At 42.9% G+C, this 143,522-nt stretch overlaps 2 protein-coding genes across 4 annotated transcripts; one reads left to right on the forward strand and one right to left on the reverse strand.

The window, feature by feature from the left end:
* Positions 1-1,981: 1,981 nt before the first annotated feature.
* On the reverse strand, positions 1,982-10,145 carry STAP1 (signal transducing adaptor family member 1). Its single transcript, XM_054203303.1, has 8 exons — positions 10,008-10,145; positions 7,577-7,648; positions 6,118-6,231; positions 5,354-5,410; positions 4,273-4,433; positions 3,514-3,642; positions 2,814-2,883; positions 1,982-2,169 (listed from the first exon to the last, which is right to left on the reverse strand). Exons 1-8 carry the CDS (start codon positions 10,143-10,145, stop codon positions 2,059-2,061), a joined length of 852 nt encoding a protein of 283 aa, XP_054059278.1. The 3' UTR covers positions 1,982-2,058.
* On the forward strand, positions 3,425-45,763 carry CENPC (centromere protein C). Of its 3 annotated transcripts, XM_054203301.1 has the most exons (20): positions 3,425-3,770; positions 4,374-4,481; positions 13,689-13,735; positions 14,920-14,981; positions 15,299-15,399; positions 16,217-16,307; positions 16,410-16,629; positions 17,534-17,722; positions 18,211-18,590; positions 19,618-20,461; positions 21,060-21,098; positions 22,323-22,396; positions 23,288-23,356; positions 24,571-24,675; positions 25,479-25,577; positions 28,321-28,416; positions 28,751-28,905; positions 29,402-29,492; positions 30,936-31,055; positions 45,528-45,763. In XM_054203301.1, the coding sequence occupies exons 2-19, from the start codon at positions 4,464-4,466 to the stop codon at positions 31,010-31,012; spliced, it is 2,757 nt and encodes a 918-aa protein (XP_054059276.1). In that variant the 5' UTR covers positions 3,425-3,770; positions 4,374-4,463; the 3' UTR covers positions 31,013-31,055; positions 45,528-45,763. The 3 variants fall into 3 exon arrangements, with proteins under 3 accessions (XP_054059276.1, XP_054059274.1, XP_054059277.1); XM_054203299.1 differs by lacking the exon at positions 45,528-45,763 and having other exon boundaries at positions 30,936-42,549; XM_054203302.1 differs by lacking the exons at positions 3,425-3,770; positions 4,374-4,481; positions 45,528-45,763 and adding an exon at positions 11,852-11,996 and having other exon boundaries at positions 30,936-42,549.
* Positions 45,764-143,522: the final 97,759 nt, after the last annotated feature.

The raw sequence follows: 143,522 nt of genomic DNA on the forward strand, positions 1-143,522 counted from the left end.
TCTGACTTCTATCAAGCACAACTAAAGGCTTAGATAAATTCACGTTCTTAATTTTCCTTGTGTCTTTGAAACAATGTGGCTGTAGGCCAGTTGTTTGAAGGAAGCAACTGAATTTCAGCCAAATGTAACGTGGCTTATTAGCCTGAAAGCTTTATCCATCCCTGTTAATTATCTCCTGTGTTGCAATTACAGAAAGCATACCCTGCTGCAGCACAGTGCAGTAATGTAAGCCTTTCTCCAAAGGTTGGTAAGTTTTGACCAGATCGCTTTTGAGAGTTTATTTTGGTAAATGTATCTTTTGGTATCTTTTGTGTGGTCAGCAAAGTAGCTAGCATGGGTGTTTATCCATGCTGCAGAAAGCTTGCTGAGGCTCAAGCTTAAAGGTGTAATGAGCTACAGCATTGATAACACCAGCAGAACTGTCTTGCTAGTAAGTGAATCATTTTGCATGGCAGAAGTGAGATACAGCAAAGAAATATGAAGTTCCCACTTCTTACAGCAACACACAAGTTTCAGTTTCATGCTGAGGAAAAGCTGCAACTCTAACCTGGTGCATTGTGAGCAGCACTGTCTTCACAAAGGGATCTTATATATTTTCATGAAAAGAAAGTGCTAATGTCTCATGCTGTGTTATTTATAAATACAGTGGGTGTGCCTTCTTATGGTCACACATAATCTATTATTTAGAAACACATGGGCGTTCGTTTAAAATAACCTTCCCAAGCCTTGACTGACTTCCATAGTCCTTGAAACAAGTAATAATTAATTTGTGATTCCAAAAGGAACATGATGATCAATCTTGGTCTGGAAATAAGAGCTACAGCACTCCTTGTGCGTGTAGTGAAGACGCTAGCTGCTTCACTACCTAGATCATAGCTGTCTTCAGCCCAGCTGTGTGAATAATCCTGCACCACTGTCACAGAAGAGCTGTGGTTTATTTGGTTGTTTGTTTGTTTTGTTGGGTTTTTTTTAAATTAAAAAGCCAGGCTCTGGAGCTAGTCATCTCCACTAACTATGAAGGATTATAGCTCAGCAGGTACCCATCCTGCAAGCACTTTCTTCAGTCCATCTGTCTGGCAGAACTTAAAGGCTAAAAAATACTAAAATTTTATCTTACTGCTTATCACTGAAGCTGCCTATCACTGAAGGCTGGATCCCCAGTTCCCAAGAAGATGGATGCTGTGTCTAAGGCTCGGTGGGGTTCCACAACTGTTTGGTATGATCAGCAGAGCTCTAACAGGTCCTGCTGCCTTCCCTCGTTACCAGCTCTGCAATCTTGTCTTCCTTGGGCACTCCTTGGGGTTTGTCTCAGCCCATGGAGAAGGTAGTTCAAAGAGCTTAACCAACAGGGACGCGAACTTGTTTTTATTTAGTTACCTGAAGTAGCTCATGGCAGGGTCTGACGAACGCCCCATTCAGCGGGGCAGGAGATGCCTCATTTTGCTTGAATTTATGCCCTCCCTCAGTTGCATCACATGGGAAATGCCCCAGCCACCTTACTTGGGGTGTTCCTGGCCCTGTAAGGGTTGCATGACCTTGCAGAGAGACAGGAAACCTCAGTTTAAGCCACCCAGACTTGTATTTATTTTTTTTTTTTGCTATTGGGACTGCGTTGTACCTATCACAGTGCTCAAAGCCACAGCAGAGGTGGGACATCCCTGCTGTCTCTGTGGGATGGCATAAATGGCACTGATGCCGTCACAAGTGTGTACACAAGAAATAGGGTTTTTAACAGGAACAGTTTATTGCACTGTGAGCCAGTGACAGAACTGAGCCCACAAACAGTCTGCCTAATTTCAATACAATATTTTTCCATTGCATTCTGCAGCGGCAATGTGTCCTCTCTTTCACACTCTTTTATTCTTTTTCCACATTCAATCTTCTGCAGAAATTGGGGTTATTTGCCCTCCCCAACTCTCAAAACTTTCTGTATAAGAAAGCGTAGCTTGGGGAATGCCTTCCGTTTATCTTTAATAGCGTGGAGTTCCTGTGCTGTTTCTGTGCCTCTTTCTGTTAGCAGGACTGTTCCTGTGTGTGCCTTCAGCAACCAGCTTGCTTTCAGAGCACTGGCTCCTCTGCAGCATGCGTCTGTATGACATACGGCTTCAGCTTCCCTCGCATTTGGGTCACAAAGTAATTGACAACATCCTGAAGGCTTGGGAGTGTCACCTGTTTCACCAAAACAAAAACAACCAACCAAACAAAAAAACCCAAACCAAATAAAACATGCCACCTGTGTTGAGAATACTTTTTTAAAACATACTGGCAGGCTGGGATCCCTGACCATGTTTCTCAAACAACTGATGCAGTGAGGTTTAGGACAGCCCTCTGTAATCTATGGCAACGTTTTGACACCTGAACATACAACTCCTTCCCTTCCATCAAATGAGTAAACAAAGCAGAAGAGAGATTGCTCTCTGCACCGTTGTGCTCTGCAATGACTGCTGGTGCCTTTTCAGCAGATGGTATAACAGCAGATGCTTTTTCAAACCAATGGGATGCTTCTCAGGCCATGAGTTAAACATCTCTCAAGAAAAGTGGAAAAAAACTGTTTTAAACCAAATAGCCTTGTTCACGCTTCAACTAAGTTAATTTTATTTCTCAGAGTTACATGGAGTAAGTTTTGAACTTCCTCTAACTGCAGTGTGAGCTTAGTTTTATGCTTTGTACTGAAGCCTGAGTTGAAAAAAAAATAATTAAGCAATCTTTACTTTGACTCACAAATTATAGTTAAGAATTCGCTAGAGATTTTCTGTAAAGTGATATTTCTTACACCTGCTTAAGAATCTTCAATAAGGGAATGTCTCACTCACCTGTCTTTCCAATTCAATAACGTAACTTGTTCCTTTGGACACCACTTTATAGTGCTTTAACTGTGGGGCACTGAAAGAAAATGAAAGTTGATACGCTGGTGAAAATTAAATGCATTTTGAGGTATCATTGTCATTATAAACTCCTTTACAAAGTACACCCGTTGCTCCTGCAATATCCCCAGAGCTTATTGAAGGTGTGTGGCAGGGTTTGTTTTATCTCGTTTTAGTTTAGAAACACAGAACTGCAAATGTCATTCCTGGTGTCTCAGATGCTTCTTGTTCTGAAGCTCTGCAAAAGCTAAAACATGGCAATTCAGTTGAAATGTATGGTTTTAGACTAAGTTACTGTTTGAAAATACTTGTCTCATTTTTCATTGTTCATTTTATAAAGGCGTATGGCTTGTTCCATTTTCATTCTGTGTGATGACTTCTTAAACTGAGTAGGGTTTCATGGCAAATGAGGGAAGCCCATTTACTCAAGGAAACGGGCTTTTCCTGGGTGATCTTTATTGTTTCTTTGTTTAATCTAACTGGCTTTGGAGGAAGCGAGAACCAAGAAATCAATTTCAAGCCCCATTTGCCTTTCTCAAAACAGCCTGAAGGCAAGGCATATGTCAAGAGATGTCAGTATTAAGAATTCAGTTTTTAATACAGCGCATGCTAGTCAAGAATGGGTTAATATATTGTGGAATCAACCTACTCCAGCTTGTATCGAATAGTGATTGCATAGTTCTTGCTGTCGCTGCCAGGACGCAGGATCAAATTCCCACATGAAGGGTTCTTTTCTAACATCTCTATCGCTTCTCGCCGGGATACTGCATAGAAGCACCTGCACCGAAGGGAAGAGAGAAAAGTCACGAATGAGAGTTACGCTGGCAAGGGCACGTCGTTCTGAGCTGTGTGAAGAGACACAGCCTACCACGCTAGCACCTCTTCACAATGCTGGGCTTATCCAGGGTAAGTAGCCATGGCTGCCAAGAGGCATGACATCTGAAGGACTCTTGCTGATTAATGCTACTATAGGAGCATAATTCAGGACAACAGTGCTTTGGCCTTCTCAGAGAGAAAGTGAAGCTTTCATACAAATAGGACGCTTTCTGCACCCCTGGAAAGAATGTGCGAAGAATAACCAGGACTTACCTTTAATTTCTCTATGGTAATCAGCATTTTCTCAGAAGGGCAGACACAGCAGGCCAACGTGTGGCTTTCTGAAAAGTTTCTTAAGCATAGCAATGCTGCCCTCAGCCTTTTCAAAACAAAAGGCATTGTAGGAAAGCTCCAGGAGTAATCTTTCTCTTAGGATACCTCTATAAAGGTCTCAAGGTAGATTTTGTTCATTGAATATTATACAACCCTTGTACAGCAGTTGAATTTTGAACCTCTGCATGGAAATAATACTTTGAAAGAAGGGAAGGCTCTTTAGTCAGGTTGGGGTTTGCACGGTTCATTCAGAGCTTACGCTGGCATAGCGGTCAATGTACTGCTGGGAGGGCTCTTTCTGTTCAAATATGCACTGGAACAGTTGTTAAGTGTGATCCTTCTTTTCTTTTCCTTCTCTAGCACTTCATGCATTCTTCTAAGTTGCTCAGGTAGTAATGACTCATCTGGTGGAACTGACAGCTGAAAAGGAACAGCAAAATTGAAAAGCAAATGAAAGAGTGGACAAACGTGAGCAATCGTTTCTGTGTGTGCATCGTAGCTAATCTCTGAGTGCAGCTGCTCTGCAGACATCTTTCTTACCTGCTTGGTTTAAGCATCTGTGATAATCTGGAAGGTTTGGATATGCCTCTGCTTTGAATAAAATGCTGCACATGTGTTCTTGTTAGAATAGTGAAATACGGGTATCTGTGTCCTGATTTAGAAGAAATGTGCATTGAAAGAAGTGGGAATGATGTAAAAATCCACAACAATATTTTGCAGTTGCTATACTGAAAAAGGCTACATAAACGTAACTTAAATTATTTCAGCCATCCTCAGCTTTTTAAGTGATTTAGCTAGGCCCATGTAAAGTCGTTTGTGAACAAACTTCTTTCATTTTTACACTGGTCATTATCAAAAAGGGTCTTGGTATTTTCAAAGTGCGTTTAGCAAGGAATAATAGAATAAAACACAGGGCTGAGGGGTTCTCTCAGGCGCGCAGTTTGGCCACTACTTTGGTTATGTCTTTATGCATGATAAAGACCGAGAGAGATGCCTCTCTCAGAGCAGGCTCCCTTTTTCACAGCTGTGGCGGGGGGACTTGTGCTAGAAGTCTTTTCCTTCCTGGACAGCAAACAGTGGATTGGGAACGTTGGCTGACTGGATACCGTGGCAGGGCGTGTACTGCAGATCAGCTGGGGTTAAATCAGCCTGAATTTTGCTCTCAGGAAAAAAAAAACAAAAAACAAACAAAAACAACAAACCCCCTCAACAGTTTAGTGTGTGCAAACACCCTAGAAGCAAGGCTTTGTGCCTGTGGAAGCCAACATCTGGCATGCATGAAGAAGAAAACCCCTTACAGACACTTTTGACATGAAGTGAGATAAAAAACTCATCCATACCTCTGTTACAGTGAGAATAAAACCCTTCCATTCTTTCCCACCTTCATAGTCATTAGCCTGAGAGAACAGAAAATGACAGTGTAAGAACAACTATGGCAACAACAAAAAAAGTATGATATTTCATGTGGAAGCCTCAAATAACTCTCACCCTTTTCGAAGTACTGTGCCTGGAAATGAGCACCCTGCCAAGCTACATCACACCCTGAAACCCTACACTTCCCCAGTACTCCATGTTCAATTAGAGGGAGAGGAAAGAGGAGAGAAGGTAAAAAAATCATATGCTCTGTTGGAGTAAAAGGAGAAGGTTTTATGTGCATCCAAGGAGAAGGCCATGCTAAGGAGATAGGTGAGTCTCAAGCATAAAACCTTCCAGGTAGTCCCTGAGCACTACAGTCTGTATGGCTTCTGAATGGTGAGCGTGGTCAGAGATTTTGTCACCTTCTTGGTTTTACAGGTGACGTGGGCCTGTCACTGTGGTACTTCCTGCTTTCTCTTGTATATTTTCTTGCTCAATTCTTTGCTAATTTCATATTCCCAGATACTCCTGAGAAAAACTTCTCATGCCTCGAGGGGGAGTTTCCCTGGTGTTAGGTTCCTTTGCCCTGCCTCCCTCTGCCTGCCTTTCGGTGCTGCCTGGCTGCAGGCTGTACGCTTCGGTGGCAGGAAGGCAGCTCTACTCCCACGCTCCCGCACCACTCTGAATATCTGTGGGAGATGGAGTAAAGTACCAAGTGGTTTACAAATCACAACTTTCCTCTTTTTACCTTCAGTTCTAGCTCCCCATTTGACAGCATCAGGATAAACTGTGCAGAGCCATTTTCATCTGGATAAACATTGGTTGCTGAGGTCAAAGCTGAAATATCCAATTTCTGTGAGTACTAAGGAGGGGGAAAAAGAGAAATGGCACAAGTTGTAACTTTCACCAGAAATTGAGCTGCTCACCAAAGGAATTTGTTTAGAAGAAAATAGTCTGAAACTTTGTTTTTTCCCCCCCAGAACTTGGGTTTAGTTTAACTAACAGACATGCCAAAGCTCAGTCCTTTGCTTCTGCTTACAGAAGCTCTTCTCACCAACAACGTACCTTATGGATTCTTCCCATCCTAATCTTTGTAATCGCAAACAGATTAAATCCATGAGACCTCCCTGAGTATTTGCTTTGTGACTTGAACTAAACCCTCAGCTGGAGTACACCGTAATAAAACCAAGCACTTTTTCCTCAGCTGCATAAAGGAAAGTCACATTACACACCACGATAATTTTACCCTTGTGCACAGCAGAAGAAAAAGCACTCGGTAGAATTATGGACCAATGCAGATGTTTGTTAGTTCAGGTTCCCCCAAAAAATACTCATTTTTGTTTTGATGAGGCAAATTAATATGCTTGTCCTGGTTTAGGGTGGAGCAGAGCCAACTTTATATGTGGTGAGAGAGGCTCTTACTCACGCTTATTGCTGTGGCCACCAGGCTCAGCTGACTCTCGTGTTTACCTTGTGGAGGGGTCACACCTGGGACAGGTCAGGTGACCCAAACTGACCGATGGGGTGTTCCATCCCATCTGCCATGCTCTGTGTAAAAGCTGAAGGACCAAAGGGATCAGGTTGGCTCCTCTCCGAGGGCTTGTCTTCTTTGAATCTTCTTCAATGGACTGCTTCTTCAATGGCTCTCTCTCTCAATGGCTGATGTCTGAGGATGACCCCATCAGCTCATCTGCCCTTTGATCTCGGTCAGTGTGTTCCAGTTCTCATTTGTCACTGAGTCCAGTCTGGAACTTTCCCAGTGCCTGCCAGTGAGATCTCCCTGGGAGCTTGATATGGTTTTGTGTATGTTTATATTGCATCTATTATGTTATTTCCCTTTAAAAAATTTAATTATTAATATTTAAGTATTAATATTTCATTAGTTTAGTTTTTTCTAAACTCACAAATCTCTTAATCTCTCTTCTGCCTCTCCTTGGAGCGAGAGCTGTGGGAGAGCACCTGTTGTCTTGTCATTGGCCAACCCGGCCCAAACCACAACAATGCTACAGTTTGTTTCACTCTGGTTTTTTCTGATCTCAACCCTTCTGTTAAAATGTTCAGTACTATTTTCCTTTTTTTTTTTTTGGACTACGCAGATGAGAGAGGAACAGGTGCCGAGGGGTGTCAGGAGTACATAAGGATTACTTGATGAAAATAACTGATGCACTTAATCAGATGAGTAGTTACAAAGACAGCACATTACTCACTGCTGGGGCTTTCTTGTCTTCATAAAAGAAGAGCATAGTTCCTCTGAGTTCTGTCCAATACACTCTAAACTCCTGTTGGAAAGGAGGAAGATGATCGGTTTAGTTCCCACAAAATGCTGAAAGTGAAAGAACTGCTAAGAAAAAACTATGTTGTCATATTTTCAGTGTTCTAAAGATCGTTAAAGAGCAAGTATGTATTTTGCAGGCAGTTTATGCAAAAAAAAAGGCCAGTAAATAATTCTTTACAGGCAAAAAGATATATAAGCTCTAGGCTTTGTTTTCTAGTATCCTAATCTGGCATGGAACTAGAAAACTTTACTTTTGTCAAAACAATTTAAAGGGGTTACATAATGTAAGGAAAATATATTTTAAATGCCACTTTAAAATCTTGCTCTCCCTAGAAGAAATACAGGTGGAAAATAGTGTGAGATGAACGTGTGTAAAGACTCCAGTCTTCTGAACAGCATTCTCTTGAAGTGCCTATTTGCATTGAATTTTGATCCTGCTAGTTTACTTGCTATATGGCGAAGATCATGGAGCTTGACAGTAGTCTCACCTGTTAACTGGACTTCTTGCATTTGAAGTGGTGTTTTACATGCTTTGTCTTTAAATTACGTGTGGTAGTTTTCTTAAATCAACACTATGCCAAGGCAACTACAATTCTCTGGCTCTTCTAACTGTTCCCTAATGCAGTTATGCCAGAGTGAGGGGAAAGGTTTTTCTGTTTTCACGTGCCCCTGATAACTATGGCTGTTATGAGACGCTGAACTGGGAAGGCAACTTCTCTAAAACAGAAACTCTATTCTAGTTTTCAGTTTCCTTACCTGTTTTGTGTGTGTTGTTTGGGTGTGGGTTTTTTGAGGCAGGGGTTTAAAAAACAGGCACAAAAATTAAGGAAAAATACCCAACAACTGACTTGTGAAGTCTGATAGGTCATACAAGTTAGGGTGAGCAATATTCCCTAGAGTATTCTGCAGGTGATCCTTGCTCTTTACCGTACTAGTTCCTAACCAGTCTTTCTGGTGGTTTTTGTTGAATTACTAGCGTAAAATTTCTGTAGCATTCAGCCTCTGGACCCACAAACCTGTGAGTGCTGCAGCGTTAAGGTAAATGTCCTCATTAAACCATCTGTTCCTGGCAAGTTAACGAAGGCAGTGAATGCTTGCTGTGGTACGGGACTGGATGTCATGGGAAATTTTTGAACTGTACCTTATAAACTGGGCTTTCTGCTCTATGGAAAAGTAGCAATAGTAGTTGCCCAGGAGCACTTGTTACTGTTTCACAGACAATAATATGTTTTCCTCTTAGGCATCTGGTCTCTCAAAGGTGATAATACACCTCCTCAGTCCCATGTAAGTCTCTTCAGATCGGCTGCATATTATTGCTCTGCCTTGTTAGTTTTTGTTATTCCAGTATGATAGTTACTGAATTTCAGAAGAACGGACTGTTCAGGGGGAAAAAAGTTTATACATAAAAGGATATAAATAAAGGAATGTAACAGGGAGCTCTATTAAACTTGCAGGTGTTCTCCTGCTAGATGCAATACAACAATGTGTTGAATAATTTCTTGTGCTGCAGAAGAATTAATAGTAAGATTATTAGTCTACTTTTTGTTTCTTGGAGTTCCTGTTTTCTGTGGTACCTGGTTGTTCCTGTGTTTGTGAACTGCCATCCTATTTTGGTCTTTTGATTATATCTACCTTTAGCACCGTGTGACTTATTTTCTCTATTCTGTCTGTGCTTCTGTATCCACAGAGATGGGGTAAAAATGACTTTGTAAGCCCAAGTACAGGGATTGTGGTTATCAAGTGCTAAAAAAGGGCAGTTAGCCTGATTAGCGACATGCGCTGAACACACATGCTATCACACCACACACAAGCATGTAGGCTTTACAGATTTGTGTCTTAAATAGTAATCTTGGGTCAAAAAAATCACTCTTATTTTCCCAGTTAGTCCACATACGTTAAATCATCAGCCCTTAGTAACACGAAATAAACAGATGTAGAGACATATACTTCAGTTGGCGTGTCACTGAAGATATCAGGATGGATACTGTTCTCCAGTAGATAAGAGGACGTGTCAGAGCAATATAAGCATGTCAAACTTTGTTCTTGGTAATGAAATTATTGCATTAGCGTTTCACCATGGTGGTGGCTATCAAATCAGTTAAACTCAATCCACATTTCAGTAGGTAATAGCAAATTATAATGGGATCCTGGAGATAATGATGGTTACCTTACATAATTTATTTTACACACACACACACAAACGACATAATATGAACAGAAATAACTAGATGTCATTATTTCTGTGCAACCATTTGTGTCAGCCAGTGCTGAGAAACATTTCTCCGCACAGACTTGTCCCTCCTGGCAATACATTTTTGAACAAATATTCCAATACATTCACTTACCGGGACTGCATGCCTTACCTGGCATCTCGAGTGCCGGACAGACAGGTAACCTTGGAAGTACAAAGGTAGACCGGTGATCCTCTGCCGCTCCTGGAATATTTGCCGGGGGGCTGGCTGAGGAGTTCCCTCAGGCTGTTCCCTAACGCCTCTCAGCATCCTTTGGATATCTCGGCAGGATATCTGGATATCTTCTGTTGCTGTGCTCTTTTTTTTTTTTTTTTCTTTTTTCCCCTCCACTCCCGTTGTTCTCAGTCTGCTCTGTATCAGCCTCAGTCAGAGAACTCGCCCTGGTGAGAAGGGGGAAAAAGCAGCACCTCGAAGAGGAAGTCTCCGTACTCACTTTTAGGTCAGCGCACGCCACCGACTCTTTGCTTGGTGGATGATGATGAGGGCAACCAGACTGAACAGATAAAAAGTATCTTTCCCTTTAAAGTGTGCTCCTCGGGTTTGCTGGTGGGGAGACATTCCAATAAGGAGTGTGCTGGTACAAAAGCGCATCATTGCTGTGGCGGGTGTCACTTGGAGGTCATGCTGGGAAAGCCTGCTTTCTATGGCTTACAGCACTGGACTTTTCATGGGCTGCTGCTGGGGGTAGACTGCTCCCAGCTGCCTCTGAAATAATATTTACATTTTTTCATTGGGAGTGTGGATTAACTTTGAGACTATCAGAGTTTAACTTTCTTTAGCAAATGGCTCGGGGGATTACAGGATGCTGAAAGTGAAATTGGAAATAAATCTGCCTATGGTGGTTTATAATTGGCAAGGTAAATCAACTTTGCAACGGGCAGGTATGAAGATTTGCATCACAAAAGAACTAATAAGCCTTTAAAGAAACTGTGGAGATTGTAGTTCAGGAGCAAAATGTTGGTCCTGATGAAATGAAGGGTGAACCATCAACTCCACACAACCAGGATGTTTAGTTTAGTTTCTGGCTTTCCCCTTAGCGGTCAGAAAGAACAGGGATAGCAAGACTTGGTGTTTTGATGCTGGTTGCTACTAAATGTAAAGTACACATTATTAAAAAAAACAACAACTTGTTTTTTTGTTGGATATCTTCATGGCCTTTTGTGTGTAGGTGTAGCATGATAATTAGCCGGTAACGTGACCTGTGATAGATCAGAGAGCTGCCAACCAACCCTAGCAGAAGAGGGGTTCAGCCCTATGTGTGAAAGTAAATTCCCCATAGGGGCTGGGGCGAGGTACGTGTTCTCAGATTTTGGCTAAATTGCAGATTTCTTGTACGCGTTCTCTATTGATTGCGTTTAAATGGCAGAATTTGACTTTGCTGTCGAATGCTGCCAACGAGCTCATGAACACGGGGGGTTCCTGCACCTTTGCCGGGCAAGGCTGCAGCTGAGCCGGCACGTAGTCCACCGCTTGCCAGCGTGTGATAAAAAGCATCGCTTAAAGTTTGTTTTTTTTTTTTTTTTTTTGGGCCTTCTTTTGCGGATACCGGAAGATACTGTGGATGTTGTGGCGTTACATTCTCGAGCAGTTGTTTTCGCTTGTCGTGGTGTTCCTCACTCATGTTGTGAAGGAAAAGATTGCAACCCCCTGTGGGGGGTTTGCAACACCTGCAGGTGTTTCGTAGCGTTTAGAAACCCGAGGATGTGAACTGGCGTTTCCCATGAGGGGGGGGAAAAGAAATCAACAACCCGAGCACCGCCGCCCCGGGGGAAGGGAAGCGGCCCCGACCGCGGACGAGATGGCGGGCGGGGGGGCGGGAGAAGGCACCGCCTTCTGCGCAGGCGCGACAACGGCCCGCGGGGAGGGAGGTGGGGCGCGCGCAAAGCAGCCGCCCTCGTTGGCGCGCGGCGGCCGGCCGCCGCCCAATGGGAGCGGGGGGAGGAGGCGTGGCCAGCGCGTCGCCAGCCGCCGGTGAGCGCGCCCAGGCGCCCGCGGTTTGAAAGGCCGCGCGGCGGCGGACGGGAAACCGCGGGCGGGCCGGGTGCCGTGGCCGGGCTCTTGGCGTCCTCTTCGCGGCGGTCTGGGATGGCGGAGGCCTTGGTGAGAGAGCGCGGGGGAAGCGGCGGGGGTGTAGGGGTGTGTGTGGGGGGTTGCGTTTCCTTCCGTAACAGTCGTGGCACGGCCCTCGCCTCACCGCGCTCCTGAGGGGCGGCAGGCCGGCCCCGCCCGCCCCTTCCTCAGGAGCGCGGTGAGGCTCTGGGGGTCCCCGCTTCCCCCCGAGGAAAGGGGGGCCGGAGGTAGTGCTCTGCCCTCCTTCTTGGCCCCGGTTGGTGGCACGGAACAGTTCTGCTCCGAGGGGCTGTCTGCTGGGAGCCCCGCTTCCCTCAGGCTGCCGGCGGCTCCGCCTGTCGCTCGTCTCTGGAGATCTTTGGCGGGTTAGCGTATGAAGGGCCAGTGACTCGTCTAAACATGCTAGAAGCATACTCGCCTTCCTTCTGCCGCCCTCTCTCAGAGCTACGCGGGGGGCTTAAAAAGCTCTTTATGTCTAACAGGGTAGGAACGTCACAATAAATGAGCTGTTAAAAGCTCTTTTAGATCCGTTACAGGAGTCTTGCATTTTCTTATATGAAAGATTGCTTTCCAGTTGATTGTACTGCACTCCTCTGCAAGGGGAAGAAGTTTAAGCCTGAGTATGGTTCAGCACTGTTTCTGAAATCATGGCTTTTGGTCAGTTGTTTTCCCACGTGACCAAGAGTTTCTTCCTGCCATTTGAGGCAGATATTGAAAATTTGCAGTGGAATAAGTCCTTATGTGGTTTTGATTATTTTTATTATGAGAAGTAATATCCAAAAAGGAATCGTAAAGAAGTGCAAAGTAATGTCAGTATGGCAAATTTAGGGAAAAATGTGCTGAGTTCTGTTGTATTAGGACTAGATAATCTCCACACTGCACATGTACTCTATTCCAGTCTACACAAATGAAGAAGAGGTCATAATTTTTTTGCAGCTAAACATTCAGATTTTTTTTGAGACATTTTCTTGCCACAGTGGTGAAAAACTGCACTCTGCTTTGCTCTTTAATTTTTCTTGGCTTAACCATTCCTTGTTTTTATCCTCTATAGAGGTCTTTGCCTGTTTCCAGCTCAGTAGGCTTTATTTCATTTGTTGGCATAGAAAGTAATGCTGATAACATACTGTTGTTTGAATTATTACTACTTTAGTTGATGTTATAGATGACTGGAGTCCTGTCTGCTATTCAAATTACTTTGATTATTCTCAGGGTTCAAGTATATGCAGAGGTGCTGGGAGTTAATTGAGACTTTAGTTTTACCACGGAACAGCTGATGTGCTGTCACTGCCTGTCAATGTGGTCTTGCCTGTGATAAACACAGGGCAAGAATCTGCATGTGAGCAGTTCTCATGGAGCAGTGGACGTGTTGTAAGGTTATGTCCTAGTTTGCTTTGTGTAGTTCATTCGTTTTTCTGTAGTCATCACAGAAATGTTAACCAAATCCTTAGATTCTCTGTGATTCTGTCACATAAGTCTCTCTAACTTTAAATGCAACAGGTGCTTGATGGCTCTTGAGGAAAGCTGAATTTCTGTCAGTTGTTACAGGGGTTGTAGCTACTGCGGCGTTCTAAGAAAAACAGGGCTGCAGTAACTCCCACTAGTTTCAGATAGATTGAGAATTCTTGAGACGTGCTTACACGTGAAACAGGAGGTTGGTCGCTTACTTGTTTTTCTGTCAAGTGTCACCATGCTTAGTAAAAACTGATTTTTATTTCTTCACAGAATCATTTTAAAAAAGACTACAGAACAAGATTCTGCCATGGAGGAGGGTAATTTACATTTAAAATTTTATTCTTAGATATGATTGTTTGGAAAACTTATGTTGTTTTTTGTCCAAAAGCTTAATGTCAAAACTATTGGGTGTATCTTATTAACGTGATCTCATGATGTTTCCCAAACTTGTATTTCTTAGTGGTGGGAGGAGCAAATTGTGCCGGGGGACAAAGCACCAAGGATTTCCTTTGTATTCCTCTCCTGAGGCAGCAGACTGTAGTGTAGTTCTACCTAAGGTACCTCTAATTAGGCTGCCTGAGCACGGAAGCAGTAGTTTGTGCAAACATTTTGCCTTTCAAGAGGATGCCCATGCAGAGCTCTAGCTTATTTTGCCCTTCCTGGTAAATGTTAGAGCTGAGTTTGAGTATTTGCAGTGCTGTAGCTTTCTTTAAAGGCATGTCAGAAGTCTGTCAGCTTTTTTGTTACTGGAATCCATTTTTAGACATGCATTTCATGAGCTTACCAAATCTACCAATTTACTTGTTTTTAAAGGCATATTATAACCATTATAGGAAAAATATTCCATGGCTTTTCTCTTGGTATTTTGGTTTTGATCGACATGGTCACTTCTGCCGTTTTCATTTTTCATGGGGAGGTTTGAAATAGTAACCCAAGCAGCTAAGCTGTTCGCTTGCTTACATATTTGATAGGTCAAGTAAATTCTTGCTGCTGAAACTTTTGTAGAAGCACAGAATAACTGTGGATAAGTGGTAGAAAAAGAAGCAGAGGGTGACTCCTCCTATGAAGGAATACACGTTCAGCCTACATGTTTCATTTCTGGGTCTGCTGAGACTGGATCACTGGGCAGGCAACTTTACTTGATTTTTTTTAAAAAAAATATTTATTTCAAGTGGGAATCTCCCAAAGCTCTTCTACCTGAGGGATGTTGTGTAGTTGTATGTTTTCTTTTATGTAGAGAGATTTCTGCAGTCTCATTATATTCTGTGACAGTGGGTCTTTTTCTCCTGGAGTCCTTATTTAGACAAGTTTCTTTGCAGCTATCTGTGCATGGAAATGGTAGGTTAATATTAAATGGTAGGTTTAATGTTAAAGTTGGGACTGGTGGAAATAATAATCTAAAATATTTAGTAGTAAGAACTTTACTACTTTTATATTGCTAGGATAGGAACATTTAATATTTTTGATTGAAAATATTTTTTTTTTCCCATCTTCTTTCTAGAACTAAGATTGATGTACAGCCAGGTCAAAATGTACTGAAAGTCATACAGGATTGTTTCGAAAGTAAGCTTTTAATTGGTGTTTTACTTAATTTTCTGGTTAATTCATTTCTTCCTTGTATTATATCTAGTGGTAAATAAACAGAAATGAAAACTAAAGATAAACCAGATAAAAATAAAGTCTTCCTCACAGTCTTTAAAAGAAGCCCCTTCTAAGCTGCTTAAAACTGTGTCTCAGCTCTCTTGTAAAGGAAATCTTTTTCCCAAGTAGCTGGCTTCTTTCTTTGGATTTACGTGACCATAACGAGCCTAGCAACTTGTTAAAATAAATTAAACCTGGACGATTTCAAGAATCCCTTATTTATAGTTTTTTCTTTGTAGGTTGTGGTAGCAATCTTACAATAAATTCTCCAAGTGCGAGTCCCCGTTGCTCAACTCCTATTGTCAGAAGAGAGAAGAGGACTTCAGTACAGAGACAAAGGGTGAGTTAGTTAGGGCAGTGTCACAACGTAGTGAGGTTGAAGCACGCTGCCTTATAACTGGTTGTGGGTACGGCTGTCTTGGACTCCATTAGGGTTGGTTCCAGTCACTTTGCTGGATATATGGATACAGTTCTTAGCTCTCTGATGGATAGTAAAATAGAAAGATGATTCTTGTACAAAAGCAGCTTCTCAACTCCTGATAAACAGTTACCTGTACGATAACTTTGTTTATCTGTAACTTTATTGAAGAGTGGAAACAAGTTGAAGGACTTTTTATCGTGCTGTCTGAGAGAACAATGCCAATAATCTAGTTTGTATGTTTGGTTTTAATATTTTGGTTCTAGTAGGTTTTGTAAAGATAGGATATTCTATTAATGGCAGTGTTGAGAACAACTATCCTTTATAATGGTGTTTGTTTATTTTAGTCTTATGCCAGAATACTGTATAATCTCAAAAGTAATTCTTGCAAAATCTCAACCTGGCTTAATAAAGGTGAATGAAATTGCTTAAATTAATTCATTCTAATGAAAAGAGTCAATAGCTTGCCTGTGGACTAGCAGGATGTCTATTCAAAGCTGCAAATTGATTTTTACTGTCCACATTGTTTTGCCTGTTGTTTGAAATTTACAGTTAGTTTTAGAAAGTCTTATGTGATAGAAAATGGAAGTGTTTCATTAGAACAAATTGTGCTTCAAATGAGTAGGAATTAAGGGAAGGAAATCAGAGTGTGTTCTGTAGAAATTTATATTCCTGTCGAAATACTGTTGCTTTACCAAATATTTTACTTTGTCTCATTATTTGTTATTGACTATGACAGCCAGAGGCAGGGTTAACTAACTCTGTGAAAAGAGCCTGTAATTCCGCAGAGTCCTTACCTGCATCACCACTAAAACCAGTCAGCAGCAGAGGTTGGTAGCACTACTGAATTAAGGGGTTTTTTGGGTAACTATTTCTTGGGATTTTGTAAGGTTCTGAGTAGCAGAATTAAACCTATTCTATATATATGCCAGGACGGTCACATGAATCACCCCTGAAGCCTGCAATACATGATTATGTAGCTGATGCTAATAAACCACAGACTCCTGTATCTAAAAGACAAACAAATAATATATTAAAAGATGTTGAAGCACTATGCAAAAGTCCTGCCATGTCTTTGGACCCTGAGGATGATCATGGGTTTCTTGGATCACCTCTTCTTGTGGAGGAAGCGAAAAGTTCTCCGGTACATATGTAAGTAGAGCTGAATGTGTCGGTGGTGGTGTGTCCCGCCTGCCTTTAGAACACGGTGGTTTCAATCTTTTATGAATTTGGATTGTGAACTCATGAGAAGTAATTCCAGGCTTTTTAGAAAATTTTGATACCTGGGTTTAGAAAGGGCAGAATTGTTTTTTATTAAATATAATGTTTAATTCCCAAAAGTGCAGTACCCAAGTGCAGGAAGCCTGTCAATATAGTTTGGAAATCCTTTTTTGCAGAAAAATGCCCCAAATTACCTGCTTCTCAGATAGTCTAGATTTTTTTCAGTGAATCCTGTTGACAGTGTTGATCTTAAAAGTTAACAAAAAATTTGTTAAAGCAGAGATGAGCAGTCATTGTTCCTCTTGCTCTGAATATACAAATGTTTTATACAAAGTAGAACAACTTCTGTTGTGATCATTATGTCCTCTTTGGAAAATTTGAAGCCCAGCTGCAATAGTGGCCAGTGGTCCCAGCCACAGTTCCGCTTTCCTGCAGGACTGAATCTCTGGAGTAGATCATACAGAGGGACTCACACTGATCCCATTAACTCCCATTGGTGGAGTGAGATTGGGAAGAGAGTGCAACTAGGGTCTAGGAAACCTGACAATTTCTGAAGCGTGTTCTAAAATTGGGAATTTGTCTTGCTGAGCAGCCCTCACTTTGATCAAGAGTCACAAGCTCACCCCATGTTGCCTCATTGGTTTGGATACTTGCTGCTATGCTGGGAAGTAGTACCACTAACCTGTGTTCCAGCAAATTACCAAATGAAAGCTTATTCATAAGAAGGGAGGCACTGTCAGCGGGAAAAAATGAGAGCGTCTGTCCATCCACATGATACTTTAGTGTGCACTCAGGATTTAAAGCATCATATTTGAATGCTGTTTCTCATACATAGATTACATTTTGATGACCAAGATACTCCTGCTGGAGTGAAGAGCCCCGTGGAAGTTGAAAATTGGGAAGGACCTCAGACTGGGAGAGATGAGCAGGTTGTTGCACAAGCTGCTACGTCTTCTGTACAGAAAGAGAAGGCTTTCTCTTCAGTTGTCTTGGCAGCTTTAACAACAGGAACGCTTGGAAAAAGGTTTGTTTTGAGGCTTAATATGGAACACAATTTGCTAGTAAAATAACCCAATCCTGAGTACTGGGGCAACATCCTTGTTTCAAAGTTTTGTGCTGTTAGGATTTAACAGCATTGTTGTTTTTGTCTGCCAGTAGAATAGTATGTAGCTGTTGAATAGTGTTTCAGATTGCGTGTGAGATGTTTTGATAGGTTGGAGAATTTGGGAAAACCCTATGTGATTCTGAAGTTAGCAGTGATCAAGCAGTCCTTTTCAGAGCTAATATAGATTTGACTGGTTAGATAGGAAATTGACTATCCAGCATCTGAGAAATAATGAGTTGTGAATATGAGGTCAAAGCAACCAGAAGCAGGCCTTGTGCTCTTTTTGGAAGCTAAAGGGCAATGAATGATGAACTTAATTCTTCCGAGGAATGTTCTGTAGCATGCAAGATTGAAAGTAAACTTTTTTCCCCTAAATGATGTGAATACTTTGTCCCTCCTTTCTTCAGGTATTCAGCCTCGATATCACCACCATCACCTCCTACTGTGCAAGATGAAGATGTAGAAATAGAAAATGAATGTGAATTTCTAATTGATGAATCAGATGGTGTATCTTCTAATTCTTGGCTTTCAATACCCCTTAAGAACAAAAAATCAAAAAAAGATGTCTCTGCAACTCCTGTGTCTAAATCTCAGACCTCTGAAAAGGAGAAGACGGAGAGTAAGAAGGGCAAGAACACAAAAGCAAAGGTTGAAGCACTTACTAAACAGAAAACAGATGATTTGGATGTCAAAGTACCTGACTTCAAAGAAACGTCAGAATCGGATCCATTCTCTAACAGTAAAGGAAAGGTCCTTAAATCTCAAATCAAAAACAGTACTCGTATGGGTAAGTTATTTAACATATCTTCAGACTTCTTTTTCCCGGTTATATTTCTGGATACTTTCGTGGTGGTTTATTGGGAAATAAAGTAGAATGAGAGACATTAATGGATTCCTAACTGATGTTTCAGTTGCACAGTTAGGTTTGGGTGTTTATAACGCAGTGAGACAGAGTGTCTTCACGCTGGCTTTTTTTTTTTTTTTTTACTCCCCCCCACCCGCCATCGTTCCTGTTAGGACATTAAAAATTAAGTTATCAGTGTTGTCTTTTCTTATGAGCAGACAAAGAAGGTAGGTACCCACAAGCAAGCTTTGCTCGTCTCTCCATAGAAAGGAGGTTAAGATATGTGCTTTGAACTGGAGGGGATCAGTTTTTAGGAATTACTTGAGAAAGGTTTTGTAGCAGGAATCACTGAAAACTAGAAAGCAGATTGAATGTAACGTTTCTGCCTGTTTTATCTGTGTCCTCATTCTGGGCGGGGATGGGGTTAATTCTCCCCAAGCTCCAGCAGGGACACTGGTATTCCATCCCTTATTAGCCTTTCCCAGGCTGGAGCCCAGAGCTGCTGGGGCTTGGAGTGGGCTGAGGCGTTCCAGGTCTGATGGGTGAGTGGTGGTACCGTCATCGTATTGGTACATTCCTCTATCCCTGTTATTGTCGTTGTTTTCCTGTTCCCTTTGCTGTTCTGTTAAACTGCCTTTGTCTCAACCCATGAGTTTTGCCTTTTTCTCCCAATTCTCCCTCCACAGCCATGGGGGAAAGGGGAGTTGGAGAGAGCGGCCGTGTGGCTAAACCACGACAACCTGCTAGGAAATACTGGAAGTACACCAAAAATTCTGTTTTAAATTTTTCATATGCTATAGTTCAGAGAGAACCTTCTTTTTAATTATCAGGGAAAAATCTGATTTTGTGATACTTTTTTTTTTTTCTTCTCTTGATTTTTTGTTTTATTTTTATGCATTCAGATGTCAACATGTATCTTCGGGTTTAATGGGAAAAGATATTAATGTCCAAGTGTTTTGTGTATTGATAGGAAAGACTAAAAAGGATGCACTTAGACAAGGCTCTCCAAAACAGAAAAAGGACACGTCCTGGAAACCAGAAGCTGAAGAACTGATGTTGTCATGTTCTGGATTGGAAACAAAAGCATCTGATGCTGACCAATGTAAAACAAAGGTCGTGACAAATGAGGATTCACCTATGTCCTCAGCTGAGCAGCAGCAAGAGAGGACTGTGTCTCCAAAAAAGAATCTCAAGTCTTCCAAGCAGTTGGCTTCAAAAGGTTCTCAGCGTTTAGTTGATAAGAAACGAACTGCTAAGCAGAAACTTACGAAAGATACAGCAGCTAAGAGATTGGCAGAAAGTCCAAAGAAGCAGTTTAAAAAATCTGGTAAGAAAAATAGTAATAAAAAGCCTCGGTTACAGAGAGAGGAGAGTTCTGATGGTGAACCAGGTGAAGAAGAGCTTGAAAGAGAGCCTGTAAAATTGAATGAAGTGTTTACCTCACCCCAGCATCAGAAATTACAGACTTCTGTGATTCAGGAGTTGGCTAAGTCTGAAAAGCCTAAAAATGTATTGGACGCATTGGAGTCACTTGGTGGTGCAAATTACAAAACTGCTGTAAAAGTGCTACAGCATCTCATGGACATTGTGAAGAATTCTGAAAAGAAACGTTTGTCAGCTGAGTCTTCAGGGAAGATACCCAAAACAATTTGTCACAGAACCAGTAAAGGTGTTTGCTCAAGCCCTGAGGACACCGAGTCTCAAACGGATTCTGACAGCTCTTCTGTAGAGGACATGGCAATAAAAAACCAGAAGTTATCAGATGTGAAAATAAAAAATAATATAAGAAAACATAACACGCAACATGGACTACAGTAAGCTTTTTATGTAATTTGTTACAAGTATCTATCAACTTGGTAGGTAATTAAAGACGTCTTGTTAACTTTTAAGCAGTTAATGGCCCGATTGAACTATGTGACAGTTTCAGTCTGGTTGAAGCTAATAGAGAAACAAAGTAATGTAATCAGCATCCTGTTCTCAAAGGTGGGTGCCAAATCTAGTGTCAGCTTCCACATCAGGAAACTTGCGCTGGGATTTTTAAAGTGTTCTTTTGAGACTTGAGTAGCAGATCCAGTTTAAAAACAAAAAGACACACATGCACACACAGCCACACCACCTATAGAGTAACTTCACTGTCAGGTTTGTTACTTTGTTTGAGTGTTTAATTCTTCACCTATATTTATTTTTGTGGAAGTAACTTTACTAATGATTGCTAATTGAAAGAGGAAGTTTCTTTAATCAGTCTAATTGAGTTTTTAGTCACTGTTCTTTGTGCTGCTTTTTAATTTTTTTTTTAAAAAGTCTTTTTTATGGTTCTGTTTAGTACATAAAATTACTGACCTATGGGTTCCTTTCAGTAAGTAAAATTGACTTAACAGTAAACATAGTAAGAATTATTTTTTTCTCTTCTAGGGAGCGCTTTGCAGTGGAGAAGGGTGTGAGTCATGAAAGGTAAAACTTGCGTTTAATCCCACTTCTGCCCCACTGAGACAGCTCTTTGGTACTACTACTGTATTCTGTGTTCTACTAGTGAAGAACCTAGTAGAAAAGGGATTGTGATTCATGCCTGAGGTGTTTAAATACCGTGCTAATACATTTCATAAACTAATACAATTCTTCCTGTCATGAATAAGGGGTCATAGTAAGTTTCTTGCCTTCAGGGATTTTTTTTTCCCTTTGAGGCTTGATTCCACAATAGTGTGTGGTTTTTGAACAGACATACCTAGAACTAATAACAACTGTACTAATAAAGTCACTGTTAAGTAGGGCATAGAACTGTATCTACAATCCATACTCTTGTTTGTGCACATAAATACGCACATATCTTCTCCTTCATGGGATGGGAGCTTAATAATAAAGAAAACAGGAGTGGCAGTCTGTGAATTTATTAAATTCTTCTGTTGTAATTCTACTGAAAATTGTAACTTCTTATTATAAGTGAGCCTGCAGACTCAATTGGACGAATTTGTAGTGTAGGTTTCCTCATCTAGTATTGAAATACATCTTTTGGAGGTGAGGTGGCTCACAGCTGAACTTCATTGGCACAGTAAAAGCAGTGAAGTGTAGCCACAGATGGGGGAAGGAGGGAAGGTTAGGAGTACTAATGCGAAGGCTGTAAGAGAAGTCCTGCTATAAGTGATTTGGTTGCTAGAGTTGTAACTCTGGTGGAGTTACATACATGTTAATTACAGTCATTTTACGGGGGAGATTTTATGACAGAATACATATTACAAAATACAATTCCAAACTATTTTACTGTCCTTTCCTTACAGTATGCAAAACATTTCTTTAAAGCACTTCTGTAATCATGATGTATAGAAAATTGTTGAAAAGTAATGTTACAGTAGAAGGTCTGTTCCTTCTGGAAGGCAGAAAAAAGAAAAAGAAGTTAAAAGATTTTTAGGAAACCTGTTTAGAGAGAAGGTGTGAATGCTAGTTTGTCTGCCTGATGACCAGGCAGACAATTGATGAATTTCAGACCTGCGATTCCTAACTAGCAGTCTAATTAAGATTAGACACTTCAGTGCCTAATTGGTACAGACAGATGTTTAGAAGGACAAAAACCCCACCCCACATGATCTAAAAAAACCTTATATTTGTTATTCTTGGTAGTGCTGTAATGTTCCTTTGACATTTAACATATTCAAGCAGGTGTATTTTTTTTTTCTTTTGAAGTGGGCCTGTTTTAGAACATCGTGATAACTTCACTTCCAGTAGTAAGTTTTGTGAACAGGATAATACATCTTCAGGTAATGTTTAAAGTTTGTATTTTTTCTTGCATTTTCTGTATAAGCTTCTTATAAGCTGTAACTGATGGTACAGTAATTTTTATTGGATTCTGCTTGTCCAAAGTAAGAAATGCAGATTGTATTGACTGCGGTCACATTTCTGCCCAGATACGTGGTACAGTATGCAAACTTTACATTGTGTTAGCTTTGGAAGGACTAGCACTACATGGTTTGGCATCAAGCCTACCAGGATAAAGTTATCTTTCCAGACTATGTTGAACAAATTTTTTAGACTGAGTTGGTACCAGTTTGGTGTGTCGCCATGCGATGGTCCTATATATGATCGCTTCAGGCAACTCTGGACCAAATTGTACAACCTTATGGGAATTATGGCCTGTTTGCCTAAAAATATTTTAAGTTTCCCTGCACAAGTTGCACGTATTGTCATAATGAAGAGCAGCCCTGGGATACCAAGTCTTTTCATTAGAGTTTTAGAATCAGTTGTGAATCTTATTTGTTCATGCAATGCTTTCTTCAGAGGCCTAGTTTTGTGTGTATTCTAGTAAGAAGTTTGTTCTGAAGTTAGGCTTGAGTGGTATAAACCTTGCACTTGGATCAATAAAATTATACGTGTAGTTATAATTTGCCAATGTTTGATTTATCAGAGGGATGGATCTGAAGAATATTTACTTGAATGTATAGTTTTCATTTCATTTTCAAACTTCCACTGTTTAAAAACTAATTATGTATACTGTTTATTTACATCGGTATGTTTAATGAAAAACATGTTAGTGGGAACACTAACGCTGTGACTTCTGCCTGTATTACCTATGGTTGTTTCTAGTGGGCATTTTGACTAAAAGTCAGGAATAGTAAATGGCTATAGTGATGGCTTTTTGAACATGTTTTCAGATAGTTCTGAGGACGTCAATCGTCAAGTAAGAGCTCTGTTGTCAGACAACACAGCAAGGCATAAAATAGGTAAGATTGTTTTGAAATATGTTAATGTAAGTGCATAAACACAAATACATTTCCAACTTGATGTAAACTTTGCTGAAGACACAGGAAAGCACCTAGAAACAGGTGCGTATGTTAATAAGTATTTACAGATAAGACTTGTTAGTTCTTCAGGGTGCTATAACCCTGCTCTGATTTTTAAGCTGCTTTTAAAAACTTACAGTGTTTCTTTTCTTATTACTATATTCAACAATTATCTTTTAACTGTCACGTTTCCATTTTTCATTTAATATTGAGTCAAGACATTGCTTACAGTTCAGTGAGAACAGTAAGAGTTTGAATTAGTTTCACACAGAGTAACTGAGGGTGCAAATAACCTGCCCTCTGTGGTGGTCTGAGTTGGGATAGGATGGAACAATGGGCATGCAGTTGATTGTAGTCCCGTACTAGTCTGTTTTTATTGGGTTTTTTTTATTTCCTTCATTACTATTTTGTGCACACTGCTATAGTTGTCTATTTTCAAAAACTTACTTCAGCAAGTTTTTTTTATTTACTATTTTTATTTTTAGCATTTATTCTTGGACTGCCCATAACTCTTAAAGGGCTTTTATTCTTTCTTACAAACACTGAAATATCAAGTCTTACTGTATTCATATATGGCAGCTTAGAAAAATTGAAAGGTGAGACTATGTAATAAGAAAGTCTGAAGATAAATATCTGGGAAGTCTTGGAAATGTGTGGGTTTTCTGCTGGCAAAGTGCTGCTCTTCTGGACCTTGGAGATGGGACTTAAGAATCTGGAAGAGGAGGGGCTGCTCATGCAGTCTCTGTTAACTCTTCTTTTGCCATAACCCAGGCAGTGCCTTTTCACTGTTGCTAATGAAGTCCCTCAGATTTAGGCAGGGTTCTTAGTCTTTGTCGAGAGCTTTGTCTTCACAGATGTGCTTGAGCCCCTGATGTCTGTATCCCGCTGATTCACTAAGATATATAGAATGAAATCTAGTGTAAAGTCAGCATGGTGACTGTTTAAGAAAAAGGAGAGTGAAATGCTGATGCATGCAAAAGAAGGCTTTTGGCAATACTTGATTCCCTTTACACGTCATAATAGCAACATGATATAAATATCAGCTAGGAAGTGGTGACCACCTGATATGGAAGAACAGGAAAAGATATTTAATATTTCCCATTTCTGAATTTTCCTTTCATACTTGCTGTGAATGATTTCATCCTTTAAATTAGTAATGCCTTCCAACACACCTAATGTTCGTCGGACAAAAAGGATACGACTAAGACCTCTGGAATATTGGCGAGGCGAGCGTGTAACCTATGTGATGAAGCCTTCAGGTATTAGTTCCAAAATACCTATTTGTTTTCTCCTGATAGGGCAGTAAAGAGAAATCTGTGGGTTGATCTTGTGCCATGAAAGCTTTGAGATGCTCACTATCTGATAATTTAAAAAAAAAAACAAACCGACATTATTTATGGTTTCCAACTATTTTTAGTCATTTTTCTGTGTAGTCGTCTTCTCTCCTGATACCCCTGTGTCAGCTAGAAATAGTATCCGCAGAGCATCTTTGTTACTCTTGCCTTAAACATTTAGGGAAGAACAAGATGGTTTCTCTGTATTAGTAGGTTTATTACATCAAAGATTCTGTATGATACCGGAAAAAGAGACAATCTACTGGAGCATTTCTGTTTGTGTGGGGACTGTTCTCTAGAGCAGATACTATAATATTTTATCCAGTCTCAGTGTTAAGTTCCCTAAGTGCTAGAATATGTCTTGTTCTCAGGGATTTTTTTTCTGAAAATTCAGCCTAATTTGGTCCTTTCCTAATTGATTAGTCTGCTTGAAAATAGTATTTCTTTGTGTCCCTAAAATTGGTATTTTGTCTTAAAAATTGACTCTCGTGTCATGGCTTTCTGAAATGTTCTTTGACTGAAATATGACGGAATGCTTTTCAAAAAGTCTCCAAGTTGCTTTGCACTCCAAAATACTTGATGTTGAAAAGCTTTTTTCTAAACCTATCTGAAAAGTTCAGCATTAAGGAAATATATTCTCAACTGAAATGCTTGGTGGTTGTGCAAGTCTGCATTCTTGTAAAATTATTATGAGTTAATGAGCTTTGTTTAACTTTCTTTTGTTTCAGGAGAGCTTGTGATTAGTGGAATAGCATGTCCAGAAACAGAACCTCACAGGAAGATTAAAGAGAGGAAGGGTGTCCACAAGCAGAAAAGAGATGATACAAGTATGAACACAGACTTTTTTTCTTGTGATACTTTAAAAAAAAAAAAAAAGTAGTATCTGTAATCAAATACTCTATTGCTGTAAGATCTTTCTACTGTAAAAATTTGATGGTCTGGGTGAAAATAATTTTATAATTAAATGTGTTAATGTGATCTGATGCGGAAAAAAATGTTCTTATATATCAATGCTGTATAATCTCGTTTTAAAAACTTCCAACTTCTCAGCATTAGAAAGGAGGAGATACAGGACATATCCACAAGTGTCGTGGTGCCTTTAAAAGGAGGGATTGAAAAAAATAAGCTGTATTTCTGCCCTTGTTCAGCTTGTTGATTAATGGTGCTAATGTGTTTAGTTTCATAATGCACAGTTAAGGTATAAAAACTTCTGGTCATTTTACTGATACCTGTAATACCACATCTGAAAAGGCAGCATATGGTGTCAATAGAGTTTTAAGCTATTATAGTTTAAATACAAAAACATAACAAGGTAGGTGAAGAGAGAGCTTTAAGAACAGTACGTGAAATGGTTAGAAGTGGGCAATAGATCTGTGTTTGAACAAACCGGAACCTTTGCTAGAGCCTCTATGGCCAGTAAGCAGTAACTATGTAGGTAGTGCTCACAAAAGGGAGATAGAGTCAAAGCCCAAAAGCCAAATTATTTTTGCTGTGTGGAAAATCTTCTGATGCTAAAGAACCTTTCTTTATGGGAACTGTCTAGAGCTTTTGTTTGGCACTGAAACGTTTCCATGTGAAGTTCTAGAACAAATAAAACAAATGCTAACAAACATGGAAAATGCCATGTGGTCCTGACACGGTTCTAAAACAAATCAGGGCTAAAATAATCATTAGAGAAATAAGGAAGAAACCAGTCAATGTTGGTACAAATTTCTGGTTTTCTGGAGCATTGCATGTAAATTTTATTCTTTACCTCAAAAAGAAAGTAGTAAGACTACTGAAGGTTCAGAGAAAGCTTGTCAAAAACATGGAATAACTTCTGTACAAGAAGCAACTACACGGTGAAGGCTTCTCAGCCCAGAAGAGAGTACTGCAGATGTGTGAGAAAGACCTATAAAAACACAAGTGGCATGTAAAAGTAGAATAGAAATAAATTGTGCTTTGTTTTGTTGGGGTTTTTTGTTTGTTTTTAAACACAAGAACTAGAAGGTGTGGAAGGAAGATAGTGAGAGCTGGCTTTTTCAAACAAAATTAGGTGTCTCTTCTCACTGTGTGCTCCCTGCCCCAGAGTACTGTGGATAAAAATATTTATGTAGATTCAAGGCGAGAACTAGATAAATTCACAGGAGACTTAACTGTTAATACCTCTAAGTAAAGTGTGTGAGCTCCATGTGAGAGGTGGAACGTATTCCGTGGAAGTGCCGTTACTCTCTTACAGCATTTTTGCTATATAGGGAGGTGGGGGAGAGCATTTATTGGTTGCCTCAGTGGCCAGTCCAGCCCAAACCACGACAGGGATGGAAGGGGTACTTGCTTTTGGCCATTGATAGGAGACAGGGTCCTGGTCTAGAGCAACCTTTGATCTAAGTACGGTTTATGTTTTAATGTAAATCATTTGCAGTCCATGTGAATCTGAGCTCGTAGTGACTGTTCATACTGTATCTTACAAGTAGTATTGGTTGCTTTAAGTGAATTTGGGCTGTCTTCCAGAAGTGATGGATTTCCTTTTTAAGAGACATTCATTCTGAGAGGTAGTCTTTCACTAGCCTCCTTGAATTTCGAGTGATGCATATAAGGACCATCAGCTGAGTAGAATTTCTAGGACAAACTCCTAAATTTTATTGATTAACAATAAAAATTCTGTTATTATAGCTATACAGTTGCACCTGTTGATGCTTCTTTTATAGAGAGATGATTATGTTGAAACAACGCTATTTCAAACACAGTAACTTTCTTCCTACCCCTGACTGTCTTGGGGTAAGAGTATTTAAGCAGCCATGAGTGCCTATAAAGTGCTATAGCTTGCTTTTAACATCCTTGTTCTGACTGCATTTAAAGAAATTTCCTGTGCACTGTGGAGCTAAAATTGTCAGCTTAAGAGAGCTCTGCAAGAGAGCTTTGGGATATTTATTCTGTCGTGAACATTCTCCAGCATCTCTTTACTATTTAAAAAGTGTAAGGTTGTTATCAACTCTTAGGCTATTTCCTTCTCTGGAAAAATCCTTTTTATTATAGAAATAGTTCTCTCTCTCTTTGATTTACAGCTTACATTGAGATTCTTCTGAAGGGTATTTCTTGAGAAAAGGAAAACTGAACATGTGCTTATTCTTTTGTACGCTTTATCTCTTAAGTCTCCTGATGCCCAGCAGCAGTAGGTAAAAGGAAAAAAATTGTTCTTCGTGCTTCATCATGTATTTTATATCCTCTCAGCATCTGTTGCTAAAAAAGCACTTCTCTTAAAATGCAGATAATTTTGAGTAAATACTGTCATTAATAGCATAGGATAAATAGTTGGCGTTACCCTGGAAAATTCTGTAGGATTTAGAGACCCTTTATCTATTACACACAGAAATAAGTCCAATGAAAATTACATTTTCAAAGAACTGTTATGGATGGCTTTCTTTTATTTGAAGAAAGTGTATTCAGTCTGTTTAGTCCCTTAATATAAAAAATTTAAGTACTTATGTATGAAATCTTAAATTGTGTAGAAGTTGTGGTTAAATAATTAAGTTTTTAAAAGGTAGAGTGATTATTTTTCTGGGTTTGTTTTTGGTATTTTTGTCTCTCCAGGAAGTGAGATACCTGCAAATTTGTATCACTCCCTAGCTGATACTTCGAAGCCAACCGTTGTAGTGGACCCAGTAACAAATAAGGAAGTACTTCTGGGTGAGTTGAGGAGTGTGACCAAGGGCCTTTCTGAATTATGTCGTGAGACTGATGAGAAAACAAAACTGTTCACGCCACATCGGGCATAAAAATATGAGTTGTTGAAACACTCATTGCTCTTCTGGAGAAATTATTGGGGAGACACAAAAAGTGTCCTGATTTTTCAGCTAAATATTGAGTCTAGTTCTTGGGGTTGTTGCACTGAAACAATACATAATGCTTTAATTATATTAATTAATGATATTAAATAATGTTTTAATAAGTAGTTACTGAACAAGTAGCAAGACTAATTATGTGTTAGCATTAATGTAATCTCCTGGACTGTTTTTTGTAGAATGTGTTAACACTGAAAGCAATCTCGCATGCTTCTTCAAAGATGAAGCGGTAGAAATATATAAAAATTTGAATACACCTGCTTTTGCCACTGGTAGATTGATTTTGAAACCACTTAAAGAAAAGGGACACCAGCATGTCTACATGGATACAATAGTAAGTACCCTTTTTTCTTATTTTTATAAAACGGACTATGTAAACAGAAAATCTTAGAATGATTAGAAGTAGCATACAAAGTTGACAGTTTTTTTCAGAGGTTTTTTTTCGCCAGTAATGCAAATAAATACAGGAAACGATGAATCATTTCAGTTGTGAAATCAGTTATAAGCCATGAAAGTTGATAGAGGTACTTTGAATGCATGTTGCCCTGTTTTGCTTCACATTAGATCTATGTGTCCATGTATGCTTACTGTCTGGAGCTTGCAGGCAAGCTGGAAGTATCAATTAAAATTGGCCTTCACCCCCCTTTTAAGTTGTGTGTCTTATTTTTCAGCAGGATGGGGAAAAGGGATTGCAGCTCTGCTAGTTTTTCTCTTTTTTGATCTCTGTCACAACATGCGTGCAAAACAAATAGTATGTTTTCTTGGATAACTTTCTTAAATGTTTGCAAAGGAAACATTGCTAATCTTGGAACCCTTTGGCTTTCACTAAGGCTTTCCACGTTATCTACGGCAAAATTATTCTCACCTTACATAAGACATCATATTATCTGACTACGGGTCACTACTTCTACGTTCCAGCAGGTAAGTACATGTGTTTAAAACCAATTTCTTGGAGAGGGATGAGACTGAATTAGCATGCTACGAAGCAAAACTGAGCTGAATGATGGGAAGAGATAAGTTAGAGTAGAGAGTGGGAAGGTGTAGGGTTATGAAGAGGGTATGTGACCCAACACCAGACATGGGTTGATGACCTAACCTTTGAATGCAATGATACAAACACTGCCTATTTACGTGAGGCGGCCTCAAAGTTTTTGGTGACACTACCTAGTTCTAAGAGTGAATTGGTATTCTGGTTCTGTCCCTAGAATGTTGGGTAAACTTCACAGATAGGTTACTGTATTGGTAGTTAATACAAGTGTTTGGTCACCATTGTTTTGCTGTTCTTTCTATGTAAAATTATGAAAATCCATTTGGATCAGTTCACCATATTTTACACTTTGTGCTTGAAATACACAGAAGGTGCAGAATGTCTTGTTGAACAGGTTGTAACTTCATGTGGGTTGTTGAGAATTTAGACACCTCTGATTTTGCCCTTCTGAGATAGAAGTTGAATGAATTCCATGTGGGACGCTCTCCTTCAGTGGGTAAGACAATAGTCAGGAGAGTTTGTAGTAGTTGTAAAGCAGGCTGTTCATGAAGCTGTAGAGAGCTTTTTGTACAGCTTTCTTGTGAAGAGGATATGAATGACAAGCTGTCACATGTTTTTTCATTAACTTTTCACCATGGCGTCCCAATTGAACAATCATTGTTCAATTAATGCTTGGAAGCTTTTTTTGTGTTTGTTTTAATCCTAAAAGTTTAGGGGTCTGCAGAGACTATTTTGTAGTCTGCTTTTTGGGAAACAGATTATATAAACTGCTCGAAGTTCCATATGGTCATAAGGATCTATACGTCTTTACCATTCTTCTCTACTTCTTGGTGTGCTGTCTCAGTATGCCTGGATGGGCAATGCAATGGTTGTGGTGGGTGATCTCTCCTTAAGTCGTCAATTGTGGCTGTATATGAATGTTAGGATGTTACTCATTCTCGATATGCAGTGCCTTTTAGATGTTTCTGTGTTTGTGGTCATGTTAGGATGCAAATCCCAAGTGAACATCTGCAGATAAGTTTCCGTGTGCAGTTTTTATTGAGATTTTCTATAGGAATAAATTACAGTAAATTCAGTCACCTTTAAGTTTTCTTGTGGGTTTTGAGAGCTGAGAGCTCAAGACCATTACATTTTTTTCAGTAAAAATCTCAGCAAAGATGCACTTTATTCTTATCACAGGTTGAAATAAATGACGCTAGCTGTATTCCTTTTTACCTCTTTGAAATGCAATGACGTGCCTGTAAGAGTGGCATCCTTCTGGCTAATATTCCTTCTGTTAAAATATATGAAATGAAAATACACTTGGCTGAAGATAGAACAGGACTTCAGAAATTGCTGGTGGCTTCTAAAGAAAATTTTTCTGTTTTTATTTGTAGGAAATGAATATAACATACGTAATCTTCTGAATGAAGAAAGTGTTCTTCTTTTCACACAACTCAAAAGTGACGGGTGAAGAACTTTCTGCAGAGAAGTTTGCTGAAACTTTTCAAGCTTTTGTATGTTTTGAAGTTCTCTTTACATACAAAAAGCGTTCTAGTGTGCCCAGCTTAACATTTTACAAATTAATACAGAGCAGCTGAAATCAACGTAAGAAGAGTTAAGATCAAAACCAAAAGATCCTCAGTAGTTTGCTATCAAACTGAAATGACATACTGAAGGGCCTCACTCTGCATGTTACTGTTCTTGTGCCATCCAAAGACAGAAAGTTTATGTATATATATAAAATTTGTGGGTTAAATCACGTTTTTGTTCAGAATTGTATTTATATGCCTAATCTCCCTAAAGATGCTTAGCACTTGAAAAATTTTGACATCTTCACCTAACATCTGATAGTTTTAACGTCTGCCTGGTACGAACTGCTTAGAATAATCTCTTATTTAAATGTAGGACCATACTGCTCGCGTTCCAGTAATTGGTGTCTAGGAGATGAGCTGCTGGAATGCTTGTGTGCTGGGGTTCAGCCTTCTTGTAATATGTTAATGACAGGCGTTTCTTCCTTGTCTAGCATATGTATGATTAGTGCCTCAAATTCGAATTGTAAAATGGGAGCACTTCAGTGGGATCTTAGCAGTTGTATCTTTTGTATGGAAGCTATGGCTTGATTAGCTCTGAACGTTGTGGACAGCTTTATTTTGTGTAACAGTGATAGGTCATTGCCAAATGTGTTACTTTAATATCTCCTTTTGTTTTCCTTGCTGTGTGACTGGATAATAATGAGGACCTTTGGGAAAACTGTAATTATGCGGTATACTTCAGAAGCCAAGTCTAGACAGCAGATGGTATACATAGCATTTGTCTCCCAAGGTCTTCAAGGTTCCTTCTGGCTGAAGATAAGGATAAACTACAGCTATTCTGGGGGAGGGTGTTTTCTCTGTGGTTGCTACTATTTAGAAGAGAAGGCAATAGGGAAAACTGAGTTGGAATCATAAACTTCAATGACTAGAGGATTGATTATTGACCTTGTAAACAGTCTTGGCCACGATCTTCATGCTAAAAGTTAAAGTAGGAAAGGTGAATAGGCTTTAGTGCTTCCCTTAAGCTTTCAGCTGCCAGCTAGCTTCGTGTATCTGTGAAAGGACTTGGGACACCAGGATTACTATACCTCTGTGAAAGACACTTTAGATTGGGGAATCTGAGATAATATTTTTTTTAATCATTCTCTTTCAAGCAGTAGTTCCTATGATTAGTGCATATAAAGACTGACTGTGGAAATACTGGAAAGAAGTTATGTGGCATCTTTGCATTCATGGCTAGGTCATGCTTAACTCTGAGAAGATGAAACAGAGGAACCTGCCTATTGCCATTTAGTTCTTCCTCTGTCTTGATACGAACTATTTGCTGCAGACTGCTTCAGACTGCACTCTTTTTTCACAACCTCAAGTTTTGTAAGCAGTTTAAGAGTTAAAATTAAAAAAAAAGAGAAGTCATTTAGTTACAGCTGATAATAATTTGATGTTGGCAGCTTTTCTAAATTTTGGGCTTGGGTTGGTGTCTTCAAGGTCAGCAAGATTCAGATATTGTCCCTTCTGTGTTGGAGCCATACCAGGTACCAGATGGGCACACATGCTGTCTCCAATGCTTGAGGGGATCCCACCCACTAAAACATTTAGTTTGTAAGTCTTTCAACTCCTCAGGCCTGCAGAGGTCTGGAAATTTGCCACTTGACCAAAGATCCTCTGCTCCTTGCCCAAGCGTGTCTCTCAGCGGTCAGGGCACATGGATGTGGTGATCACTGATCCCACTAGTTCGTTGGTTTCAGCTGAAAGTCAGAACAAGACCGCTTTTCAGTTGTGTTAGAGGCCAGAGAAATCAGAAGGAAGATACCCTACAAATTTTCTTCTGCATTACCGGTCTGCAGATTGGGTAGCAAAAGGATGCTTTGTTAAGGGGTTAATGAACATGTATGAGCTATGGACCTCATGGCCCTAACGGAAAGTGTGGATGGATGTTGTGACAGAGCTGAAGGCAGCCTGCTGCTTTCGAGCAACATGTCCTAGGTTGGTGGGGTCAGACAAGAAGTGAGATACTGCCCTTGTGTCAGGCACTGATGTGTCTTCCTCCACTGCACTATACTGCAACTTGGCAGCAAGGTTTTGAGTGCATTTTCTTTTGAGTATTGGTAAATGATGAGACATATGTCTTCCAGGATGTTTTCTTAAGCAGATCTAATGTGTGCAGACCTTTTCCTGACACAGGCTGGAAAGTGGCAGATGTTGAAGTGCATGTTTGAGGTCAGCATGCCATGAATGCCTGTTTGTGTTTTCCTGATTCTATGGATGCGAGTGTCAACAGAACAGGCAGGATTTGGTAAAAAAAGTATGTAACTTTTTAGGCTGGATGGTTCTCTTCCTTTCTGTCTGGTTGGTTTCTTGGGAGAAGTGTCCTGTGTAGTTTGCAGAGAACATTTTGTAGTTGGTCTGCATATCAAAACGTTTTTTTTTGTTATTTATTTTTTTTAAAGTAGCAAAATCAGTTGTGCCAAGCATGGTGATGTATCTAGGATGTTGCTTTAGTTTAGCAACAATTCCACTATTTGTCACTAGATGGGGCTTCAAGCAAAGCTGTTTGTCCTCGGCTGGCACCTATGTTCAGAAGGGTTTGGTTTTTGAAAGGGAGGAAGAAGAGTATGGTATAGATGGAGATAAATTCAGTTGATTTCTGTTGTAAGGAGATGTAAGTCAGTTTCCATTAACATTAGGACTTGGCACAGAACCTTGCCAAATTCATTCTGTTAGCATGTGTGTTGTACTAGTTGCGGACGCTTGCTCAAAGCTGTTTTTTAAAACGTCGCACAGCAGGAGTTGAGTTGAGCTAGGTTGTTCACTGTTCGTCTGGATTGGATTTTAAATTTTTTTTCTTCAAAATTTTTTTCTTCTTTCTGTTAAAAAAAAAAAAAAAAAACAAACCAAAAAAAACCCCAGAAAACTTGCTTCCATGTCATTAGCCTGAATATAGTGTGAGGAGGTGCAGGAGAATGTTCTGAGTTCCAGGACTCCTATGGGTGCTGAGTTGTGCAGTGTGGCAAACAAGAATTGGTCATTAGTCAGAATAAGAAGCTGATGTTTCACCTCTACCTCATCTTGCTTTGGCTTCTGCTTCCTGCATTTTTGTGTACATCAGGCTACTAGAAGTCATGAGTTACTTACCTTCGGTGGTCTTGTTTATTGGTTTATATACTGGTTTTACTGGTGTAAATCAGTACTGGTATATTGGTTTATATACTGTTTTTATTGGTGGTCTGGTATACCGGTTTAGTATATTAATTCAGTACTTTCTGTGAACAGTAATTGAGAGAGCTGGAAAAAAAGGCTGAGTCACACATTTCATCAGCTTCATGTTGGTAGGTGTATGTGTTCTATGGTCAGTATTGAGGTAACAACTGGAGGTTTATTTTAAGGAGTTTAACTGGCAACATCCCACCACAATAAAAAGGCAGATTTTTGAAGGCTTTAGCTCACTTTGAAAGAAGTTACTTTACTGGTTAGTAGGTTCATTTGAAAATCTATCTCTTTGTAGTTTCATTTGGTTAGAAAGCTGTTCCTGTTGTACTAAACAAAGCTTTTTTGCAGTTTAAAGCGACAGAAGAATGGTTGCAAAACTGTCGGATGTGTGTGCACATCCGTATTTATTCAACTTTGTAAACATAAAATAGGAGAATACAAGCTGAGTAATTAAAGAAAAATAAACAGTGCCAATAAAACAAAACTGTTGAGGCACATACACAATTTCCTCTATTTTTCAAGTATGCAGATGAATTGGTTATTTGCAAATGATTTTAAATTAACATTTGGGGAATACAATAAACCTAAAGAGCTATTTCCTCATTTCATAACAGTTGAAAAGGCAGTTCAGCATGAAGGAGTATTTCTTACATTTCTACTGATGTATAGACTCTGTTGCATGATGAATCTTGTAATACAGGATTTACTTTACATGGTGATTGATTGCAGATAATCTATCTAGCTGAAGAGTATGGGACATGCCTGTTTAATAGTATTGACAGCTGTAAGCTGGTACATTTCTGTTTCAGAATATCCTGTCACTTCATGGATGTTCACTGTTGTGAACTGTTCCTTTCATGCACCACAGGGACCTTATCCCCTTCTGTATTATGTAAAAGGTCTGATTGAGCAGGACCAGCTCGATTGATGGATCCCCTGGTGTTAACTAACCAGGTAGCTTGTGCTAAATGCTTGTCCCAGTTTTTAAAGTTTCCACCCCCTCATTGACTTCAGGGTGGTTTTTAATAGTCCATTGTATTGCTCAATTTTCCCAGAAGCCGGTGCATGATAGGGGATGTGATATACCCACTCAATACCATGTTCTTTTGCCCAAGCACTTATAAGATTATTTTTGAAATGAGTCCCATTGTCTGATTCAGTTCTTTCTGGAGTACTATGTCGCCACAAGACTTGCCTTTCAAGGCCCAGGATGGTATTCTGGGCAGTAGCATGGGGTACAGCATAGGTTTCCAACCATTTGGTGCTTGCTTCCACCATTGTAAGCATGTAACGCTTACCCTGACATGTTTGAGGGAGTGTGATATAGTCAATTTGCCAAACCTCCCCGTACTTATATTTCAGCCAATTTCCCCCATACCACAAAGGTTTTAACCTTTTAGCTTGTTTGATTTCGGCGCATGTTTCACAATTGTGGATAACCTGCGCAATAGTGTCCATGGTCACGAGCCCATTTATATGTTGCATCCCTTCCTTGATGACCTGAAGTGTCATGGGCTCACTGAGCTAAAAATAGTTCACCTTTATGTTCCCAGTCCAAATTTGTCTGGAAAATCTTAGCAGCCTTATCCACTTGCTGATTGTTTTGATGTTCCTCAGTGGCTCGACTCATGGGTACATGGGTATCTTTGTGACATACCTTTACAACTAGTTTCCCTAGCCACTCAGCAATGTCTTGCTACAATTCAGCAGCCCAGATGGGTTTACCTCTGCGCTTCCAGTTGCTTTGCTTCCACTGCTTTAACCATCCCCACAGAGCATTTGCCACCATCCATGAGTTGGTATAGAGATAGAGTATTGGCCACTTTTCTCGTTCAGCAATGTCTAAGGCCAGCCAGATAGCTTTTACCTCTGCAAATTGACTCAATTCACCTTCTCCTTCAGTTGCTTCTGCAACTCGTCGTGTAGGACTCCATACAGCAGCTTTCCACTTTCTGTGTTTCCTGACAATACGACAAGATCCATCAATGCACAGAACACATTGTTTCTCATTATCTGAGAGTTCATTATATGGTGGGGCCTCCTCAGCACGTGTTACCACCTCCTCAGGTGGCATCGTGAAGTCTTTGCCTTTGGGCCAGTTTGTGATCACTTCTACGATTCCTGGACAATTTGGGTTTCCTATTCGAGCTCACTGAGTGATTAAGGCAACCCACTTACTCCAGGTAGCATCAGTGGCATGATGAGTAGAAGGAACTTTACCCTTGAACATCCAGCCCAGCACTGGTAATCAGGGTGCTAAGAGGAGCTGTGTTTCAGTACCAATTACCTCTCAAGCAGCTCTAACTCCTTCCTATGCTGCCAATACTTCTTTCTCAGTTGGAGTATAGTTGGCTTCAGATCCTCTGTATCCCCGACTCCAAAATCCCAGGGGTCGACCTCAAGTCTCCCCTGGTGCTTTCTGCCAGAGGCTCCAGGTAGGGCCATTGTCTCTGGCTGCAGTATAGAGCACATTTTTAATGTCCTGTCCTGTTTGGGCGGGTCCAAGTGCTACTGCAAGCACAATCTCTTGTTTAATTTGCTCAAAGGCTTATCGTTGCTCAGGACCCCACGTAAACTCATTTTTCTTTTGAGTCACTTCATAAAGAAGTTTCACAATCTGACTATAGCCTGGAATATGCAGCCTCCAGAAACCCACAATGCCTAAGAAGGCTTGTGTTTCCTTTTTGTTAGTAGGTGGGGACACAGATGTTATTTTGTTAATCACATCCATTGGGATCTGACAACGCCCATCTTGCCACTTAGTTCCTAAGATCTGGGTCTCTCGTGCAGGTCCCTTGACTTTACCTCTTTTTATGGCAAAACCTGCTTTCAAAAGAATCTTGGTTATTTTTCTTACCTTTCTTGAAAACTTCTGCTGCTGTCTTACCCCACACAATGATGTCATCAATGTATTGCAGGTGTTCTGGAGCTCCACCCTTCTCCAGTGCAGTCTGGATCAGTCCATGGCAAATAGTAGGGCTGTGTTTCCACACCTAGGGCAGTCGATTCCAGGTGTACTGGACACCCCTCCAGGTGAAAGCAAACTGCGGCCTGCACTCTGCTGCTAAAGGAATAGAGAAAAATGCATTAGCAATGTCAATTTTAGCATACCACTTGGCTGCCTTTGACTCCAGTTCATGCTGCAGTTCTAGCATTTCTGGCACAGCAGGACTCAGTGGTGGTGTGACTTCATTCAGGCCACGATAGTCTACTGTTAGCTGCCAGCCTCCATCAGACTTTCGCATTGGCCGTATCGGACTGTTAAAGGGTGAGCGCGTCTTGCTGATCACTCCTTGGGTCTCCAACCGATGAATCAGTTTCTGGATGGGAATCAGGGAGTCTCGGTTAGTGCAATACTGTTGCCGATGCACTGTGGCAGTACCAGTTGGCACCTCCTGTTCTTTAACCTTCAGCAGTCCCACAACCCGGAGGGTCATCTGAAAGGCCAGGTAAAGTAGACAGCTGTGTAATGTCCTTAGTCTCTACAGCTGCTATACCAAAAGCCCATCGATACCCTTTCGGGTCTTTGAAATACCCTCTTTTGAGGAAGTCTATGCCAAGGATGCACGGAGCATCTGGACCAGTGATAATGGGATGCTTCTCCCATTTATTCCCAGTTAGGCTCACTTCAGCCTCCAGTACAGTCAGTTCTTGAGACCCACCTGTCACTCCAGAAATGGTCACAGATTCTGTCCCTTTATGATTCGATGGCAATAGGGTGCACTGTGCACCAGTGTCCACAAGGGCTGTATATCTTTGTGGCTCTAATGTGCCAGGCCATCGTATCCACACAGTCCAATAAACTCTGTTGTCCCTCTCCTCCTCCTGGCTGGAGGCAGAGCACCTCTAATGTCCTCCTGAAATAATTTGTTCTTCTATCTGCGTTACCTTGCAACTCACTCGTGCCTGTAGGGCTGAGGTAGGTTTTTTATCCCACTTACTCATGTCCTCTCCATAGTCACAGAGGCAAAACCACAGGGTGTTTCATAGTGTCTTCTGTTTCCTCTGAAGCGGTCTCATAGGAGGGGGTCTTCTCCTAATGGCTGAAACATGGGTCCATGCAGGGGGAGAACAAGATCTCTCCTCCATCCTAGATAGTTTATCAAACAGTTTATCAATCAGTTTCTCATTTTTCTCAATCATTTTCTCAGTTTTATCAGTTAATCTTTCCACAGCTGCTACAGTGAGGGGACGAGAAAGACTGTCTTCATACTGTTGCATTCTGCTAGCCACTTCATTTACAGTTAGTGAATCATTATCAACTCCTCCCCAAATCAGCATTGACAAGGTATGGGCATACATTGGTGGTGCACTCTGTACAAACTTTCGCAACATAGGTCGTCTACATGGCATTTCATGAGGATCTACATTCACTTCCCAGTCACCATAAATCACCTCTTTCACAGCCATTTCTCTCAGGTACTTAATACCTTTCTCTGTGCTGGTCCATTTACTCGGGTGGCATTCTATATTGTCCTTAAAAGGATATCTGCCTTTTACAGCTGATATGAGTCGCCTCCAGAGACTGAGAGTCTGTGACTTTTTCCCAAGAGCTCTATCTGTACCGCCCTCTCTGGCCAGATTTCCTAACTGCCTAGCTTCGCTACCCTCTAACTCCATGCTATCAGCCCCATTATCCCAGCATCGGAGCAACCAGGAGACAAGTGTCCCACCATCATTCCAGGTAAAATCCTTTCTCGTATTTCGCAGATCCTTCATAGAGAAGGATTTAATGATCACCTCTGTATCTGATTCCTCCTCCTGGGCTGATGCAGGAGCCTCTCCCCTATAGTCTTTTGAAGAACTCTTTCCTCGATCTTCGTCAGAAGAGTCCTCCCCCCTGCTATCTGGCTTTACTTGGTCTTTATCACAAGGGACAGAGGAACTTACTGACCTCTTCTTTTTCCTTCTGGTCACCGGGGCAACTTGTACCGGTGCCGAAGGAGTTTGAGGAGTGTCAGTGCATATGGTACTACACCTACTACACCAAGATTTAAAGAGAAACCACCCCTGCAATCTATTCATGAAAATCGACACCAAAAACATGATTTGAGGAACGCAACTGTCATTCACGATACCCAAAGGAGATCCCTCTCCTGGCTCTGATGGTGACAATTTGGCATAAGAAGTAAAGGGCGAAGTAAACATGTCCATGGTAAAATTCAAAGTATAATTAGTGTAAGTAGTAACAGAATCCATTACGTAATGCTCAAGGTATGAAGGTAAAGAAACTATACATTCAATCACAGCCTGGATCAGAATTAAAAACAGCAGCAAAATAGCACGTTTGAACCACTGCACACAGACAGAGCAGGCAAGCAATACAACACATAGGACAAGCTAAGCATTGTCGTATCAATTAACTTTAAAGTAATCCCTACAAAGAGACGACACAATAATCTGTTTAGCAACGACAAGATGTGAGCTGTCTGTATCAATCTCCGAGTAAGCTGGAATTCAAACTATTCAGACCATCTATCAGAACTCTGGTAGAGCCACAGTTGGGCCCCATGTTGGGCGCCAATAAATCTGTCGTGGTTTTGGCTGATCAGAACGACAGATGGCCCTCCCCCTTCTCTCTCAGAGAGGAAAGGAAGAGATAAGGAGATTTACAAGTTTAGAAGAAGAACTAAACTACTTTAATGAAAATAATAATAAATAGGAAAATAATAATAGAATAATAAAAAATTAAAGTATACAACATATACAAAACTGGATCCAGCTCCCAGGATGATGATCGCGTCACCAGCAGACACAGGGAAGGTCCCAGACTGGAGTCAGTGATGGACAGGAACTGAATTCCAGAACTAGAGTCAGGAATGCTTGGGTCGGGATCAAAGGCAGACAAACAGACAGGGTCCTCCTCAGATGTCGGCTGTTGAAGAAAAAGCGATCCAGAGCAGCCTTGCCCCTTTGATCCCTCGGCTTTTATACTGAGCATGATGCAGATGGGATGGAATACCCCTGTTGGTCAGTTTTGGGTCACCTGTCCCGTCTGCTCCTCCCTGCAGGTGTGACCCCTCTATGCTTTTCCGCTTCTGTCCTTCTAACGGGGCAAACAGCGAAGTGAGCTGACCTTGGGTGTTATAGCAATAAGTATAAGCAAGAGCCTCTGTGCGTACCATTCCTCGGTATAATCAGGTCTTGTCACTCGGAGAGTGAACAGTTTCTGAACAATATGCTGTTAATTTCAGAGGTTAGTCAGTTAGAAGAGGCCCAGCTAAAAAGTAAAATTGCAAATCAGAAAGTTGGTTCTGTTTTACCTCAAACCAGGACATTCACAAATGTAGTGAGAAGAGATCTTGAAGCCAAATGTTTCTCAGGTTGCATGGAAAAGCTTAATTTAGGATAAGTGTTTATTTTCTTAGTCTGACTGCTCAGTTGAGATGCAAATCTAGAAGTGTTCACGGAGAAACTTATTAATGTCCTGAGTAAGATTTTTCACTTCTCTTTGCAGGTCCATAGGTAAGGACTTTAAAATTTGAAAACTGAAGAATTGCAATACTGTTGACAACTGTTTAGGGAGTTTATAAAATTTTTTGAATAACTATTAAGCTAAATAAAATAATGACATTTTTTCATGGTGTTTGAAGTTGCCTTTTCCTGTGTTTTCAGTAACAGTAGCTGAAATGAGAATTGGAGAATTGATCAAGATGGCAGATCCGTGGTAACACTGTGTGTGTGTCTTCTGGAATCAACATGCCATAAAGAGGGAGAGGAAAGGAGTGATTGATATGAGAGGTGTAAATATAATGAAGAGCTATAGTAACGTCCAAAGGTGTTGCAGATTGGCTTGTCTAGGTTGTGCAAAGGGTTTTCAATGAAATTCAGTAACTTTTGGAAGAGCAGAACGTGACTCTTCCAGTTGGCAAGGGAAGCCTTTCCAGTGTCAATGCCATGAGAACACAGTTGTCTGTGCTGGTAACCTGCGCCCTTGGTTTGGGATTCTAGTAGTGCTGTGATCATTTGTGTTTAAGAGCATTAAGTCATCTTATCTAAAACCGCAGGATTCAGCTAATGAACATGATGTATAATCCACTGAACAAGAGGCCTGAACTTACTGAATTTTATCCTTTCTTTATGTTATCATCACTTCTGTGTTGTAATACAGAGGGGGCAATTATAAGAAATCAAAGTTAATTATGAAGAAGTTTTTTTTTTTTTTCCTAACATGATCTGAACTTGAAATTTTATTGCTGACAAAGAGGGGGTGCCCCTAGGATGCAGTAGCCTATGCGCTGAAGAAACTAAGTACTTCTGTGTTTCAGTTAGTGCCAAGTCAGCTCTGAGGCTAATTAATCAAAACAAATTTACAATTAAGCCCAGGAAGGGAAGACTAATTAAGTAGCCAGTTAAGAAAAAATGCTGAAGGTGGGATCAACCTTACGGGGAAAGTATGAGACTCCCAGTATTGGCCCATGAAGGACAATTAAGTGATAATTGCAGAGGCCTTTTTGCATCCAGCAAATGCTCTCTGACTTTTATTATGGCTGATTTTCTTCATATTAGTGGAAGTAGGCATTTGCCTGTTGAGCAGCTAAGCTTTGCTGTGCACTCGTAAAGTAATTCATAGGTAAAGCACAGAGGTCGCTGCAGGAATAAATTAGAATGGCTGCTAGACTTGAACAGTATTTTAGCTAGTGACAAAGCCCCGCTGTGTTTTAAACACAAAGTAACTCTAAATGTTTGCTTTATTTGCCGCTGTATTTTGTGACATACCAAGTCCATCTTAGCATCCTGTTTAACCTTTCAAACAAATTGTATTGAGCGAATTATGAGAATTTAGAATAGCTTCATTCTGTTCACTTGCTAACCCTGCTTAAGTTCACAGAAATCATTACCTTGTCATGAAATAGCTTCTGTTGCTTGCATCCTGCACCCACGCCGTGTGACGTACTTGTGTTTCTTGATGGGAAAAAAAGAGGGGGGTTAACTGTAATGACAATGTTCCTTTTAATGAAAATAATCTAGCTCCTTCTGAAGGACTTCATAGGCTTGCAAAGGTCCTCTCTGGTGAGGTGCTGAGGGTTCCAAATGAGGTGCACATCCCAGTCCTCCTGTGCCTGCCCTTGCCCATTTCCATGGAACTGTGATCCTGATGAAGTACGAAACCTGTCTTAATTGGACACATGCACTGGCAAAGAATTTGCTTAAGTGTCCACCTCTTAACTTTTTTTTTTTAATATTGTTGGTGCACTTATCTGGAACTTGAATTTTTTCAAAAATTACAACGGGCTCTCCTTATGTATTAAAAAAAGCATTGATAGTGGTTTCTTTTTATTCATGAAATTCTATGCGCACTTCCAGTGTGATGCGCTGTATCCTCCTGTGCAAGTTGGCAGTTGTCTCCTTGAAGTATCTGTCAAAGGTGCACTTTTGCCTCTTTTTTCTTTTCCTTTTTTTTTTTTCTTTTCTTTCCCCTCCCCCTGGGAGTGGGCTGTGGGCTGAGGCATTCACCTGTGCTGTTTCAGCTCAGCTGCTGTATCAAGTTTCAATCTGCTCTTTCATTTTTGTGTCTTGCCGCCTGAACTAATTTCTTGCCTTTCTGGATGCGTTTCCCTTACTAAAGGTTTCTTTTCTGTCTTTGTACTGCTTGCAAGGATTGTATCATTTTTCTAACTCAGTTCCAGGTATTGGAATTATTTCAGAGGTGTTCTTGTGCCTGAAGGTTCCTTTGCTACCTCTCCTTCAAGCCGAGTACAGGGCCTGACAAGCTCACAATTTTCTCACTCAGAGAAGTGATGCAAAAGCTTCCTTTGGTCTCCATCCTTTGAAAGACTTTTGCGTAGTTCTAATCCCAAGAAGGCCGGCTGAGGATGTCACTGGCAAGGTGTTTATCGTTATCATCTCCCATTTTCCAGACTACAGAAGCAGAACCAAGACCGCTTCAGGCCCATGTGGTTGCCCTCAAGCCTCATCCATCTGTTGAGGCTGGCTCTGCAGTGCCAAAAGGATCGTCCCGGCCCCATTCTGCCTGGCCAGACTCATCCCAGAGCATCATAGCGTTGTGCTTGTTGCTCCTCTTGCAGCACGAATTCAGCGTGCTGGTGACTTCCTTTGCATTGGCACAGTCTCGTGGTGGCCCTGCCATCACTTAGGCACCATGCCATACCCTGATTTTGTATTGGCAGGGTGGTCCAGGCATTCACCTGCTCTTACATCTTCATTCCTCTTGCCAGTGGGAATGCCGTTTGGCACCAGCTGGTTTTGGCACAGAGGTCTAGCGTGGCAGTGCGTGCAGAAATGGATATGGACACATATGCCCTTTCGCACCACGTCACTGCCTGACTTTTCTGATAAACGCCAGGAGAAAACAATCTTCCTGGTTTTGGGTGTTTCTGTGTTGTCTAAGGAGGAGCCTGGACTGAATAAGCAGGAAGAGCTCACCTTCATACATTTCTCTTAGAGACAGAGCTGAGACCTGACCAAGTTGATTTGACGTATCCTTCCATGCGGAACAGCTCTGTCCACAGTTCAGAACCTGCCATCTCCGTTCTGCCCTACTTACTGCCCGTGGGTGGGAGTGTGTGTTTGCAAAGTACATTAGAGTGTGTGTGTGTTCACACTTGGCATCCTCATTCTTATCGCTGTGCTTGCTGTGGAGACGTCGAGAGCTACAGAAGGGATCAGGAGACAGAAGCTCGTGGAGACGTGGGGAAAGAGACCTTATCCGAATCCAGGGCAACGGGCTCTTAACTGGTCCCGCTTGGAGGGTTGGACCAGATGACTTCCAGATGTTCCTTCTAACCTCAACCATTCTGTGAAATCGGAGACTCCCATGCTCTGGAAGCTGCTCCTCTGTAAGTTTACTTCACGCTTGTGTTGGGAGGAGCCTTATGCCGTACACCTCAAGTGGAGGGCCTGTTCCATGTCACACAGCGGGCCATCAGTGTGTCAGCCAGAAGGGCGTGGGGTGTGCCAGAGCGCTTGGCCACTGGTGAACAGCCACCGGTTTCCCTTTCTCTGTAGTAAAAGACAAAACGTGCGTTCTAAGTTGTGTTACAACTGTCAGCTTTAACTTGCCCCTTCTGGTCTTTGCTCTGAGGTGTCTCTCTAAGGAAGACACACCTGGGTTTGATGATGTCCTGGTTCCAGCAGGGACAGGGTTAATTCTCCCCACGCTCTGGCAGGGACACAGGTATTCCATCCTGTGTGAGCCATGCTGAGGCTGGAGCTGCCGCTTGGAGCGGGCTGGGGTGTCCAGGGTCCAGTGGGTGAACAGTGGTACCGTCATCGTGTTTGTACATTCTTCAATTTGTGTTATTGTCGTTGTTTTCCTGCTCCCTTTGCTGTTCTGTTAAATTGCCTTTGTCTCAACCCACAAGTTTTGCCTTTTTCTCCCAATTCTCCCCCCACAGCCTCAAACAGAGGGGTTTGAGAGAGCAGGCGCGTGGTTCTTTGTGGCTGTCTGAGGCTAAACCATGACAGATAAGTCCACCAATCAGTTTTGGGGAACTAGCTAACAATTTTCTGCGCATATACCCCAAAACATTTTAGTATAAGGTATTTTGATAATGGGCTGTTATTTTCAGTTGCAAGTCTTAGAGTGTTCCTCATTCTGTACGTGGGCTTCAAATCAGCTTGAAGTTTGGCATCCTGTGCAGTCCCAGCTATTGAGTGGCTGCTTTTTCCATGTGACTCTTCATCTGGAGTCATGGTCCTCAGCTGTCACTTGATGTGGTGAGTTGCATCAGACATTAGCAACAGTTTTAATTCTTGGGCTTTTTCCTACTATCAGCAGCTTTGTGTGGCGTTTGGGACCATAAATCATAGATTGTGGACTGTTTGTCTAAACGTGAGCTGAAGTGAATTAAAATACAAGATTTTTATAAAAATAGTATGAAACTCACCCGCACGCTGACTTCTGAGGCCTCTTGGTCCTGCCCAAAATACATTTCCTATCAGAGCTAGCATAAGGAAATACATGCAGAGGGAGGGTCAGTGTCACAACCAGGTGTGGCTTTGATGACTCCAAACTTTGCACAGAGGAATGCGTTTGTTAGAGATCACTGTTAGTCAAATTAAATTAGGCTAATGTGCTCTTTTGAGCATAATTGAAATGATACTAATATTTGTATTGATTTGCCACTGGAGAATGTGAGTGCTGTAATGTCCTTGCTGCTGTGAGTACAGTTTGCAGTTGTTCCACTTTACTGTCTAGTAACTCCCTAATACTATGGCACAATCCAATAGGCCTTTTTAAAACTGTGTTAATTTGAACTAATTTCTGTTATTTTTATAACTTAGACCAAAAGCAAGAAGCATGTTGTTGGAGACCTCTTCCCCATAACTTTGCCTGCAAATTGAAGATCACCTAATGCAAAGGAGTGCTACAGAATACTGTACCTACCATCCAACTGGAAACACACCCTATCTTTGGGGGCACATTGTTTCATTGATCTTAAAAGATGTTTCTCTAATGCAAATTGTAAATACATGCTTTGTTACAAATTATTTTGTCTTTTGTATCAATAAGTATTAAACAATGCAAATCAGTTTTTATTTCTTTGATTTCTAACTCGTTGAAGAATTAATTTTCTGGTAGTCTGTGCGGTTTTGAAAATACAGCATGACTTTGACTTGTAAATATTTATAAATAATGTGAGTTGCCTTGAGTGGCTTCAAGGATGTCACCAACAGAGAGATCTTACAACTGTTCTGTTGGAGCTGTTGAAACTCTTAAAAGGAGTTTGAAAGTAAAATATTTTTCATGGAATAAAATCATAGAATTGTTTAGGTTGGAAAAGACCTTTAAGATCATCGAGTCCAGCCATTAACCTGGCATGGCCACGTTACCACTAAACCATGTCCCTCAGCACCACATCCACACATCCTTTACATACCTCTAGGGATGGTGACTCCACCACTTCCCTGGGCAGCCTGTTCCAATGCTTGGTAGCACTTTTGGTGAAGAAATTTTTCCTAATATCCAGTCTAAACCTCCCCTGATGCAACTTGAAGCTGTTTCCTCTTGTCCTGTCACTTGGGAGAAGAGCCCGACTCCCACCTCTCTACAGCCTCCTTTCAGGTACTTGTAGAGAGCAATAAGGTCTCCCCTCAGCCTCCTTTTCTCCAGGCTAAACAGGTTGCAGAATTCTTTTGGTTTTCAGATAAATCATCAACAGAGCTACATTCTGTGGCAGTGTCGTGATCGTTCAGTGCTCTTCAGATTGGGTATGTGATGACTTACTCTCTCCTCCGCATTCTCTATGAAATTTTCAAGGTGTTTCCATTTAGCTGGAGATGGTGCTCCCTGAGAGTTACCTATTATGGCAGGTCTTGCATAGTCATAAGAGTGAAATAAAATGAAAGCACCTCCCATCCCTTCGGGAAAATACGGTCCATTAGTTTTTCATTTGCCAGGAGCATCAGTTTTTAATATTCTTCCCTTTCCCTTTGTCTCCTGGGAATATCAATCTGCATAGATCTATTATTAATTCCACAGCAACGAGCTCATTTGCTCAAAAATCTTTACTGTGGGTAGTAAAAGTAGGTCTCCCTAGAAATGATTTAAAATCCGAATTGGGATGAAGTATACTATGCATAGTGCTGGGTTGTTGTTGCTGAGTTTCTTTTTGGTGGTAGTGGTTGGTTGGTTGGTTGGGGTTTTTTTTTTAAAGTATCTTTGCCTCATCTGAACTCACTGTTTTTGTTATAAGCCAAGTGTTGTAGGGCTGTCCAGCATCTAAAACTTGGGAGTCTGGATCAGTATTGAACCAATTCTGGAACCAAAACAATTTTTGGAGGTGAGAAAACATCTTCTCCTGAACAAGTGTACTATGCTATGAATGATAGTGTATTAAGGTATTTAAATGTTGCAGAGAAGGGAGCAAGAAGGGTTTTCCGCTCTTGGAAGGTTCTGCTGGAAGCTCCGTTTATAACATTGATTCCCATCAACCCTGCCCAAGTACTTTGCCAGTGAGAACCTTGCTGAAGTGCAGCCTTTCGACCTGCAGTTCTTCTGGTTCTTGAAGCCCTGTCTCAACTCCAGCAAGTATTTACCATTAACTAAAGTAGGGGGGAATCCAGCCCTAACATTCAGCCTCCTGCTGCCTCTTCTGCCTGCCTGGGTAAGTCCGTGCGGACGCGTCCACAGCACTCGTGCCCCAGGGCTGTGCAAAACAGGATAGGGAGAGTGGGAGGGTGGCCCTGCCCACTTGCGGGGGTCCCAAAACTGATGTGATTTGAGCCCTGTTCCATTCTGGTCAGCTGCTGTGTGGGTTGGTTGTAGGATCCCTCGAGCAGGATGCGGATCTTGGGGACTCTCCTCATCCGGACTGTTCAGATGGGGTGGTGCTCTTCTGTGCTCCTGGGCTGACATGGGGCATCGTTACTGCTTTTCCTCCCCACCGTGTTTCGGAGAGGCTTTCATCCAGAATGGTCCATCACAGTTTCATGTTAATTGGATGAAATCAATGCATTGGACAGAAACAGAGTAATAACCACATATATCATGTGCTGTATTTTGATAAGCAGGAAGACTGTTAATACATCTTTTACCTGCCTTAACCTGGAAGAGTCAGAACATGTGCCCTTCCTATGCCAATTAGACTCGGTCGTAGCTTCACAGAAGGAGGGCAGTTCCAGTAAAATCTGTACGGTGACCCAGTATTAACTTTCAGGAAGCAAAGAGCTCCTTCATCTTGTATCTTCATATTGGTTCTTTTTTTGCGGGGGTGGATGGTGTGGTGTTTTTTCAGTTCCTCCAGTGATCATAGATGTACAGTTTCAAGTTTGTCATGTCACTGGAAGGTCTAAAAAGTTTCAGGAGTTGTAAGGAGTGATAAACAGCTAAAGCGCACGAGTCACAGGGGGCACAACAGAACCTGAGGCTGAATTTCTCTTGCAAGTGAAAGATTTCAACTTAAATTTTTTTTATCTTAGTGGATAAAAAGCAAAGTACTGCTCTTAAAAATTATCCCAATCGGCCGGCTTCCTCTGCGGCACAGCAGCAGGAGGCAGGTCATCCAGTGGCCCGGCACCAAGCAAAGGTGCAGGTGGTTGTGCTGTAGCCCAGTTGCGGCCGTGGCATGCCAGCTGCTCGCTCGGCATCTGCCGTGGCCACAGAGTCACTGCTCGGGGATTGCCCGGTCCTGAGCTCCTGTGCCCATTTGTGCCTTGAGATGCGGTGGATCTCATGGCAAACGCTTGTAGCCAGGACTTGAGAACAGCCTCAGAAACTCCACACTGTCCGGTGGTGGTAGCAGAGGTTATTAAAAGCCACATTTATTACATGCTTTTGGCAGCTTGGGGTTGGTGTTACCATGGGTGTCTCTTGCATATTTTCAGTATCTTGAGTTAGAAGAATCCTCCTCTGCTCTCGGAAGCAGCTTGCTCACGCTGGTATGTGGTCTGCTGGTGCACAGCTGTGACTGCTTTCTCATGGGATTTAGCTGTTCCTAAAATAAGACTCTCATTCCTCTGCAGAGAAGCAGGTTTAACTTGTCTGTTAAGGATCGTGTGATTTTTATTTTTATTTTCCTTTTCTGTTTTGAACGGGGTTTTATCCATACACATGCTTAACTGAAAGAACGTATATCAAACCAGTGCCAAATGTTTTGCAGCCTGAGGAATTAAGACCGTAAAGTGGAGTTCATTCTGTTGAGCAAAGAAAGCCAAAGGACAAGGCGTGGAAAGCTCTCCCGGCTGCCTCTCGAGCGTTCCTGTGCCACAATAACCTTGTCTTTCCAGCTCAGACTGATTGTATTTAATCTTGTTTTCTTTTTTCCTCATGAAGGAAATAAGCATAATGTCACTAATCTGTAGGATTTACAGATGGGAGTTCAGCCAACCCTGAGGATTCATGGGCTCGAAGCCCTGTGCTTGATTATTTTACATTTATGGCATAAAAATCAGGCTGCTTTAGGTTACTTTGCTAAATGTTGCAGAAAAAAAGGTGCTTGGACCAGCACTGAGCCAAGGGAACTCGAGCAAGAGGTGGCCTGGTGTTTACTGCCTAGAGTTCCCCTGGCGCTGGTTACGTGTGTGTCTCACACTCACACACAAAGCAGGGGGTGTGTGAACACCTCCCGAATTGGCAAAAAATACTGATGCGGTGGCTTTTGGCCGTTGGTGTCTCTTCCCTTCCCTCCTTGAAGGTAAACAGGGAATGCAAGCCATTTGACCAGAACAAACAAGTCAGAAGACTGCACTTGGCTTTCAAAAATGGTTTGTGTATGTGTTTTTTTTGTTTTTTGTTTTTTTTTTTTACAGATTTGTTAGGTACCTCTGTGTGAGTGAATGAATGAATGACGTGTTGTTTTGGCATGGTTTTTTTTCTTTTTTTACTTTTTCTTTTTTTTTGGCAGTTCAGCCTCCAAAGAAGCGTCTAGTGGCATGCCCCTCTGCCCTAGGCTAGCATAGAGGCTGGTAAAATGAATGCAAGAGCAGATGGACACAAAACCCAGTCAACGTACACTGAAAATGTATTTTGAGTAAGTTTTTTTTCCTAGGCTTGAGAGCGCCTGTTGCTCTTTTCCCTTTTCCCGTGTACTGAGGCTCCCGAGTGCCAAGCCTCTGTGGAGGATGGAAGGCACACACACCCCCTTGGCCCGCTCGGTGCCAAGGATGGTGCTACCATCTGCCTTCTGCCATCTCCAGGCTGCTGCGAGGGACGGTGTTTCCCAGGGAGCAAACCTCTCTAGGCTGGCATCGGAGTAGGGAGAGGAAGCCAAGCCAAGCTCACAGAGCTGTTGGAGGGATGCGCGGAGATTTGTGCTCAGCCAAAGGAGGCCGGAGTCCACCAGCGCTCTGCATCCCTTCTCCGCTCGGGGGTGTCTGTCCGGCTGTTGGTGCGCACAGTTCTGCTGGGGGCAACGTCTGCTTTTTAGCTGGGTCTGGTTTTGGGAGTTCCGCTCTGCCCGAGACAAGACTTGGTCTTTTATGTTATCCCATATCTGCGCTGAGCCTGCTGCCCTCCATTGGCTCACCTGTTCTGCGGTTTGTTCCTGGGATCCTACTTTGTGCTTTCTTTTGATTACGGTTAGTATTTTTAATTAATTGAGGACTCCTGCCGTCTTGTTTATATCTATGGAAACTGGAGCCATGGCTTTTGAATCACTGAATTTATACCTAGGCAGAACTGCTGTCGCAATCGCTGTCTGCTCCATACAGGCATATGTTTTCATTTCGAGAGCCTGAGTTTACAGAAGAAAGTAATGAGCTCCTTATTTTGGAGTCTACTTTTAGAGTCTGCTGCTGTGGTCTGAGCGCTGCAAGGGTTAACATTCAGTGGAGCACATACAATGGCTCAGAGCTTCTAGCCCAAATATCAACAAACTTAGTGCCTCTGCAGGTGAAATCTTATTTCTTTTATGGCAGGCAGTTAAGAGGTGTGCCTGAATAGGACCATATGTAGAAAAAACCTGATATTTAACTGGGTGTCTTTGCTGAATGACAGCAAGACCAAGACGGCCTGTGTAGCTAATGCAGAATAGTCGTCCTTTTCAGTCGCATGTCTTGCATTCCTTCACCAGCTATGTATTCACACTCTGTGTGGGGAGAGGTATATTTTCCCCTTTGCTCTGTAAATGCAGTTTTGTGATCGCAAGACATGCCTTCTGTTTTCCACTAGAGGCCAATAAAGCGCAGGAAAAGGCTGCTGCAAGGCTTTCAGAAGAAAGCCACATCTTTTTTTTTTTTTTTTTCCCCCTTTCCAGACCTGTTGCTCAACGGTTGTGTTTCCATCTTGAAGCGTATTTCTTCTTTCAGAAATGGTTCTCCCTCTAATGAAGTGGAATTCAATTGCTTAGTCTTCCTTCCAGTGTTTTGTTTCCAAAACCTCTGAGAAGTTAAAGAGTTGTCCTCTTGAATTGCTCATAGGTATTCCTTCCACGTTTTCAATTCCTAGCTGTTAACTCCCTAGCAGCCTCCACGGAATAGAGGGGACGTCGAAAAGGCGATGGAAATTGAGTGGGTAATACCAGTGCTTTGGTCATTCAAGAGTTTCAAGAAATGGTATGCCTTTAGCAACTGCATTTTACTGGGGATCTTCCTAAATTTCGTGCTTACCAGCGACCAAGCCAATGACATCCAATTCCAGCTGAGGGGCAGGATCCCGTCTGTGCTCTGCCATCAGTCTGCCGAGTGCCTCTGCCTCCTGATTCCTCGGGTCACAGCTCAGTCCTGGGTAACAGCACTGCCCTATTAGGAGGGTCAGGACAGTAAAAGTCTTCAAATATGAGGATGGTGGGTGCCAGCTCTGTGTCACAGACAGGAGAAGCCATCTGGGACAACGCTTGCTGACTGTGGAAGTGCCCCATGTTTCCTGGGGGGGTTATTCCTCAAATCCGTGAGGAATAACTCTGCCTAACTGGTTGGCTAAAGCCAGAAATGTTTACAGCAAGACGAAGGCACTGCTTGGTGCGTTAGCTTGGAAGATTGTTCAGGATTTTGTTGCTGCCTGGCAGGGGTCTTGTGCGAGCAGCACATATGTGTACGCTCCCCACGATGCCATGCTGCTGGGCCTGGCTGTGGCACTGTGCTCCGGCTGCTTCTCCTAAACCTGCGAGATTTCACAGAATCATAGAATAGTTTGGGTTGGAAGGGACCTTAAAGACCATCTAGTTCCAACCCCCTGCCATGGGCAGGGACACCTCCCACCAGACCAGGCTGCTCAAAGCCCCATCCAGCCTGGCCTTGAACGCTTCCAGGGATGGGGCATCCACGGCTTCTCTGGGCAACCTGTTTCAGTGCCTCACCACCCTCATAATGAAAAATTTCTTCCTAATATTTAATTTAAATCTACTGTCTTCTAGTTTGAAGCTGTTACCCTTGTCCTATCACTACGTGCCCTTGTAAAAAGTCCCTCTCCGGCTTTCAAATTTCTCTAGGGATTGAGGGGAACTCCACTTTAGAGAGAGCTGGGCTTCTCCTTCTGGAGGATGTGCTGCTATGGTAGGAAGCAAAACTGAGATGGGATCGCAGCTCAGAGGGGTGTTTCCTGAGCCAGCTCTAACCGTGTGGTGGCATGGCTTAGTGCAGCCCTTTCAGCCAGGGTGCCCATGATGCCCGAGGATTTCCTGGCATCGTCCAGCTCCCGACCCACCCCGTGAGCCAGAAGGGCTCTGCTGCGGCGTTTCTTTGCTTAAAGAGGTGACGTCAAGCTCAGGCACACGCTGCACGAGACGGGCTGTAACCCATGAGGGCGAGTGTCCCCTCCAGCTTCATTCATCTGCCATCTGCAAAGGATTTCCTAATCCGGCAGGATGGGGTGCTTTGAAGTTTATACCACAGAGTGGCTCTTTCAGATTATACAGTGTTTGCAGCATTGTACGTTTGCTGGGCACGAGCCCCTGGCAACTGACCCTGGGTTGCCAGTGGCTCTGATAAATATTGAACATCTTACTGTCTGTCAGCTGAAGAAAGCTGATTCCTTATTATTATTTACTCCTCATTAACACTGGTGTAACATAGCAGGGAATCGAGAGCAGCAGCCGCCTCTTTGCCGTTATCTGATGCCACTGGTGGCCGTGTGCGTGCAGCTCATGCAGGACCCTCGATCAGAGGGACGTACCAGCTGGTAACAACGGGGGAAAAAGGAAGCAGAGGGAACCTGGCTTGGCTTTATTTATCCCCTGAGTGTCACAAACACTCATTCGGTAAATAACATGAAATGAAAAGGAAGTAGGAAGTGAGACTGACACATCAGCTTTCGGTCTGAAAGAGTCTGCAGGTATTTTTGCAATGAGCAAAAAATGAGCAATTTTGTGTATTACCGGTCACACGCGCTGTTTAATTTCCCTTGCTTTCCTGCTGTGCATCTTCTCTTTCTCTCGTACGTGGATATCAAATAAAGTGTCGGTGGGAATCAGTGTTAACGTTAAATGCTCGGTACCTGTTTTGATCCTCTTTGTGTGCGTTCAGATACGCCTGAAAGATAGGACCTTATGGCACAAAGTGCTGTGCAAACAAAAAGAATCTCTGCTCTACAGTGTTTATGTTCTAATTGACAAGGGGGGGAAAAATGTAAGTGTACTTTTTCTGGTGTTTCTATGCTGCTTGAAACAGTGGGGCCAGGGCCTCTAGGCACTCTTATAAACCAAGCTGATATTAGTAATTCTTCATTTTCTGGAAGAATGGTGTTACAGAGTGACTTTCTTGCTGTAACTCAAGCAGCGTGAAACAGGCACGTAGTCTGAAAAGTGAGCCCCGCGTTCCTTGGCGGAATTTCAAGAGAAGCACATCTCTCTCTGCGGAGGTTTGCCGCATCAGAAGCGTTCAAATGAGAAACGGGACCTGGAATCTTTTCCGAGCTTTAACCCCAAGGCGCTATTTATTTCACTTGACGAGTGACAGTCCCTTTCTGCCCAGCTTTTTTGACCTGATGTAAAATGGGCAAGTTGGAAACTCGCGATTTTGTCCACCGGTGGTGGGAGAGCCCTGGGTAAGGGCGGGTGCCACAAGCCCGAGGGATGCTGAGCGGAGGCGATGACTCTCACATCATTTGTGTATGCACAAACAGAGGATGTTTTCAGTGCTTTTTAATATGTTAAACTAGAGGACTGTTCAGCCCTGTTTTCTCAGGGCAGGTATTAACTCTGGAGGCTGATTATGTCCAGGGAATAAGTTCCTGCTCCTCGTAGCTGATTCCGGGTGGAGCTGGCACACAGCGACGGTGTTGGGCTGAGGCAGAGAGTTAACGCTGGCACCGAACCTCAGCTCCTGTTCACCTGGTGCCAGCAACTGTGTTGGGGCTCATTTCGAGCTGCTCTGACGGGGGAAAATACTATTAGATTAGCACATGTAGTATTTTATACTAAGCCTTTTATGCCATCCCTAATATCACAAGTCCGCCGGACGCTTGTGAACGAGCAGGAATGTTTGATCTAGTCCTGTAATTTTGTTAACTGTTTCTCCTTATATTAATTTACATTTGGGTGATTCTGTAAGAAACTATAGCAGAATTTAATAACACTAATATTAAAAAACCAATATCAGGTCTGCATATTTCCATCTGATTAGTAGTTTTTCTCTTGATTAAATTATGCATTTTTAATACAAGCCCTTCATTTGTCTGCAATAACATGGCACTGTAGCCCTCTGTGTAAAGCGAGCACATTTCAGTGTCCCCTTCGCCGCCGCTGCTGCTGGATGCAAATTTCCTTGTTTCTCGGTAATTTTTTTTCTGTATCCATCATACCGCTTGCCTTTGCTTGCCTGGAATAAAAGGTCACTGTAAATCCTGATTATTCTTGGAAGCTGCTCACACACTTATTTCCTAGACTTGATGCGTTTCATCCTTGAGCGCATCAGAAATAGATTTAATCAAAAATGAAAATTTCTCTGGGAGAAACTGTTGGTGATTCTTTCTACTTGTGTGTGTCATCCCGTCCCCCCCATATTAAGTGTTTTTGACAAATACACAACACCCCACCCCTCCCCACTGAATTTAAACTGTTTTTCATTTTGGTTTGGAGAGCTGAAGTGGAATAAAGTTGTTATTCTTTTAAGACTTTCCCTATTATTTTTTTTTACAGGAGAGACAGATGACAATTCACTTTTCACCTGACTGTAATCTTTAAGTGATTCTCCAAAGCCAGCCCCAGCAAAGTGCAGTTAAAATGATAACGAGAAAGCTCCAGATCTTGTTGAAGTCAATAGCAAAAGGCATGTTGAGTTCAGCGAAGCCAGGACTTCATGCTGCTGGGGTTACTGAGTAAGAACATCTCGTTCCTGATGCCCTCAAAGTTTATTATTTGGTGTATATTTTTTTTGTGTGAGGATGATTACAAGTTCTGTCTTTTCCATGTAAAGAGCCAAGATGGGCACCTTCACCCAGTTCGCCCGTCTGCACTTCCTCATCAAAATGTTACGCGGGGCCAGAGAGCTGTGAAAAACGGTGAGATCTCAGCTGGGGTTCGGTCTCTGTTCTTCTACTTGGCCCTTGTCGTGGCTGTCACTGGCCCGGGCTGTGTTTGCTGCAGGAGGATGAAGCAGAGGTGGGATGAAGGCCAGCATCCCTGCCAGTGTGTGCTTTACTTTAGGGTTCAAGGTGCGGTTGGGTCCAACTCAGTGGGGCCTGTTGGGGTTTCAGGGGAGACTGGTGGAGGAGACACTGCAAAATCCAGCTCTTCATCCTCATCCATCAAAAGACTGTTGTAAGAGCTGCAACACAAATAGCTTCTGTGTTCTTTATAAGGAGAAAATTAGAGCAGATGGATTTGCTACACTCCAGTTCGGACAGGTATGGTCTGAATAGATTCAGGAGAGGGGGGGCGGAAAAGTCAAAATGTTTTGAGGGGAAAAAAGGGCAGAAATAAAGTTTTGAAGACCTAAATCCTCCATGGGCCAATATTGCGTTTCTGTGATTTGAGAGCAAAAGATAATGTAGAAAAGTTTATTGTGAACATTTTTCATGAGGGAATAAGTGGAAGATGCAAGAAACAATTTTCTGGCCCTGATTCTGAGCACATGCAAATATTTCCATTGCTTCTTCTGGTATACCTCAGGTAACTCCTCTAAGGAGGTTGTTTACAGCACCGATAGTATCCTAAGGCAAACTGCAATGCTGGTGATGGTGGACTGACTTTGCTGCCTTAGTGCCTCACCCCTTTTGGGGAACAATATGCACATACTGGGCTTTGCTTTCCCGTGGGCTCTCCTTGCCTGTGGTTTAAAAAATCCATGCATGCAGGTTGTCTGATTAATTAGCCGATGCTAATTACTTTTTGTTCAGAGTTGTGCTTCATCCCCAACTAAGAGTGAGTGCTGTTTTTTGACTGTGATGGAGCAGCTACTGGGGGGGCTGCAGTTTGATTTCAAGGCAGGAAATGGAGCAGCAGTTGATTCTTGGAAGATAACTCTTGCTGGGTGCTGTACGAATCTGACGTGTAGGTAATGCCACGTATCAAGGATGTTGTCCTTCACATGTCCCCTCGAGTGCTGTGTGCATGGGATCACATATTGTATGACTTCTTGATGAGATTTTGCAAAAACATGGACAGGACGTGGTGTCCCAAACCTGGAAAAGAATCCCAGTGTAGCGAAATTTCCAAAGAGACAGCTCTGGTTCGGGATATTTGTCCCAAAAGAAGCCATTGTGGCTCAGCACTGCACGCTGATCCTTCCCTGTGATCAGTCAGAGCTGTGACAAGACGGACATGGGTGATGTGCTCTCAGCGTGAATTCGGGGGCTCAGAGGGGCACGGTAGGATGGACACAGCTCCAAACTGCTGCTGGAAACAGGAATTTGCCTCTCGCTGCATCCAGCTCTGTCCTCAAGCAGGCCTTGAAATGGGAAATACCGTTCTTTTTCTCCAAAGCGTCAATCTTTTCCAACCTTGTAGCTGCTAAGTGCGGCACTTGGTAGATTTCTTTGGTTCTTAAACCTGGCAAAATTCATCATAATATGCAAGAATTGTAGAGAAAAGATAGGAGACCACTTTGCCCTGAAGAATATAGTTAAGGTAGTTTGGCTCAAAGTAACGCGTTGCTCCTCTCAGCACATGCTGCGTGTAGGCAGTAAAAGCTTAAAAAAACAGAAATCTAAAAAAAAATCCTTATATGATAAGATTAAAAACCAGGTAAGAAAGCAATACATTGGGGAGGAAAAGAACATGGCTGTGAAACAAACCTTAAGAGTTTTAGGAGGAGGGCTTGATGTTAGGTGATACTTGTGGTCCTGCCCAAAGACACGGTGCTGGAGGACTTATCTGGGGCTCACACAAAAATCCCTGGTCACCCGTATCCTCAGTGCCAGCAAGCATGTGTTGGAGCCATGCTTTAATCGAGAGCTTAGATAAAGAGCATGTTTCTCCACTGGGGAATCTGGGTGGTATAAATCTGTACTCTTAACGGGTTTGAGTCTCGGGGGCAGGCATGCTCCCATTGCGAGCGCTTTTCCTAGGGGTAGATAAAAGCCTCCCATAAATAAAGCTTTGAAATCTTCCAGGAGAGGTTAGCAATACAAATATGGGCACGTGAAGCTCAGCGTAAGCAATAATTCCACAGATTTTTATTAGAAAGTAGATATATGGGAGCAGCAATGCATGATAAATCAACGTATCTGCCTCCTTACTGGCTTTTATGATAGGCATTAGCAGTAGCGACTGTCACAGAGATCATAACTGCTTTATTTCAACTGTCTCTATAAGGCGTAGTCAAATACAAGCACTTGTTATTATTTTTTGAGTATAAACTCTTTTTTCCCCGCATTGAATTGATGACAAAAACGTTCCTGGTAAACATCAAATTTGGGGGGAGGGAGGAAGAAAGGAAGGAAGGAAGCAGTGTTCTCTTTTGTTTGTTTTGGTAGGGTTTTCCTGGAGCCTTGGCAGCTGGTGCCGTGCATTTCCCAGCGCACCAGGGCACAGTTAAGGCAGCGCCTCCCTGCCGACAGGGTGGTTTGGGGCTGCTGATGGGAGCACGAGGACCCACTGACCTCCCCTTCAGGGCGCTGGAGTGAATTTTGCTGTTGAAATGCTGATGCCACCAGCGAAACACGGTGTTTAATCTTTCTCCGTTGTCTCCTTGAGTAAATCAGCTTATATGTAATCTGATTATGCATATAATATAGATGTATAAATTAAGTAGATAATTGGTAAGTAATGGCAATGCCAACAAAATGATTTAAATACAGGGTTAGAGAGGCTGTTCTCTCTTTAAAAATGTTTCTCTCTTTCTAGGGTAGGCTTTCAAAGACAATTAAAGGAGTTTTGCACCTAAACCTAGACCTGTAAAGGTTCATAACTGCTATTGACTTAAATACCTGTGGGAAACCAGGTACTCAGCTCTGATTGGCAACTCCCTGGAGCCCTGTATAAGCTTTGGGAAGAGGAGGCTGTTACGTTGGTATCAAAGTAATGTGTCCTTGCACCCTTCCTAACTGCTCGTTCAACGCGTACCATGCAGCGGACAACTTGGAGAGTTGAATGCCAAATAGATGTTTTATTTTGGAGCTGCCCTTTTTGGATTCACGTTGTAGGCAAGACTGGAAGCAGCGTTGTGTAAGATGGTAGCAGTACAGAAGATAAGGTGTAGTTTTATCCATAGTTTCATCTTCTGACGGTCATCCTCCTCCTTATCCGTGTCAATCCTACCCCTTTCAGGCTCTCCTGCCTTCCATAAAACAACCCATGGCTGCCCTGGAGAATAATCAGACACATAATGCAATCTTCCTCCTCCCTGGTTAGTCCTGCAAAAGAGTGCTTGGTCCATATGGTGCTGCTGACACTATAGAAATGATGCTATGGATTAATTACAGCTGGGGACACCAGGAGGGGGGGAGCTTTGCGTGCGTTGCTCTCCCACGAGGTGCGCAGTTGCGAAGCAACCTGACACATCTGCCAGGGCTGTCTAAGAAACTATTAGCCAGTTGCTGCCTCCTGTGCTCAAGAGCTGCAGGCAATTTCACAGTAATAGTTTCTCGGTTTCCTTCACGCAGGCAACCGTGGTGCCGAGATACTGACTTAAATATGTATCACGGAATGGCATCCTTAATAGAGGCTTTACAGGAACAAAATGTATGTGGGTAATCCACAAAGGCTGGTTGCAACTGACAGCTTCGTTATTGCTCTGAAGATGCATGGCAGGCACCGTGGGCCGCAGGAACGGACAGCTTTGATTTGGGTGCTGGGAACGATTCCTCAGCCCACCTGCATGGGCTCAGGGGTAAAATCAGCAGCAGCTCTGCAGGGTGTCCCCAAAAGTGCGATATTCTCGTGCTGTAGAGAAGCGGAGGTGAATTACTGGGAGGCTGGGGCACGCTGGCTTGCAGAAGGGACCACGAGCTGGTTTCCTCTGCAAACACAAAAAAAAGGGAGACTTTTGTGCAGCAAAGCTGGGCCAAGTATGGAAGTCAGCTAGTGTGGTCTGACACTGAAATGAATAATTTGCCTTTTTGGTTTTTTTTTAGTAGGAGGGAAGCTGAACTTGAAAGCAAGGGCAGTTTGGGTATGTGCGTGTGCAGGAGTAGGTTTAAGGCTTGTTGCAGGTGAATGAGGGAGCAGATCATTCTGGGACGTCTTGGGAACTTGATTTAAAGCATCTGAAAGCTTAAATGACATTTAGCACCTTCGGAAAACTACCTGAATCCTCAGAGCAAGGGCAAGCTCTAAATTTTGACACCACCGTCAAGACGTGTACCCGGTGCCTGGAGACATCTCCTCGTGCTGCACCGCTTCCCCACCCATTCCCCTTCCTCCCCATTCCCTGACCAAATGGAGGAAAAAAATAAGAAAAATCCACTAAAGGACTTGGCCCTGGAGGGATGTGTTAGCTGGCGTTATTTTCTCAGTCGTCAGGTTTCAGCGATTCAGAACAAGCAGCGATGCCTCTCTGTACGGCTTTAATGACGTTTGCTGTCAGAGACGTGAGCCACAGGAAAGGACAGGGCTGTAACTTTATTTTAAGCTGGATAGGCTGTAGCTAAATCTCCTGAATCCCTTTCAGCTTTGGAAATGGCTTTCCCCCTATCTCTGCCTTCTACCTGGTGCCTTCACATTGTTTGCACTAAAAGAGGAATGATACTTTTAATCTCAAAAATGCCTTTAGAGCTTTGGAGGGGATCATTTTAAAGTCAACAGTGTTTAAAGGACGTTAATCAGGGTATTCACCATAAAGCAGTTTTATTTCTGTGCGTAACTGATAAACATGAATATGAGAGAACAGAAGGGAAAAGAGGTGGGAAAACAGTCGTGCTCAGAAAAGCAAACAAATTGTGGATCCACGGTGAAAAGGGTGTTGTATTATTATAACACTAAAGCTGGCTGTGAATTTTCCAGTGGAACAACTTCTTCCCCCTGCCTGCTCCCCCCCTGCCCCCAGAAAATGCTCATTTATCTCAACTGGAACCAAGTATCCTTAAAAGGTTTTAGTGAAATTTTGCTGGAAAACAGGCAAGTTTTTTGCTGGAGCACCCACCTGTATCCTGAGTGATGCTCCAGGGCCATGGGCTGGGTGGCAGCACCATCCTCTCCCTGCGGTGCTGGTTGCCCCTGTGTCCCCTGCCACCCTCAGGCCCCTGTTTGTAATAAGATGACAATAGGTTTGCTTTTTTTCTGGGCATACTTCAAAAATTTTAATTAAATGGGGAAAACAAATTTCCACCTGGAGCTTTATGGTGCCAATTTTGTGGTACATGGCATACACTTTTTTTAAATGGTATTTTCCTACCTAACAATTTTGTATGTCAGTTCATGGCCCAGCACTTTGCCTGGTGTTTGGAAAATGATGACTGATCGGACTACACTGGGAGAATAGCATTAGCTTATTGGATAAGCTTTTAAAACAAAAATGGTAGCTGATGCCCATCATCCTGGCTTATTCCTGTGCAGACACAGGGCAGTGCAAAACAGGGGAGGGCAGAAGCAAACAGGACTGTTGCCTTGTATGAGGCAGAAAAATTAAAGAAAAAAAAATTGAAAACCATTTAAAAATTAAGAAAAAAAGCAGGTCAGGTGGGTTCTCATGCATGAGACTTCGACATTTGCCGCTGTCGGGGTGGAAGACCTGAAAGCCCAAATGTAAATTGTATGCCTCTTAATGGCGATAAGTAAGTGCTATCACCCTTTGCTGAAATGAACTGGAGGGAAAAAAAAAATCAAGCCAATCATTTAAATCAGGCATTTGTTCGGCTCTTAAGGATGTACAATATGATTATAAAACAAATCAATAAGCTTTCAGACTTTCTGAATGTCATTGCAAATGATTAGGTTACGTGGATGGGTCTGAGCTCACCCCTCTCTGGCCCCAGGGAAGTCCAAAGTGCCACATTTGGACTGAACAGGGTGCACCTCGCTCAGAAATGTGGATTTTTGTCACCACTGCTGTCCCCCCAAAGGACGCTTATTAAGAGAAAAAGCAGCTAGAGCTGTAACACAATACGCAACCATAGTGATACTCTGAACATTGGTAGAAATCAGCTTCTAAGAGCCATTAGGATGTACATGAAAATGTGTTGGCTCTAGTGGATATTCCTGTGGATTTGAGGCTCATAAATGGCATCCCATAACAGGCGCACTGCAAAAAGGAGCCATGCTTACCCTTGCAGCTGACTTTCCGGAAGTGCTCGTCAACCCCACATAGACACTTAAGCCTTAAAAGCAGTATAGAGAGATTCATCATGAGTGGCAGGACCTGATGGAAGTTGATATTTTCTTGCAGATCTGGAGTGGAACTCATCTGAGTTTCCATCGCTGGGGTCCGGTCCCCTGTAGCTATCCCGCCTGTGTAAGGCCAAATTAGACATGTTTTAGGGAGGAGAAATCTCACTTCTTCCCATCTAACTGCACTGCGGTGCTGAGGGGCTTAAACAGATTGAAATGCAAAGCAAAAAAAAATTAAAGAAAAAATAATGTAATAATGCATTTACATTACCACTGTGCTCTGGGCTCCACAACAATTTTAACTTAGTCCCCATGAGGCTACAGAATAGTTTTGACTGTGAACGTGTTTACTTTAATATTGTAATAGCTGTGTGTAAAGTAATTGATTTGTAGTCGCTATGGCAACTATAGTCTTGTATTTTCTAATGCCGGGGTTCAAAATGTTAACCTGAATGGGTTTTTTGCCATAGAGTTTGCATTCCATGTGTTTCATTTCTGGGGTGTGGGCTTTTTTCCTCCTTTAGCAAGAAACATTGTTCCAGGTGATGGATTTGAGAACGTGTTTTTAAGACAAAGGGTTTTAAAACCACCAGCTTTTCTTGCTATGATGCTGCACTCCCCAGCACTGGTGGCAGGTTAAATACATCTCTAATTATCGTAAACTGCCAGAAATGTTAACTTCTAAATGGAGTAATTTTCATTCTTGCCTGATTCTTTACTCTGAACTGGTTCAGCTACAACGTTGGGAAATACCAAAATAGAAATAAGTACCCTTGGTCAAACGGAGCAGCAGGCTTGAAAACTCCACCCAGTTAGCATCGTCTGTGTTTTATTAGGACTCACTTTGGAGAGGACTGGAGGCAGCCTCTAAATCCAGTAGCTTTATGCTCAAAAGGAGGGCCTTGCTACTGGGGTTAACAAGAGGGGCCGGGAGCTGAGTTTCTTTGAAAACCTGGCTTTTTCTGTCAATTCACTCGCTCCGTCAGCAGTCCTGCCAGGTAAGCCCTGAAGAGATGTGTAATTGCACCCTTTGGCTGCAAAAAGAAATCCCTGCTCTCTGTCCTCTTTGTTACACTAGTCCCCCCCTCCTGCTCTCGTTGGACAAGAAGATTAATATTTGTTCTTTGCCTCTCTTTTGAGGGCTTTCTGAAATGGCCTGGGTTTTTCTTTCCCCTGCATCCTCTTTAGCCTTTCCTTTCTTTTTTTTTTTGTGAACCTGTAACTGAAGTGAGAGGCAGCTCACTTCATACCTTCAAGAAACCATAGGAAAAAAAAAGAACATTAACTTCCCCCTTACCCATCCTGCTTTAGAATGAAGATTTCAAATCAATGTTGCTCTGTGTTGAAGCCTCGTGCCTCTTTCTCCCCGCTAAATACTTCTTCCTTTCCAAGTTTATTCCAACTTTTTTTTCTAAAGATACGGAGATGATCTTCAACACTAGTAAGAAGTTAGCAGAGTAATCAATGAAAAGAGAAGGCTTGATTCTCCAGGCAAATTGGGTCTGAGCCAGTTAAATATTTACGTGGGAAGAAAGCAAAGCACATCCTCCTCACTTCTGTGTGGCTTCCGTAGCAGAATTGCTGGGGTGAGGGCAATGTTTGCTATAAAACTGGGGTTTGGGCTGATGTTCTATTTGCAAGTGTGTGCTGAGCTTTGGAAACAGTTTTGGGAGAGAGAAGGGAGGACAGATGTTTTCAATAAGTGTATGGAAACAAGGGGAAAATTGGGAAATAAAGAAGTGCGCCGTTTTTTAATTTTGGGAGCAAATTCAGCGAGGTGCAAACCTGCCCTCAAACACGGAATTAAAAGTTTCATTTTGAGTCAAATTGTTTTGGTTAACCTGAACTGTGTCTTATGGTGACGTTCCCATCGTATTTTACACATCATGGGTCCTTTATAACACAGAATAATTTGGAGGATTATTCTACAAGTAGAATAGATTTTGGAAAAGATTTGCTGCCATATATGGCTTCCCTTGTATGGGAGGCATACAAATAAGGAAATATGTCCTGAGGAGCTTTATGCAATTTCCACCCATCATAGTTTTCCTTGAACAAAACAGTCTTTCACTATACAACTATAGGCATCAAAATATTTAAGCAAGTGAGTAGTTCTGATAAAGCTGAGGCATTTGGTTGTTTAGCTTCTGGTTGAGGATAGGGATGAGAGACCACAAGTGTCCACCGAGGCATTTGTTGAAGCCTGCGTAAGTACAGTAAGCCAAGGCCATGAGTTTGTGATCTGTACCGTTTCTTCTCTGTGCCACGGAGTGCCTGGCCAGGCAGGATCCATAGTGCGAATTCTTTCATATTGGTACTTGATAAGCTGATGACCTATGGATCTGATTGAAAGACCATTCTGCTTTTATATTTTCAATTATCACTGACTTTGCTGGCACATTGACTCAGGTACCCTAAAGCGCTTTTTGCTGATCTTCCGCGTTACCTTCCCTGCACAGCCAACAGCTAAGCTGCTGGGGCCACGTCAGCGCTCAGCCCAGCAGACTTACAGTGCAAATACTTGCATGATGATGTTTTTGCAGCCATCCCTGCAGGCTGCAGGTGCCTTGGAGGTGCCCGAAAGAAAAGAGCCAGGTGAAGGAGAGTTGGAGGAAAAATGTCATTAAGAAGCATCGCTAAAAGTACCCTGTGGGAAGAAGTGTGGATGTCCTGGGCTGCTGGTGAGAGATCAACGGGGAAAGGTCATTTTATTTGCCAGTTCTCGTCCTTTGCAAGGCAGAGCTGCAGCTGAATCGCAGCTGGGTAGTGCTTCCCGTGCTGGAGATGAGGAAAGCTCTAATGGGGCCGCAGGAAAACCTTTTGATGCCTTGGCTGAGATGGTGTTTAATTTAAAGGAAAAATCTTTCTGGTCAGAACGGATGCATCCCTCCCCGTGGGCCAGGGTTCAGTGATGGTATCAGATGCTGCTTAAGAGGCATGGATGTAAAAGCCATCTGTAGTCACAGATATATGACCCAGTGGTTAAGTAATGGAGTAACATGCCAACACAGCCGGCTGCTCCGTAAACGTGTAGCCAGAAAGTGTTTGATTCCATTTTTGAATTGCTTTGCGGGTGCTAAGTGGAGCTATTGCATTACCGGCAATTAAGGCACTTCTCCCTGAGGCTTCTCGGGTGCTACTGGGCCCCAACACGTAACACGATGTGGCCTTGTTTAGCCGGTAGGTTGACCTGTCACAGAGGATGAGGATAACGGAAAGGTTTTCTTAGCCCGCTGAAAAACGAGCCTTTTCAGAAATGTTGCAACGTGGTTGTTGCACCCTCTGCGGCAAGCTTTATACAGAGGGTGGGAAGAATCATAGAATAGTTTGAGTTGTAAGGGACCTTAAAGATCATCTAGTCCAATCTCCCTGCAATGGGCAGGGACATCTTCAACTAGACCAGGTTGGCCCAGAGCCCCATCCAGCCTGGCCTTCCAGGGAATGTTTCCAGGGATGGGACATCTACCACCTCTCTGGGCAACATGTTCCAGTGTTTCACCGCTCTCATTGTAAAAAAATTCTTCCATATATCTAGTCTAAATCTTCCCTCTTTTAGTTTAAAACCATTACGCCTTCTCCTACCACAACAGGCCCTATTAAAGGCTTGCCATCCCAGGCTTATCCCTCATCTTCAGTTACAGACTTTCTTCAGCCAGTTCATAGCATCTGCAACACTAATTGTAACCATTTTTATTATGCTCTTTTTAAAGTACCCCTTTTTCTCTAGCAGGAGACAGAAGAAATAACTTGGGTCCCCCAGACTTATACGTAATGAACATGGTATTTCATACATACCTCGGAGAGGTGAAAAAAAGGTCTGGGTTGAGTAACCTGTGAGTAAGCAGCTTTTAATAAGGCATATTCGTGTGCCAAAATGAATCATTCCGGTCCATTGGGTAAATAAGTATTAAAGTAATTTTCAAAATACTTTTCTGTAGCCAATGAGCTGGAAAGGGTCAGTCCAACCATGCATTATTTTCCAATGCATATGCTTATTTATGGAATAGAAGGAGGAACATAAGATCCTTCCGGTTACCTGCCTGGCCAAAGGCATCTTTAATTTCTTCCAGCATGGATATACCATTTTGGAAGGAGGGTCAGCATTGCTTTTCCCTGGTGTTGGGATCGCTCAGTGAAGGGATCCAGATCCACCACAACAGGACAAGAGCCGCATCTTGCCCTCTGAGCAACAGCTCCCACTGCGTTTGGTGTGAAATCCCAGGAGACGGGAGGCCTCGGAGCAAGCCCAGGGGAGACGGGTGAGGCACCCCTTGTATTGAGGCTGTTATTAGGATTGTGTGTGAGCGGAAACCCAGTGGCTTGGCCTTGATTTTTCCAGCATGCGGAGCACCTGGAAACTTTCTGGCAATGTAGCATGGTGCCTGATGAATTTACGTGAGCTATGCCTAGGTAATAGCTGCGTGATGGTTTTTCAGGATCGCAGTTAGACTTTGGTGGCTTAAATTACAACTAGGTAATTCTTTAGGCACCTAAATTTGGTTTTGGATGAGGACAAAATATGGGCAGAACCCCTGTTTTTGAAGGTGTGTGGCAGGAAAGTTGGAGTCAGCAGCAGAAGTGTGATTAACCTTGGATTCATTCACATGTTTTTAGAATGATTTTCATTTTGCAACAGTAAATCATAAAACATCTGGGACAGTTTGACATACACGTGCAGGCAGCAATTAGTCCAGATATTATCTAGCCTGGGGGCAAGGAGGGAGGGAGGGATTTTGTGCCAAGGTCTTGACCGTTTGTAGATTGCTTTATCTTTATTGTACATGTGTGGGTTTAACACCTAGGAAGGGAGGCAGAGCAGCAGAAATGCCTGCTTTCCACTTCAAGCACCTAAAGAACAGAAGCAATTAGTCATTTGCGTCCTCTGTAGAAAAAGAACATTTAAAAAATATATCCCAAGCAGGAATTTGCATGTGTGCCATATTCCATCATTAACGTATCTCCAGCCAGAGTACTTTATAAGTATGCACAGATGGTTCTTGTTCCTGGTTAAGATTTACAATTCGGTGGTTCGTATTTTTAAATAAAACCTCAAGTGCTAAATAAAGAAAATGTCACAACTCTTTAACAATGGAAAAAAGGTCTAGTTCAAAGGCACAGCTGTGGGACATTGTGGGAGTAGAATAAAACAGGAGGCCTTTCCCTGGAGGAGCTGGATATCATATATTTAAACCATTATTTTTGCCCTTATAAAGAGAAGTCTCTGGGCCTGTTGTTGCCTTATGGAGCCCTTCTGCCCCCTCGGATGACGGAGGGGCTTGGAGCTACGGGTTGCTTTGCGTCTGTTGTCTCTCCTGAGTGCTGGTGGGTAGGTTACAAGGGCAGCCAGCAGCTCAAAGAGGGTTGGGACTGTCGTGCTGCAGTTTGCAGAGCAAAGAGAGACACTCTGTCCCGAAGAATCTGCTGTCTGGGGGTCGTTATATCCAGGTTTGTGTGTATATATACATATATATATATGTTAAAAAATATAAATAATATACCCACCAGCACACGAGTGATGACAGATAGTGTTAAGGGTGATAATGATTATGCATCATTTCCTTTTATCTGCATTTTTACTCGCTTACCGCAGTGAAATGGACATTAAACAGTTCTAGTCTGTGCCTCCCTTCATACCCACAGCTAGGAGGGAACCCTTCATTTTAGTTATTTTTGAAGCAAAATATTGGTGACTTAGTGTGTTAAGATTAAGGGGAAAAAACCCAGACACTAAATGAAGCAGTGATTTAAAATGAGTGGAGTTCTTTGTGTTCTGTATTTGAATATTTTTAATTGTTTGGTCTCTTCTTCCTAGTGGTGCTATCTATTTGCCTACCAGTGCAGGAGGCAGGGAGCAACGTGGATGTGCTCACCATACTCAGCCCAAGCCCATGTTTGCTCTATCACTGAAAGGCACTTTAGCAGCATTTACCAACTCTTGCTTTTCTCAGCACCTGTAAAAACAGTGCTAGCCAATCCTCAGCTGTGGAAACCTGCAGCAAGGCAAACACCTGGGGACAAACTTTTAACTTGGGTTGGTTTTTTTTTTTTTTTTAGTGGTTGATACGCTGGCTTTGTTTTCCCCCGTTGACATGCTGTTTCTTTTTCCCTCTCTCTGATATTTTTTCTTCTTTTCATGCACCGGGACAGATGCAGGGGTAACTGGGTAATGTTTTTTGGTGTGTGTTAATCCCCTTCTGGTCAGCGTATGAGCTGCCCTGAATTGGCAGGATGCAAGATGCAGAGCTGTGGAATAGCCGGAGTCTTGTACCAGTTGAGGGAATGCCTAGCTTCTTGCTTTTAGTGTGATTATTTGTCCTCAAAAAGATACTGCTGTGTAAATATGATGGTCTTTTAAATGAGGTAGGGCCAAGAAGATAAGGTCTGTATTGAGCCCCTGTGAAGCTGCTCCTGGAATAAAGCCTTGCATTTTCCGTGATTGCCCTTCAAAATGAAAGATGTGGGAGCTCCCCAGAAGCTCTGCCAGTTCAGCTTGACAAAGAGCAAACCGAAAAGTGATTTGATCAAAGACTGAGTGTAGCCATGTTTTCTTTAGCTGATGAGTTCTTCAGTCGAGCACACAAGGGTGCGACGAGACTTGAAAGCTGAAAGCTGAAGGCTACAAAACAAAGGGCAGATTTTAATAATGAGGGAATTAAGTGTTGAAACAGCTCACTGAGAGTTGTGGTGTGTGTCCTTTTGCCTTAAGTCTTCACAGCAAAACTGTATGCCTCTCTCTGAAATGTGTGTCGTGACTCAGACTAGAAGTTTCCAGCCCAGCTCCAGGCATAGCTGGGTAAAAAGTTCACTGCTTGCTGTTTGTACCTTTCTGGCCCTTAAATTTCGTCCTAGCTGAGCTTTAGTTTGGGATGCGTATGAGGAGAAATTGCAAAATTTCCTTTCAATCTAATACTGTAAAATGCTTTCAGAAGTCCTTTGCAATCTATTGCTAATTATTTTTGTGTAGTTCCTGGTGGTTTCTCTTCATGATTTGAGCTGTGCTGAGCTGACTGAGGTCTGGGAAAGTCAAGCTACACTGAACTTAGCAGCTCCTGTCCTCTCTCTGGATTTGCTCTCCTTTACACTTCTTAATTGCCAGCTGATAGCAGATACCCTATTAAACAGCTGCTGGACTGTCAGAAAACTCTCATTTTATCCACTTCCATAAATTAACCCTCCATTTTTTTAACCATGCTCATCAGACATATTTCATATCCAAAGTGAAGTTCATTCTTGGTAGTGATGATGCTGAACAACTCATTTTCAAGGCACTTAGGCTTGCATAGTTGTCAGGAGTAATCTTTCGATTGTTTCCCATCTCTCAAAAATGTTTAATTTAATGATGATTAATTTAAATGAGTCATACCTTCAGGAAATGCCCCTCTGCCCAGGCCTGGGGCCTCTCCTCCACAGGCTGCAGGGGGATCTCTGCTCGAGTGCCTCCTCCTGTTTCTCTCACCTCAGTGCTTGCAGGGCTGTTTTACACTTTTTCCCCTCACTCCTCGCTGGTTGTGGCTTTTTGCCCTTTCTTGAATGCGTTTTTCCCTGAGGCGCTGCCAAGGGGCCGCGGTGGAAGCCTCCGGAGCAGGGCGGGCCGCGCCTCTCCTCACACAGGCGTCAGTCACCGACACCTCCCCACGCACTCAGCCCTGCCAGGGCTGCACCAACCCAGTGCTTCTCCGGATTGTTTTGGCCAAAGATGCCCGCTGGGAGCTGGGCTTCTCCTTCAAGCCACCTTGCTTCAGGTCGCTTGTCCCTGGGACCCACAAGCGGGCAGCCATCGTGCGGAGGCCAGGCGGTGGTTTGCCTGAGGCGGCAGCCTGGCTTCAGAGAGGGGAACCGTTTGCCGATCTCTCTTCCCAAAGTCCAAATCCAGACTGTGAGTTATCATTGATTTTTTTTAAAAATTATTATTATTTTAGAAAACGGCTTGATTATCTGTCGGTTCATTTTTAAGTAAGCTCTTCTTCATGTGGTCACATGTGGTTTAGGAAAGAAAAAACGGAAAAGGCGTGCAGCACCTGATGCCTGAGGGCAGCCTGGGATTTATTCAAGGCCTGCTGTGCCGGGGAGGGGGATGCCTTCAGCTCCTTTTGCTAGTTTTATAACTGCAATTCAGGCATCTCCTACAAACAGTATCACTAAAAGCTACGTAGCAGTCAGGTTTTATTTCATTTTTATTTCTCTGATGGCTGGTTTGGGCCTCTTAGTGGCTTGGCATTTCTGTATCTTAATCTTTTCAGTTTGCTATCAAGGAAAGAGAGAAGTGTATAAATACCGGGAAAAGACACATTATGGCAGCGTTTTTTCCCTGTGATAGGAAGAGCAGCACCACGTCCCATCCTTGATGGTGAAGGGCTCTCAGTCATCTGTGACCACTCTCCTCCAGGAGTAATTTTTCCTTTCTCTGTGCCTGTGTTTTACCCACATTTCTGTGAGGGCTGGGCAAAGGTTTTTTTAGATGAAGGGGAGTGATTCTACCCCACAAAATTAAAGGTTTTCAATAGTGCGTGGAAGAATTAAAACAGGTGTACTGCTCTGAATGGCAAAGGGAAGGGAAGCTGCCCTGCGGGCGCATTCAATAGGCTATGGGAGCTGGACCACGCTCGGAGACCTGGGAATGGCCACCTGAAAAAAACACCCAGTAATTGTCTTGCCCTGACTCCCTTTATCCAGTGACCGAGCAGCAGCCACTGGAACAAACATTCAATAGAAATGCAGTAGGTGACACTGTCATTTTTCTGATCCACATTGTGAGGAGCCCAGGAATTGAGAGTTTTGCCACAAACAAAGCATTTCAACTGAACAAAAGCAAGTTGCAAATAAAATTGGGCAGTTGAAATCGCATTGCGTTTTGCAAGGTGATGTTCACCCCATATTCTGCCACCTCATGATGCTGTCTGGGTATGGGAAGGAGCCATACGTGATCCACCCATCCCTTGCGTGTCTAGTGTTTGTCATGGTCCATGCACATGTTGAAGAGCTTCCCCACACACGTCTGGTTTTTATAGCTACAATATGACTTGATTTCCCACAGGAGTCCCTCATCTCTGATTTGTCTATGCATCTCCATTTCATAGTAAGCATTTGTGCTGTGGCTTTACAGTAAGCTAGGTCTCTGCTCTGCTAGGTCTGTGTAGCATCCTCTACAATAAGGCTGCATGAAAGTCATCCATTTGAAATCACGGTTCCTAGTTTTGTGGTCTTTGATGGAGATTTTCAGCACTGAGAATCTGTAGAAGTTACCTTAATTTTCAGACAAAATTCTTACTGAAATTGGCGAAGAAAACCAGGGTGGTTATTTAGGTGCCTGAGTACAAAGTTAGCTTTAAGCACTGAGCTTTGCCAGTGTTGTCTCTCATAGACAGTGCACTGAGCTGCGCCCACCGCTAATTGTGTAATAAATCAGTGCAAATTGCACAGTTTTGTGCTGCTCTGGAGTGGCCTTTGCAAACCCGCATCTTCTGCTCACCAAGCAGCCGCTGCCCTCATGTGAACCCACTGTCCTACTGCTCCTGGATGCATTAGCTGAAATCAGATAGAAGCAGATAGGAAAATGTGTTTGCTAGTGGATTGATGAACCAAGGATCCCTGGGGTTTAAGAGCATTAATCCTTTTGATTTCAATAGCAGCACAGCTTTTAATTGCTTAGATGGTCTTCCAAACATCCCCTAAGGAAAAAGCTCGTCTTCCTCTGTTCTGAGATTGGCTCCCTCCCTTGGAATAGATGGATCTTGTGGGAACTAGGGATAAGCACTGGACTGGAGCTTGAGTAAAATTGTCCAGTGTGTTGCACTGATACCTCTACCCCAACTGTGGTGGAAAAACCTCTAGCAAAGGATGAAACTCATTCGTATGAACGGCAGCTGTGTCTTGCTGAGCCCTAATGGCTTCAGGGCAATGTGTGCTGACCTCGTCCCCTATCAGGAGCTGTTGCTGGGATGGGGATGATGGTGCAAGGACACTTGCAGTTAGGTTTAATTCGCATATAATTTAGCAATGCTGTTCTGGTTTTCCTTATTTATTCTTGAAGAGCAGATCTTCCCTGCTGGGTTGTCAACTGGCAGGCATCTAGAGGTGTTCCCATGCTTTCATGGTGATCAGAGTTAAAAAAGGGAAGAGGAATTGCTGCAATGGTTGCATGTCAGTCAGTCCTTGCGGATACAGTCCTTGGTGTGTAATGTATAAAGACCATTTTATGTCATAAATCACTGCAGGGACAGGCACGCCTGTCACAGACAGATTCCTGCTGTACAAGATGCTGAACAAACAGGGAGCGAAAACCTGGCTGTTGTCCTAGCCAGGTCACTGGGATGGTATGTATGTAATCTGAAGTCTGTGTGCGCTGCTCCTTGTGCTGGTATCAAACAGAATGGTTTTCCCACCCCATGTAGATTTTCTGAGTTTCAGAGAAGTTCCCAAACAGAGCCAAATTCTGTTCCGAGGCTGCAAAAGTCAGAAGGAAACTTTTATGTTTCTTTTAAATCAAGTTAAATCAAATTAATTACTTTCTTTGATAAATGTAAAATTTTATGTTGGGCTTCGGACGTTTCATTTTTTAACAATAATTTTTTATTATAAATTCCAGTTTCAAAACAGATGAAATTAAAAATATGACACTTCAAGAGGCTTAAAATAGCTTGCTCCCTTCCTCCTGATTTCTTTTTTGCAATCAGAAATCCATCACAAATGAAACCTTCATACAAATGGCTTTAATTTTGACAAAGTATTTGCTTTATGATGAAAAACCATTTTGATAGAAAATCTCCGGACAGCGTCAGCAGCAAGAACCTTTAGCTTCTGCAGCTTAAATATTGTCAGTATATCATTAACTTACTTAAGTGTCCGGATTTTTTTTTTTTTGTTCAAAATGAAGAAAACCCAGAGCTGTAAAAGCTGGTTTAACTTTATCTGCACGTGGCTCTGCCTTGTTTGTTCCTTCTGAGTATATACTCTGTGTGTGTGTTTTGTTTAGGGTTTTATATAAGGACAGGAAAAAATATTTTAGAGGGTCACTTGTGAACAAGCATGCTGGAAAAATACTGTTTCTCCATGAGTTTCAGATTGAAGTGTAACCTGATTTATTAGAGTTTTTCCTTATTTGTAACAAATGTTTTTCTATTGCCCCTATTAGTTGGTGACACCGTTTCTGTGGTAAATGAACTGACATGTGAAGGTAATGATGACAAGAGGCTGATAATGGATGGTGAGGGGAAAGGGGGGCTCGCTGCAACAACATGCCCTACTGAGGTTGATCCAAGGACACCTATCAATCAACATGGTGACAGCAGTCAGGGAGATTTAATTGGAGATTCATTGAACCCTTAATGATGTGACAAAGAAAAATAAGGAGGCTAAAAAAGGCTTCTGGGCTTTTCTTCCCCCTCATTCTGCCAGTTCTCAGAAGGAGAAGGGGACCGTGGGATTGCCAAAGGCGTCTCTTGTCATTGCGTCCATAAGAGGTAATCATCATGCTTTGAAAGGGAGCAAAGTGTTTGGAGCCATGCGTATATATATTTCATTGCTTCAGTACAGAAAAGGGGTTGTCAAAGGCCTTTTCTTTAACTCAAGTGGCGGGCCTACCTGCCTCTTGATCGTAATTGGAAGTATTAAAAGAAATGCTAACAAGGTACGTGTGCCTTGCATGAAAATGGGGTAAAGCTGTATAGTGGCTTGGGCAGTGTTCCCCACAGACAGCTTTATTCAAACCCCCCCTTTCTCCTAATCTTGTTTTATCACCAACAAACATGACGAGTTACATTTGGAAGCATGCAATCTGTTGGAACTCAGGAGCTGAGTTACATGGCTTGTAAATGACAGGATAGAAAAAATGCTATCGTTTTTTTCTGAGCTGCCTTTCAAAATTAGCACGGGTGCTTAGCGCATATGGATAGCTTCTCTTGTTTAGCTTTTGCATACATTTCCATAAATAATACATTCATATTATATTAGTGGCAATGCCCACTATGTGGAGGGGACTCTCGGCAGATGCGGGGAATCTGTTCATTTTTTTTCCACCCGGCTATTCTCTCTCTCTTTGAATATGCCATGTAAGAGCTTGCTCTTCGGGTTGGGAGGACTCTGCTGGGAAAATATTTACTGCACTTGAGATCTTATTCATCTTTTTCATTGATTGGAAAATCCATCCCTTCCCCTGTTTTGCTTCAGCTTGCTTAGTTCAGTGTTGAGACTGGGTAAAATGACAGTGAATGGTGAGTTTTATCAGAGAATGGTGAATTTTATCTACATCTTTTAAGTTTTCTTTTTTCTGCTCTGGTCCTACCAAATGAGACTAAGCCGTGTACTTGTAACATGAGCTGTCTCAGTGAAAGTCCTGAAGTACAACAACACTTCCTGCAGACACATATAAATATTTTGGTTTCTAAAGAGCTAAATACCTTAATATTTGGATATCTAAATAGATAAATATTTAAGTATTGTGGCCACAAGCCTAGCCCCTGGGCAGATGTAGCCATTAATGTGATAGTCAGAATTTGTTTTGGCCAAATTTGTAAAGATGTGGGCAAAATTGAAATGTAAAGGGGAGACCTTTTTACTTCCCCCTCCCCTGCTGCAGTGATCTGAGAAAGGCTGATAGGAACTGATCTGGATGTAGAGTGTATGATAACACACAGCATGAGATGGGATTCAATAATCCTCACCTTATCTCTTCTTATTTCTCAAGCTGGTGATGTGCGTCGATAATTAAAGTGGATAGCAAGCTGCAGTGCCACCCTGACCTCTGGGGTACCAGTTGCCATTAATAATAATGCAGTCAGACAATACAAGGTTTTAGCACCACATTAATATAGACAGGACGAGAAAAGGAGTATAAAGCTAAAGGGATAAGCCAAACCCCTTGGTTTTGTTTGGGCATCCGTTCATGGTGATCTCTCCCTTTATGCTCTTTGATTCCAATTATTCTCTTCTCTTTAGTGGCAGGAATATTTGTTTAATTATGCTGTGGGATGGGAGGGGGAAGGAAGAACAGATTTGGATCTAGCTACCCTTTTTCGGCTCTTCTGTATTTGTATTTGCTTAGCAGAAATCAGTACTTGCCTTGGCAGAGCCTTCATTTGGAGACCCTGTGTGCCCGACTGGACCTACAGTTTGGCTCCACATCGTTTTAGTCGCAAGCTGAAGGGCCCATGCTGGAAAATTCAGGCACAACTCCTCTCCTGCTAGCTGAGACCGCAGCTTACAGCACCTCTGAGCTCACACCAAAGGTTTCAGGAAAGAGCAGCCCTCCGGTATGCTGCTATCTGCATACATGGGTAGCTGAAAAATTAGCCTGGCTTTATCACTGTGCAGAGCTTTCCTGACGTAAAGTGGTAGTATCTGCATTCTCCAGCCTCTCTGGACCTGCCCTAAAGCCCACAGACGCCTGCGAGGTGTAGTACTTGAAGAGTCTACACTTAGAGTTTGTGTATTTTTCCTACGCATAAAAATAATGGGTGGAGGGATTTTTAAAAACCTTCAACATTGCCCAAGCTCTGCTGTGTCTCAATTCAGGTGACATTTTGCCACCAGTTTTGGTCACTGCTGGGCTTAGAGCATGAAGTCAGCCCTGTATCAGTATCCTCTGCTGTCCTTTTGTGTTCCCCAGTTCAATAAAATTACTTGAATCTCTCAGAATGCAGGGTAGAAATGGAAACTTTCTGTCAGATAATAACGTGTAAGTATCAAAAATTATTGCTGTCAGAACTGGATGTGAATTTTTCTTTGTCCTGCCTTGGAAAGGCAGTGTCCTCCATGAGCAGAGCCCACATGGAGAGGCCTCCTTTAGTGTTTCATTTTGATTTTGGGACAGCACAAGCTGTTGTCTGTTAGCTGTCCAAATAGTCTTACCATCCATGCATAATCCAACCAGCCTCTGGAAAACTTATTCGCAGTTGTTTTTGTGTTGTAAAGGATTGGTCCTTCTCACCTTCTCCATATTTTCATGAATGCATAGCAGTCTTTATGCCATTTGACTTGAAGCCTTTCTGTGCCCCTCTTGAAATTATTTCCCTCCTCTCATTGCATTCCTAGTTTGGCAGTGCTTCCTACTGACAGCACACGTTCTCCTACGTTTAACATCTGCCCTTGAAATGGGATTAGTCTTTTATATGCATCTGGCCTTGGATAGATTTGTGAGAGGAGATTTAGGGTATTACAGGGTGTTTAGGGCCACACAGGATTGTGCCGTGTACAGGAGCCTGTTAGCAAGCAACTGATGTTAATCCATGCTGCAAGTTGTATGCGCTTCACCTGCTTTTACCTCTCTGATTAGCTCTCAGAAACCCAGATTTTCCCTAATCTTAAAAACTGCTTTTTTTGAAAGTGCATTTTCCCTGGCTCCTTCAGCATCCCTGTAGCTTTGCCTTTTGGGGCAGTACAGTTGACGCAGCGTTTTTGCTTATGGTTGATTTTACGGACATAACCTAGATGTGACCACTGGCTCTACAGCTGACCTTGTGTGTATTCCCCCCCCCGTATTTGTAGCGCAGAAAAGATGTGCACAAAAGAGTGATTTGGGGAAATCATCTGGCTGGGAAAGGTAGCCCCAAACACATTTATTTCAGAAATGGCTTTGCCCCAGAGCTCCATGTCCCAACAGTCCTGCAAACTTGGGAGGAACGAGGATCCTCTTCCCTTCTTTGCCATTTTGCCCAATCTCTAGTTAATTTGATCTCTATCTGAGAGCACCAGGGAGAGAACATCTATTAAACAATAAAATAGACTGATTGTGATGTATTTTCAACCGCTTTGGGGGAATTCTACAAAATTAAGTATCAGAATTGTTTTTCTTATTGGCAACTATTGATCTTTGGCTGTGCCAGTTTCTCTCATTAACACTTTTATTACCTTGTCAATCACAGCACAACCTGCGCTAACCAGAGGCTAAAAGGATTTACCGTTATTAACAAAACTGTCTGGTGCCTCAGAGCAATAAAACCAGCTGAAACCACTGGGGGAGGGAGAAGTCTGCAGAGATTTTGGTAGCATTTTAGTCTGGAGACTGTGATTCAGAGGAAAAAAAAAATCCATAAAACAGGAGCCAGTTTCTCATCTGATGCGAATGATCGAAACGTGTAAGAAGCATCAGAGCCATGGGGCCGACTGTCTGCAACCAAAGGTCTGGCCAGATATTCAGGGTAAGATCTAAAAATAGAGTAATACTAAAAATGCTGTTTGTGGGCCAGGAGCCTGGCACGCAAGGAAGTCTGCGAACACTGAATGAGTCAATGCCTGCCCAAGCAAACACATGGTTCAAGGGACACGACTGGTTTCTGCTACCTGGGAGTCCTGTTTTAGGGTCTCAGAAACTTTGTAAACCAGTCCTTTTATGTATGTGTCTCCTTACTGGCTGAAAAAGGATATTTTAGGCTTTTGAGAGTCACAAAAATGCCTGGCTGTGTGTAACTGTGGGAATGACTGTCGTCAGGGCTTGGGGGTGCACTGTAATGAAGTTGGGGGTATCTGATGTACACACGGTAACATGGTGACAGCAAATGAGATAGTGAGCTTGCTACTGTCACCTTTCAGTAATAAGAATTAAAAAAAAAATAATCTCTTTCTTCTCAAAAGCATCCCAAAGTTGGCAGTTTGAAGGGCTTGGTCCTTGGTGTGATGGGAAGCATAATTCTGTTGCTTCAGGGCAGGGTGTCCCAGCACTCTGGAAGCTGACCCTAAAAATGCAATGGGACATGGTTATCAAGCATCTCACGATAACCTCCGGGGTAGGGTACTCGATAACAGTTTCTGGCAAGAAAGGACATGTTGCTTTCAGCACCTAGGTCTTCTCTCAGGCTTAAGCACCTTTAAAAGCACTGTGGTTAAAAATCTGTATTTGTAGTCAGTGGTGCTACAATGTTTATAAATAGAAGGCTACATCCTTATTCACAGTTTCCAGGTGACAAAACAGAATCATAGAATCATAGAACCGTAGGGTTGGAAGGGAACTCTGGAGATCATCTAGTCCAACCCCCCTGCCAGAGCAGGGTCACCCAGAGCAGGCTGCACAGGACCGTGTCCAGGCGGGTTTTGAATGTCTCCAGAGACGGAGACTCCACCACCTCTCTGGGCAGCCTGTTCCAGTGCTCTGCCACCCTCAAAGTAAAGAAGTTCCTCTTCATGTTTAGGTGGAACTTCCTATGCTCAAGTTTGTGCCCATTACCTCTTGTCCTGTTGCTGGGCACTACTGAAAAGAGCCTGGCCCCATCCTGCTGACAGCCAGCCTTTAAGGATTTATAAGCATTGATAAGGTCCCCCCTCAGCTGTCTTTTTTCCAGACTGAAGACACCCAAATCCCTCAGCCTTTCCTCATAAGAGAGGTGTTCCAGTCCCCTAATCATCTTCGTAGCCCTTTGCTGCACCCTCTCCAGCAGTTCCCTGTCCTTCTTGAACCAGGGAGCCCAGAACTGGACACAGGACTCCAGGCGTGGCCTCACCAAGGCAGAGTAGGGGGCGAGGATGACCTCCCTCGACCTGCTGGCCACACTCTTCTTGATGCACCCCAGGATGCCATTGGCCTTCTTGGCCACAAGGGCACATTGCTGGCTCATGGTCATCCCATTGTCCACCAGGACTCCCTGGTCTCTTTCCACAGAGCTGCTCTCCAGCAGGTCAGCCCCCAACCTGTACTGGTGCATGGGGTTATTCCTCCCCAGGTGCGGCACCCTACACTTGCCCTTGTTGAATTTCATAAGGTTTCTCTCCGCCCAACTCTCCAACCTGTCCAGGTCTCTCTGTATGGCGGCACAGCCTTCTGGTGTGTCAGCCACTCCCCCCAGCTTTGTGTCATCAGCAAACTTGCTGAGGGTGCACTCTATCCCCTCATCCAGGTCATTGATGAATATATTGAAGAGGACTGGACCCAGTACTGACTCCTGGGGAACACCACTTGTCACTGTCCTCCAGCTAGACTCTGTGCCCCTAATCACGACCCTCTGAGCTTTGTCTTTCAACCAGTTATCTATCCAGCCCACTGTCCATTCATCTAACCCACTCTTCCTAAGCTTCCCTGTGAGGATGCTGTGGGAGACCATGTTGAATGCCTTGCTCAAGTCAAGGTAGACCACATCTACCGCCCTCCCCTCCTCTATCCATCCAGTCGTGCCATCATAGAAGGCTATCAGATTAGTCAGACATGATTTCCCCTTGGTGAATCCATGTTGAGTACTTCTGATAGCTTTCTTTTCCTCCGCATGCCTTGAGATGATGCCCAGAACGAGCTGTTCCATCATCTTTCCAGGGATGGAGGTGAGGCTGACTGGCCTGTAGTTCCCCAGCTCCTCCTTCTTGCCTTTTTTGAAGACTGGAGTGATGTTGGCTTTCCTCTAGTCCTCAGGCACCTCGCCTCTTCTCCAGGACCTGTCAAAGATGATGGAGAGCGGCCCAGCAATGACTTCCACCAGCTCCCTCAGCACTCTCGGGTGCATCCCATCGGGGCCCATGGACTTGTGAATATCTAATTGGCCTAACTGATCCCTCACTTGATCATCCTCAACCCAGGGGAAGTCGTCCTCTTTCCCTGTTACTTTCTCCAAAGCCTGGGACTCCTGAGGGCTGGTTCCGAGCAGTAAAGACCAAAGCAAAGAAGGCATTCAGTAACTCCACCTTCTCCACATCCTCCGTCACCATGGCTCATGAGCCTTGAGCTCTGGTGTGACTCGCAGAGCTGGCCCTCAAGTTTGATGTGAAAAGGTGTTCTTTTGCACTGTAGGAGAGATGCATGTTATGAGAAAACAAAGGTGGTGGGAATGGAGGGTCCTATCCTGAGTATTTAGCATCCCTCAATACCTGAGCACTTGGCTTGCTTGCTTTCTTAGGTTTACAATTCCAACAGAAGAGAGCAAACTACTGGTGTGCTTGCAATGAGCTGAAGGCAGACACAGCCCCACTATGAATACGGATGGAGGAGCAGAGCCCTTGTCTATACATCAGGCCTTGGGACCGGTTGTGCTGCCTCTGCTGGACCACAGGATATATATGCACCCCTGTCCTCTCCCTCTGCTCTTCCAGACCAGATTGTGTGATGGGGACACATCTTGAGCCTGGCATCACTCCTGAACTCTGCAGTGTGGCAACAAGCATCTCATTTCTCAGGGCATCCCCTCCCCTTGCTATTGCTCCTGAATGGGCAAGGGTTCAAGGTCTTTTTTTTTTTCTTTGTAAAAAGAAGAGGGCTTTCTTTTGACAGTGTCTTTGGAACATAGTGGGGGTTTTTTTCATTACTCCTATGGTAACATAGTCTAGAATTTTTCTCATTTCTCCTAACCTCCAAGGTCACATAGACACTTCAGGGATGTGAGGCTGCTCACTGGAGTAAGGAAGCAATTGACAAAAGGCCCAAGATGGGTGAAGACAGCCATTAAAATCTTGCTCTGGCTCTAAATATAGCAACCTTTCCATGCCAGTCTCCTGTAATTTGCATGTTGAATTAGCATCTCATTAATATCTTATTAGGGACACTGGAAACCTAATGACAAAAACAAACGCAGCATGTGCAAAGAAGAATAATAGGAGGAATGAACTGAATAAAAGAGCTTTTTTTCCCCTTGTGAGTATTCAAATGAAGACCCAGTGGCACTCTGTCAGCTCAGTTGTGGTTTCTGACCGCCTTGGTGTCAGCAGCATCAGGAGGCTGGAGGTGCCCCCATTGCACAGATGAGGCCAAGAGATAAAGCCCCAAAGGATGTCAGCAGACCCTCAGTGGCTGATACACCCTGGCAGTGCCTTGCACTGATTTACATGCAAGTTCCACTTTAGTGGAGGCTCCCCAAACCATGCCAGCTCCCCAGTGATTTTGAGAAGTTAAGTGTTGGGATCAGAGATCCTGAGCTGCAGGTTTCGGAACAAAATTGTCCCAAAAGATGAGGAAAAAGAGAGGAAATTAATTGTGCTTTTCTGGGATCCAGAGTTCAGCTTAGTTCAGGAATTTCTCTTTCTTAGCTCACCTCTATCTAATTTTATCTGTTCACAGCAATGAGCCCAGCCACCACAGCTCGTATCAGCTCTCCCCAAATGACTGAATGCTTCAGCGTGCACGTTCCTGTCACTGATTTTGCTGTTAAAGTGCTCTAGTAATAAGGTACCAATTAGATTATCTCCCTCTAGAAGCACATTGCAGCTGCAAAATGCGTATCATATCATTAGCACCTTTCCCTTCCATCATCCCAGGGGATGGAAACACCAGGCAATGGGAGCAGCCTACTGCCAGCAGCTCCTCACGGTTTTGGTGGAGAAGAGACTCTGGATAACAAAAGTGTAGTGGGTTTAAAGGATGTGGCCCATGCTTTCTGCACACTGCAATAGGGAAATGCTGCTGGTACTAAGGCAGCTCTTGTGACCCTTGAAGTCAGACACCATCTGATAGAGAAAAGGGACTCTGGAAAATGAGAAACTCAAAAGCTGAAGCTGAGAAGTTTAAGGGAGAGACATGGTAGGAAAACTGTGTGCATCAAAGCATAAAGCATAGGGGTCTATAAACCATAAGTGGGCTTTGCTATAAGGGCAGGATCAGGCCACAGAGCAGGTGAGGGAAGGGGTATGAGTCCCCCTTGGTCTGTAACTAGCAGTGCGTGGCATATGGGCTGGAACTTGGATATGGGTAGGTTGCAATTAGAAATTCAGCACATGAAAGTGAAATCAAACAGTCATAAATCAGGAAACACACGAAAACAATCCTTTGGGGACTCTAGTGAGCTGTTTCCTCATCAGATTTAGCTGTAATGTATTGGATTACATTTTGAAAAAAAATCACCGGTAATGCAAACCATGCAGAGCATGGAAATGCTCTTCAGTTCCTCTTTATAAGCGTGTTACAAGAAATAATTTGGCTCTGTATTTATGTGGACTGTTGAGTTCCTGGGTGCTGGCATCGTACAGCTGTAAATGAGTTAGTCTAAACCTGTTTTGCAGCCTTACGCTGAAAGAAGCAGAACAAATTACATGCTCCACATAGCTCCCTGACCCAGTGCACGGAGGCTGAAATTGTGGTTGAGCTCTCCTGTTCCCCAAGCCACCATGTTGTGGTGGCTCGCTGTTATCCCAGAAAACCCTCTACCTGTTGTTCCACAGAGAAGAGGTGGCAAAAAAGAGAGGGTGCTTGGTAGAGCGCGCAAAGGTTTGTGACCCCTATGTTGTGCTGCTTGGGGGCCTCCCTCAGTGCTTGTGGTGCTTGGCATCATCGCTTCATCTCACGTAGTGCCCCTAAAGCATGGGATTGAGACAAATGATAATTTGGTAGTGGGTAATGGTCATGTACTGTGGAGAGGTTTTTATATTTTCTGCACACTGCCATTGGACAGCACCCTAGAGTGCCTCTGTGTCAGGGAAAACTTGGGTTTCTTTCTTGCTCTGAATCACCTTGTAGGTACGTTCCTCTCTCTGCAGAGGATGTAAAGCCTCAAGAGATGAGGTTCCTCCAGGGCACCGAAGGCTCACCCCTATGCATATACCCAAGCACAGGAAACCTGCTTACTTAAAACTGTGACCCTCATGTAGTAGGATGACTGTACACTGGGGGTTGCTAGTGCCTTTGCCATTTTCTGGGTAGATTACTTCAATCAACCAGTAACCCAGCCATAGACCTTGATCTTTCCTGTCTGGATTTTTAAGACAGTGTGATCCAAACCCTTAAGAGGCTCTGCTGTCACTCACAGCCCTACCTTCCCCCATGCCAACAAACTCCATAATGCATCAGCAAATTGGCTGTTGGCATCTGTCTCTCCACAACTCTTCTTTACAGAGGTGAAGGGATTGATCCTTTAAGCAGGGGTTCATTAATTGTGTTCATTTATTCAGGCACTGCTGTCCTGCAAGCTCTGAAAGAGCAGAGCTGCCTTTCCAAATGTATTTTTCAAAGCTCTTTAACAACTTAAGAGCAGCGGTCTGCAGGGGAGGGTGGGTGAGTCTATCATTTAGAAACATGGAGGAAAGAGGGTGCAGTAATTTTTGTTGCTCAAGTGGCATCATCTGAGGTCAGGGTAAGATGGATGAACATTATACGCTATCTTGGTGCATTGAATATGCAGAGAGGTAACACATTTGGTCTTGGTCCAAAGTGGTACTGATATATGCCGCATTGACACACAACTGCCTAAATGTCCTCAACAAGAAGTGGGTTTATGGTTTTCCAGTGTGCAAGGCACTTATTGAGGAGGTAAAAAGTCCAAACCAATATACAACATCTCTGCTCCACTGGAATCTCCCACAAGGTCAGTGTTCCTTATAGTAAGATGGACAAGGTTTTGGCGTACTCTGAACTCCTTCTTCTACCAAAAAATGAAGACAGCTTGCCTGTCATTTGTGGTCCATAGGGTTCCTCTCATTTTGGAGTACTGTGAGTCTACCACCATCCCTACATTGAGCTTCACTGCTGAAAGAGCTGCTTGAAGCATTCCTCTGTCTACCGTAGTTGCTGTTCCTGATTGCAATGTAGAGGTGCCCTTAATAAAAAGGAGACTTGTCCTGAAGTGTTAGTTACTCATCTCTGCCTTGCTGAAAACCCTTTGGGTTGGTTCTTGGTATCACCTGACCTTGGATGTCGACTAGCGTTTAGTCTTTGAGGCTGTCGCTTCCTGCATGATAAGATAATCATAACAGAGCCAGAGCTGACAAGTGGTGTTTTGATGTAAGCAATGAGCAAACAGACAGATCAATAAGTGCTGAGCAAGGCACGCTTCACCTCATATCGTATCGACTTACTGCAAAAATAATGGTGCAACAAAATGAAAATGTGTTGTGTTCTGTCTGAGTTATGGTCAGTGGTTATATATAATATAACACAATATATTAACTCAGATGGGACTTGCTGTTGAAAAAAATATAAATGGGCAGGCACAAAATGTACTGTCTCTAAATGTACACGGCAACACATCGAGATTAATTACACAGAATATCGGAGGAAACGAAAGCAACAATAAATTTCTATTATTATAACCATAGAAAGAACATGAGAAAGATTTATGGCGCTGAGAGCAAAATTTCTGCGTCCCTGTTAGTCTGACTGTCTAATGTGTGAGAGATTTATGAGGCCAGTGAATAACGATCAAAAGTATTTATAAAAGTTTACCATTTGTTAGCTTTTATTTTTGCTCTCATTGAGGCTGTTTATGAGCAGTGGAAGGATAACACTGGGCTGACTGGATGTTGATGGGAGCTGTGCTGTAGGTTGGTTATAAACATTTTGATTTCAGAAGCTCTGATCTTCAAAAGCCAAATGACAGCCAAGGCAGAGAGAAGCACAAGACTGCACTGAAGGAAATCTGATGTGTTTAGAGACTTTTGGCTCATGGAGGCATAAGTGTAGGTGCACTGAGGCAGGGAGGCACTCTCTCATGCTGAGGTTGCTTTTTATGCACTGGAGAGTCTCCTGCTTTGCCCTCTCTTGCCTCTGCTGATTAATCACGATGGGCAGCCCTGTGAGGGGTACATTCATGTGTTGGTGCATGATTTCTCCAAGTGCAGACTGGCACTTTCGTTATCTCCTACTGCGTGCCCACACTTGGAGAAATGAAGGGCAAGTGTATTAAAGGGGCTGCTGCTGGGAGGAAGGCCGGGTCCCTGTGATAATCAGGTTGCAGAGAGAGAAAGGTTATGGGAAGGGGCGGAATAGCACACTGTTGGGCATTTATTGCCTTTGAAATGGATTGTGTGTATCTAGAAAATAGGATGTTTCTCACAGTTATGTGGGCATTTATCTTATCTCCCAACAGCAGATAGCAAACTGCCTACTCAGGGACTTAGCAAGATAGAAGATGATTATGGCTGCTTGGTTAATTGTGATATGACATGACAGAGAATATAATTTACCTCAATGATAATTATCACTGACCCAGGTAGTTTTGCAAAGCTTGGGCAGAGTGTAGAGGGTCTCTGATGGATCAGCTCCTTCCAGGAAGGCTCTTCTGCAGCTCTGTAGCTTCACAGGCACTCTCTGGGTGTGCTGGTGCATTTTTTGTATGTTTGATATAGGAATCCACACATAAAAAGAAAAGAAAACCAAGGCAGTACTCTCAAAAATACGCTGGAAAATAAGTATGTGGATCTGGAATGCGTTTGCAGTGGGTTTTGGGGGCAGTAAATGCCACAGATATTCGCAGAATCAAATAGCCATCGGGGTCACAATATTGAATCCAAATGTTCTGTCCTCCAGGACTTAGCGGGGTTGCTATCCTCTCATGTCTTTTTTCTCATGAAGTGGGGAACATCGGAAGTTTTGTCTTTGCTGTGATCGTAGGTCAGGGACATAAGACGACATCTAAGCACAGACTGGAGAGGGGAAGTATTTTAAAGCAGGGTGTAGCATTTCATATAGTTAAGTAGGTTGTTTCCCAGTTGCTGCTCAAATTTGTCAGGAAATCGTAAGATTTTAAATAAGCTTTTTTTGCTGATAGCGTCATTATCAAAATACTTTTGTCACCAAAAGGAATTATCAAAATAGTTTTGAGCAGTGAAAAGCCCAAGACACTACAAACATGGTTTGCAAGAAAATCCCAGACCATTAAAAAAAAAAATTAGGTCTGTATTTTGGATATTCAACTGCTAAAGAAAAATCCTGTTTCAGAGAAAAAAATGCTGAAAAATACTTGAGTAGCTGTTATTCAAAAGATCAGCCAGACAGCCCTAAACTTACCCAGATAAAAGAGGTGACTCCATTATTTCAAGTAACCCTGGTAGAAATGAGAGCAGAATTTGGCATAGTGAATAGATTCTTAGTATAAAAATGAGTATATTCAGGCAATTCATCATGATGCCTGATTTTACAAAAGTATGCAGAGCTCCCAGCAGCAACTAGTGCTGTTGAAAGGAAGGACTGTTATTTAGATGTGAAACTTCATTTGAGGCTCCTGTTACTGACAGCTTTTCTCTTAAAAATTGCCAAGTAATATGCGCTTCGGAAACCTGTGATTGCGTATTTGGTCTTTTTCATTGCTGTCTTGGGAATTTTGGAAGGAACTTTGTTTCAGAGGCACTAGAGATGGTGTGAGTGGTTGCAAAAGCCTTTAGCTCTTGTGAACTGTGTGATGCTCATGGGCTTCAGCAGGGTCTGGCATTTGCAGTGTTTAGGATCTGGCTTTGTGGCTGCGAGGGTGCTGTGGTGCTTCGTTCCTCCTGCAGATTCACCCCCCGCCATTTCCCTGACGTGATGCTGCTGCATGCAACCGTGGGTCGGAAAGTAGTGGCGTTAGCTGGCAGTGCTCTATTGCTTGCATCCCCTTTCTGCATATTTAAAAACTGCTTGGAGCAAAGTGGCTTCTTACTGGGACCAAGTTGTGTTTCCTATTCATGCCTGCACCGATGGCTGTGGTCTGGGTTTTTTTCTGTGTCCCACCTTTGCTTGGGGATCGAGCTCTCTCTCCTGCTCTTTCATCTCCACACCTTTCATCTTGTGCCTCATTTTTGGATGGTGAGGGAAGTATGTGGCAGGAAGAGGCTGAGAGGATCAAAGACACCTCGAGTACTTTGAAGTCGAGGAACGCTGACTAATGCAAGGGGCCAAAAGGGGTGAAAGACGGTACAGTTGGGGGTCACGGCCCAAAGGGGGAAAGGGACAGGATTTTGTCATTGAGTGGGGGAGCAGTGTTGGAGGGATGTACTTTCTGTACTTTCCTTTTCCTGGGGTTCAAGGATGTGAAACCGTTGACTGACAGCTTTGTTGCATGCCAAGTGTTGCCCTGCCCTAAACAAGCTGGAAACAAGAGAAAAAAGAAAGAAAAGTGAATAGGAGTAAATTGAAACAAGGAACATCTGCATGTTCATTATTAAAAGAAAAATAAAACAAAACCTTAAAAAGTCAAAGTGGTCCCTGGAGAGGCATCACTCAGCAGGTGACGAGCTAGGCAGGCAGCTACACACAGAGATTTATTTCTCCTGCTTTCTCATCAGTCCTCCCCACTGAAGTCTCAGCCCACAGGTGCCTGAGCCCTGGCTGAAGCCTCACCAATACTTGCTCTCTAGCAGGTTGTCCAAAAGGAGCCCAAGAGGGAGCTTTAGTGATGATTAAAAGGGGCAAAAACCGTTTGAAAAAATATCTTTTAGCACCTGCTAGGAGTAGAATATACCTGACATTTGGTGTTTTCTTCCTTGTGCTCTGATAAAAATTTAATCCATTTGGGGAATAGGGCTGGGGGGTGGTCATGATTTGTCTCCCCCCACTGCATACAACTCTGTTATACAATCCTGTTTATATGGCTATCAAGCTCCATCTTAAAACTCATGGGCAGCTCACACCTGGCCTTGTGCAAGCCTTAGAGCCACTCAACTTTGCCAGCACCATTTGCAAACATCCTGGCACACTCAGGATGTAGCCTGAGGGAGCTCTCTCAGAAGTTAGCCTAAAAATGCCAGAAGAAAATGTTCTTGTCCTCATTGTATCAAATCCAGGTCTGATTAGAGCAGGTACTTTCTAGAGGGACTATTGATTTTTGCCTCACGGACTGTACCCAGCAACTTGCAAGTCACACAGACATCATTTATATCTGGAGTTTGGCAGAAAGATAACAGTCCCTGTAAAACAACTGATATGTTAACCATTGGCTTGGTGACGGTTCACATTAATAAGAGCCTCAGATTCACCACAGTCAAATCATGAGTCTGTCCCAGCTGTAGTATTTTAGCTGTAAGATGGCAAAGGCTATGTGCAAATTGCTGGGATAGCACCACGTTCTTTTCAGATGAAAGCCGCCCGAGATGAGGAATCTTGATTTCCTCTCCAGGATTAAAAATAAGGAAGGCTTTTTACTTCTGAAGAAGCACTTTTCCCAGGTTTCTTTGCTAGTCTGACGGACAATCCATGAAGTCAATGGTCTTCTGTAGATGTGTGTCCATCCTTCTATATGATGGGCTACATCAGCCATTGGAGTCAAGATCAGCTTGCCTTGGGGGAAAACGGTGTGTGTGATGCACTCATAAAGTCCCATGTAGCCCCTTTTCTTGTGGTTTTGTGGTCTCAGTGAGACTTTGTAAAAATTTAGGCACACTGCTTGAGACATCTAATTGTGTGTTGTGGTTGCTTAAAACCATAGCTACTATTTTGTATGTGGAAAACAGCTGTTTGGAAGAATACTTTTTCTTTTTAACTTGCTTTTGTTTAGAAAATGTTAACTTTTCAAGGAAAACAACCACCAAAAACCAAACCAGTAAGCTCCACAGAAAAAGAATGGAAAAGATACAGATGGTAAAAAAAGATCTGATACTATGCTTTAGTATGGAGGGATGCATGTGCTTGCTGTGAATATTTGCAAGCAGGAGCTGTGCTCCTGACTTGCAGCTGAACAAGTTTCATGTCCCCCATGAGAGTTTTGAAGCTTTGTCCTAGAACTATCCCCTGCAAGGCTGAGGGTTCAAGTGTTGTGCATGGGAGACTGTGAGGCCCTCCAAAGTTACAAAATTCACAAATATGACAGAAATTTCGTGTTCTGTCCTTCTCCGAGACTTGTGGAGGTGGCTTCTGCTGAATTACAGGGGCTTAGGGGCTGCCTGGCTCTGTTAATAGTAGCATTAAACATATCATATATTTTCTGTACTATTCCAAAAATATACAGCACGTGCAAGCCAAAAAAGTTGGGAGGCTTTGAAAGGTGCCTGGCAAAATCTAGAAGCAAGCTGCTTACGGCAGCCAATGCTGAGGTACATCCCCAGTGCCTGAAGGGATCCTGTACACCAAGAGGAGTGCAAATGACTGAATCTTGTTTGCCTAGCAATGTAGAGAGGTCCAGAAAAACTGCTTTTCGCTTGGTGCTCTGGGCAGGAGAGAGGCATCTGGTGCTGGCCCTAAGCTCCGCTTTGGGCTGTAAGACAGCTCACTGTGAGGCTTTTCCCAAAGTCTTCCAGCTCTCCATAGGCTATAACGTGCTCCCAGCCTCCTGTGGAGAATGACTGCAGCCCTCTTTGCATGCAAATTGTTAATGCATTGTGCATGAGGTCCCTAATTAATACTCTGCTGCAGATAACGATTTTACATTATAGCTATTAACCTTGGCATATTTCAAACTAAATGCTGGTGCGTTGGGGAGGATTTTGTGTATGTTGCGTTGTGAAATAATGAATTATGTTTTTGCATATTTTATATACTGATTTTCTTTAGTAATCATGAGACTAAGGTTGGGGAAAAGAGGCCTGCACTAGTGTATTGGCTGCTTCAGTGGTTAGGGCATTTTGGAGCCACAGGTTCAGTTTCTTGCTGTGCATTGGCTTATTGCAGGTCTTTTAACCTCATGTATGCAATGGAGATAGAAGTGCTTCCACCCTCTTAGGTATGGATTTGTAGTCCTCAAAGAAGGTAACCCTCCTTTTCTGTGCCCAAATGTCCCTTTTCCCCAGATTTTCTAAGAAAAACTCCTTGATTCCCAGCTCACTTGGGTGTCCATCTGCAGTGATCTGATTCCTGGATCAAGATTATGAACCGTATATCATCTAAGTTTGGATCATAATGAGTTTTTAAGTGAAATTTTTTAGGATTTAATTAATTTGTCCCTAATAATAGACCAGAATTGATTACCTGGAGTAACACTGTTGAAAGCCTGGTCTGGTGGGGTTTGTCCAAGGGGCCCAGTTCTGAGGGGGTCATCTGGTTCAGGCTGAGGACAAGGAGACTTGGAGGCTAAATGCCACTACTAGCTGTTGGGCACCAGTGCTAATGATGGTTTAAGCTGTTTGCATCTGCAGTTCTCTGCCCTATCACCCTCCTGGGGCTGTTAGGAGAGAGAGTCTCCCATTGCCTCTCCTGCCAAAAAAAACAATTAGACTTGTGTTCAAAGCACGCTGCAAACCCGTTTCCTTTGCCAGGGCAAGTGCAATCCTGGGGCAGGGCTACAACCTGCATTTGCTGTGAGGAGGAGAATGTTCAAGGGTTTTCCAGTCTTTTCCACCTCACCCATCTTCCTATACTTGGTCCTTGAATGATGTTTAAATGCATAATATCCCAAAGTGCTGACCTATGAGGAAACCTGGCCCTCATTTACCCTGCAGTTGCCATGATGTGTAATGGAAAAAGGATGCTTATAAGGCCACTTTCTTTCAGAAGAATTTTGTTTCTGATCCAACTGGCAATAACTCTAACTCTGTGTAAACTATTTTATGGATCTGTATAGTCAACAGATCAGTTTTATTATACTTGGCCACTGCAGAAAAACTGTAAACTCCTGATGTTAGCTGGTGTCTGGGAAATATGTTTACAACTTTATTCCTTTCCTTTGGTGGCATCAATGTATTTTTTTTTTATTTAATAAAAATTGTGCTGTGCTCTCTCCCATGCTATTTTATCATGCCGTACTTTTTTATGTGGCCAGCTCCAGCACAATGTATTGTGCTAATGAGAAAACATTCGCACTTCTAAGTAATGACAGGTCTCTTGATTTTCCTGGGCTGGTAAAAGTTCAATTCTCCTTTGTCTTTTGACTATTAGATTTTACTGATTTTAAAAGTATTGTATACAGAGTGCTTGCAAATACTAGTTTCCAGTGAAGCCCTCAGAGCGACTGAGAAAACAAGATTTGCTTCCAAATGAGTTAACACCTTTTAAAATGATGTAGAAAGTATTAAAAGGTGTAGGGGAGTGAGTTGTTGGTATTTACAGCCATGGTAGCCAGTGTGCTGGAGTGGCTTTCTTCAGTGGCCTTGCTCCACCCCATGATGGAGTTAGGGCTGGTAGCTGCCCTGAGCGCATCCCTCCTGCTATTTAATTGGTTTAGCGACAATTTTGGTTTATGCAGGGAACTGGGCTGTGGCAATGAGCTACCCAGGGACCTGAGTGCTGCTTGGCTGAGAGCGAGGGCTTCTCTATGGGACATCAAACTATTACCTTTTTGCAAGCTGGCACTGCTTCTCTGGAAGGATATATTTGAAGGGAATGTTGGATTGGTAACTTTAAAAGCCCCTTTAAAAATAATCAAGTTTGGGAACATATTTTCATGTGATCTAAGCTTCATCTAACTCAGTTTCCCATCTGTGACAAGCATCAGTGCCAGATGTTACTAAATAAGATATGAAACTCCCACAGCAATTGATGTGTGATGGTTTGCCCTAAACAAAAGTCTCACCCCGGCCTTGCATAGTTACAGATCAATCCTGGAGCAGGTGTTTTACTATGAATACCTGGTGGACAGGGAAAGCTTATGATACCCACTAATTATTTACAGAATTATACTAAATAAAAATATACAGCTCCCTGACCCATCTTAGCTGTGCCATTTTTTGAGGTACACTAAACTGGCATTTTCCTTTTCAAAAGAACTGACCGTAGAGTCACAGGGTAGACAAAGTGGGAAAGGACCTATGAAGTGAGCTTCAGACATGGGCTGCATTTGGGAGCCTTCTAATTAACAACAGGGAAAACAAATTACAGATCTCTTTTACTTGAATGGGAATCAGTGAAAATCTGGTGAGCCTTGCATTTGCAAAGTCACTTTTTGGAGTGGATTCATACCTCGGCTATTGCTATGATATTGTGGTAACTCTATTATTTCATATTTTCATTTGGTTCCTATGCAATTTGCACATTCAGGGTCAAGCTTTTGCTAATGACAGCTCCTTGCGTTTCAAGGTGGCCGAATCAGCAGGACGTATGGCACGTATCCACAGAGCTTTAAAAATATCTCTCTACATGACATATGCTGTTTGTCCCTGAACACCGGATAGGTTAATTGTTAAAGAAACATTAATAACATTAACTGATGGTATGGCTTCCCACTGCCTCTGCCCTGGCAATCTCACACTGGCAAATGGATTAATAATCCTATTGGAAATGAATGTCGTTGCTATGCAAGTAACAGAAAACTAGATAATTTAAGAATAGTTTGGATGATTACTAATTAGATCCACCGACACAGGGGAATTTGAATTATTCATGACTGGCTGAAAACAGCGGGTAATTCATTTGTGCACTTCTCTGCAACTAATGTGAAAGTTGTTTATTTTACCCTCCACACACACCCAGATGATCTGCTAAAAATGATCCCTTGTTTCAGTGCTGATCATTTCACTGCGGAGGAACGTCAGGGCTACAAGGCTAGGATAAAAAGCCTTGAAAAGTTAGTTGGAGAAACATGTGGACAAGCCAAACTTTGAGACACGAGCTTTATTCTTTATTCATTGAGTTTCAATCGGCCAAGCCAACATCTGAACTTCTTAATAAATATCCAAATTAAGATGCTAGTGGCACCTGCATCCCCACATGCATGCTTTTTTGGGCGCTGGGGTGAATGGGGCTATCTGGGAAGACATGAGGGCACCCTTTGCAATCTCCCCTGCTCCCTCTGCTCTTCCAGAACTGATCCAGTACAACCCTGTCTCCCTGCAGCAGAGGCATCAAGCACACCCCAGAGCCCCCATCTCATCTGGGGGAACACCCTGAGGAGCTTCCCCCTCTGAGGATCCTGTGCATGTACAGATGCATGTGCTGTTCAAATCTCACACCCCCAAATCACCATTTTTCATGAGAAAAGGCATCCTTAGCAGCTCTGCAAACAGGTACTGCTGGACACAATTTGCTAAGGTGAGCTGTATAATTCAAGTTGAGGACATGTAGGAGGTAGTGAAAGGTGTCCTCCAGCTGTGCTCTGTTTATCCTTAATGGCATGCAAACGATTTCAAAATAGAGTGCAAAAGCTTTCTGGACTTTCTGATAGCTCCTTCTGTCCTGGTACTGAGCTGAGAGCCCCAGCCAGCAAAGGTGCCTGAGCAAACCAATTTTAGGACTCCTCCTTTTTACCTTATCCCTTCCCTGAAATGAAATGGCTCTGATTAGTTTAAATACAAGGAGGAAAAAAAAAAATACTCTGTAACTAGAGGATAAATAACCTCACACGTGAAATTACCTGGCTCGTTCAATACCAGGCTCTGCAGATCCTATTGCCTTTATTAATTATGAGCTTTATTATCTTGATTTTTCATTAAAATACAATAAGTTGATCTAACTCATAAAATAGATAAAGTGAAGCACAATAGTTCATTTACCATTGATCCATATTTGTAACTCACAGAAGATGACAGCTACGGCTGTCATACACGAAGCCATACCCAATTCAGAAGCGCTACACAACTATGAGTAGTTAAAGCAGAGAACAGCACCTCGTCTTTTCTCCCTGGCTCACCAGCGCACTTCTTGCTCTTATTTTTACCAGTTTCCAGCACAGCAGCACTAGCTTATGTCAGTGTCTTAGATGTGTCTAACCCTTCGCCAGGTGGGAGGCAGAGAAACCTAACTTGCCTGAGACCACAGACAGGGGCAGTTACTGAACTTGGTCTTGTGGTTTAGGAAAAGAAGGGTGAAAAAAGGGTGTGAAAGCTGCTGCAGAGGGGATTAGTATGCAATAGAAGACACACAAAGCGCACCATGTGTCAGTGAACACATTTTAAGCCTGAGATGCTTACATCTTTTTTTTTTTTGGTGAAATACTGGATTCAGGCCTTCCTTCCATCTTAAACCATCCACCACTTGAATACAGGGGATCTGCGTTTCTCCACATGAGTGTACGGGTGTGTGCACGCCACATATATCCGTTACTGGATAGAAGTGAGAAAAATGCCAAGGGCTCAGGTGTGTTTGCACACTAATTCCCGTATATATGAATTTCTCAGAATTTTCCTCTTACAAAGTCAAAGATGCAGAGACGGTTCAATAGCGTGTAGCCCCTAAAGGAGCAATGTTATCTGTGCGGCAAAGTCATGTCTGAAATGCTGCTGTTTTTACAGCTGTTGTTGTGGTCATAGCCAGCTCCCTGCCCCTCGGCAGTCCCCAGCAGGCACTGTGGCTCTGCGTCCCCCTCCCAGCTCCACCTGTGTTGAGCCACAGCTTAACCCTGGCAGCCACCTCCTCATCTGGGTCTTCCTCAGTATGAGCAGCACTGACACTGTGGGACCACAGACAGCATGAAAACACAAGAAAAAAAATCACTATGTGGCTTTTGCTTAATGTGTATTTCTATTACCTCCTCCTGGCAAGCAGGGGAAGCTTAATTGGCTATTTCATACTGCCGTCCCTTTCTCCTTGACCCCAGACCTCGGTTGCTGGCACCTTCAGCATCACTCCATAAATGACTGTAAAAACACCTGATGTGGCAAGTGGGTGCTTTATGAAGAGTGATATGGCATCAATCATAATTAACCCGCATGTCCCTGTCACAGGCTGGGGCAGGCCCCATCACATCTGGTTTCCTGTTTGAAAATACTTTGGTTTATGTAGGTTTAGCTGAAAACAACCAACAGACTGATCTCTAGGCAATGGGAGCTGGTAAAAGATGAATTATCTGTCAGTCAGAAAGATGCCCTGGCAGTGGAAACCATCGAGCGCATTCATAGGGTTTCATTAGTCCTTCTTTTTCCCTCCCTCCCCATGCTTGGCGTTGTTTGCTTTTCGGATCGGTTAGCAGCCCAGCATCTGCTCTCTGAGCCTTTTGGAAAACATTTCTGAGGATGCGAAGCACCTGAGTCCCACAACAGCATGATTTTACAGTCATTTGTAAAAGCAGGGCATTCCCTTTGCTTCTTGAATTAAACGCCACACCATAAGCGTTTCAGACCTGGCATCTTTGCATGCACAAATAAATATTAGCCAAATCAGTGCAAAGCCCGTTGTCACTCTGCATTAGCGTAAGAGGTGCTGTGGCCTGTAAAGCGCTGAAGACTTTTGATGCTTTTTATGTGATTTTTGGTCAGCTCCTCTTGGTATCAGAGAGCAGAGTCCGTAGTCTTTGCCTTGGACAAGCCACACCATTAAACACAACTCTTGTTAACTGTTTTTGTGATTGGCTGGTGGGAGAAGGGAAACATGGGCTTACTGGTGTTGTATTTTCCTCCTTTTGGTCCCTTGAGCATTAAATCGGCCCCTCCACCTCCTAATCTTCAGCTACAGCCTGTTCTTTAATTCTTTCTTGAACTAGCCTTGTCCCTTACAGTATCCCAGCATTACTATGGTGATGCAAGGACTTGCCACAGCACTCACTGATGCTATAAGGGATACTAAAAGTGTATTACGGGACACTGTACTTCAGAATGTGCAAGGCAGCGTGTTATTATAGAAAACTTTTTTTTTTTCTTCCCTTGCTCTTCAGATGGATGAGGAGGCAAGCTGTGGTGGTGAGCAGAGTATGCTTTTGGGTATTAGATATTACACCATAAATGATTACAGTGAAATTCATAGAAATTGTGGAGTGAGGTGCTGCTCAGCAAGAGTTATGGATATTGGACTCTGCATTTGAAGCATTTAAAACATAACCCATCCTAGCATAGCTAAGGAAATGCAGTGCACTTGGGGACTTAAATCCTATTAAATCCAGGGCCCAAGCAACCTTTGCCAATACCACGTGCAACTCCAAATCACATAGGGCCCCAGACAGTTTTGCTTGCTTTTAGGTACGAAGTGGGAGCTGTAGCATTATTCTCTTCTCTGTATATTAACCTTCCTACACTTAACTATATGCAGATTTCTAAACGGGAATGATATTTTCTAATCATCTTGTATCTCCCTCTGAACTATCAAGACGATTGCGTTCTCTTAATGTACCCTACTGGCTCAACTCAGTCGAAGTTGTTCCTTCGAATTGTTCGAAGACAATTCCTGCCGGCTTCAAATGTGTGCACTGCTCCCACTCCTTCCAAATAGCGCTTTGACTGCGTTGAGAGTTAAACTGGTAGCTCTCTTGGACTTGACATGGTAATAAGTCTAATAATGTCCTGCTAACAGAGCTAAATACCTCATTTGAGGAAAAATGAAGCAACATTTTTCCCTGAGCTGTAAAATATGTTGAGTGATTTCATTTCCTTCGTATGGAACATTAGGGCTTGGCATAATCCTCATTCATTCTAAAAGAGCATAAAAGTTGTCTCCTGTGTGATAGCTCCAGAAGCCTCGCTGCCAGGTACCTGCTGCACACTCTGCGCTGCCTGGCCTGCTTCTAGCAATAGCATGTGTGATTTTCCTTCTTACTAAAGAGAAAAGAAGACAGGTCCGTTCTGGCATTTGGTTGCAGGCTGTAAAATTGAAATTAGCAGTCAAGACACAGCCGTCTCTACCTACAAAGGCCACCTGCACTAATGATTCTTTGCTTTCAGGCATGTCCCTCAGTCTGCCAAGGTCCAAATGCGAGACATGTTACCTGGCCAAGTCCTAACATGAAGGATGAATGAAAGTTGAGTAGGGACACTGAGGTGCCAAAAGATCAATTTTTAAAAATCTAAATGGCTTTCCTTATGTCTCTGTCTGGGAGTCTTTACTTTCGATGTAGATAACTTTCAGTAGGGAAGTGTGGGGAAGAGAGACCTTCTTTGGGAAGATTCTCAATTATTGTGGCTGAATTCCCATAAAATGAAAGTTTTGTTTTCATGAGATGAAGGGGAAGGATACAAGAAGAATTTCGCATGCCTCAAATATTTTTGTCACCTCTGCTGTTTAATTTGTCATCTTCTGAAAACAGAGCAGTTAGGAATCTTTTAGAATCCAGCTTTTTTGGGTTCACAGCATAGAATACCCTAAATGAAGTTTGGCTCTCATTTCTGCTCCATGCAACTCATTGGCTACATTGGGCAAACAACTGACCATGAATTTTCTACGTTGTTTATATAAATATAGAGATATAAAATATAGAATATAATATTATCTATGTTAGATTATAGATAAATTATAGACCTATATTATTTCACCATTTTGTTAACAATTTGCAGTCTTTTGAGTCTCAAATCGAATCTTCTTTGTCTGTTGGATGTTTTGCAGTCTTAAATGGATAGCTATGTATGTTTTCTAGTCCGTAGATTGGTAGCTTTTCATCTAATTCCTGCAAAATCAGTTCCAGCTTCATGGGCTGGACTGCATTCTTTTATTTCCATTAAAGGCAACTACTGCAAATAAATACAAACAGAAACATTTTCAGCCCCGGACATCTGTATATACACATGCATCTGTCATGGTTCTCCTAATCTGCCTTTTTCAGTTCAGCCTTCATACTCCAAGTACAACTAAATCTTTGAGTCAAACAACTTTTATTCCTACTGGATGTAATTTATTCGGTCATCATTTCCTATATGCCATGAGCTTCCTTTTCATATCACCTAGATGAAATCAAATGCATAGCTCTTCGCGTATCTCTGAGTCTTTTATATCGATTATACATGCATCACTTCAATTTGTTAGGTGTGAAGAGACCTAAAATAACAATGTTTTAAGCACTGCTTAGCTTTAGCACAGAGTACCTGTTACATGTCCATGAGCAGGTCAGCATTAAGACATTGTGCCAAAGGCAATAACAGATTGCATTTGTTGTTAACGTTGCTGCATGAAATGCTGTGCGTTGCATGTTTCCTTAACAAAGCTGTGGCTGAGTAGCAGGAAGGAAAACTTCCGATTTGTGTTGATTATAGCAATTCATAATAATAATAAATTGATTCTAATTATCATAGATGCAATCATTTCCCATCTGTAATGACAGAAGATGCTTAGAAACTTGGAAAAAAATACTAGAAACCAAGTGGAAGAGCTGTTTGATTTGGTTGTTCACGTCGTGCTGCCTGAAGCAAGGAGAGCTGGAAAGTGCCAGCTAGTGGCCAGGTACGCTAGGAGTATTTTGTGCTCACTCTTTACTCAAATGTCTATGGAAAAATACATCCCTTTAAAAAAACCGGTATTTGAAATTCATGGCTCCCTTACAAAGAAAAATTAATAACATTTTGCTGGTTTTTATTTGAATAGTTTCCATAATTGGGGAAGAAATCTACTACATTTTTCCTTATCTCTTAGCGTTATGTACAGCTCTGTGATGCCATTTTGATCACTTTACCATGATCAAACCATCAGCTGCAGCAAATATAAAGGCATAGAGATGTTATATTTTTTTTAAGAAAAAGGGTGTGCAAGTCAAACAGCTTTTATGTATTTTCAATTCTCCCAAAGCATAGGATAAATAAATATGGTGATTTTTTAACCTTTGCAACAGCAGTTACTAGTTATAAGGAATTTATATGTTGATACAGTTATTCCAAATGCTCTGAATGCATCATTTTCAACATGGATTAAATAAGAGAAATATGGAAATCTTAGAGTTTGTATGAGGCTTCTGTCTATAACAGCTCCCCAACTTCCTACTTCCCCTGATGATCCTGTTTAGAGAACAGGTCCTGTCCTGTCCCATCACAGACACTGTGTCTTCTCTTCCCCCGCTGCCTTCTTGCCTTGCATGCCTAGCACAGAGCTGAAAAAATAAGGATTAATTGCTGGGCCTATTAGCACTTCTCAGCATTGAGGCTATCCCTTGTGCAGCTTATGCAGATGGAGGAGCCAACACGGAACCTGCAGCAAAGGTGCCTGCTTTTCTCTGTGATGTGAGTTAAACTTTTGGGCTGGCCTGGGCTACCCAGGGCTGAGTGGCAAAAGATGCAGGAGGGACTGATCTGCTGTAAGGTATTGATACAGTTCCCTGTTCCACTTGTATTTGAGCCTCTCACCCTGCCAAAATGACAGGAACCTGTTTTACAGAGGTGGGAAAGCACTAACCACAAAACATTTATGGGTCTCTTAATTCCTGATTCCCGTGACCGGGATGTAGGGATAGACGGATACAAGCTCTTTAGGAAGGACAGGCAGGGTAGGAGGGGAGGAGGTGTTGCCCTCTATATCAGTGACCAGCTAGAATCAATGGAGCTCCATATGGAGAAGGATGATGAGCTGGTTGAGGGTGTATGGGTTAAGATTAAAGGGAAGACGGGGAAGGCGATATTACAGTAGGGGTCTGCTACAGGCCATCTGACCAGCAGAACCAAGCAGATGAGGCCCTCCATAGGCACATAGAAGTGGCTTTACATTCACAGGCCCTGGTCCTCATGGGGAATTTCAACCACCCTGACATCTGCTGGAGGGACAACACAGCAAGGCACCAGCAATCCAGGATGTTCCTGGAATGCATTGATGACAACTTCCTCCTCCAAATGGTAGAGGAACCAACAAGAAAAGGTGCTATGCTGGACCTTGTTCCAACGTGAGGCTCAGGGATAACCTTGGCTGCAGTGACCACGAAGTGATAGAATTTAAGATCCTCAGGGCAACTAGGAGGATATATTCCAAGCTTACGACCCTGGACTTTAGGCATGCAGACTTTGATCGCTTCAGGGATGTGCTGGCCAAAGTGCCATGGGACAAAGCTCTAAAGGGAAGGGGGGCCCAGGACAGCTGGTCAGTATTCAAGGATCACCTTCTCTGTGTCCAGGAGCAAAGTATACCAACAAAGAGGAAGGCAGGGAAAGAATGCTAGGAGACCTGCCTGGATGAACAAGGAGCTCCTGGACACACTGTCACACAAAAAGAAACTTTATAAGGAGTGGAAGAAAGGACAGCTGGAATGGGGTGCGTATAAGGAAGCTGTATGAGCAGCAAGAGACCTGGTGAGAAAAGCTAAAGCTCAGTTAGAGTTAAATCTAGCCAAGGAGATCAAGTGAAACAGCAAAAATTTCTATACATACATTAATGGTAAGAAGCAGACTAGGGAAGGTGTGGGACCCCTCAGAAAGGAAACGGGAGAACTGGCAACAAGCGATATGGAGAAGGACGAGGTTCTCAATGACTTCTTTTCCTCAGTCTTCACTGGCAAGGGCTCCAGCCATACTCCCAGAGTCACAGAAGATAATGGCAGGGGTTGGAAAGAACTGCCCATTGTAAGTGAAGATCAGGTTTGTGACCATTTGATGAACCTGAAAGTGCACAACTCCATGGGACCCGATAGGATACACGCACGGGTACTGAAGGAACTGGCAGGTGAGGTTGCTAAACCGCTCTCTATTATATTCCAAAAGTCATGGCAGTCTGGTGAAGTCCCCACTGACTGGAAAAGGGGAAACATAATCCCCATTTTCAGAAAGATGAAGGAAGAACCAGGGAACTATAGGCCAGTCAGTCTCACCTCCATGCCTGGTAAGATTATGGAGCAGATCCTCCTGGATGCACTGCTGAGGCAGAAGAATAACGAAGAGGTGATTGGGTACAATCAACACGACTTCACCAAGGGCAAATCGTGCCTGACAAACCTGGTGGCCTTCTATGAGAAGGTCACAACATCAATAGACAAGGGGAGAGCAACTGACATGATTTACCTGGACCTGAGCAAAGCCTTTGACACTGTCCCGCATGACATGCTGGTCTCCAAGCTGATACAATATGGAGTTTGATGGGTTTGATGGACTGACAATTCAGTGAATAAAGCACCCAAAAGAGTGGCTGTCAATGGGTCCATGTCCAAGTGGAGGCCAGTAACAAGTGGAGTCCCTCAAGGATCAGTACTTGGACTGGTCTTGTTTAACATCTTCATCAGCGACATGGACAGTGGCATAGAGTGCACCCTCAGCAAGTTTGCCAATGACACCAAGCTGTGTGGGGCGGCTGACATGCTGGAGGGAAGAGATGCCATCCAGAGGGACCTTGACAGGCTGGAGAGGTGGGCCCATGCCAACCTCATGAAGTTCAACAAGACGAAGTGCGAGGTCCTCCATCTGGGTCAGGGCAATCCCAAGCACCGATATAAGCTGGGCAGTGACTGGCTTGAGAGCAGCACTGAAGAAAAGGATTTGGGGGTGCTGGTGGACGAGAGGCTCAACATGAGCCGTCAGTGTGCACTAGCAGCCCAGAAAGCCAATCGTATCCTGGGCTGCATCAGGAGAAGCGTGGCCAGCAGATCGAGGGAGGTGATTCTCCCCCTCTACCCCACTCTTGTGAGACCCCACCTGGAGTACTGCATCCAATTCTGGAGCCCCTACTACAAGAGGGATATGGATGTGCTGGAACGTGTCCAGAGAAGGGCCACGAGGATGATCAGAGGGTTGGAGCACCTCTCCTATGAGGACAGGCTGAGAGAGTTGGGGTTGTTCAGTCTGGAGAAAGGAAGGCTCCGAGGAGACCTTATAGTGGCCTACCAGTATCTTAAGGGGGCCTACAAGAAAGCTGGTGAGGGACTTTTTAGGATGTCGGGTAATGGTAGGATGAGAGGGAATGGATTAAAACTAGAGATGGGTCGATTCAGATTGGATGTTAGGAAGTTCTTCACCATGGTGAGACACTGGCACAGGTTGCCCAGAGAGGTGGTGGAAGCCCCATCCCGGGAAGTGTTCAAGGCCAGGCTGGATGGGGCTTTGAGCAGCCTGATCTGGTGGGAGGTGTCCCTGCCCATGGCAGGGGGGTTGGAACGAGATGATCTTTAAGGTCCCTTCCAACCCTAACAATTCTATGATTCTGTGATTCTAAGTTACTTGGGAGTTAGTTCAGATGAAGGCAAAAGCTATTTTCCCCCAAAATGTGTGGCAAAACAGGAAACAATAAATTCCCTTAATTCCATTAAATGGGGCTATGACCTTGCAAGAATATCACTGCTTGCTCCTCAGTTGTAGTTCTGCAGATCTAAAGGGCTGGGATGTTACACAGTTTTGCAGAGAATGAGTTCTGCTCCAATTTACACTGGTTTCACATTGAGCAGAAAAATACTGAGTTTTTTCCCTCAAAAGGAGGAGATGAAAAAGCATGGAAAAACCCAACAACTGCCAAATCCAAATCTCTGGGGTTTTAAAAACATTTCTTCCTGTTTCTAAACTCTCAGGTGTCATTCATTTAACATTTTCAAATATTACTTTGCCATAATGAGAACTGGCAATTTAAAAGCAAACTGGCTCTCTGCTGAGAGTTAGTATTTTTAAATAATTGCATATCTCTGTGAGCAAAGAGTTTAGGGCTTGTCTCATGGCCTTGCACAATCCTTTTCCCCTTGTATCCTCTGCAAGGGCTGCAAAGCTCTGCTGGACTAAGTGTGTGGAGGACCTGCTGTGCTGTTAGCAGCATTCATTAGAAACCGCAGTGCTGATATGCGTTACCATTTATGCTGCTTTATGGGCAGATCACTAAACTTCAGGCCCATTGATTTCGACTAGAAGGGTGCAGCGCACCACCTACATTCCCGTATTAAACCATTTTGGCTACATACCACTGCCGTAGGTTGCAACAGTGTCTTTTCCTGTCTTAGGGCTTTTGCTTCTGTTGACAGGCTGTAATTTAGGTTGGCATGCGATAATTCTGTTGCTGAGTCCTTTGGTGAAAAAAAGTTATTTTTAAAAGTAGTAAGAATCTTTACAAAATAACAGAAAAAAGGGATTTATTACCATTTCATTGCTGTGTTCTCAAAACCTTGCCCCTTCTCATCCATTCTGTTAAAGTTGTTTGGACTTTGTCTTCTTGAACAAGTGATGAACTTGGAAGGCACTGGGTTTCCTTTATAATGATGTTCTCACCCTGTAGATCTCAAGTGCTCAGAAACTGACTGAAAAATCATATCTTTGGCATAGCAATCTTGGTTTGTTTTTCAGAATAATCGTTCTCTGCCTGTGGATCTTCTTTTACTTTATTTTATTTTTTCTTATTTTTTTGTACTTGGATTTGAATTTTGATGATATCTTTTTATCTTTTTTTTTTTTCCCAGAATCCTAAGAATTTTCTCTCTCTCTCTCTTTTTTTTTTTTTAAACAAAAGGTGAGATTCTGGTGTTTGGAGCTGGGCCATTGAAGAAACCCCTAACATTCACTTTTAGGAAAATCAAAGATTGACAGCTTTTCATAGCTTGTATTCCTATTTTACCTGCAGCACCCTTTAATGTAGTCCATGGATGATACAGTGCATTAAATTATTTATATTGCAGACTTCATTCCCCCCCACTTGTTAGTTCACTTTGAGGTAGAGCCCAGTGAAAGGTCTGGAGAGCCTTTCTGAAAAATCAATACCTCCGTGATCCAGACTGTAATAATTAAACAAGGGCAATTAAATGATCAAGTGGCCAACTTAGTCTGTCTTGACAAAATGCCCTTTTGTCTCGTAAAGGTGAGGTTGTTAATGCATGCAGTGATTAAAAGTCACAGCAAGGTGGCTCTTACTGCAAAGTGTCCTTTCCAGCTGCTGGGTGGTGTGGTAGCAGCAGACATCTCCGTGCAACATGTGGTCTTGCTTAATCTGGATTTGAGCCATTTGGCTCGTGTAGCTCTCACCTGCTGAGCTGCTGCAAATTTGTCTGATTTAAATTAAAATTATTTTTGATGTATCCACAGTTGCATATAACCACTTACCGTAAGCAGACTCTGGAGCGCGTAGGTCTGTGACCCTTCTCCATAGTCTCTTCTTGCTCCATGCAACATTGAGGGCACATCCTTCCCACCCACTGCCATGGCATGGGACACATCTCTGTCAAAGCGGGACACATGGGCAGGCAGGTAGGTTTGGAGGGGATGCATTACCAGGAGGGACAGTAATGGTACAGGGAAGTGTGTTTGCAGGCTGTGGTGCAGGATCTGACCCTCGCTGAGGGCCTTGTCGCCAGCTTCAACTGCTCTCTCTAATTGGGATCACACTGATCAGTTGCTAAAATGATGCTCCCAATAGGCCAGAGTGAGTTTTCCTAAGAAAAGCCTGAATCACGTCTCTCAGCATGGTAGTCTGGCTGATGTGAAATAAAAGGTATGTTTGTCAGTTTTGTGTCACGCTTCCTCCCTCGCCTCCTGCTGGGAAGCAGGGCTGATATGATTAGAAGCAGCTCAGACATGCCTTTTGGATTGCCTGCAGCAATACTAGCAGGGACTTTGTTTTTAGGTTTCCATTTTTAAAACTGGGCTTGGTTCCTTCCAGTTCTCCATTTCCGTCGCTCTTCTGAAGATTGCTCAGCTTGCTGAATACATACAGCCATTAGAGAAATGCTTAAAATAACCCCAGATTTCTGGTTTAGGTCACAAACTGGGGAATGAAAATATTTAGTCAGAAGTACCTTGGGTGTTTAAGCAGCAGACAGGAGTGTTTGCAAATAATCCTAAAAAATAAACAGGGACCTCTCTGGAAAGTCAGAAATTAAGGTTTCTGCACCGACTGGGAGCCTGCAGAAGTCAATTAATGGTTGTGATTGCACTGACAGCCAGAAAGGGTGTAAGTCGGGCGGTAAAATTCACAATGATGTTTGCAAGTATGATGCAGCGCTTTGTGTCAGTACACACCTTTCAAACGTGTGTGGGGGAAAAATGATTCAACGCTTTCCATACAGGTGATGTTGTGGCCTATGTGAAACATAGAAACTACTTAGAAAATACTAAGGCAGGCAAAAGCCTAATTATCTCAGTCTTGAAGCACCGCCTCAGGGCCTAGTGGAAGTGGTACTCGAGGCCTCTGCCTTTCTGATTTCCTGTTGGGAACATGTTTTCTATTGCTGAGTTTCTAAGATGAGAAATAAAGAGTTTTCCACTGAAAACAGACCTCTGTATGTGAGCTTGTGATTAGCTGAAAGTTCAATTTTTCTCAAGTAGTAGCTTGTAAGGAAATTTTCAATCACCTTTCTGCAGCCTAATGCGGGAAACCCAGGCTCTCAGCTCTAATATTTTTCTGACACTGAGTACTAGTGTTATTCATTATGGAAGCCTGGTGTGCGAAAAACATTCCAGATCCAATTTAATCCAAGCATGTGTGATTGCCAGTCCTGCCATGTGTACTGGATTGTGCCACAGGCACTTTGCTTGGTGGGAAACTGACCCTTTGCAGTACCATCTCCTTTTGCCACTGGGGCTGCATCCCATCTTACACTGCATTTCTTAAAAGTCATCTGGATTTATAAGGGCTTGTGTCTGTAGCATGTGGACCTCCATTAGCTTTCTTTAGCAGGGTCCATGGCACAGAGGGAAATTTTGGTTTCCCTATTTCACTTCACAAGTTTTTATTCCTGCCAGTGAAGCCCCCGTCTAGACAGTGTGCCACTTCTCTTTGGCCTGCAATAAACTGCTGCCAGCTCACGGTGCAGTGGGCATCTACTTTAATGTTACTGGTATTATGATAAATGTAGTGTGATACTAAATTAGGTCTGCCAAGGATTGATATGACTTTTATCCCGTTTTTTAAACACATATAAAAGTGTCTCTGCTGTAGAGCTGCCTCCTTTGGCAGATTTATGGGTGCATTTGGGAATAACGGTGCCGTATGATGATTATAAAACTATATAAAGCATTCTTTATTGTTCATTACCATTGCTCTATATTAACTCACAATTATCTCCTGATGCATTGCAGTTGCAAAACTCAGGCCCCGCCATATGAGAGTCTGAACAATCTGATCTTGTTTGGACACTAGATGGTTTGGGGAGGAATACACTCTCACTTGTTTTCATGCAGAGGCAATGGCCTGTATTCTTCCAGCAGCTTGCAGAGATTCCCACAAGCACTAGAAATGAGTGACGGGAGATTCTTCTATGGGCTGCAGGCAACCCATATGCAATCCATGTTGCAGATACGCTTATGTGCCCCTAGGCCAGTTAGCAGGGCAATGGGATTCCTCAGCAGAGCAGCCTGGTCAGCTCAAAACGCCCTCAGGGGGTTTGAACAGATGTAGCTGAAGAAAACGCCGGTCCTGCAAGGAAGCAGTAATGGTGACACTTTTAAACCCGACAGGCTTCAACAGCAAACACAATTGCCAAATCTTCAGCGTCTCTTATTGTGTTGCATACCAATAAAAAGGCACTTGAAAAAAATCTGTCAGAATTGCATTAGTGCAGCTGAGCTCTTTTGGATACCTGGCCTCACAGGTGAGAATTAAGCAGCCAAAAAATCCAGCCCTGAGCACCTCAAAACCTTCGGGTTTTGACATGAGGCAAATCCCAGAGATGTGCCTGAAAATAACTTTCATTGCGCTCAGAAGGCTTGGGATAATGCCATTAGCACCCCAGCTGCTCTTCCTCCTGTTGGTGAACACATATACATGGGAATTGCCCGCTCATTTTTTGAACATCAAACTTGCATCAATTAAATATCACAGTGTACTGGGATCACTCTTTTGCTGCTCGTGACTTTTGTTTGCGTATAAGACATCTGGCTCTGTGAATGCAGCATCAGTTTGATTTTTTTAGTTGCTTCTTTCTCTTTGAGTGAAAAAAAGGCCATCCTGAATGCCTCCCCCCGAAGTCAGGAGTGCACGTCTATGTCTCGTAGCCATGCATGCAATGGCACTCTGATTGCATTTCGCGTGGCCAGCCGTTGATAACATTTTGTTGAATTGGTGCATAGATTAAATCCCTTCAGCCATGACAATTAAATAGGAAAAAATGTGTATGCCATTTACAGGGATAATATTTAATCAGAAATAGACAAGAACATGAGTCACCCGCTCAGAAACAAACCCAATCTTTATATAAATTCAATTGAACTTGTTCCAGCTGTTCACAGCAACAAAAGTAGCATTTTTCATAGATGCAACAACTGCAAGCGAGCCCAGTTGAATTTGTCCAAAAGCAGAACCTTCAGGGCATTTTGAGGACCCCACATCCCCATTTATTGATGGGAGCTGGGGAAAATAACTAGTCAGCGGCAAAGGCTGGGTCACTGGCAAGGAAGCTGCTGAGCAATGTGGGGCTTGGGAATATGGCACACAAAGTTGCATCTCAGTATGACTTCAGTTCACAGGTGTGCATGAAGGACAGCAATATCTGCCATGCTCTGGTCCTGTGGTCCTGGATGCAGCCCCGCTGCCCACCCGATGGGGCTGAGACTTCTGTGAGAGACTGATGTTTTAGGTGGAGGCAAGGCTCATTGAAAGGAACTGTTTTTCTTATAGCACGTTCCCATTAGCAACAGCAGAGAGAGCACTGGGCACTTGTCTGCATTTTTGACAGTCAATTAGTATTAATCAAAACCAAGACGATAGAGATCAATTATTAAGAATAGTCAGAATTGAATAGCGGAGGGAGGTCTGCTGCGACAAGCATCAGTCTGGAGACATTCCAGTTGTTTTCAAGTTTACCATAACCTCTTTGGCAGAGAAAACAAGCTGGACGTTTCACACTGACAGGTTTAGATGCACAATGTGACACTCCAGCGTGGTTGGAGACAAAAGCAGGAGGAATTTTCTCATTGAAACTTTGCTCCTGTCTTCAGGGTACCTAAGAATTGCAAGTGAGGATGCGTTAGGACCCCACTAGGAGCATCTGCCAGTCTGCAAGATTTCCCTCAAAATGAAGGCTCGTCAATTAATTCCTTTTAAAACCACTCAATCTGTTCTGCTGCTTCCAGACTTCAGTGATTAAAGTGCCTCGTGGTCCCAAGCACAAAAGTCTAAGTAGGATGCAATCTTTGTGGCAGTGACCTTAACAGTTTTCCTAAATTAGTATTACGTTAACTTGACAGGGTCTTTTGCCCTCATAAACCCATGTTAAGTGAGGTTAATTATCCCATCCTTTCATTCTTTACTAACCCATTTCCTCTCACCTGCCCAAACTGATTTTGGCTGACAGGCCTGTGCATGCTATTACCTTTAACCATTTTAAGGCTTGGGTCCTGTATTTGTTTTATTCTGGCCGCATGAGACCTGGCTGTGTTCCAGGCAGTGCCGAAAAATCAATGCTGATTTTGCTGAATGCCCCTTGGCCACCCCTTTTTAAAATTCTTGGCTATGAAGTAAGTAGGCTACTGCTCTTAATATGTCCAGCTTGAGTAAATGAACTGGTTCATCCTAGCTGGGAAAGAAACATTAGTTTCACCTGCCTAGACATTTACCTCAATGAATGGCTCAAGGAAGTTCCAGTGCAGATCAGCTAATGACACCAAAATCAGCCACTCTGCTAAAAAGACAGGAAAATGAATTTACGTCCTCAAGGAGACCTTGTGCGTCTGTGTATGCCTCAGTAAAGAAGATATACACACATTTACTCAGAGGAAATGCTCAATCACCTTGTTATACAAGCAAGAGCATGAATGACAACGTACAAACAAGTGACGCGTGTGAGCGTATTGAATACAGCACCGTTCCTGGGGTATTGGCAATGTACTATTATTTACCAATCCCTTTCAGTCTTTTACTTAGCAGAGACGCATTTTCAAAAAGTGCAAGAGGTAAAATCCAGGGCAATTTAATTTGGTGTTGAATCAAAGATCGGGGGGAGTGGGAGGAGAAAAAACCCTAAGCATTCTTCTAGGAGAAGAAACTAAAAATTCAACATCCAGCAAGTGGAGAGGGACATCAGCTGGTTCTATCTCTGAGGGTGTATCTGCACCCCAAGGTGGGAATGCAATTTGGGTAGATGTGCCCGAGGATCTCGTTGCACGCACAGTTCAGGAACTCACGGTCACAGAGCTAGAGCTGCAGCTGCAGAGGGCAGTGCTAAGTAACCTGTTAGATAATAGTATTTAAAACCATGGGATTTCTTAGCCTTGCTGCAAATGTTGTATTTTGAAAGAATAAAACCTGAACTTTTGATTTATTTCCGATACTTAGTGTGTGCATCAAAACAGTGGACGTCAAAATAGAAATGGTCCTTTTTTGGCTTTGGCTATTTACATGCCAGCTAGACTTGTCTCCTGACCTGGAAACCCTAAGAAAACGCATTTCTGTTGTCATCAATCATTCTTCTGCAAATGAACAGGCCCTCCTGAGTGCTAGGACAGCAGCAGGACAGGCAATATTCTCCAGGCTATAAGAATGGCTTGCCTTGCTTGGCAAGCTGGCACATTCAGTATGTGAGGGCGAAATAAAAGGCAGATCAGCAGCTGAATGATGCCCACAGTAAGCGATATAAAATAGGGAAGTACTTTGGTAGTGTTGGCTCTGGTAAGGATGGAGCTACAAAGTCCGCTTGTAACCTGCTGCACAGCAGCAAGCTGCCAGTGCTGTTCTTGCAGGGACGTGAGGCTCATTAAGTAGGGAGCTATGTCTCTCTCTCAATCTCAGCCTCAGTGGTTGCAGCAAGAGGTGGTTTTTTTAAGTGATGAGATCTGCTCAGTGTCACCTTGCCTCCTCTGCATCCTCACCATTGGAGTCTCCTTGGGCCACCGGGTGCTCACAGTGACAATAGGCTGAAGGGAGGTGATGCACAGGGGAAAGCAAATTGCACTAATTTTTTTTTGGCCAAGGCCGTTACCATGTGCCTTTTTTTAATGACTTTTGTTGATGACTGGCACACTTTGTTGTTATCCCAAAAGCCAATGGAGTCTTAGCTTAAAGCTGGGGCAAAAATACGGCAAATCAGATCCCTTATACAGAAGAAGTAATGTTTCAAGCTCAGTCGTAGCCTAGCTATAACTTTTCTCAAAATGGTATAGGTGTAGCTGTTGTAAAAGCACATCTCTGACATCAGGCCTTGACAGAGGGTGAACAATACAGTATTTTCTTCCCTAATACTAGTAGCAGATTTCAGATAGTGGAGCTGCTTTCTGGAGAAAAAAGGAAAAAAGAGACACAAAGCAAAGTAGCAGACAGAGCAACGTAGGTTCCCGACTGAGGGCAAACAGGTCGCGTTTAAGACGTCAAGGGAGACTCGGGAGATTTATGTTCAAGCTTCTCCACAAACAACTTTTTGCATGTCCGTGAGCGGGTCCTTTAACCTTCCTGTGTTGCAGTGACCTGTTTGTAAACCGCAGATATTTTTTGCTTAATATGGGCTTGCTGATGTCTGTGTATTTCTTTGATGTGACCTCAGCAGGCATTGCTTATATCCTCAGGCTGTGGAGTCCTCAGGAAGCATTAGATATGTATAACTGACTTATGTATATCCTATATGTTTGTACAGCATCTTGCACAGTGTGATCCCAATGCTACTATGTGGGCTCTTTATATGCTGCCAAAACACACATCATGGTCAGTAAAATACAATGCTATCACCTTTCCTGTTACCCCCTACCTCAGATTTATTTTTGCTGGAAAGCTGAAGTATGAATTGATTAGTAGCATGTCTCTGCATATGTATGCATGCACATGTAGTGTCATTGTGAGTACGTAGGAAGCTGTTAGCTTCCCAGGAAGCTAGGAAGTGGGAAGCTGTTAACAGGACAGCCATTATAAGACATGGAAATGTTTGTGCTGGGAAGTGCCCAAGCATTTCCTGATAGGCTGTCCTAAATTCTCAGAGAGAGGAGTGAAAACATGTACTTGCTTGAAAAGTTGATGCATGCCTATGCAATGAACTGCTAGAATATATTTTATCCCTATCTAGAAGATAAAAGCTTTGCTTTTGTTGTTGGAGAAGGCCTGGTAGAAAATCAGGTAGAAGCTTTTCTTTTTCCTCTTTTTCTGCCTGTGTGTGCGTATGTGTGAGAGAGAGTTGCTATGGTGAACAAAGGGTAGGAAGGACTCTGATTTTTCCCCACAAAACTGTAATCTTATTCCTCCTGATACTATTTTCTGAGATGTATATATACACATATATTCTGAGATGTATATATACACACATATGTGTATATATTTATATGAATTATATATATGCGTGCAGTCACTCATGCACACACACAAAGCTACTTTGGAAAAGGGATATGTGACTTGTCACTGTGTAAAGCGACAGTCTTCTAAAGCCACAGAGCTAATTTTTTGTGAATGGCTCAGCTGGTGACATTACTTGGCTGTGTTTCCAATTCAAGCAAAGCAATATTGGAAGGACTGGATGAATCAGAAAAAGACTTCCAGATTGTTAGCATTTTAATAGCAAAGTGAGGGTGATTTTCCCCCTCCACCACCAAGGTTCATGTGGAGGTGCAGTAGAAATGTGTATGAAGAACTGAAAGCTATTATATTAAACACAGCATCTTCAGCCACTGCAAACATAAAAATGAACAGGGATGGCTTTTCTATTTAATAACCTACATATTTTCGCTTACTGTTAAAACAGATACAGTGAGAACAGTATGATCTCACTGCAGGAGATTTTAGTAAGGACAGAGCAGGTTTCAGCCTTGTGTTAACTTTGCCATAGCCAAATTTCTTTTAGGGCTTAAGCCTGTTGACTGCAGCACATTCCAACCTTTGCAGTAAGCTCGGGGAATTGTTTCACCCCAGCTTCACATCAGGGCTGGGGAAATGCTCTTCAAACTAAACTTATAAATGGAGCTTCTGAGAAGTTTTTGCAACTGCCTGTTGTCTTCCACTGGGGACTGACAGCAAGCTGAAAGAAGGGAAGCATTTCAGTGGCATTTCAAAATTTCATTTTGAAATAAAGGTGACTTCAGAATATTTTGACTCTAGTTTTTTAGGCTGGAGTGTTTCAGTGTACCGTTTCAAAATGACTTTTTGGTTCAATCTGTATCTTTCAAACAGTATAATTTGACTGCATAAAGTCATAACTGACATAACTCAGTTTTCATAGAATAAATTGTCACCAGATAAATAAGGTCAAAGTAAGAAATCCTTCACACATGTCTCTCCCATGCCTCGGTTATTCTCTTTCCTCCTAGAATACATACCCAATTTCTTTTCTTGCCTGACATCTAGACTCCAGGAGACATAAAAGAAAAGGTTGGAGTGCCTGGCCCCTTTTGACCAAAATATTCAAATATGGCTATATCTGGTTCAGAATACGGCAGATGCTTGCTAAAAAACTAACGTTCTCCAGCACTTTTAGACACAGGTAACACAACTCTGTGTAGAGAGCCTGGTTGGCAAATCTCTTTGTCCATATTATCTTGGTATATCTTGCTTGTGAAATACAACAGGGGGAAGCGCTCTCAGTGGTAGTTAGATGTTACTGCTATGATCTTTGTTCTGTGGTTTTGTGGCTTTATTATTTTACAAAGGTCAGCATTAATTCAGCAATTTTCTTGCCTTTATTCCAGTAAAAACCTTACCATATCTGCTTGTTCTTGCGGTTTATTATTCCTAGTCTGGTGTCTGCTGTTCAAAGCTTAATGGAAATCCTGTGAAATATGATATCCCACCTGTCTGTGTGAGTTTAGTACTTACAGCAGTTTTGAGTAATTTCTTTCCTGCTCCATCCATAATCACAGCTGTACCTAAATGCAATGTGTAGTCAAGCTAAAGCCAAAGGAGCTCTGCTGATACCCTGCTTCCTTTTACTTTTAAAGGACAACAGGAGTATGAGTCTCTCTTACTGTCACAAGCATTTCAAATTATATTTTCTCAAATTGTATTTTGTTAGCTGTGACTAACTCTGGGCTCAATCATAGCCTGAGCATCCTGGAGCAAATAAGTGATGCTGAGGTCTCCACCTGGTGAGGACACCACCCTTTTTTAAGGTCTGCAGTGGGATAAATGCCACTGAGGAGTGCAGCACACTGAAAACCGTGGTGTGAGAGTCCAACAAAAGTGCTCAAGTGATGAGGCGTCTCTCTCTTTCTCTCTTTGCCATGCCAGGTTCACCCTGCTTTGCCGCTCTGAGTCCTGAGGACTTTCAAAATTAGCTTTGACCTTTTAGGTGGCTTCCTTCCATCTAATGAGCATGGCAGCTTCTTTAACGAACATCAGAGCTGGGTGCCGACTCAGCTAATTTGATTGCATTTTATGCACTAATCAAAACCCTCATAGTAACTGACCTTGACTAGGATATAACGATGTTGAACACTGGTCTGCACTTCCCTTTCAATGCTGTGGTGGGATGCTGCAGTGAATAAGGTCCTCTGGGCCACAGTCCAATCTTCCCTCTGACCCTGCCTATAACCTATGTTCCCTGGGAGTGGAATAATGCCCTCTGCGGCACAGTGGCTCTTTCTTTTACACCTACAGGGATCAGGCCCTGTTAGTTTATTTCCCACACCTTCTTTTAGGTCATCATGTTGTGAAACTTAAAAAAAACCCTGTGGAAAACAAACTTCTGTAGGAAACTATGAGAGTACATTTATTCAAAGGGAGGGCTGCTTCCTCATTTGTGAAATTAAAAATGGAGAAAATTGCCTACAGGCTTCTAGCAAGGCAGCTAGATAACTTTCGTAACATACCAACTCCAGAAAGTACTTTGGAAGATGACGACAGACAGTAATTAATTTAACAATTAGTAAGTTATCGATTCATGATATCATAAAAATTTTTGTTGCCATTGAACTAACCAATAACTTATCTTGACAGAAGTAATGTTTGGTTCAACGTTTCCATTAAGCATACAGCCTCTCCTCAATCTATCAATCTCCCAGGCTTGGCCCCCAACCCTCTCCTGCCTGACAAAAAGTGCACAAGTGCCGTCCTTCGGCCTTCCCACATCTGTCCCTCTGCTGTACAGGGCTTCGGTGGCTTTATTACAGTAGCAGTCAACATGGACAGAGGTGGAAAGCACAGCACCTTTTTACAAGACCTCGTCAAGGGCAGAGACCATCAGAGGTGTAAGGATGCGCTGTGGACAGCTATGTGTTATCCACATAAAGAAATCCATCACAAAAAATGTTATTGGGGTGAAGTCACATATCCAGGTCTGTATCCATCCATCCATCCATCAGTCTAGAAAATACTTTTCTAACCTCCCCTGCTGTTTATCCCCAGATAATCTTGCCTTAAATTAGGTGCCTTAATAGTTCAGATTAATTGCATCCTAAAAGCAGATGGTTTTGCTTCCTTCCTAAGTTTACCTTAGCCCATCTGTGGCTGTTGGCATTGTGGGTGTCTGAAGTTAGTTGCAATTCTGTCTGTGTCTGTCCATCTGTCTCATGCGTTTCCACTCGCAACAGTCAACACTGCATTTTGGGCTCCCAACGTTCCCGTAATCATCTATTTTGTAATTCCTACCCATGAGGGCAAGGACAAGGGTAAGTTTAGTGGCCTGCCTAAAACTGCATAGTGGCTGAAACCTGATCTGTACCCACCTTCCCATTCTGAATAAATAATTTAAGGCTGGGCTCAGAAAAGGCTGAGGACTCGGTGGACTTGGAGAAAGCTTTGACCTTGGGGAAAGTTTTGATCTTGGGCAGCTGGGTTTGGAGTCCTGAAAGCTCCCTGTCAGAGCCGAGGACCCCAGCTTTCTTCCCAGCTTTGCCTCTGAGCTGATGAATCACCTTGTGTAAATAATTTCTGTAACCTGTTTGTATTTCCCTCTCCTCAGTCTTTGTCTTTCTTGTCTCACTAGAACAGCTCCCTTTCACTCCAACACTATAGGGCCTTCAGTGTCTGTTGGAGCTGCTACTGAAATGTAAATATTAATTATGTAGAGAATACATTAAAAATGCTATTAAAGCTGCAGATGGGGCAGTCTAAAGGACAAACAGTTCAGCTTTGGAATGACTCTGGGATGAAGAAAAAACTTTTGAATGCCTTTGAGAAAAGCGATTGTGTTAAAATGTCCATTTTCCTTTTAAACAAAACAGATGCTTTCTGGTTTAATTCCCTTTGCTTTTTGTTTCTATTTCTGGAGAAGGCAGATGACCCTGCCCCCAGAAAAAATCAGCAAAAGGAATTGCTGTTTGTTACACTTCCTTACGTTGAAAATTTCTGATGCATTTGCAACTTTAACACTCTTTCTAACGTAGTATATTGGGCAGGTTATGTTGTTCAAAGCCAAGTGAACCCTGCTGGCTTTGCCCAATCCCCTCCAATGTGAAAATTGTAGAAGCAGTCCCAGCTCACAGATCCCACCTTCAGACAGCCCTGTCGTATGTCGTATGGTATATTCAAGCTATTGTAGCATGTCCTGCTGCGGCCATCCCACTGGCTCATCTGCCATTTCTGTCCATCCTAGCTTCTGTCAAACACTCCAGCCTAGCCAAATGCCCCTCTCCCTGCTGCCCCCATTTGTCCTTCCCTATGCCCTAGATTTCCCAGATGTTTGGGGCTTACAGCTGTCTTGTCCAGCACATAATATTGTAGGGTCATGTTGCCTGGCTCCTTGTATACAGTCAAGGTCCCTATAATTTGTCTCTGGCCTTTGCTCTTAATTTTCTTCTCATCATACAGGGAGAAGTCCTTGCTCCTGTCTCCACCCCAAAGGAGTCCTAGCAACTTTGATACTACAACTGCAAAGAAGAATAAGGGCAGCAGTAATTCCATATCGTGCAATGGCACAGCTGGCTTGATAGACTGAGGCTGGCTATTGATCTTTGAGCGCTCACTGCATAGTGCCACCCAGATCGTCAGCACTTCTGCAGTTAGGTGCTGATCAGGGTGAGCAAAGATTGGCAGAGTGAAACCCATGACTACTGTGCAGATAAGCCACAGGTTTTTTTTTTTCCTTCAGTGCCGCAATCTCCTTCCCATCAGTATAATTCTCCATTACCTTTGAAGGTCTGCATGTTTTTCAGTCAGTTTTTTCTTTCCAGTTCCTGGTTGGCACTTTGCAGTTGAGCAATATTCCCAGGGGACAAATTTTAAGAGGGTTCGTGAGAGGAGAAATAGAGATGTCTGAAAACTGACAGGATCCTGGCACACATGAAATTAAAATATTTCCCTTTCAGTGGTGGTGCTCTTGTCAATGCACGACTGACATCCAAGCATAACCTGGAAATTGAGACCTCATTAGGACTTCTCTGAATAGGTGTGTTGGGGTATATCTCTTTCAAGCGTAGGCACATGTTTATTGGTGTGGCTGTAGGTAGTTTCTTTTTGTCACTGACTGGTTCATCTGTGGGTCTCTCTGTACCTATACACCTGGACGACATGTGCTGTTGTACTGTCATTGCTGCTTCACCAAGGAGCATTTTCTGTACTGTTTTACACTTTACTGCTTGAATTCCATCTCAAAATTAATTTATATTTTTTGTCCTGCACCTCTTCAAGAAAGAAGTGACATTTCTGCACTATATTGAGAGCAAAAGACTCCAGCCTGTTTGTCATGGGATAATTTTTTAAAAGTGCCTCCTTTCACAACTTGTACTTGTTTATTTTTCTGACAATTCTTTATTCTTCTCTGGCTTAAATAAAAAATGATTCACAGGCTTGAGAGATCCTTAAAATATCTGGACTTAGGCTGGGATGGGGGAAAGGCAAGCTGCAGGACTGGGAAGAGAGAGTGGTCAGTGACACTTCTCAAGGTAATAAGAAAAAATAAGCCGGGTATCTTACAGACAGTCAAGGAGTAGAAAATTAACTAAGGTTCCTCCTATGAAAAGTGTCAGCACGCTGAGGGAGTCACACATGCCATGTAAGAGACAAGATTCTTACTGTAGCGCATACTTTGCAGGTGGTTTGTGCCTTTCTCTGCGCTTGTTGGCTCACCTCTACCTTGAGCTTCCTCCACCGTTGGCCATCTTGTCACACCATTGGGCACAAAGCGGTTCCATCATGTGCCCTTCAGCAAAAAGTGTTTCCTGTTTTCGGGGATTTACCATCTTAAATTGGCAAAAGCTTAGAGGAGAAAGAGGTACAGGGATGCACTGTTGTGTCAGCCAGCAGGTCAGCAATGCAGCCGGGCACCCGGTTTAGGTCTCATCTCCCCTCCTGTGCTGTCTTCACAGGGCAACAGGGTCACAGATAAAACCAATTTGGAAAATTAAGCTGTTAAATATAAATGTGATTTGGCTTTAACGGCCATGGAAAGCTGGGGAACAGGTCAGGTCCGAGAGGGCTGTGTACAGCTATGTTTGGAAATAAATTGTTTCTCTGGAATGGAAATGATGGGAGATTGCAAATATTGGAAAAAAACATTAAACCTACCAAAAATATTACAGCAAAATCCTGTATAAGCACACACAAAGCCTGCTGGCTTGTCTTTTCATGCAGGCTGTGCTTTATGCAAATAAAACTAAAAAAAAAAGCAAATCACCTCAGAGAGAATGAGCAACTAATGCACATTGAATATAAAAATCCATATGAGTTCTTTTCTTTTTTGGAAGTTAGCAAAGGTCATTGAATCCTTTGAAGATTAATTCCCTTTTTAAAAATCCCAATTCTCCCAGATGCCATCAAATTGTTTCTTCCAATGACCACAGATATAATCTCAGAGCCAAATGCTGTATTGTGCATCTGTCAGAGCTGCAAATCACTGGCCTAGCACCGTGTTTCGGAAGCATGGATGCATCCTTGTGGCATGGTCTTGATAGTTCTCTGCACTCACTGCTTGTGTTTAATGGTGTTGGCTCCTTCCCTGTTGTCTTTGCTAAGAATGGCTTTGAGAGAATAGCACAGTTACCAGTGGCAACCCCCAAATCAACTTCTGAGCCAAATGTACCTTTTTCAAGTCTGGGTGGAAACTAGAGGATACTTTTTGTTCCCCCTCCAGATAAACCAGTGTAAATCCCACCCCTCTTCCCCCTGCATCTTTTTTGGACTAAGTCGTTCATTTGGCTGTAGTTTTCTTTGTATTGCAGAAGGAGTCCTTTTCTGTGTAAGGCAAAGCAACAGTGTCTAGATGCCAGGTAGCAATGCAAACTGCCCTCCAGTCACCTGTTTCCCTTCCCTGGCTAGGCAAACTGCCCCACACTATTTCGCGTAACTTGGATGAATGGTGATTGCGAAGAGAGAGTATATCTGAGGGTTAAAAAGCATAAACCTCCTAAATCAGGTGGGTTTCTTTTTCTGCTGACTTTTGTTCCCTTTGAGTGCGCTGATTTTCAAGCTTTTTTGCATAGCCCAGAGTGCTGATTGCATTTGAGATTCTTGTGTGATCACATTAGTCCAGGAGCCAGTGTTTTAAGAAAGACCACAAATACTGTGTGAGTCACGAGAGCTGGGGAATGGTGTTGTCTTAAATAGCTTCCCAGTGAAATTGATATAAATTTCCATATGAACAGAGATAACTGCTAAGAGCTTTGTGGGGTGTACAAGATACTGGATTATGTATCTTGTTTCATCCAGCATTGTCATTTACAGGATAAGTAAATTCTGGTCCTGGTCTGGTCTTGATAATGCTAAATTTCTACAGTTAGTCTTTCCCTCACTCAATGACAAGAAAGGATTCCTGTGGAGCAAAATCAAACGCCATAAGAATAGAAAGGTCTGTAAGTCAAAAACCCCACCATCCACTCAAGAGGTTGAAGCTACTATCTCCATCCGCAGGTGTGCTCCAAGGGAATGCCACCTCTCTGTTAAATGCTGCATCTCTTATTTTATCCTGAACGTGTCCAGCTTCAGCTATCTCACCCTCAATTTGGAGCACTTTACAAAGGCTTGGCCTATTTATAAGTCCCTCAAGTTCAGCCCACAAAGATGAAAAGACCTAAACATGCCAATCACTTTGAAATATTAGACCAATTTATATAGTCAGGAACTTAACAGTAAAACGAGGGACTGTTTGCTCACTTTGTTTCTCTTCTTGCCAAATTTTATTTCTACTTGGCTGTGACTTTTAAAAATAATTCCATCACCCCTGTAAATTTTATTCGTTCTGTGTCCTTAACCGTGTTCTCTAGCTTTTTCTCACTCTTAGATAGCAGGCTGATGATGTGACCTGCATATTTGACATAACATCAATGAAGAAATAATGAATTGAGACCTTCTTTGGTGATAAAGCCCATTTTTTAGGATGGACAATTGGAATGTGTTGGCTCTGATTGCTACATCAGGCAATAGCAGGTGCTTTGTCATCTCTAACTTTTATTTTCAGTAACATTCTCTTCTGCCTTACGGGATCGTTTGTCTTCTGTTGGTAAATTCCCATCTGCACCCAAAATGAGTTTTCAGTGCTGTATCGATGGATGGATGTAGTCAGTCTCTGTCCATTTAGTCTTCATCTATGTCTGTTCCCATGTTTTTTTGTGTCACAAATTAAAGAAGGTGTCTGTTTACAAAAACGCCTCTATCGTCATTTTTATGCATGTTGATTTATCAATATTTTTTTGCTTCTAGAGTGATGGTGCATTTGCAGAAAGAGAAAGCTTTTTCATTGGAATAAGGAAGGTGTGCATAAGAAAGAAACCTCTGGATTGATAGAGAGTTGTGGGACCAAATTGATTGTGTTAGTCTGCTCAGCACATTTTAAGTACTTTAAGAAAGAAAATATTAGTAAGAACGTTGTGATGCAAAATCAGTTGGAATTCCCTGAAAGTCAGAAGTCAATATTTTAAAATTTAAAATTTAAAAATTTCTAAATTTAAATTTTAAAATTTAAAAATTAAAACGTAGTCGTATCATTGGGTCTTTTCAGGAAGGAAGAGCCCATAGGAATATTTAGCAGGGAACAGCCCTTGTGTGCTCAAATGACTATGCAAGGATGCAAGTGCCGGAGGATTACTGGCGCAGCTCCCAGGGTTGCACATGATTACACAGCTGTCCGTCGTGAAGACTGAGTGATCCCTGCATGGTGGTGGGGTTGTTCCAGTCCTGCTGAATTTTGCCCATGTAACCTCTTCCACTTCCAAGCTTTCACCTTAAAGGCACTGCATAGCCGGGCTGAAATGCAAGTGACAAAAGAAAATACATAATCTATATTTCCCCCGGTAAAGCACAGTAGTTTCACTTTTAGTCTAAAGCACATGCCACAAGAAAATGCCATTTCTGTGTCTCACAGGCAGTTTTTCCTTTTACTCAGTTTTATCACTTTTGGAAAAGTTTGCTCTCTGTTAGCCTTTTAAATGTCGTGTTTTAACAGCATTACTGTAGACAGCACTACTAGTTGCAGAACTTTAGAGCCGTGAGTGTATATACCTCTTATCTCTGTGCTGCAAGTCCAGACCCTACGTCCACAGGCTAATTTCAGCCACTGTCAGAACTAACTCCCCAAAACGTTTTCAATTGCTTTGATTTTACTGTGGGTAAGTATCCTCCATGAACTCTGCTCTCCTAACACCATTCATTTCCATGCAACTCCTGTTTGCGAGGGTCCAATCCAGGCTATGATTCCCATTCGCCTACCTTTTAAACATACGAAACTTTGGAGTTATTTTTTTCTAATTATTTGATAGTAAACCATAGAAAGAGTAATTTCTTCCCTCTGGTATCTGGTTACTAACTCTCTAGTAACTACGAAGTGCTGTGATATTAAGTGACTGTTCTTTAGGATGTTTAATTATCTCCCGAAAGGCCCCAAAGTGCTTCTAATGGATCCTCTGGCTCATGACACACATTACTATTAGCCCCCTTTGCTCCTGGTTCTTATTCCAGTAACACCAGAAAATGGCACAGGTCCTGCAAACAGAGGAATTTTTTGCAACATGATCTCAGCCCACTTCTGTTCCCAATTCAGAAGTTTTTTTGTAATTCACTGATTTGAGTGATTCTAAATAGGTCTCTTTTGGGGCTTGCTTTGCAGCCCAATGAAACCGTGGGTACCTTCTGTTCTCTTGTGTCATGGGAAATCGGGTTATTGTTTCCCCTGTGGCTGTTTTAGGTAGCTTGACTATTTATCCCAGTCCCTACACACTGCTGTCTCCCTCTACAGGGAGGGACCAAATCCCCACCAGTGACGTGCAGCTGATAAAGACTTCTACTTGGAGTAGCCCAGCCTCTTGGACAGGCGTGTCCTTTGGTCTCATAGAGAAATACATTGAAAAGTCTGATTTAAATGGCAGCAGAACGGTGTCAGGGAAAGCCAGTAACGAAGACCAAGTACCTTTTCTGAATGACCTTGGCAAAGACAGTCAGTTGTCTTGAAGCTGTTTAATTTTTATTTCATTTTTACATCTGTATGGATTTTAATTGCTGTAGCTTGAAATACATCTATTCTGATTCCCAGTTACACAGTGTGTCTGGTGAAAAATGGGGATGATAACTTCCCAGGGAGCGGCCAGTGTTTCAGACCAACTGCTCTGTTAATGTCTTGGCTGCCAGATGTATTTCAGAGCTGCACTGCTGCTTTTTATAAGCCGTGGAATACAGTTTGTAAGAGCAATCATCTTCCCAAATTGGTCATTACCAAAGTTAATGACCTGTTTATTAGAACATCAACCTTGGCTTTGCCTCATGCTGTTAATTAACAAATCTGTCATTAACTGCTGGTAGCCATGAATTTGTGCATGTGTGTGTTTGGGGGGAAGAGGATAGGCATATTTCATTAGGTATGGCATATTTAAGGCGGTATCCCTGCATATTGGTAAGACCCCGTTCTTACATGGTTCTCACAGACTGCACCATCGTTTTCAATAAATTTGTCTAATTCCTTTTGGGATCTGCTTTGTTTTCTGTTTTAATCAGATTCTGTACCAGTTTCTGCAGGTGCTCCCTAGTTCTCATATACTGATATATCCTCAATGAATGGCAATTTTGCACTGACTTTATCCCCACCGTAGGTGTGATTTGTGATTGTTGTGCTTTGGGAAGTGCACTCAGAGGGATGAAGGGCTAACCTCAGAGCAAAGAAATAGTTTATGATCAAAACTTCTCCCTGCAATAAAATTGTCTGTTTTGCAAAAGGTACCCATCACTAATTAGCTATTTGTTATTTTCAAGAAAACTGCAATTTATAATAGCAAGGTCTGGCATAACATCTGTCTCCTTAGAGAGGGTTTTGAAAACCATAATTCAGGTGAGAATTACAGGTTTTATCCACCTTTGTTGAGATAAATGTATTTTGCCACTCCTCTCAGCCTCCGGTGCTAATTACACTGTCATAAAATGCCCTGGATTAATGAGGTTTCAAAACACATACACCCGGTTTGGGCCTTTCCTTGGTTCTGCCATGAGCTGTTCCTCCTCCCTGCAAATGAGTCCCGTTTGTATCACTGCGCAGGTGGAGATCCCAGCCAAGAGTGACTTACATACCAAGAGGCCCTTTGGGTAATGCCCAGCGTGAACAGGTACGAGAACAAAACTGTTCAAAGGCATTTACTGTCCAAGGGTAACCCTCTGTGAGGTGACTGAGTTTGTCTCATGACCATTTGCCCAACAGGGAGATCTCTGTAGCCCGCTTCCTATCCATGCATTTCTCTGCCTGTCTTGGTACCTGTCACACACGGCGCTGATCCAGTTCACCTCACTGACCCACCACGAAAATAGCTGTATTTTCCACTGTTCTTTTACTAAGCAGCACCGACTTGAGGAGAGTCTGGCAAACACCAGCCTGGGTGGAGAGGATGGACCAAGTGTGGGTAGGCACACGGCAGAGGAAGGACAAATAGAGGTGAAGGGGACCAGGTGGTGGTGGTGAAGCACTGGGGTAGCTTGATCCAGCCTGTAGCAGAGCTCTCTATAGCAATGAACTCTCAGACAAAATAACGAACTCAGAAAAAATAGCTCCTTGGACAGATACCTGATTTCACATCTGAGGGGAATCCGTTGAACAGGGCTACTTACGTATCTCAGAATTGGTTTTCTGTAACTGCTAAAGCAGTTTGGTATCCAAATCCCTCTCAATTCACATGAAAATTAAGTGCCCCTGTGTACAATTAAAAAACTCCACCTTAGAGCTGTGTTGGCTGAGGGTGCAGATAACTTTTTCAAGGTCACAGAGAAAGGCAGGCATTAAACCCTCCCCAGTGCCGCTCTGAGCTGGGCATCCCACCACTTGGGCACAAATGAAGGGAGGTGACACTGAGGTTACTATACAGGTTGCTGCTATTTACAGACTGGCTGTTAGGATTGTCAGCGCCTGGAGCATAACGTTTTCTACGGGGAATCACTGAGCAGTCCTTTTCCTTCATTAGGTGTTTTCACCTTGCGCACTGGATTAGCCAGGAGTTAAACTGTTTGCAAGTTGCAGCTCCGTCATACCAGCCCTCTCCTTAGGATCTGCAGACTCCCCTTTTCTTCTTTTTTCCTGGGTCTTTGCTGTTTTAAAATAATATGTCTATATTTCATCAGTGGGCAAAGAAGGGAGAAGAGGAATGAACTGTTGAGACCAGGGTGTTTCATCCTACATGGACAGATATATAGCAAAATAAAATGTAAAGTTTAAGAGTCACTCAGATGAAACCTTGATCCCAGAGCTCACTCAGCTGGCAAAAGACAAGCCCTTTGCTCTCTATCAACTTGGATCCAGTCTTAGTTCACATCTAGAAAAGCAAAAGAAATGAGGTATTTCAGAACAGGTGCTTCAAAGCTATTTTTACCTTTGAAATGTAATAGTGAAAAAAAATCTTCTAAATAAAAAAAAAGAACAAAATAAAAAATACCTTCTTCACCAAGTCATCAAGGAAGGAATGTAATGAAAGACTCAAATCTTGGAAGGCAAGTCCAGTTTTAGGGTAAAAAATTTTGGATTGCATTTTTTTATGACTTTGGGTGGCATATGTCTTAGCAAGTGTGAACTCAGAGGTACTTTGTAGGCTCCAGGCTGCTCTATCACCTAATCAGAGCCGTGGTCCCCTTAGAGGTCTAGTGTGATACCTCTAATAATAGATAGTGTGATACGTTTAATAGCTAAATTAGAGAAGCCATCAAAACATCCTGCAGTTTTGACTGGTCACTGGAACCTTTTGTATAAACGGGAGGAATATAAATGACAAATAAGCAAATTATTCTTCCATTTGTAGCCAAATCCTACCCTTCACATTCAGTGTTTGATGTGTTGATTATAATCAGGCTGCTTACTGAATGTGCTCAGAGCAAGAAGGGGGGCAGAATGGAGCTGGAAACATCATGTTTTCAGTAAATCATTTCTTTAAAACAGCAGTTTCCTTACCAGCTAAAGACCTTCTCATCTTAAGTGCATCTGGCATTGTCAACAAATCCTGTGTCTTTTCACTTGATTGATCATGGACTTTAAAGAAGTGGTTATTTCCCTGATAAATGAGATATCATATGCATTTATCTATTACAGAACTGCTGTAGATAATTAATCACTGCCATCAGCTCATTACAGCTCTTAAAGGTACATGTGAATATTCTCTAAGTTAACAGAACAAAAACTCCAGGTGGAAGGTTAATAGTACTTTTAAAATCAAAGTGACATTGCAGAATAGGTCAGCCACTGCCTTTTTAAATTTGGTAGTTGCACCACAGTATTTCTCATGAGACCCCTTGGCCGATAATGACAGGCCAAAGTCACACTCAGCAGGAAGCAGAGCAGTTCTGCTGAAATCCGGGGAGCTATTCCCACTGGAGATGCAAAGCTCTGTGGGTACTGCCAGCTGAGAAAGTGCCTAGCTTTGTCAATGCAAAGCATAACCCAAGGCTAAAAGCAGATCCCCAAATGTGTCAAACACACACGGGATCCCAGGGGCAAACTGCCACTGGACCTCAGAAGTCAACAGCACAAGTGATCATTTTATGCCTCCCTTCACCACTCCTAGCAGTGGATAAGAGTGGACCTGTTCGACAATGGTGATAAACGTTCACTTTAGGAGAGGTGAATGTCACACTACTAGTTTGCTAGTCCAAGCCCATGTGTCTGCATTGTTTTCTTTCAAAGGGTCATCTTTAAAAGCGACAGCGTAAGATCAGCTCTGGCTTGCTGAGCTGTTGGGAAAGATTATCATGAAATTTTTTATTTCTGCCATCAGTGGCCACACCATATAGGCTGAAATCTCTCACCTGCACATGTGCAGCTCCCTGGGAACTCACGGACCTCACACCTCACTAACTGATGTTGTTCATCTTGATATATTACCTCCTACCGAATCTATCTCTCTTTCAAAGCCTCTCGGGAAAAGGACAGAAAAACGGTGAAAGACTTGTTTTCTTTACCCATGCAGTTCACTCATTGGTTTGTACAAATACCTGCAGGGTGTCTTGAGTCAGGTTAGGCTCTGTTCACCCAGATAACAGTCTTGGAGGGACCAGAAGAAATGAGCAAACGTGTTTTTTAGGAGATTTTTTTTTGTAATCAACTTAGAGGCTTCACTTGCAGGGTCTGTTCAAGATATGGTAGTAATAAGTGCAATAGAAAGAGAAGCTACAACATAAAACATTAAAGAAAGCATTCAAAGATAAAAACTTCCAAAAAGAAAGACTCTTGTTTTGCCTGCTTCTCTGCATTTCTGAGTAGGATTAGCATAGTATGTGTGGATAGCAAGGCTTTCTGGAGGGTAACAGTTTTGGAGGGGACATTTCATTTTTGCAGTGTATTGCCGAGTCGTATCAAAGATGAAAACCATCTGATTCTGAAACTTGTGTGTCCAAGTTTTTGACTGGGGATTGTCTCAGCAGACGGAATAAAAAGGTCCCAATCTGGGGGAAAAAAAGCAATGACACACCTCCCCTTCACCCCCCCGGTATGTTCAACAAAGGCTGTTGAAATTTATGGGTTTAGGCAAAGTAAGTGTCTGCAGAGGGCAGAATGTTATGGAAACAACAAGATGGTGATACTGGGACAAACGTGACATTTGAGACAAGTTCTCCTTTAAATTACCGGAGGTTTTTTACATACTGTTTTCCCTGTCAACTGTAGAAATCCTTCTACTAGTGAAATATGGAAGAGCTCTGGCAGGGACTTCAGGTTGTAGCTGCTTCTCAGGAGAGCAATTCAGGCCTTTATCAAGTGAGGGATCTCAGCTCATCTTTAATTTGTCATTAATGAATAATCACATCTTCAAATAAGAGAAGTTTGTTTAAGTCTGCCCTGCAAGATGGTCTTAAAGCACCAAATGTCCTTTCTTTGACCTTGCTAAAAAATTCAGACACATATGTTTTCGTAGGGAGACCATTCATAGAGCAGAAGGGGCACCTGGAAATCATGAGAGAACAAATAACATTTTGGTTTCACTGCAGGTGAAGCCAGCGGAGCAATGTGCAGGGCTACAAGGAAGAAGAAACAACGCAGGCAGCTCTGCCGGCCGATGATGTACTGAAAGCCCCAAAGATTTGGATTTGTTTGAAGGCTGCTAAGGGATATGAACCCGTACAGTTAAAAGGAGCTGCCTTTCAAACACAAAGCAAAAACAAGCCAGCCCTGTGAGAAGAAGGAATAAAAGCAGCTTGATGTATTCTGACGGTGAAATTAGAAAGCAGACATATATAAAAGCCAATGAGCAAACTGTGCAAGTCAAGAAATATGATGTACCCTGTATTCTTTTAATAGTTTATTACTTATCAGATTACACAATATTTGACACTGATGCTTGAAAAGCCTCCTGCCGTTTAACAGTACTCCGCAATAAAATGCTATAATCTCTTAGTGCACCACACTGCCATATAACCCAGAATTTGTAGGGGGGTATTTCCCTTCCTTTCACTGTGTCTGTCATTTTGCTTAAAGAAAGAGAAGAAGCTGCGACTTCTCTCCACCCTCTTTTCCCTGATTACATACCCCCAGCCCTGATTGCTGCTCCCTGAGAGCTTTCCTCCTGCCTGGGTTTTCCTCGCAGTTAGCCTTTCCCGGTGTTGCTCAGAAACTGCAGAGAGGATGTCAAGAATTCACAGAAAATTGCAGCAGAGGCAGTAAGGCAGCAGTAGGTGGAGGGAAAGTTACTATTTTCCACAGTCAGGGAAAGAGGCCAGGCCACAGCAGAGGATGGAGTGCCTTATAGGCAGCGGGAAAGGTTCTTGTGCGTAAGATTAGGGGTCCAGCTGAAGGGTGCCGAGGGGAAGCAATGTTAGTTCAAGCAACAGGCTGGAAAGATGGTCCCTTGGCAGCATTTGGATTTGGCAGAAGGGATACCGAATAGCTCCAGCAAAAGATGAACTCGCTACGCAGACAGGAGAAGCCAGATCTTAGAAATATTACCTAGTAAATGTCCAAGATCTGGATGTGGCTTAGGCTGGGGAGAAGGGCACATTAAAAAACAAGAGTGAAATGAAAATGAAGTTCAGTGTCCTTTGCTAAATACCTGGATGCAGAACCGATGGGAAACCTGGAGCAGCGCACTTGTTTTTCCACCATAGCAGTGCTGTAAGCAATCCCTGACAATGCATTTCTTTAATATTTCTCTTGTTCAATAGTTATAGCAGTAGCTGTTGGAATTAATTATGATTAATTTAATTATAGGTATAAACCAGGTCTTTTTCAAAGTGAATTATAGTTTCCTTCAATAGTATGTGGTGGTTAAGCGCTGGTAATTAAGGGTTTGAATGAGGGCTTGACAGTGCATTTTCCCATAATTGAAATTCCACTGCAAAGCCCATAGTGTTTGCAATCCAGCACACAGCCATAAGCTTTCTCTGGTTTTTTTTGGTGGCTATATATATATATATATATAAAAAAAAATATATGATAGGTTACCATGAAGGGCTGCCTTTTGTCAACCCACTGCTGAATACCTGAGATGTCTAATAATTCATTTAATGTGTTTATCTGTGTAGTTCAGTCTTAAAAGGGCAGGTAGGGAGAGGATGGTGCTGTGGGTTTGAAACTCAAGGGCCACTCCCATTCATGTGGGAAGGGGAGAGGATTTCATTTAGCCTGAAGTCTCTGGCTCTGACCCTCCAAGGGGGAAGAGCCTCTTGAAGGCTGCAGGGAGGATTTTTGTTAGAAAAACCCAGTTCTTTCACAGAAGATATGCTTGTGGATTGTGCACTTCTGTGAGCTTGGGTGCCAATAACCTGGTCTCAGGCATATCTTCAGAGCAGGAGTGGAGAGCCCTGGGTGCTGCTGCTTTGGGGTGAGTGCTTCTGCCAGCCAGGCTACTCCGACACTTTGACCTGGCTGCACAGTGGCTTTAATGAAGTGTTAGCTATTTAATCCCACTGAAAAAAAAAAAAAAAGCTGTATTCGCTTTCTAGCACTCCCTGTGGTTTCCATTTGGAGAAATACTAACTTGTTGGAATGACTTTAGAGTAAACAGAAATAACTTGTCCTGCACTGTGATAATTCAAAAACACAAACTCACCTCAGCACACAGTGATGGAGGACTGTTAAGGGCTGGTGGTCTCAGACAGCGCCTGATTCTTGGGAGTACCCGTCCTTCTGGGACTGGCTGTAGGTACGCCCAGCCATCCAGATGGGTTTCTGTGACTTTTAAATCCAATGAGAAAGTGAGCAGATTAAGCAGCTGTTTAAGGAGAGGTTTAAGGAGCGTGAAGCTACGTACAATTTCCATGTGTCTCCTGTTGCAGGTTTAAGGGTAACCCTCCATGCTAGATTCAGGCTCTATTCACAGTAAAATTTGGCACAGGGTGCAACAAGGAGAAAAAGGCCATTTCTGGGGTTGCAACAGGAGCTGGGTGTTAGTGGGAGCTTCAAGCCCAGCAGGGAATGGCTGGGGGCTTTGGTCTCTCCTGCTTCCGCACAACAGCCGGATAAACACACCACAGCTCCATAATCTGCAAAACTAGGGGAGGTTTACACACCACACTGTATTGTCTACGTACCAGGCCAAGAAGCAATCTATCTGTTGTGTAGAAGTATACATCTATTCCCTGGTATGGGCTAAAATGACACCACTGCAAATAAATGAACAAGGAGGAGGGCTGCAGTTCAGCTCAACACAAGGGTGATGTTGCTCGCAGCCCAGAAAGCCAACCGCATCCTGGGCTGCATCAAAAGAAGCGTAGCCAGCAGGTTGAGGGAGGTGATTCTGCCCCTCTACTCAGCTCTCTTGAGACCCCACCTGGAGTACTGCGTCCAGCTCTGTGGCCCCCAACATAAGAAGGACATGGACCGTTGGAGGAGGTCCAGAGGATGGCCACAGAAATGATCAGAGGGATGGAACACCTCTCCTGCGAGGACAGGCTGAGAGAGTCGGGATTGTTCAGCCTGGAGAAGAGAAGGCTCTGGGGGACCCTATTGTGGCCTTTCAGTACTTAAGGAGGGCCTACAGGAACGATGGGGACAAACTTTTTAGCAGGGCCTGTTGTGATATGACGAGATAATGGCTTTAAACTAAAAGAGGGAAGATTTAGACTAGATATAAGGAAGAGATTTTTTACAATGAGGGTGGTGAAACACTGGAACAAGTTGCCCAGAGAGGTGGTAGAATGCCCCATCCCTGGAAACATTCAAGGTCAGTTTGGATGGGGCTCTGAGCAACCTGATCTAGTTGAAGTTATCCCTGCTTTTTGCAGGGCGGAGGTGGACTAGATGATCTTTAAAGGTCCTTTCCACCCCAAACTATTCTATGATTCTGTGTCACCTAGCTATGAACCCAAAGGTGTTGCATAATCATGGGGGAGGCATAAAATGCCAGTCCCTTCTCATGTCTTCTCCAGGCTTTCCCCTCAGCCACAGAGGGAGGAAAAGTTTTCACATTGAATTTGCAGTCTTTTGTCAGGTTGTCACAACCTTAACATTATTTAAATGTAATTTTTTAGTCTATGAATTTGAATTATCCATGGATTCGATTCATTACCAACACATGCCTAGTAGCCAGTTTCTAAATTATGTTGCTGCTGACTTGAATTATTATAAATAAGACTGTGCCAAATGTCAATTGATTATTCAGGAGTAATCAATAGAGAGAGAGAAAAGACAGCTTTGGTTGACTAACAGCAAATGATTTTTATTCTACAGTCCTGGAATTTAGAGTAAGGTGGTAAGTCAAGCTGCACTCCTGTCCCCCAACAACACATGCAAAAGAAAAGTGATGCTGGCCTCCTTACAAATAAGAACCAGAGAGCAAGTCTGCAGTTAGCTCTCTGCCAGTGGGGCCACAAGTGCAAATGTCCCTGCAACTGGTAAACCGCCAGATTTTGTCACTGACTTGTTCTTAGACTAGTTTTTTTTGTCCACACGTGGGAGCTCCTTCTGAATCCTCTCTCTGTGGTGTTGTGATTGTGATGCCGGTGTGGCGTGTTGGTGGTGGCTGGCTGCCAGGTGCCCGCCCAGCCGCTCACTCACTTCACTCCCCAACAGGACGAGGAGGGAACTGAGGCGAAAAAAAAGCTCATGAGTTGAGATAAAGACAGGGAGATTGCTTACCAGTTACAGTCACTGGCAAAACAGTCTTGGGAAAAAGTTAAATTTATATGTTTTCCCAGAGATGCCACCACATTGGCTGAAGGGCTCAGGAATAAAAGGCAAGAAGTATGTTGGCATGATTCAAAGGGAAGCTTTGCTGACAGACTTTGCTCTTCTTTGCAAAAGGCTTTCCCGTTGCCCACAGACAGGAGGACGTCCTCTTGAAACATGTCCTTTTTTCACCCTTCTCAGCATGAAAATCTGAATTCAAAGGGGAAAGCAAACATATATGTATTTTGTGTGATTGGAAGGAAGGCTACGTTAGTTGTCATGCCTTTTTCTACTTGCATGCAGTTGCCAAGGAGGACACATACCTGTGTCCCAGGTGCCCCAGGTCACAGTCCTGTGTCTCGGTGTAGAGATGCATTTGCCAGTGCTTGAAACAAAGATGGAGGGTTTATACTCAAGGACTGAGGTCTCGGAGCAGGTTTCTTTCTGCTCCTGGAGGTACAGGCCCCTGTGGGTGAAAGTATTTTGAACTGCAACATCAAAGCTGCATCCATCCATCAGGATCCTCAGAAATGTTGAGGCAATAACCAAAAACAGGGCAGATTAAGGAGCACAGTCCTATGACTTGCTCTCTAGTGGAAAGAGCTGTGCTGAGCTCAACAGGCCTCCTTGGCTGTGCAGCATTGATGAAAAGAACAGCAATCCTGTCCTAGCTCCTGTATCTGCCTACAGCTGAATTTCCAGGCTTATTTCTAATGAACAAATTAAAAAACAACAAGTAAAATTAATCCTTTATGTAACTGCATGAATTGTATTACAATCACAGAGGAAAAACCTGTCATTGCTGTGACAGATCTGCCGTCATGCCAGCTCTCACACTCTCATGGTATTTGCTGCTTTTCTGAAAGCCTGCTGGAGCCCTGCAACTGCAGGGTTCCCTGTAATTGGAGAGGAATCCAGCACTCAAAATAAGCAAATAAATAAAATACATGTTTCTAGATACTGTAGCTGCAAAGAAAAGCTTTAAAAATATGAACATAAAAGGCAAATTTAAGAGAATCCTTGATGAACTCTTAAATAAAGAAGATATTCAGCCAGGGTAGCCTTTGAAAAAAAGCCTCCTTACTGGGAAAACACTAGAGGTTTTTTAGCTATTTAGCAGGGAAACATGAAAATCATGGTCTGAAGAACCACTGCCCAGCCTGAGATTTTTAACATGTCTCAAATCATGACATTGCCATGTAGTCACTGTCAAAAAAGTAAGCTTTGTGGGTTTTATCGTGGGGTCTGGTTTGGAAGTTTTCGGCCTAAGTTTCGTTTGGGTTTCCAGGTGCAGTGATGTCAGTGGGGGCTGTAAAATCACAGCCACAGGTGTCAGAGGTGCTGGTGCCGTCAGCTCCATAAGCTGCAGCTGTGCAATGCAGAGCTTGTTACACCTGGGGAAGATGGGAGCTGTGGGGCTGGGGCAGCAGCTGTGAGGAGCTGGATAGGACGAAAAGATATTGGATGAGTGCTTTGGCTGCAGAGGGATGATTTGGATATTCCTGGAGTTCCTTGAAGTGAAGCAGGTATGGGCTTCTTGGGCTTGCTGGCTGTATTAGAAAGGAATTTGACCTTCTTTATTACTGTATTTTAATTGGAAAGACTGTATCTTGCTGTGTTTGATATGAAATGGGGGAGCAGCAGCTGCCACAGCAGCCTGTCTTGCCTTTGCTTTGCCCTGCAGCAGGACTTTTGAGGGTGGTCCTGCAAATGAGTCTGGAGCTGGGTCTCAGTGCTGTGAGAGCTGCCCATGGTGTGGAGGATATAGGGAAATGCTTAGCTGGGATGGGGGTGAGGAGGCTGCTGAGCTTTTGTGTTGTTTTTCCTTTCGTACTCACAGTCCCTGTGTAGTGGGAGTGTGGAGCTGTTCCCCTCCCTGTGCCCCGAGTGCCACCTTTATCCAGAGGGGTTAGGTTAGTAGACCCCTCCTCTTTTCTGGCAGCATCCATGTTCCTTAGGCTTTACCTCAAAGCACACGCGCGCATAGCTCCAGCATCCAGAGCTAACCTGCAGCATGTGACATGGCATGGCTGGGCTGAAACCTCATCAGCAAAATGCTGTTTTCTTTGTGTCAGGCTGATCTGGGCTGTCCCCTGACCTTGGTCACCTTCGTATTTTCATGAGCTTTTGGTTTTTTTGGTGGGGTTTTGTTTGGTGGGTTTCTTTGCATAACAATCACATAATGAAGTTCCAATAACTTTGATTGTGGAGTGGGTCCTGTGTAAGTGCTAATGAGTGCATTAATAGTTAGCCTGGCACTAACCCATTATACATGCAGCCATCCCACAGAAGTGAGATGTTTGTATTGATGAAACCAGGCTGGATGGAGGGAGATTTGGTTTCTTTATATGCTGTTGTTTTTTAGGCATGTGGAGGATGGTAAACGTCCTTAGGAAAAGACTGACTGCTACAGTATGTCTTTGGGTGGCTGACATGCCGTGTCCTGAGTGGTTGTGGATTCGCTTTTGGATGTGCCATAGGCGCTTACCCCAATGCAGCTGTTGTCCTTGGCTCAGGGAGCCAATTAATGCTGAAAATGACTCTGCATTTCATATCTTGTGGTAAGCATTGGGAAAAGATGATGGCTTACGCAACTATACTTGTGGCTGCTCTCTGAACTCTCCGTAGTTTGAAACTCGGGGCTAAGGATGATGCTGCCTCCATGTTCCGTGCAGCTTATAGGCAGCTCCTTGTATCTGACCACTCATGAAGAACGTGCCTGGCAAAAAAAAAGCTAAGGGAGCACTTTTGACCAAGGTGAGCGTACATGTGCTTTATGCTCCCGTGCTTAAGCCCGGATTTGAAGTGGTGGAAAAAGCTCCCTTTAGCATTTAAATAAATATATAAAATGGGATGTTTAACATGGAAAACTCTTGCAGATGGTGATGGTGAGAATGGCAGACAAACTATTGCAGGGAGCTGCAGGTTCCCTCCCTGCTAACAGCACATGCAGGTATTGGTATTTCAGCTGCTAGAGTATATTGCCTTTAATTCTTTTTTCCTATCAAGTTTTAACTGAAAGGGAGAGAATAATGTTCCTGTATCCATGTGGTCAAACAATTAACCCCTTCTTATCTGGGTTACCTCTGCACGTAAAGTGCTTATGTGACAGGTGACAAGGATGTGCTTTCAGACTGACTGTCAACAAGTTTCTTGCGCTACCCATCTAAATGCCACCAAAGTGACACAATGTTCCAGATGTGTCGTATGCATGCGTGCATGTGCTACAAAGGCTGCTAATATCGGAGCAGTTCAATCTGTGAAATATGTTGGCATAGGAATGCTCAGCATCTTTCTAAGAGACTCATTTCTATAGTGCTGTGTGTCGCTCCAGAAACTTTCTATGCACTAGATAGTTTTTAAAAAAACAAGAATTAATTGCTTGGCTTGAAATGTAGTGGAATAACTCAAGAGAACTACACTTTTAAATGTGACATAAATCAATGGGAGCCCTAACGCGGGATTTTCTGCAAGCAAGAAACAATCAATGCACTTGGAAGAGCTGTTTTCAAAAAGTACCTTACTTAAAACTCTTACAGCAGCAGCCATGGCAAAACTAGTGTTTGGGGTTTTTTAAAATTTATTTTTTGTCTTGCTCTTTGTACCATGCTTTCACTGAAGATCTATGGTGTGGGTATTTCCAGAATGACTACCTAGTGATTATTCTGTTTCGATGCTCTGGATTGTGGAGGGTGTGTTTAAAGCAGCAAATGCTTACAAAATTAATTCTGGCTTTCAGGGGGAAAAACTGCAGGTCTTTGTCCTGTGCTTGGCAGTCCTGCTGTATAAAGGCTCGGTTTCATTTCACATGCTTTAGCTGGCTGGGAATATGGTATTGAAGCCTTTGTGGCCAGGGTGCAAGACCTTCCCTGCTAGTCCCAGGATGCCCCACCGCTAGCAATGCAAGTTTGCGTCTCTGCAGCACAGTTTAGCCGCAGCATGAGGTGACTTGGGGCAAAGTTTCCCCTGACGGTTGTCTGAATGTTAACTGGCCTTTGTGCTGCCGCGTGGTGCTGCTCCCCAGGCTGTGCAGCCGACAGCGGCTGTTGCTGCTTGGGCAGGGTAGGTAGGATGACCTAAGCATGTTTGCCCCAAAGTGATGCAGGGGTGGGTGCCTCTCTTGCAGATGCTGTGGAAAGAAGTGTTGGGGAATCCAGTGATTTCATTCAGTGGCTCATGGAAGGAGGTATTTTGAGATGTATTGATCAATTTGACTTTTGAGGCATGAAAGGCATGAACATTTTCTTGCATCTTGATGGCTGCTTGGAGAAGTCTGCGTTGATCGAGGCCTCCAGTTCTGTGCCAGATCTTACAGGGAGGCTGCAAAATAGTGTTTTTTCTCTGCCTACTCTGCTTTCTGGTTACAAGGTGATACCTTTTATCCTGAGTTGTGCTTTTACCCTCAGAGGCATCTTGATGTTGTAGGGGAGCATTGTTTGTAAGCAAGACTGGTAAAACCGCAGTTTCTGTGCTTAAGAACAGATAGGCTAAATGCTTTCTCCAAGGAAGTGAAGCTTTCCAATTCCATGATGCTTTTTCCCCATTCCGTTGGTTTGTAGCGAATGCAGGGAGCACTGGCAATCCAAGCACTCATTCTCTGCTTTGAGCAGCATGGACAAATCCTATATGCATGAGATAAAATTAAATCCATGCCCTCCTGGCTGGACAGTAACAATGGCGAATTCAGCACATCATCCCTCCTGTGCAGTCTGATGATGTTTACATGTAGTCATTACCCGTATTGAGGAGCTGGGCTGCTCGGCATTACTGCAATTTGTAAATGGCTTCATTTAGATGTCACCAATGAACTAATTTATGGAAGCTGTAATTAGTGGTGATGGGACTGCAGGTGGAAAGCAGTAAGTGGTGACATTACTTAGTGACTTCATGAGGGATTTTGAGTGTCCAGCAGCCGGCTGCTATGCGCGAGGGAAGAATGAGAGCAAATGAGGGAAAACAAAACAAAAAACCTCCAACCCCAAACAATACCAAAACACAACACACACACCAAAAAAAAAAAGAGGAAATACATCTGGGAAGATGGATGGAAAATTAAAATCTTCTGAGTGATGGGTAACGCAATTTTATTTTCTAAGCAGAGAGGCATGATGTAGCTGTGCACATGCTGTCACAAATGTACTGAGTCAAATAACTTCCCAGTGGTGCCCGTGTTTGTTATTCCCTTGAGGATGCTGGTTGATCTGTAGGAAAATGTGCTCTGTGGGAAGGCGTGTGCCCTAAGGACACTTTGTCAGACTGATCTCAAATGTCCCAGTGGTTATGGCTTGTCCTGAACACCCCCAGTAAAGAAATGATGTGCGTGAAGCAAGGGACAGAGATTAGCCTGGCCTTAAAAGCAGGGCTTAAAATGATTGCTTGCTCCACAGGTTGTAGTTTCCATTCCCTCAGGTACCTGCCCCTTGTACCTGTAGCTCTGTGTGCTGTGGCCAGTTTCATTGCTGCATGATGCTCCCTGGGAGAGTACAGAAAATGCTCAACTATGATTTAAAATGGGAAGGTGGGGAAAGTACACCACTGTGGTAGCTGATCCTCACCGGAGCACCTATTCAAAGGGATGTATTTACTCACACGTGGGTGCTGAGTTAGATCCCTGTGGAGACATCGTATCATGGTTGTTGCACAGTTCCTGTTACAAGCTGTTGGTCCTTGCTTGTGCTGCTGCACAGTGAGGGGAAAAAACCCAAAGAAAGGAACAAAATAGAGCATGAATTGCAACCATTGGCTGCCAGTGGTGAGCTTTTTCAGCTACCTAAGGTTGTATAAACTGAGTTTCTGCCTTGTGAGTTGAGGTTCCTGTGACCTCCATAGAAATATGTAAGAAATAGCTCTGTGTAGTGAGATAAGCCAACCTAAGAGCATGAGGTGGAAACTGCCCAAAGGCAGTGTTCTGGGCTGCTTGTGTGACGTGGCTCCTTGTGCATGCTGCTGGAGTAATGTGGTGAGTACCAAGACTATGCACACAGGAGTGGTGGGAAGGGGCAGTCTATTAAAAGTAATTGTGCATTTGCTGTGACTTTATATTTTTATTTATTTAAAATTTTCTGTGATTTCTCATCCTAATGGCCTCTAATGAACTCTTGCAATAGCCACAGTGGGGGCGGACATGATGGTTTGAACTAATGATCACTAATAACATGTTCTTTGCGCTAAGAGAAATAAAAGGAGCGCTTATAGGAGAGTAAGTGAAGTACCTTGAGGGGTTTGAGGCAGAGGTGTTTTTTTTACATGAAGGCCATCCACCACAAACCATCCAATGCAAGCAGCTGTTGGCTGGTTTCATAAGCTGTTTTTTCTCTCTGAAAAGGGAAGGTATTGCAACAGAAGTCTGTGATGGAAAACTTGCAAGGGACGGACCTGAGGGAGAGAGGGAACCGAGCACAACAAGTATTCTTTTATCTGTGAGGATGGGACTACCTTAGCTGCAAAGGTCTGCTTTCTGGACATATTTTCTCCTCTTTGGGTCCATGCTGTTTGGCGTTGCTGGTGACTTCTGCTGTGCCAGCTGGAGTCAATAGCTCTCCTGTGCTTACCCCATTCTTGACCCCTACTAGCAGGGTGGTGCATCTGTGGATTGGCCTGTGTTACATCACTCTTCTAGCATAATGGGGCTGAAAAAGCAAAATGCACACCTCGAAGTATTTTTTTTTTTTTTTGCAACTCCAAAGCTTAAGAAGTGCATCTGTAGCCTCCCAACTGCTGAGTTTGTGTGGAGGAAGGTGATTCCTAAGCTGGCCCTGCAGTCACAAGCTTGGTAACTTCCCCTTTTCTTGCTTGTTATATCAGCAATTTCTTTTTCATAATGCTCCACTCCGTGGACTGATGTGATTAAGACTGAAATTGCTTTTCTGTTCAATTAAGGAAATACCTTTTAAGTAAAAATGGTAGAAAGACCAGAATGAAATAATTGTATCAGTCTTTTCAGGTTAATTAGGGGAAATTTCTGAGCTACCCTCAATGTTTAAAATCATGTGAATATGGGAAATACTTTTTCAGCATCTCTTTTGTCATAATTGCAAAATGAAAATAATTAACTATTTTTTAAATTAAATATTGAAATGCAACTCTCTGATTCTTTAAATTGAATTTCATACTTAGTTTTCCTACACAAATATGAAATGTTATGTCTTTGATCAGTTAAAAATTAAATCAGCATCTGTCTAAAACGGTGCTTTGCCACACAAGTCAAACAAGAAAACACATTTTGCTTCAGATTTTCCTGTGCAAAAGTCTTTTTACTTGTACTTTGCAGAAATAATTAAATAACTTTAAGAGAACGTCAACCAGTTCTTCTATTAGTAGCTGTGATTCAAGGCTAGGTGTGGGACTCTTAACGCTGTAAAGTGACCCAAAACCTGATTTAAATTGTGACAATCATCTGTAATAAGGAGTGGATATGATTTAATCATGTGTTGACTAATAACAAATCAGTATTTGTGCTGCCTAGGCTGTCTGAGAGCTGCAAATTCTTAAAAATGAAGCTATGCATGGAGTAGCCACAAAATGGAGCAAAACCCGATGTGTTTAGCAAAGGAGCAATGCTGATCTCTCGCGAAAACCCGTCCTTGGAGAAAAGCGAGCAGCAGTGGCAGTTTGCAAGCTGGCATTGCCATGTCTGCGTCCTGTCAGAGAGCGAGAGAGAGCCCAGCACAGGCATAATAGCTTTAGTATTCCCCTTGGGTTGTTATAAACAAAATCAATATGTACTAATGACTGCAGCAATAAATTTCATCATGCTTCATATGGTAACGTTCTGCACTTACCCAGTTGTTGCTTTGACAGAGAGCAATAGAGTTTACCCTTTTAAAGTTGTAAATTACTATGAAAATGCTGAGCCTCATGGTAAAATACATTCATGGATGATTTTAAGCTTAGGAAATATTGGTAATACTTTCACTAAGCATACTATTAAAACAAATAAATAGTATTTATTGCTTGGCTTCCCAGCTGCAGCTGGGTGAAGAAACATGGCATGTATGTTTATCATGCTACTTGTGGTTTCATAGTGTTTATCTAAAATTGATTCTCAAAGAAGCCCTCTGAGAAGCATATTTTTTCACCTATCTGTCCAAAAAAGTCTTCCTTCAGGACAGATTTCCAGCAAGTAAAAATCTTGATTTTATTTTTTTTTTTCAGTGCTGTTCAGTTTAGGAGACCCTTCTCTATTTTGTATGCTAGCAGATAAACATTTGGAAGTTGGATTAAATGTTTCAGCCCCAAATGAAACATTTGAGACTTTTTGCTCATATTATATTCCAAACTTCAACACTTTCTTCTGAATAGAAAAGGAATGCTGAAATTACTGGAGTCTACCACAAAGTAGAAATACAGATTTTTATTTTTTTTTTCCCCCTACACGTCTGCTACCACATCTTTTTCTCTCTTATACTTTGGAGCCCATAAGGCGACAGAAAATCCAGGTGCTTTGAATTATACACTTATTATTAAAGTCCATCCACCTGAGATAACCCCCAAGAGTCAGTTTTGGATAGCCCTTAATTGTTTTGCAGTCACCTTTACAAACTTCAATGAGCTCTGCACCTTGTTGGCTCTTGAAAGGGATTCTTATGCCACAGGTGTATACAATGGGTCCAGAAAGGATCTAGATAAAGCACAGGAGAAAAGAAAGATAGCTGCTGCTTTTCTGTATTTAAGTTAAATTTTTCAGATGTATAACCGGCTGTAATCTGGTTGCCTCTGTATAGACATGTAGCACTGTTTGAGATGCCTGGTGCTATCTGAGCTGCCCTCATGGAGGGGCAGATCCATCTGAGTGACCCCCTGCAACAGGCTCAGCTCCAGGCCCGGCATCAGTTTTAGAAGTTTTCCTAAAACTCAGCCATTACGCTCCTAAGACAACTCAGAGAGAGTTGTCTACGTGTGAATAATCCGGGGCTTCTGTGCCCGAGGGTGAATGAGATCCACTCCCCAAGTCTGTTTCTCCACAATAATAACTTCTCATTGATCTGGAAATAAAGCAAGCTGCCAGAAGCCACAGTCCGAGTGTGTATTATAGCTGAGAATAAATCAAACCTGCCATAGCATTGGCAAAGATCAAACCTGCCCTGCTGACTTGAAATCTGTGCAGTATGGCAGCACAGCATTTGGTCAAAGAAGGCAAAACCAAGTGCGGATTAATTCTTTGGCAGCTGCATCTTTGTGTATGGAAGGGGGGAAGTCCTGACTTCTTGTGGTGCTTCACAGCCAGCTGTGTGCTAGAGTTTGGCTCTGCAAAGCCAGATTTGCGCTACCCGAATGCAGCAGGTTTGCTCTTTAGGGGAATCCTTTCTGCATTTCCTCACTGCACATGATAAAAACAGGTATCAGTCTGTTACCTTACACTGCATGGCCACTGTCCCATACTGTGAGGACCTCTGTGGTGCTCAGCAGTGAACCTTTTGGATTTGAGTCCATCTGCCCTGGAGAAGAGCAGTCATGAGGCTGCAGTAGAACAGAGTTAGCAGCATCGCGTTTAAAGGGATACTTACTGCGAACACTGCAAACAGCCGAAGGCTGACATCTGAGTTGCAATATATTGCTCTGAGTTTTTTCAACTTAAGTTCACTGGTATATACAAACATGTAGACACAGAAATATAAATCCATTTTGTTTTGAATGAAATAATCCCTAATTTAGGGGTTGTACTATGCTCCAGTATCCAGGAAGAGCAGTTCATAGATACCACCCATTCTGCCCTTTTCCTCATCCTTGTTTCTTTTGGGTGCTCTACACATGGTACTGCTTGAGAGGTGCTGCTGCCCCTGGTTTATTTCTGGGTACTAGTTAGTGGCATTTCTGGGAAGGCTGTGGGATTTTTCCCCTAATAAGTGCATTGCTGCATTAGTCAGGAGGTGCTGTGGTGGATCTGCATTCTCCAGGATGATCTCAATATTTTCCAAAGAAAACAAGTTCATGCGCCCATTTACACAAAAGCTTTTCTTTCCTTTCTGGGTTGTCCCAACCTAAAGTGAACAATGTTTGCAATTGAAAGAGCTACACCTCCAAAGGGGGAAAAAAAAACCATCTTGAAAGTACTGCTATTGTGAAGGGAAACATTATGGTGGCCCTGCACCATACATTTGTCTTAAGGGCAGATCTCTCCAATGCTGCAACTCCTGAACTTGGGAACCTAAGGGCAGAAGGGGTGCATGCATGCAACTGGACAAACATTAGATTTGCACAAATCCAGGCTCTGCTCTGAGCCTTAACCCCTGTCTGGGGCTGCTCTGCAGTGAGATGCTTTGTCCCCGGGACCGGGGGGGGACCAGCGCAAAGAGGGTGGTGCCTGCCTTTGCCGTAGCTTGCCCTGCCATCCCTTCCTAGGCACGTGAGCTCGGCCTAAAATGAGCCTCAGGGAGGCAAATGGGCAGCTTGAATGCAGCTGCCTTCTGCTTAGGGCAGAGCCTGCTTCCTCCCAAAATACGTTCCCTGCATCCGTCACCGGACTGATGAGCCCCTATTGGCAAATAAGCCTAAATGTGCTATTAACAGTTGGATGGGTCTTTTCTTTGAGCTAGAGATGGAGGTCTGTTGATTCTTTTTTGGGGATGGTAGCATTCTCGGTGCTGTGATTTATACCACATAGTATGTGCTGACTTCTCAGCACTGCCCTTGAGCGGGGCTTTGCTGTTCCACGTGCAAATGGATCACACATAGCAGGATGGTGACTTATTACAGCTCTATAGGCAAGCTGTCCATTTTCCATATGAGCTGAGGCTCAGACATGCATAGAGAGTCAAATATTGTTCAGTGTGGTGGCAGAGAAGCATCCCTCGTCAGATTGCAATGGCAGTCTGGGTCAGACTGATGCAGCCAGATTCCTCAGGGTGCTTGGGCAGGTCATGAAGCTCCTCCACTTCTGCTGGTCTGTAGCTGAGGGATTTTCTGAGCCACAGGTAGCATCTCTGTCTTTCGATACCTGAGAAGGAATTTTCTTCCGTTAATTTTTCAAATTCCAAGAAAGGTTTTGGCATCTGTAGTATCCTGTGGCTTAGCTCCACAGCTCGACCATACATCTTGTGAAGAAGTACCTCTTTTGGTCTGCTCTTGAACTTAATCGGTTTTTACTTCATTTGATGGCCTTGAGTTTTTGCATCAAAAAATGCTGAGCAGTCATTCCCTATACCCTTCTCCATGCTGCTCATGATTTTATAGACATCTACCATATTGTATTTTCCAGGCTGAAGCCCTATTCTTTTCAAGTCCCTCTCTACATAGAAGCCGTTTCACTCTTTTACCCATTTTTGCTATCCTCCTTTATACCTTGTCCAGACCTACTGTAATTTTTTGGCATGTGAGTCAAGTTCTACTTGCAGTATTCAAGGCGCCATGGATTTGTATGGTAACACCAGGATGTTTCCTGTTTCATTGTCTGGCACTGTCAAACTAGGAGGGCTGTGGGATTAAATAAAATGCTGCTGCTGGGTGTTAGTGGGTTGACCCCATCCCCAGGCTGTAACTTTCAGTGTTCCCTGCTCCAAGGTAGGTTTTCTTGTATCAGAGTTCAGCTGTTCTGGAGCACCCAACCATGGAGAAGACCTGCCCAGGAGCCCAGCAGTTTTCTTGGCATCATGTTTTGGAATCAGCAAAAGCATTTCTCTACTTTTTAAGTGTAAAATTAGGATGAGCAGCAGTTTCCTACTACACCAGTGGATTGAGCAGAGAAAAGAGCTGCTGTGTGAGAGCCTAAAACAGAAATGTGATCTGTCCTGCAACTTTCTGTCTGTCCCTGCTGTAAGGGTCTGAGTGGTGTTCTCCCAAGAGGCAGCGAGCAGCTTGTGACTGAGCACTTGTCCTCTGCCACCCACACTTGCCACCCTGCAGCTGCATCAACACAAAGGCAAATTGCCATCTTCCACCCTGCTGCTTCAGCTAAAAATGTCCTTTGCTGGTCCTGCGTCAGCCCTGCTATACTTCATGCTGAAGAGCTGCATTGAGAAGGGACGGGATCAGACAGCACATTACGTTTGTAGTTTGTCAACTGTCTCAAGGCTGTCTGCAAAAATTAGTGTAATATCATAACTTGTCTGTATATGTGTATAGCATTACATCCCACAAAACAATAAAATGCATTTACGTTAGGATATGAGCCTTCTAGTAATGCCTATCTTAATTTTCCATGGTTTATTAAGAAAATCATAACAATGCACACTATTTTTGCAGGATGTATTCAGAGATTTGTCTCCCTAGTAATGTATTAAATTAGAATGGTGACATTAGAGACCTAGATTAATGTATTAGCATTTCTGCTGTAGTTTAGAGTCCGGATTATATCACAAAAGGAATTAATTTTGTGGTCTCTTCCTATATCCATTTACGGGGCTGTCCTTCACCAGCTTATTGTCAATCACAGTCACCTGGGTAGATTAATGTTTATGTCACATTTCTTCTTGTTATGCTCTTTGCTATAAACAATGGGACACTTGGAATTTGAATGCTTAGCAGAGCCTGTGAAAATAACTTGTTCTACTACTTTAATCCTTGCTTTCGGGAGTTACTTGGCCAATCACATTTCTTCCACGTCTATTGCAATAATCCCAATAGTGACATCATAGGACATTGCAAAGGCTGCATCTTCCCACTATGACTATCATTCACTAAATACATGTGGGAAAACAAAAACCTTATTTTTTGCACAAAGGTTGGAGTAATTGGCCTCTCATATTTGAATACTTACATTAACCGTGATCTCAATAAATAAATTGAACTTTTAAAGAGTGTCCTCTGATGTTGTAGAATGATGTCGAGAGGAACTTTGCCTGTGTGCCTTTTGCACTATCTGTAAGACAGGCTGCAATGTAAGCACTTCGATGTTACCTCTTGTCCGTTTTATTGCTAGAAAACCAGGAGACGCTTCCCACAGCATTGGTCCTGATACAGTTTTGCAGTTCTGATGTAGGGAGTAATGTATTGACAAGGCGCTTTGGAGCGTGCTGCATATTTCTAGGTTTACATTTCAGTTTTCACACCATAAGCTAGGAATGCAAGTGAAATTCGGTCCTTCGATGAGAAACAGTGAGGGAAATACATACATGCTGTCCCTTTCCAGTCTCTCCTCCAAAAATTAGTCTGAGATCAGGGAAACTTCTACAGCTGCTGCTTGGTTACTACATGGGTAAAAAATTTTGTTTATTCTTGTTGCAAGACAAACTCAAGTTGCTCATTTCGATCACTCAAGTGCTGGTCCTCAGAAAATTGGCTTTTCTTTAGTACCAGTTGAACTTTGTCAGTGCCCTTCTGCTTTCCTCTGTGGTCTTCCTGGGCTGAAGTCTGGTGGGCTGAACTGAGAGTCCGAAAAATTTCCTGGGCTTTTCTGCATATGTATTTGCCACCTTTCCTGTTATTTTCTGGATGCCTTAGCTGTCCTGAATATAAAGATGTTGAGGCAATGACTGTCCTTTGTGATGTTTGCCTGGCGCTGATAGCAACGATGCCCAGCTGCTATCCACAGAGCCCCCCATAGCAATAATAATACGAATTTAAATGAGATTGCTTCTTTCTCTGTTTTGGTGTTGTTTTTTTTTTCTTCACACAATAAAATGCCTCCAGTGTGAAAGGATCTGATGGAAGGAGTAGAGGAATGATTTGACTTTAAAGCTCTGTGGCATTTTTTGGATTCTGTAATTTCAATGCAATTTTTAATGTTTAAATTACAAGAGAAATGACTGAGTATCTTAGACATCACTAGGACTTTTCTTTCCTCCATCTATTTTCCAACCAAGTCAAATAAATTGTATGGAAAAATTCAGAATCCCTTCTTTGAAATGGAAATATCTATTAAGAAAATGTTCTTAATCATCTAGTATATTCTGTCCTAAGTCACTTAATATTCCAGCGGTGCTTCACCCACAAAAACTTGTGCTTTGCAGTGGAATTCTAGAGGAATGTGAAAAACTAGTAAGTAATTAGCAAATATTATTGCGTGTGCTGGAAAGATTAGTATGTGCCTTAGATTTAAAGACAGTTGGAGCTCCTCTCTTTTTAAGACGGAAAATGATGTTTTAAAAATGTTAATCCCCAGTTGACATTCTTCAGATGCAAATGTACACGTACGGATTGTTCATGTGTGTTAATGCTGTCTGGATGCCAGGTGCCCACCAAAGTTGCTCTGTCACTCCCCTCCTCAGCTGGACAGGGGAGAGAAAATATAACGAAAGGCTCGTGGGTTGAGATAAGGACAGGGAGACATCATTCAGCAATTAATGTCACAGGCAAAACAGGCTCGACTCAGGGAAATTAATTTAATGTATTACCAATCAAATCAGAGTAGGGTAATGAGAAATAAAAACTAAATCTTAAAGCACCTTCCCTCCCACCCCTCCCTTCTTCCTGGGCTCAACTTCACTCCCCATTTCTCTCCCTCCTCCTCACAAGTGGCACAGGGGGAAGGGGAATGGGGGTTGCGGTCAGTTCGTCACAGATTGTCTCTGATGCTCCTTCCTCCTCAGGGGGAGGACTTTTCACACTCTTCCCCTGCTCCAGTGGGGGGTCCTTCCCACAGGAGGCAGTTCTCCATGAACTTCTCCAACGTGAGTCCTTCCCACGGGCTGCAGTTCTTCATGAACTGCTCCATCGTGGGTCCTTTCCACGGGGTGCAGTCCTTCAGGAACAGACTGCTACAGCTTGGGTACCCACGGGATCACAAGTCCTGACAGCAAATCTGCTCCAGCATGGGCCTCTCTCTCCATAGGTTCACAGGTCCTCCCAGGAGCCCAATCCACAGGGGGTCACAGCCTCCTTCGGGCATCCACCTGCTCTGGCGTGTGGTCCTCCATGGGCTGCAGGTGGATATCTGCTCCACTGTTAACCTCCATGGGCTGCAGGGGGACAGCCTGCTTCACCATGGTCTTTACTATGGGCTGCAGGGTAATCTCTGCTCTGGTGCATGGAGCACCTCC

This window comes from Rissa tridactyla, chromosome 5 (assembly GCF_028500815.1).
Source record: "Rissa tridactyla isolate bRisTri1 chromosome 5, bRisTri1.patW.cur.20221130, whole genome shotgun sequence".
Taxonomy (NCBI): domain Eukaryota; kingdom Metazoa; phylum Chordata; class Aves; order Charadriiformes; family Laridae; genus Rissa; species Rissa tridactyla.

Bases quoted from the DNA above. Each gene is read 5' to 3' on its own strand.
- STAP1 (XM_054203303.1), bottom strand. From the start codon at position 10,145: ATGCTGAGAGGCGTTAGGGAACAGCCTGAGGGAACTCCTCAGCCAGCC. The intron at 7,649-10,007 runs GTAAGGCATGCA...CCTTTCCAACAG, and splicing joins TCCGGCACTCGAGATGCCAG to GAGTTTAGAGTGTATTGGAC. The intron at 6,232-7,576 runs GTGAGTAATGTG...CCCCCTCCTTAG, and splicing joins AAGACAAGAAAGCCCCAGCA to TACTCACAGAAATTGGATAT.
- CENPC (XM_054203301.1), top strand. The intron at 14,982-15,298 runs GTAAGCTTTTAA...TTTTCTTTGTAG, and splicing joins CATACAGGATTGTTTCGAAA to GTTGTGGTAGCAATCTTACA. The intron at 17,723-18,210 runs GTTTGTTTTGAG...TCCTTTCTTCAG, and splicing joins ACAGGAACGCTTGGAAAAAG to GTATTCAGCCTCGATATCAC.